At 44.4% G+C, this 106,033-nt stretch overlaps 1 protein-coding gene across 1 annotated transcript; it reads right to left on the bottom strand.

Moving 5' to 3' along the window:
• Positions 1-20,531: 20,531 nt before the first annotated feature.
• On the bottom strand, positions 20,532-85,531 carry VTCN1 (V-set domain containing T cell activation inhibitor 1). The gene is made up of 6 exons (XM_047872062.1): positions 85,433-85,531; positions 52,471-52,535; positions 39,785-40,132; positions 36,675-36,953; positions 24,676-24,845; positions 20,532-22,227 (listed from the first exon to the last, which is right to left on the bottom strand). The coding sequence occupies exons 1-5, from the start codon at positions 85,462-85,464 to the stop codon at positions 24,721-24,723; spliced, it is 849 nt and encodes a 282-aa protein (XP_047728018.1). The 5' UTR covers positions 85,465-85,531; the 3' UTR covers positions 20,532-22,227; positions 24,676-24,720.
• Positions 85,532-106,033: the final 20,502 nt, after the last annotated feature.

Genomic DNA, 106,033 nt, shown 5'->3' with positions numbered 1-106,033 from the left:
TCGGCGGCGGCCGCCTCCCCGACACCTCGGCTCAAGGTGCCCGATGGCGCTGGCCCCACCTCGCACCAATCCCAGCCCGGTCTACTCAGGCGAGTCCAATCACCGTCCGAGAGGGGCGGCCTTCGCCGCTGGGGGTCCCGCCTCCCCCCAGAGTGGCACCACCACCATCCAATAAGGTTTGGAAATTCCACATCTTCGCCGGGCCACTCCGACGGGGAGGGGAGGGATCTAGCTAAGGGCCGGGGGCCCGGCGGCAGGAGGGCTAGAGCGGAGGGGAGGAAAAGAGCGAGGCTGGAAGTGAGCGGCATAGTATAAGCAGCGTCACCCTTTTACGGGGACGATCCCTCTATCGCTGTGGCGACCAGAGAGGCCAGAGGACCACTTAAAAAGCCCCGCTGGTCTGCCACGGGGACGACCTCCTTTGCGCCCTCGGATTGGGCCCACGGACCCAGACCGGGCCCTTCCATTGGCGGGTGGCGCTGTCAGTTGCTCAGCGCACAGCTTGCTGGGAGTTGTAGGACGAGGGGTCCTCGTCCCAGAGGCTTCGGACGCTATGAAGGACGTTTCTGCTCGGCCGGCCTGAGCCCACGAGTTCCCGCCTGGGCCTCCTCAGCTTATTTTAGTCCAGGAATCCCCCAGGCTCAGCATGCAGGTTACAAGAGCTTCGTTTCCCGGGGCTCAGGGCCCCGAGGTTCTGGGGACCCGTCTGGGAGACCGTTGAACCGAGGGCTGGCTTCGTGGTTCCCTGGGGTGAAGAAGCCGTTGTGTGACCCGTCGGGGCCAGGGGCGCGGAAGGCCAGAGGGGTTAGGTATTTGTCACCCAGAAGCCTACAGTTCCGTACACCAGAAACGGGGCAAGTTTGTCCGGCTGTTTTGATCAGTCAGTCCAAGGGGTGCTGTGACTGGTCACAATGGGAGAGTGGCTCCTGGCCAAGAGGGAGGGAACCCTTTGTGGGCTCACAAAATAATTGGGAAGATGAACGCGACAGGCAGCCTTGGCAATTTCTTTGTCTCCTTCTTCAAGTATCCTCACCAGGAGTTTCCTTATTCGGCCCTGTGGGGGCTTTGCCACACCCGAGATCTGGGACCTGTATCTCCACAATTTCCAGAAATGGTAACCCTCTAGCTGCTTCCCCTCCACTGTTCTATTTCCAGTCCCTTAAGCTTGTCCAGTATGCCCGGTTCTCTCACTGCTGGTTTTGTTCCTGACTTTCCCTAGTTGATTTGGACCCAATGGGCAGCTGTTTCATTGAGTTCATGCTAGAGGCACACTTAGCCTGGAACCTAAGCTTACAAAAATAACGGGATCTGAAACCCAAAACAAAATAACACTTGACTTTAGAGTATGAAAACTATAAACGTTTTTAAAAATGGAAATGTTTGGCCATTTCCAAAATACAGCATGGCAATGAGTCCAATGCCACTGTTACATAAAAATGATTTGTGATTTCTAAAAATGAGTATGACCACGAAGGTCTTAAAAAATAGTCCTTACCTGGATATCTTCAGCTTCTCCTCCTCCTTCTGACTCAGACTCTCCTTTCTAGCATCTAATACCTTATGTACTCAGCAGGTAACTTGAATGGGGTGAGAAAAGCAAGACTAGCTGGAAAACTCACTCACTTTCTGCTTAAAAATCTATGGTTTGTCGCACCTCCTCTCACACCCGTCCTGACCGCCTTTCTTCTCTTCCTCAAGACCTTTGCTCTTTTACTCCAACCTCTCCTGGCTCTTCAAAACTTTGCTGCTCCTACATTTTCAGTCACTCCTTTACTAGCATGTTCTTTCTGCCAAGAGTTGTGATCAAGTCCTAAAGGGGGATGCACATCCCCCCTCGACTCAGCTGACTTTCAATTTAGCTGACTTTTGTGACTCTCACCACTATATTTCTCAAAAGAATTGTCCTGCTTTCTGTGTTCATCACCACCTATTTTTTTCCTCCCTCAAATAAACTAACTCCTCCTTTAAAAAAAAATTTTTTTTTCATGTTTATTTATTTTTGAGAGAGAGCACCAGCGGAGGAGGGGCAGAGACAGAGAGGGAGAAAGAGAATCTGAAACAGGCTCCAGGCTCTGAGCTGTCAGCACAGAGCCCGATGTGGGGCTCGAACCCATGAACCGCGAGATCATGACCTGAGCTGAAGTCGGAAGCCTAACCGACAACCACCCAGGCGCCCCAACTCCTCTCTTCTGTTGAAACTTTTCACTTGTAGATTACAAGTGACCAAGTCACTTTTCGTCAATATACTTTCCCCAATATACAGCCTCTTTAGTACTTACCATTGTTATGTACTTCCTCATCCTTAAAACTTGCTTTCTTTTTGTAAATCCTCTACTCTTCTGGCCTAATCTCTTGGGCTGTTTCTCACACTCTCCTTCCCTGGTTTCCCTTCGTCCTCTTTATACCCTACGTTTTTTTCTCTATTTGTCATGTTACGTAGATGATTCCCACATCCACACTTTCTCCCCTGAGCTTTGGTCACAGCTGTTCTAAATCTGCACTCATTGTGTCCCCATCTTCCTAAACCCCACGTACCTTAAACTTCATTGAACTTTTTCGCTCACTAAACTGTGCTCTCTGAACTTTCCTATTTTATTCTCTCAAGGATATCATTATTCCCCCTTCTCTCCAGCTTGAAACCTTATAGTGTTCCTGGCTTCCTTTCTCTTTTTCCATGTCCAGGCAGGTACCAATTTCTTTCCATGCCCACTGCCAACATCATACTGCATAGAATTTTAGGATGATACAGGACCCTTACCTGTAGTATTACGCCCTCACCTCAGATATTACGGTAGTCTCTGAATTATCCCTGCCCTCCATTTTTTTTCAACCAATCCTATGATTTTTCCCAAATTAATTCTAAAAACATGTGAAAACATGGTACAAGTCAGTCTTCATTCTGAAAGTTGCACTAGCTCCCTATCGCCATAGGATAAAATCTGGATTCCCTAATACATCGATAAACCTGGCCTTTTAGTTACCCCCCTAAACATGGTCAAACACACTTCTTGGCCTTTGCCAGTTTTGTCTGCAGAATTCTTCCACCTTTACTATTTAAACCTCCCCGTCCTTTGAGGTCAGGCCTGCTTTACACTACTGCCTCGAAATTCCCTGTTGCTTCAGAGCCCCAAATTTGAGCCCCAGTGGCTCTTTTCCTCTACTTTCCTCTTTTCAGTTTGTGTCACGTGGTAGTATTAAGTGTTTTTATTATGAATGTGTGTGTGGGTGCATGTATATATGTATGCACCACACACACGCACAAATACACTGTGTCTCTATTAAGATGAGGACCCTTGGGAACCAACCTAGTGCCTAATCAGTAGACATGTAATAAGGACTTGTTATTGGCGAGGCAGGAAATGATGATGCCCAATTAAGGAGGATAAACAGGACAACAGGCAACCAAGAGTTTTGTGGCTAGTGCAGACCATAGGTGATAATAGCGTGAGATCACAGGCAAGGATTAGTTAAGGATTCTCCTTTCCGAGGATCAGCTCAGTGTTTCATTCCATGCTAACAGACTACTTCATCTTTTCTGAGGACCCCAGGCAGCAAATAGTTACAGGGAAGGACAGAAGTCACAGGGTCAGAGGAATAGGACTGATGAAAGTGATCAGGTCCATTGGGGTATCTAAAGAATTTCAGCCCACTCTCGTAGCCCAGGACAGGGAAAGTACCAAAGGCAGGAAGGATGGAAAAGCAGGGTGATCCATCAAGAAATCAGGGCTTGCTTGGACATTTTGATCGATTAGCACCAGCAGAGACTGAGTGAATATACATAGAAGGTGAACCAGAGAGCTATGCCGGACTTACCTTTCACCATTAAACTTCTTTCTCACTCCCCATCCTTTTTCCTTCCTTCAAGGGAAAGAGAATCCTTTCTCCTAGGATCTGTGCTCTGAGGCCCAGCCTCATCTACCTGTTCTCTCTCCTCTGTCTTCATCCGTTCCTTTCTGGTGGACTTTTCTTTCAACTCCTGCTCATGCTTAAATCTCCTACCCTATGCCCCTCTCTAGCTCCTGATTTCCCGTGGCCTCTTAAAAAGAAGAGTCTACACTTGCTTCTCTAATTCTTGCATTTTACTCCTAAACACTAGGATCTGGCTTTTGCTGTCACCATTTCTCTGAAAATTGCTTTTGCCAGAGTCCCTGGTAACTTCCAACTTGTTAAATCCAGTGAATACTTTTCAGTTATGATCGAACAGAATTTGCTATCGTTTTTGTTTGTTTTTAAAGTAAGCTCCCTCCCGGAGAGAGAGAGGGAGACACCCGTCGTGGGGCTGGAGCTCAAGACTTGGAGAGCCACATGCTGTACCAACTGAGCCAGGTGCCCCTGCTTTCAACGCTGCCTCATTTCTTGAAACTTTCTCTTTCTCCTCCCTTGGTTGCTATAACACTGTTCTCGACTTTCCTTCCACTTCCTGCCTCTCTAACCAATCCTTCTCTTTCTCCCTGCAGTGCACTATTTCTTCCACCGGGCTCTTAACTGGTATTCCCCAGGGTCCTCAGCCCTATTTAAAAAAAAAAATCTTCATCCTCCCTGATGGTTGTGAGATTTGGAGGTGGCGTTTATAGAGCACTAGCCCATGTTTTATATGGGAGCTCTTTTTTTTTTTTTTTTTACTGTTATCATTATTGCCCACATCATATCTCTGAATTTACTCCCTCCCTTCTATGCCTATTATTCCTGCTTTTTAGTTCAAGTCCTTACCAGGCTTTCTTTGGATTACTAATTAGTGTCCCTGTTTCCAGTCCATTCTCTATGACCCTGTCAAAAATCTTCCTGAAACCCTAATTTGGTCATGATCTTCAGTGGCTATTCAGGACCTTCATTTCTTCATCAGATATTCTTTGAGCACCTGGAGTATGTTTTCCCCAAATGTCTTTGTGGCTTGCTCCCCACTAGAACGGTAATGAGGGCAGGGACTTTTGACTGTGTGCCCAGATACATCATTGCATAGAGCAGAAATCCCTGCTTTCATGGAAGCTATCTTCTAGGAGGGGCTTCCCTTAACTCTACCTTTCCCTCTGCAACTTCGGCCTAGGCAACCTCATTCCTCCTACTGCCTCACCCTGATTTTTTTTTCCCCCTAAAAGAGCCTGATTCCTAAAAGAGTCTTTAGTGCCATCTAGTGGAAGTAGCTGCAATAAAATGCTCTCCTACTTCCAAAGCTTAGCACACACTTCTATTTTGCTTATTTTGAACTGAGATGGGTAAGAGAAAACTTGGTCCCATTGCATTATGGCTGCTTTGCATTTTATCTAGAAATTTGCCGTGGCTTGAGATGTTTTTTTTTTTTTTTTGATGTTTATCTTTGAGAAAGAGTGCCCTCGCACACGAAGGGAGGTGGTCCAGAGAGAGAGGGAGACAGATAATTTGGCACAGAGCCAGATGCGGGGCTTGAACTCACGAACTGTGAGATTATGGCCTGAGCCAAAAGTTGGACACTCAACAGACTGAGCCACCAAGGTGCCCCAAGATGTTTCTAATTGTGAGATCTAATAAGTATAAATAGTTCCTTATAGCTGAGATTTTACGTTAACTGGGCAGCTCTTCACTCTTGAGAAGGTGTGGGATGAAAGGCCTAGAATGATCTGAGCTTTGGAGCTCTCCTTGTGTAACTACTTTCAGGTCAGACTGGAACTAAACGACTCATAAGATCCGTTGTTACTTATTACCCACCGTTTCAGAAAAAATTCTCCACAGTCTTCTTTAACATCTCACTTGACTCCTAGCTGCCTGACCAAATGCTCTGCGCTGACCCCAAACACCCCATAGTGGATATAGTCAGGAAGCTGCACCCAATCTTAATTGGTTTAGCATAAATATAAGCTATTCTTAGATTGTACTTGATTACACACTTTATTCATTTTATTCATTTTCTGTGAATTCCTTTTTCTGTGTTTATGAAATAATAAAGCTCATTATTAACCTTTTTTGAAATAAATGTTTTATGAAGCACCTGATAGATTAACATATTTACTAAAAAATTAATGTGGATAAACACGTTGTGATTAGATTATCTTTTATATAAGTTTATCTTCCACATAAAATATACATAAATAAATTGGGTAATAATACAAAGAAAATGGCACATTTTGAGATTGGATTTTTTACTGCGGATGGTGATAATTCTTGTGATTAAAATTAGAGCAGTAGTTGTGAATGTTCTTAGAGAACAGATACTAAAAGGCATGTTTTAAGTGAGTAAACAGACAACAAAAATCACACCTGTATGCACAGAGAACAAACTGGTGGGTGCCAGAAGGGAGGGAAGGGGGGAAGGGCAAAATGAATAAAGGGCGGTGGGAGATACAGGCTTCCAGTCTCGGAATGAATGGGTCGCAGGAATCAACGGCACAGCATAAGGAATATATTCAATGATACTGTAATAGCATTGTATGGCGACAGATGGTAGCGACACTTGTGGTGAGGATAGCATCATGGTTAGACTTGCCGAATGACTGTGTCGTATACCTGAAAGGTAACATTGCGTGTCAACTACACTCAAAAAAATTAATGAAAAAGAAGAAAAAATAAAAGGCATGTTTTGCACTCTTTATAATATTGCATTATAATTTAACATATGCTATTTTTTTCCCTTAGGATTCTTTTGTTATTTGTATTTAATGAACATGTCAACTTGCCAGATTAATCACGAAACTTTTGATGTAGAAGAGACCCTTTGTCTGGACTACATTTGCCCCAGATATCTTCATGGCTTGTTCCCTATCAGAATGGTAAGTCTCTGAAGATAAAGGCTATTGTCTGTGGTGTTCTCTGTGTATTCACAGTATCTAGATGCATGTCTAGCCCGTAACTGGAGCCCAATAAATATTTATTAGATGGATATATGAGAAAATTGAGGCACAGCTAGGTAAAGACATGGCCTGAGGTCACATGAAATTACTGGAGAACTGGGACACGAATCCATGTCTTCTGACTCTTACTCTGTTGAGTTGTTCAGTATAACAGCTGGTCTCTATTCAGTACAGCTTATTTATTCATTCATTCATTCATTCATTCGTTCATTCAGAGAGCATGAGCAGGAGAGTGGCAGAGAGAGAGAGACTGGGAGAGAATCCCAAGCTGGCTCCACGTTGTCAGTGCAGAGCCTGATGCGGGCTTGATCTCACGAACCATGAGATCATAACCTGAGCCAAAATTAAGAGTCAGACACTTAACCAACGGAGCCACCCAGGTGCCCCAGATCGGTACAGCTTTTAGTTCAGGCACCTGGGTCCCCTACCCTGAGCTCTTTGCTTTGAAAGGAACTACTCAGGCTCCTCTGCAGTCACATCCCTACCCAGGGGACAGGGAATACTAAGAATACATTATCCCACTCTACCCCCTTCACCTTGGCCCCAGGAGTGGTCAAAGGGCAGCTGCTGGGGGTGGTGGAGCTTGATGGAGTTTGTTGGGATGTCCTCCATGGGGTGGAAAGAGAAAAACAATATGGGATAATGCCTCTTTTTCTCCTTTTGCTCCTGGCCCCCCACATGTTAGGAGTGGGCCTGTCTCCATAGTAAATCTAGTTGTCCCCAAGTATTAAATGTCATTTAAATCAACACTGTGTGAATACCCATATTGTGCCAGACACTGTGTTGGGTATTTTCAAATATATTTTTTCATTTAAATGTTATCCTTATTTAATAAGGCTCAGAAGTAACTTGATTAAGGACCCACAACTAATCAGGTGTAGAGCTAAATGCATAACCAGTATCCTCAGGAAGTGTTAAGTGTTCTACCCTTACCGAAACACTAGTGTGTGTGTGTGTGTGTGTGTGTGTGTGTGTGTAGATTTTTTTTAGTGAGAAAATAATGTTTGATCAAAACATGTGAACAGTTTAAAAGGGTGTAAGTAAATAGTAAATCTCATGTGCCAGGCCCTGAGTCAGAAATAACCAGTTAACAATTTCTTTTGTTAAAGATACCCATATATTTTAAAACTTACCACCCACAATTTTGAACCTTTTTATTTGGAAAACCTTAGATATGAGCTATACATAGTGGAGAGAGAATAACAAACCTCCAAGAATCTATCATTCGGTGTCACCAGTTCATAGCATTCTCTCATTTTTATTTCATATATTTCCGCCACTGTTACTTTTATTATTATTTTTATTTGTTGGGGTATTTTAAATCAAGTCCAAGATATCATGTCATTTTATTAAATTATGTTAAGATTATATTAATATACTTATTTGGAAAGGTTTAATTATAAATATGGAAAATATTTTGACTTTTCATGTAGAATTCTTAATTTGAAAAATACCATATATGAAAAAAAATAAATTAAAAAAAAAAGAAAAATACCATATATGGTTAAATACTAATTTAAATCCTCTCCTTCATTTCAAAGAGGACTCGGATGGGAGCTAGGCATTTAAAAATGGTTTTTGTGACTATAAATAAAACTTATATGTATACAGCCTGTGTTATATCATGCTGTTTTCTTTTCAGGATTCTGTGGGACTGCATATTTTTTTGTGATAGTCAGGCCACTTTCTGTTCTTTTCTTTTCCCTTCCTTCGGAAGAGCTGTTCAAAATGGTAAGCAAATAAATGCCTTTTTTCCTTCTCGCTTCTCTGAGTGATAGAACCTGAAAATGATGAATATAAAAGGGCAGATTATGATTTAATGTGGTGCCTTTTCTAATTCAAATGACAGCTAACTTTTCTGAGCTGAGGTGCACCCACATCTTGGTAATAGCATTTAGAACATGAGTAGATTATAATATATCATGGCTTAGAGAGAAGCCTATACATTACTTCCAGGAATGTTGCTAGGAAATCTATATAAATAATGTTCCTGGTTGCCCAGAAATCTATATAATCTCCACCAACTGAGGCAAAGCCCAGTTATTTATTTCTACATTGACAGCAACTATTTTTTTCTTAAGTACCTATTTTCTAGGTAGCATTCCAATCTGCACTGCATTTTAATAAATTCTTCACTTTTTTTGCACAGTGTGCAGGACCTGAAAGCTTTTTGTCCTTTTATTAATGAGGAGTTCATGGTGTTTTCAGGAAACTCTGGTGTGATATATCCTTTATATTCTTCAGTGTTCACGCCTCTCTTTTAGACAGAGTCCCATCAGGAAAATCTTTGGAGTGATACTCTCTGGGGGGTTGGACTGGGGAGGGGGTCCTTGGGGAGGCTGTTCCTAAATATCTATATGACAAGAGCTGAGAGGCAGTGACCTGGGTGGAAAGAAGACTCAGAAACTTGGTTGCACAGCAAAAACATTTTCCTCATGTACATATCCAGCGTGGCTTGGTGCCGCCACTGTCTAGACTTGTGCTGTCCCACATGTGCCTTTTGAGCACTTGACATGTGCTTACTACAAATTAGAAATGGTCTAAGTGTACAAACATGCCTGTTTGAAAAGATTTATAATGAAAAAAGGAATGTCAAATATCTCAAATGTAACGTTTTATATGGATTGCATGTTGAAATGGCCTATATTATAAATATACGTATATTTTAAAATAGACACTTTATTTTTTGGAGTAGTTTTAGGTTCCCAGCAAAATTGAGCAGAAAGCACAGAGAGTTCTTACAGATCCCCTCTCCTCTCACGCACAGCCTCCCTACCATCAGCATCCTGTGCTAAGGAATTACCTTTGTTGTAATTGAACCAATATTGATACATCATTATCACCAAAGTGCACAGTTTTCATTAAGGCTCACTCTTGGTGTTGTGCACTCAGTAGGTTTTGACAAATGTATGATGTCATGTATCCACCATTACAGTATCACTCAGAGTAATCTCACTGCCCTAAAAATCCCCAGTGCTTCGCGTATTCACCTCTTCCTCTCCTCACACTCCTGGAAAAGCCCTCATCCTTTTACTGTCTGTGGCTTGTCCTTTGCCCGATGACTATCGCTGGAGTCATACGGTATGTAGCCTTTTCAGAGTGGCTTCTTTCACCTAGTAACAGACATTTCAGATTCCTTCGCATCTTTTCATGACTTGATAGCTTATTATTATTATTTCTTTTGCACTGGCCACTGTTGCAATATATGAAAGTGATAATCTTTTCATAGAACTCTAGTACATAAGATCTATTATTAAGCTTATTTTCACTTGTTCCTTTTTACTTTCGTAATGTGGCTTCCAGAATAAAATTGTGTAGACTGCTTACATTAAATGTGTGCTGAACAGCACTGCTCTAGACCTTGGTAAGACGGTGTCGTTGATAGTTTGTCTTCAATAAAATCTTCTCATTCCAACGCCTGCCTAAATTTTGCTGCCCCTACAAAGAGCATTCTCCATCTCTAGGACTTCTATACTTTGGGTCGGTCCCTCTACGTTGCCCCCAAACTACTTGGGATTACTATGGTTCTCCCCCTACCTTTCCCAAAAGAGACTTATGTTATTTAATTCATTTTGTCAGGACCAGGTGACAACTGATGAATTAGGTCCTTTATCACTCTGTTGGGTTCTCTGGAGCATGTTCATTATGGTGTTAATTATGGTGGCCAAGTGGCTTATAATAAAAAGTTTTTCATGGAAGATGTGACCCAAAGACTTAGGAATGAACTTTTTTTGGTTAAAAAATCTTTGAATTTATCTTACTTTACATTTAGAGAAGTAGCTAATACATTAATATTGTTTCTAGAAACTAATTGGAATAGGAATTCATTCTGTCATAATCTGATTTATTCCTCTTTGTGTTAGATCTGTTCATCCATCATTCTCATTGGGAGTGATATTGCCCACAAGAAGGCAAAAATTGGTTCTCGGGGTGTGAAAAAATCTTTTTTAAAGTATAAAACATAGGTATTATATACACATAATATATATAATGTATATGTATGTATAATACACATATATGCACATTACAAAGCCAAATTACAGCTTATCTGTGTATAAAGTTTCCTGAGGAGGCAATTAGAAAAAAAAAAGTCTGAAAATTTTCCTTAGGGGCTTAGTTATGAAAGATGTGTTGAGAGACACTGGTTTATCTGGGCTAAATATTCCCATTGCCTGCACATTACAGCAGAATGTTTTTATGACCAGTTAATCTTAAAAGTTTCTCAAGTAGGGAGGGGAGGAAAAACTGGAGGAAAGATCTAGAAAGATTTCTATTTACAGATTGGAGGAGAAGGAGCATCTGAAGAATGCTAGAAATCCCAACTGATCAACAGTTATTAACATTTTGCCAGATTATTAATTTTTTTATTTTTTATTTTTAGAGAGAGAGAGAGCGCACAAGCAGGGGAGAGGGGAAGAGGGAGAGAGAGAGAATCCTAAGCAGGCTCCACACTCAGCACAGAGCCCGATGTGGGGCTCGATCTCACAACCCTGGGATCATGATCTAAGCTGAAATCAAGAGTTGGACACTCGACCAACTGAGTCAGCTAGGCGCCCCTGCCAGATTATTACTGATTGGTTGATTCATGCGTTCATTCTCTCTCTCCCTCTCCCCGCTGACCCCCTCCACCACTCCCTGGAGTAGCTGGGCGGTAGTATATGGCTGTTCATTGCACTAGTTTTTCAAGTGTTTTCTGGGTGTGAAAATTTTCAAAATAAAAGGTGGGGTAAAATGTCATCCTTCTGCAAATCCTATCTTTACCCACTTCGGTACCCTGATTCTACATGGGGACCCTGTTGAACTAAGTTTCTTGGTCAAGTGTTTTCTGTCTCCTTTTGTCTTTTGCATATATTCCTTTCTTCCTGGACATATTATTTGGCCTCTTTTTCTTCCTTTACCCACAGCCTTTGCCTGGATAACTCCCAGAAGTCTTTTAAGGTTTGACTTCCTCCAGGAAGCCTTTCGTGACCACCCAGCCCCACTTAAGTCTAGGTTAACAGTCCTCCATATATTCCCTTTATTGTGATTGCCCTTGTCGTATAATGCCAACTCGCACATTAAACTTGTCTGTCTTCCCTGGACTGAGTTCCATGAAGGCAAGGATTATGACTTCTTTTATTCATCTTTTTTTCCTTGTCAGTTACCCCAGGGCCTCACACAGTATTTATTAAATAAAGCAACAATTAATTTTTCTATGAGATACACATTTGTTTTGTATAATTGCATACAAAAGGGAAAACAAGAAAAATTAAAGAAGGCATTGATGTTTTATTTAGCTTATAAAGCTGTACTGCTGATAATAGTATAATATCAGGTTAGACTTTTATAAATATTAAAAATAGCTCCGGGTCCCTATTATTACCCCTGTAAAACTCTTGGCGAGATGTCCCTGACAATTCCGGAAAAAATTGTTTCTCTCAGCTCCAACAGAGCTCTGTTTCTGCTTCTATATTATAGCATTCTGGGGGATTCGGTGGGGAGATAAAAAGCAAGGGTGTTGTCTTTTAGGAGTTTGGAGTTTAGTGAGAGATACAGATTAGGAGTGATACTAATAGTTTTTCCTTACATTTGTACCATTTTTTAATAGTTTACAACTCAATTTCACATCATTTATTCCTCACAAAAGCCCTGTAAACTAGGTACTATTAAAAACATTTTTTTTAATGTTTATTTATTTTTTGAAGGAGAGAGAGAGACAGAGTGTGAGTGGGGGAGGGGCAGAGAGAGAGGGAGACACAGAATCTGAAGCAGGCTTCAGGCTCTGAGCTGTCAGCACAGAGGCCGACGAGGGGCTTGAACTCACAAACTGTGAGATCATGACTTGAGCTGAAGTCGGACGCTTAACCGACTGAGCCACCCAAGCGCCCCTGAACCTGGCACTATTAACTCTATTTTAAGGATGCTGCTAATAAGAATGTGTTATGAAGGTAAGAGATTCTCTTTTTTATTTTCTAGACTTTAGGCATGTTCCCCATATCTGGAGTCCATTGATTTTGAATGGGTAGCACCTTACCAAACTCTTCACCCTTCCTTTTGTACAAAATTGTGTAGGTACAACCAGGCTCCAACTTCACCCTTCACCATTAGGAACTACTCTCTAATGAATGATGTCCTTACTCCAGATTGAAAAGTCCTCCAGTGAAATGCATGAGATTAGGTAGAGTTGATTGTTTTCTTTTTTAAAGTTTATTTATTTTTAGTAATCTCTACACCCAACGTGGGGTTCAAACTCATAATCCTGAGATCAAGAGTTGTAACACTCTTCTGACTGACCCAGCCAGGTGCCCCAGGTCAATTGTTTTTCTAATTTAGCGCATCTTTAGATATATAATTCTACATATTTACCAAAGACAAAGGCTATGATTGAAGCTATCTAAAATATGTATGCATATTGGGAAAAGACTAGAAGAGTATGCACAGACATGGTAGTCATTACCAGGTGGTAGACTTAGGAGTGATTTTTTTCTCTATAAATTAAAATTTGTTTTATGCTTTTTAGAGTGTGTACATAACCGAGTTCTTTTGCATATTAATTAAGGAAAGCTAAGGGTCACCTATTTTTTTTAATTAAATATAATTTACTGTCAAATTGGTATCTGTATGACACCCAGTGCTCATCCCAACGGGTAAGGGTCACCTATCTTGAGTCCTAATAGAGTCTTGGCTAATTTAACCCACTAGTTGAGTAGCCATTTTCCCTCTGTCTTCCCATCTCTCATCAAGAACATCTCCTCCCAAGAGAATGCATAGAACTCTGCCAAAATCATTGGATCAAACCATAGCATCAAGTCACATTGACCAGGAAAGATTTGTCCCTGTATTCCTCAGCTCTGTCACTTTTCTGTTGTGAATTGGACCTAATGAATTCTTGCTTTGTCCCTCCTGAAGCAAAGTACTTTGTTCAGGAGAGGTCAGGCTTATATTCCCATCCACCATGTTTCACAGGGGTGGTTCTCTGATCAAAACTCAGAAATGAAAATGAAACTGGAGGCAGGAAGATTAGTTCAGAGGCTGAGCAGTTGTTTACTTGAGAGAAGATACTGAACTAAGGCAGGAACAATAAGGATCAAAACTGTAATAGTATGAAAACAGAGGCCCTTGAGCAGTATAATTGATACAAATTGATGATCAATTAATTAGGACCTAGGGGTCAACGATGACTGAAAGCTCTAACTTGGATGACTTCGGTAGATAGTATAACTCACAAAACTGAGTTTGTTTTGGATATGCTTCGAATGAGGCAGCTTCAGATGGGGGCGCCTGGGCAGTAGTTGGGAACGTGTCTGGGTTGGGAGAGATGAAAGCTGGAGATAAAAATTTGAGAATCATCAGATTTTTGTTTGTTTGTTCGTTTGTTTGTTTGTTTTTGTTAACTACCAAAAATGTATGCAATCTTTTGGTTAAAGCGACACTCTTCCTTTGATGTAAATTGTGTCTGCTCCACAATATATGCTTCAGACATTTTTACTGTCTTCATAGTGTTAATGATAGCATTTGGACCACCATTTGTCCAGGGTCCAGGGAGCAACTGAGCACAGGAAGCAGAGTGGAAAATCAAAGGAAGAGATTTCATCACTTAGTGAACTCAGAGGGCTGTCTGTATTCTGGGGATGAGAGACTGTTGGTGGTCTTCAAATGACAAAAAGGAATCTGCACATCCCTTGTTCATGGCCTTTTCTCACAATGTGACTCCAGACGGTTTTCTTGTTTTGTTTGTTTGTTTTAATGTTTATTTATTTTTGAGAGAGACAGAGATAGAATGCGAGTGGGTTAGGGGCAGAGACAGAGGGAGACCCAGAATCCAAAGCAGGCTCCAGGCTCGAGCCATCAGCACAGAGCCCGACACAGGGCTCAAACTCACGAGCTGTGAGATCATGACCTGAGCCGAAGTCGGACGCTCAACCGACTGAGCCACCCAGGTGCTCTTTTGTTTGTTGGTTTTTAAGTCATAATTTGGGCCTAATGCAAAAAAAGAGTCCTGCAGAGTCCCGGCTCACCCTTCGTGTGTGGCCACACCTATGCAAGAGCTCTTAAAAAAAATCAGTTACACTACGTGCTGCCATTTCAACTGACCTGCAGTAGTCCAGTGATATTTGTAGGTAGCGAGGATTGCCCTCCCTACGATGGCAGGTACATATTCTTTTCCTTGACTGAGCAGAGCCCATCTGGAGGGCCTTGAAAGCCCTTGGAGGGAGAATGACCTAATACTAGGTCCTGAGCTTTGGGTGATCCCCTTTTTAACAAGGCCATTTTCTCAGTTGGGGGCTTCCATAGCGTCATATTTACCTACTCTTCTTCTACAAATACATAGAGCGATGTTGGGGGGAGGGTCACTTTTCACTGTAATGGGAGGTGGGTGACTACTCTCTACTTAAATGCTTGGTCCTGATAAGTCTAGTGAAGCTATGCCCTGCCTAAGCTTACAACTCTACCAAGAGCACAGAGGCTTGCCCTGCTCCTTCAGATCTGCCTGGAAGTTTTTTCCCCAAGTAAGCCCTCTTTTACATTCACATTATGTAGCACTAGGGGCAAGCGTGTTTGTGCCCCTTTTGCATGACTTTGCCCAACACACAGACGTTTTCCATCTTCAAGGACTGCAAGAGGATTTTAGTGAGAAAGAAAGAAAAAAGGAAAAAGCGCTTTTCTCTCCTGAGAGCCCCAGGACAGAAAAGACTGTGATCTACCTCTAGCCCAGAGCTGGCTTAGTACTCAGCAATTTAGTTTAGTCACATGCAGCCAAACTGCCCCTATCACTCAGTTCTCCTCCTTTGAAGATTGGACCCACACTGGTTTTATTTTTCATCTTCTCATGCTCCGTGGTCTTTTGTAACATTTAAAATAGTAACCTATGGTTTGGGGAGGCCATTAGCCAATTCACTTCCCTTAGCAGTGTCCACCTGCTGAGCTGTTGTGCTCTAGTCTTCAAGTATCCTCTGACCTGGTTTGAATCAGTAGCTATTTGGACAAGGCTTTCTGTTGTGTCCCAGCTGTTCGAACATTAGACATCTATTCTTTGTCAAAAAGGAGGAAAGAGCAAAGTTGTTCATATGTTTCCTCTTGTGGTTGCATCAGTATTCGTTTGCCTTGCCCAACACGTGTACTTCCTAATTGCTAATTTTTATTCGTTCCTTCATATATGCCCGTGTTACTGTGTGAATCGTATCTCCCCAAAATTCATATGTTGAACTTCGTATTTTGAAGTTCTAACCCCCAGTATGCTTCAGATTGTGACTGTACTTGGAGATAGGGCCTTTAAAGAAGTAATTACGATTAAATGAAGTCATGTGGGTGGGCCCTAATCCAATATGACGGGTCCTTATAAAGAAGAGGAAGAGACCCCAGGAAGGCAGGTGTACTGAGAAAAGGCAGTGTAAGGACACAGTGAGAAGGTGCCATCTGCAAGCCAAGAAAAGAGGCCTCAGGAGAAACGCACCTTGATGACACTTTGATTTTGGATTTCCAGCCCTCAGAACCGTGAGAAACTTAATTTCTGTTGTTTAAACCGCCCAATCTACGGTGTTTTGTTATGGCAGTTCTAGCAAATGGATACAGCCAGGCCATGTAGTAACTGCTTTCCATGAATTATCTCTTTAATAGTTGCAGTTACCAAATGGGGCAGGTCCTATTGAGACAGGGACTCCCAGTATAATTTTTGCCCACAGCAGGAACTCTGTTCAGAGTATGCTCAGGCCTGACCCTGAAGGTGGGTAAGTAAATAAAATATGCTGGCTCATGAATAGTGAGGTGGGGAGAGGAATTAAACAGAGCCAAGCATTTTTCTGACAGGCATGTCTCTATCTTGATTATGCTTACTCCTTTTTCATTACATTAAAGGAGAACGGTAACACTTCATTTACACCGGGGCAAATTCTTACAAGCTTTTATTTATTGAGCTGGTAAGTCCCTTCTGATTATTCACTATTTGTTTTTAATTTCCCCCGCTATTTTGGTCTCTTTCTTACCCAGATCCAGGGAATAGCTGGGAAAAATGTATTTGCATATACCTATTATTTTTCCTTTCCTATATAGACTGGCTAAAATTGTAGGTCTCAAAGTTTGTCAAAAGTACAGAAATTGACACAAGTATATATAAGAACATGCAATGTAATGTCGTAAAACGTCAGTGGGGTAAGGATTAATTAATAAATAGTATTGGAGAATAATTTGAAAAAACAATAGTTAACTCTCTTACCTCACAGATTATACCCAAAATTAAGTTAAGAGTAAAGATTTAAATATTAAAGAAGAAACATGGAAGTATTAAAATGTAAAGATAAATATTTTAATATAACCCCAGGGTGCAGAAGTTATGTCTAAACATCCATAAACAGAAGTCCTAAAAGAAGAAACAAAACTGGAAAAAGTGATAGATTTGATTGCAGAAAAGCGGCATGTCGGCCATGGCAGAGGAGGTAGGACCAGTGCTCAACATTAGTGGATTCAAGGAAGAATTTATAATAATTAAATCTCTTCTTTCCAGGTGTCCTTGAGGCTGAACAAGAATGAACGCATAAGCTGGTCTCGGACGCCAGGTTGGACCAACCGGAAAAGGCATCACCTCAGCAGATGACACCCATCTTCTGAAGGCTTAGAGGTGGTCCCCAAAGGATGCTTGGGGACACGACAAGGTGGTGTCATTAGAGCCAGTTGGGAGAGGCTTGCGGGTTCCACTGCCAGCCCCTTTGCGAACCAGGGGAGTGCTGTGATGGAAAATGGCCCGAGTGTAACCGAGGAAGCATTGCGGTCTCCTCCAGGGAGAAGAGCTGTCCTCACCGACAGCTGAAAATCCACGTGAGCAGCGAAGCCGAAAGCTCCCGGTGAATCCTCACGTGTTAACACATGTAATAATGTGATGGCCAGTATTTATGTAATATTTTAAACCTCTTGTAGCACTTTTACACATGACCCTACTCTTTTAGAAACAGTATGGGTCGTGATGATGGATTTGAGTTTGAATTCTGGTTCAACCTATTGGCTGTGTGATCCTAAATAAGTTACTTAACCTCTCAGGACCTGTTTTCTCCTCTGTAAAATGGTGATGGTGATGGTGATGGGTCAAGGTGAGACCCACCTTACAGGATAAGGCTTGAATGAGACAAATACCTAGTATGACATTCGACCCACAGGGGGCACTGCATTTCCTTCTCTAAAGGTAGCTATTTGCATTGGTTGACCTCAAACTTTCACAATGGTCGCATGTTTATAAAGGAAAGGTGTTCTCTTCAAATGTGTCTCAAGTGACACGGTGATTCTTAACTGCAGCAATGGGGGTGATGTCTGTACTGTTAAAAAGCACCTGCACCCTGGCCCCAGACTTCCTTGCTGAGGATCACTGGTCTACACTTCGATATCCCGAGTATCTCTCAGTAGTTGGATATTCTTGTTTGATATTTTCACTCACAGCTTTATTTCAGTAAAGTAAGGGTTTGCCTCCATGGGAGGGCAATACATTAAGCTAGTCAAAAAGGTAGTCCACAGATTACTTTCTCATGTGTAGCCAGGTGCCAGGATGCATTTTTTCTTGGGCAATTCGGAGGCGGGGCAGTTAATGGAAAGAAGGATGGAAACACAAAGGGTACTCAGGGCCTACAGGAGGATTGATTGGGCCATGGCGGGGAAAATGGATAAAAAGGAAGGGAGAGGGAACTGGAGACAGTTATCATTTTTCTCAGCCTCTCATTCTGCAGCTGTGACAGCTTCTCCTGGGGCACCACTGCCTCTCAATAGAAACTGCTCTCTGTGTGCTGTAACCCTGTCCTACTTCTAGTCTCACCTACCCTAGGTGTGAGGCCTGGATGCTCCACTTAAGTCACAGATGGCTACCTGAACCGGCTCATCAAAATCCTGTCAAGTATCATAAGGTCCTGGAATTTTATCTGTCAAAACCTAAATCGCTGTCCCTAGAATGACACGGGAATACTTGGAAGTAACATCTGGTAACTGCGAATATAGAAGGTGAAGGGAAGGGAAAGGGTCTCACTCTGCTATGAACTGCCCGCAGGCTAGATTCACTGAGCATCTTGGCTTATTCTGAAGAAGTGATAGAGGACCAAGGTGTTCATCAGGTTCTTATTGGAATATGTTGTTTAGAGTTTGGGGTAAGGGAGCCTATAACTGAAGATGCTAAGGATGCGTCTTAGGCCAGACAGTTAGATTTGTGCTGAGAGATGAGATAATGCTGAAGGTCAGGCTATGACTTTGAGAAGACACAGACATACCATTATCCTGGGGAGCCATACCTTTCAGTGCGCACTTGGGCTCCTGTAGTGATTACTGCAGACCCCCCTTCTAGGCTGCGATTTAACTGCTTTGTCCCAGCAAACACCATCAGGAAGCAAGCCTTCCTGGGTTTATCCGCGTGGCCCTCTTTTAATAGCAGCCTTCCAAGGGCTGCCTGGACCTCCATCCTTATTTTGTCATCATCTTCAAGGGAGTCCAGGTACACAGCAGTGAAAACCAATAGACAAAACAGTGTGTGATTTTGTGCTAAATTGCATGTATAAAGGCGAGAGTAAAATCGTGGCGGGTAGAACTGCTCAGAAACAGCTTCATGGGGGAAGAATTTTTGCCAGAGGCTAAGTAGGATTTAAAGAAAGACAGGAAAGAGCATAGCTAAGCCTTTGTTTTTGTGACTTGTAAATTCTCACTCATGGCTTTCATACTGAAGCTCCTGGAGATGACTGATGTGAAAGAGAAAATAAGACAAAGTTAAGAGGAACCAGGAGCTCAAAGCACATTGTAAGACCGTCTCAATTAGAGCAGCCAGTTGGATGGGTAGAGACTTCACCAGCCGGGGGGAGATTGGTGAGTTATATTTCATCAATAGAACCAAAGCACACTGCATATGCCATCGGGCAGAAGTTTTATTATGCAGTAGTGAACCACGAACACCCCTTCCCCCAATCAACAATGCACGTACAGAGGCCACCGTGCGCTTAAATCTTCAAACAGCCTGGGTACAGCTGGGAGCCAGTACATCCACTGAAGTTTGACTTGGTCGGTCAAATGTGTTAATATTTCCGAAATGTTTTAACCTTTGGCATCTAAATGTGAGGTTCCCCAGATGTCTGTGGTGTGTCTCATAGTCTGGTCTTTGTGCTTTCGCGGATATGATGCATCTGTTGTCTGACGCATCTGCCGTGTGCTCATGGACAAGGCCAGAGAACGAACCTGGGATGGGCGTGTTTATGCTTTCACAGTTTGCTCTCTCAGTTTGCTTCGGCATTGGTCTCCTCTTGCAGAAGGCCTATTGGGACCAAGCTAGAAATGCAACAGGGAAGCGTTCTGAAAGTTTCCTGAGAATTTGTCCTTTGGCAATTAAATTTTCTATAGATTTTAACCCTCTAACAACTACCAGTGCAGTTTTTGTCAAGTCTCGTAACCTGACGATAGCCAATTATCCACACTTCCCCCTGGGCCTCTGGGTCCTCATCTGAAAAGTGAAGAGATTAGGAAAGACGATTTTGAAGTCCTCCACCTCTAAGATTTAGAATTGGATACTTCCTGAATAGTAAAAATCAGATTTTTTGACACTAGAGCAATGGGTTTATCTACCTTTATGTATTCTCCCAAACTGATCTGCCTCAAGCCACTGAGACCTTTCCCTGATAGAGACACGGCAGGCTGGTAAAGCCTATAGACTTTCCTCAAGTAACTAGGCCCAGCCAGTTGGCCCGTGCTCGCATCCTATTCATTTATCTTTTCATTCAACAAACACTTGTTGAAGGCCTGTTATGTGCTACGTTCTAATCTTCAGAACTTGATCCCTGGCTTTTTATCCATCTTCCCTTACGCTCGCTTTGTTTGACAGACCAGACAGACAATAGCATAGGAAATGCGTATTTAATCATTCTCTTGAATGGTCAGAACTCAAAAATCAAGTTTTCTATAACAAAATGTAATACAGTCACGGTGGGTCCAAAGTGCCGGGAGGCCAGTGGTCAACACATGAAGAGTACGGGCAGGGGGGTTGTGAACAGAACGTTCTTTTCGATCAGAGCTTCATTCCTCAGGGTCTCACTTCAAAGGTTCATCGCCCCTGCTTTCAGAAGTCTCTGTGTGTTTCAAGGAAGGTACATGTTTTTGTTGCCTTAATTTGAAGTGTGACCAGGCAAGGTCCTGAGCTCCAAATTTGGAGCACGAGAACTTGAGATGGAGTGCAGGCCGATCTGACAGAGCCTGATTTGTACACTAGGACAGAGGGAAAGGACCCAGCTGAAGACAACCCCATCGGGAATGCCTGATTGCCTGACACTGAGCTCTGGCTGTCTGTGCTGACACCTCTGTGCTGAGACCGAGGACAGGGCCTGTTTGTGGGAAGCAAACAGCTTTGTTTGCTCCCCTCTTTTCTAGATCCTTGTCTACTCTGCATCAGGGCTTCTTGTGACAGCACGACTGACGTTTTGGGCCAGATAATTCTTTGTTGTGGGTGGTCGTCCTGTACATTGTAGGATGTTGAGCAACCTCCCTGAGTTCTATCCGTGACAGTAGCACCCTCCCCTCTCCCCTGAGTTGTGACACCTCCAGTTGTCTCCAGACATATCCAGATGTCCCCTGTGTGTGGGGATGGGTGTGAAAAATCACCATCGTTGAGTAGCTGAGCATGCTCTAGATGCTGTTGAGAGTTGAGGTCATCGCCGTCCATGCAGGATACAAAGCAGAAGCCTGACACCTCATGATGATACGGTGCCCTATACAGTGATGGTGGGAGGTCCTTTCCCGGACCGTTCAGGATGAACATCATCTGGGAAATGTAATGGCATTTGTTTGTTTTAGAAACAAGAGGCTCAGGTAATTTAGAAAATCCGTGTCATAATTTTTGTGTTACATTTATGACCTTCTCCACACTTCTTTAGCATTTGTCAGGTGGAAGGAGATTCCAAGGCGCTCTTGGGTCATCCTAATGGAAAGTGATTTGACCCATCACTAAAATTCAGCCATCTCTGAATTGTGAAGGGACACCCAATTAGCAGCTTCATATTATATCCACGGCCGTTTAATTCATAGAGTAGAAGATGTGGATCTATTGCAGTCAGAACGTTCTGGGATTTTAGGGCAACATTACAGCAATATAAAGATTCAGAGACGAGGGAGATACAGTATCCCTTCCTCTCACTCCCTGGATGGGCAGGGGTAAGGGGAGGTCCCTGAGGTATGGATACACCTGTCTCCACATGCATTTTACTCAGTCTTAACACATTTCCAGTTCAGGTGAATTATGTTCCCAGCTTTAATTATACATCTTTGAAGATAGATTTGTCTTGTTCATCTTGGAGTCTTCCGTGGGTTGCTTTTGGCTTTTTTTTGCTTCTTGATCTTATTTGTTCACTCCAAATTTCATTTCCCCCCAGAAATGTAAAACTAGGTCATATCTTGTGGTGAAATACTTCTGCAGATTCCTGGGCTTCTGAAAAGAACAGAAATAGGCTATCATTACAACCATTCAGCAAACATTTATTGAGAACTGATGGTCTCTGCCCCTGTATATGGGTATCTCTTGTTCAGAAATGGGCTGGTTATTCTGTATTTTGATGGTGTTCCACCAAGACCACATGGTACCATGGGTTGCTGGGGGAAAGGAGATGGCTTGAGTCTCTTCTTAAGGGAGGGGATCATCCTTAGAGCAAACCGGAACTGAGAGATGAACTATGAGGCTCCTGGGTAGAAGCAGAAAGATGACTTCTGCTTGAGTTTCCAACCAAGGAAAGCATGTGACCTAAAGTGTTGTGACCCGTGTTGGTTGGCAGCTGTCTCAGAGCTTCCTGGGTGTAATCCGACACTGCCTCCCCCGCTCCCCCCCCCCCCGCCCCCCACCCTCAACATGTAGGTCAGGGAGAGATCCAAGGAGGCCGGTTACTCCAGGTTGGTAGGTGGCAGTGTCAGTGAGCAGAGGGCACTTACATATGAGGCTTGTCATGGGCGACAACAAGATGAGTGGATCCCTGCAAATCTTTATACATAAAGGGGCCTTCAGGATGTTCAAATACCGTGCAAGGTGTTCTCAACACCACATCATCATCTCAAGGCCATGTTCTTGGAGCAGCCTCTGGGAGTGGGAAAGGCAAGTGGGAACCTCATTCCAAGGACAGAGGAGGAGGTGAGGAGCCTCTGATCACCCGGGTCTAGCTCATAGGTCAACTGACAGTCATGTCTTTTCATTGACCTTCCCCAACCGTCACTTATCATGTGTGTCATAAGTAATGATCTATTTGGTTATTAAACAAAATATTTCAAGGTTATCCCTCTATAGTTCTAGGGAGAAAGAGCTAATCAGTTAACAGTATATAACCTATACATACTGCATGTGAACATTATCCCCTACATGTATGTCACGGCTTTTAAAAAAGCCTGCAAATTACTGCTTGAAGGGAATACAAGGTAAAGATGAATAAGCTATACTTTATAGGTCAGATTATCTAGTTGCAGGATATTAAAAATGTGTTTACAGTGTTGTGGGGCATGAAGGAAAGAAGAAAGCGTTCCTTCTACTAGTGAGATCCTCAAGAGAGAGTTTCCTCAGGGAAATCTCCCTCCGCTGGCAGCGGTGGAGGCGGGAACTGGCTGGTTTCCTTACAGAGAATCCTTTCTGTGCACTGCGCGGTTGTGTTTGGAGCAGGAGAAAGAATGAAAAGCAGATCAACAGAGCTTCGCCTGCCCTACTTAACAATCTAGGCAAGGAGTGGATGTGCCTTAGAGAGTGGAAGATATCATACATTATTCATGCTTGCCAAGGGGATGCGGAATATAGGGACCATCAGGAAAGTGGGCCATAAGCTGGGAGGCACTCGATTGAAATGGGTGAAGGAAGCATGGGTTTGGGTCGCCATAGAGCAGAGGGCACCTCCAGGAAGGAGCAGTGAAGAGAGGGAGCAGAGCCAGAGAGAGGAGTGGGCAGCTGAGAGGAGGAGGAAGTTCAGGGCGAGACACCATTAGAGAGCTGTGACCGCACGGCTGAGGACTTCAACTTTGACGTAACAGTGCCCAGAGAGTCACTTGAGGTCCCAGAGCAAAGGAGGGCTGTGATGAAAATAGCATTTGAATAATTTTATTTTGCTATCTTGTCTCCTATCACCGGAAACAGGGAAAGGAAGGAGCAAGTATAAGGTTTTAGAACTAGGCTGGTGTGTGAAGCAATGAAGGCTGGATTAGGGTCAATCTGAGGGACAACATGGGACAGTGCTACAGGGCTTGGTAGCAAATGGACACGAAGGCCACAGGGGGACAAAAAATAGCTCTAAGGTTGTGAGCCTGGCCCCATGGTGGTGATGCCACCGAATGTGGTCGTGCCGACTGGAGCTTCATGAGCTCAGCTGTGTACAAATTCCACACGCAGAAGGTGATTCAGAGAGAAACGTCCTGCCAGTGATTGGAGCCGGAGGACTGAGGTGACAGGGAGAAGCCTCAACAGGGGAGGCTGGTTGCTGAGTCACTTGTCAAATTTCTGGTCAAGAGGAGCTTTGCTGGGGGGGTAGGAGGAGGTCACTTGTGGAAGCAATGATGTTCATGTCATGATGCTTCGGAAAATAACGGTGAAATCCAGGGGAACTCTCGGGGCCAAACATCTCTTTCTCTTTCTCTTTTTGCCTTGTGGATGGGTGACTCAATAAATGAAAAGATGTTTGAATTTACACAAATATTTGAATGGCATCGTTGTTTTCTGCCCTAAGCGTATCGATGAGAGCTACACTCTTTGTTCACAAACATTTACCTTTCACAATACCGGTGGGAATAGTGCCCACTGGCCTGGCACCGTCCAGTGTTTCTCTCTGAGGCTGATGCCGGAGGTTGCTTGCCTCGTGTGAGGAACACCAGCACCCACGGAACCGACCCCCACCCCATTCGTGATTCATCTCACCTGTCGTACCAGTGACTGTGCATGTTTCCGTGTGGCCAAGGCACCTTATTTGAGCATCAGGTAAGGGGAGAGAGGCAGGAGTCCCCAGATGATGGCAAAGAAAGAAGAGACACACAGGGAGGCCTTTGAGTTCAGCAGCTGCAGGTGACTCCGCCTTTTAATCTCCGAGTCTACAAAGGGACAGAAACAAGTTCAGGGGTCACAGAGGAAAAGCTGGAGGTCTTCTTCGCATGGCTGGGTAGCAAAGAAAAGTACCTGAAAGACTCAACAAGTTGTTTCTAATACACCTTGTACCCCAGTTAGGGGGCAGTTCTGTACCCTATTCTCTACCCCTCGAAACTGGCTTAAAATCTGAGCTTTCTCCTTCTTCAAAGGAAGTTCCATTCTGTGGTCCACTCCAGCGGACACTCAGCCAAATGAAAAACAATGCCAATACAGAGATTGTTACCGCTCAGCAAACAACGAATAGGGTGAGCAGTCATGGCCAGTGTTTGCTTTCAGACGTATTTGTTCCTGTAGGCAGGCACCTTTGCAGGCTCTGTGTCCTTTGCTTCCTCACAGCACTACAAAGCATTGAGAAAGTATCGTCCTCATTTTGAAGCAGAGAAAGGTAGAAGTGAAGAAATGAAATTACTCTTCTTTTACTCTCTTTCCTTCCTAGACACCCCAGTCTCATCTAGTTCATTCCAGCAGTGACACTTGCTGGCTGTGTGACTTTAGGCAAGTTACTCAATCTGTACATGCCTCAGTTTCTTCACCTATAAAACCAGGCTAAAAATAATAACAATCTACTCCCTAGACAACTTCTGAGGATTAGTGAGTTAATACGTGTAAAGCACTTTGAACAGGACCTGGCACGTACTAAGCACTCAGGAGGTATCACCTGGCACAACAATAACAATGACCCCACTCAAGCCCAGTAAGTTTTACTTCCACTAGGCTGATGATCGCTTCCAGACCCACCTCCATAGTGTGAACCCCCGTCCCAAGTTCCACATCTGGATTTACGGCTGCTACCGAATATGTCAGTTAAAAATTTAATCATTCAGTAAATATTTTTTGAGCACCTGCCATTGGGGTTCAAAGGAGTCCAGTAAAAAAACAAAACAAACAAACAAACGCCCCACTCTCTTCCCCAGCTGAGTTCTGAATCAATTAAAGGATGGGATAAAAAGAGTGGGGCTGCTGGAAGACCAGAATAGCACCTTTATTATTGGCAAGGGCGACAATAAAAGATGAAGCTTCATCTTCAGGCAGATGGGCTGCAGCCCAGGCTGTCCCAGGGACGGGCAGCACCAGACAGGGACAGGCTTCCCGTCACAAGGGCAGATTGCGCTTGGGAAAAACTGGTGGCTTAGAGGAGCGGAATAGAATGTAGACTTCCTGGGGGTTAGCTAGAGAGGAAAGGAAAGAATGGAGCCAAACTCCTTGTGTCTAGCTTCTCCTATTAAGGTCACCCATCAGATAAATTAATTCCTCCTCCTTGGGGAAGAAGGGGAGGAAGGGAGAGAAGAGAGAGGCTAGAAGGGTTACACTGATGGGGATCCCTGGTCATGGAAGGAAAAATGTAGAGTAGAGTTGAAGGTTTGGGGGAGAATGCTGTCACATGCTGGATAATGTGCTAAGCAGTGGACATGTGTACCTGTGTGCACAATGGGTCTTGTCAGCTCCACATCTCTAGAACCCTCGTCTTCATGTGTCTTCTCCTGTGTTTTAGGTTTTTGTTTTTGTTTTTGTTTTTGTTTTTTGTCGACAGCATTACTAACGTCCTAAGCAAGCTGGGTAGAAATACCAGATGCATTTTGACTTGCTCTTGCTGTCGTCCATCCTATTTGTGTCACCAAGATCGTTTTTTTCATTAACCTTTGATTCTTCCTCTTTCCTTTCCACTCTCACTGCCCCAGGTGAAGCCCTCATCGTTTCTCCCCTGGACCGCTGCCATAGGTTCCTGACTTCATACTTTCCTACTCTACCAAAACCATTCTTCTTGTCCTTCAAAGCCTAGCTTGAACTCTGCCTCGTCTACTGAGCCACAGTCATAATTAGCGCTTTCCCCTAGACGCCATGTCTACACTGTGACTGACCTCTCTTATGACATTTGTGTTATTCATCTCAGTAGTTCATAGGGCTTGAAAAACTGCTTTGTACATGTTTGGCACACAATAGATACTTGCTGAATGAATGGCCTAAATTAGCAGTATAGTCAGAGAACACAGGATATAAACTTCATGGTCTCATCCGGTTGTTTAAAAACATGTATGGAGTCATTACTTTGTACATGGCAAGAAGGAATTGTGTTAATTTTCTGAATTTTGAGCTATGTCATGCTGCCATAAGGTAGTCAGTCCTAGTACTGATACATGGGACACTTGTCCTAATGCATTCAATAAACACGTGTGGAAAAAGAATCTGCTCACAGAATAAAACGTGTGCTCAATTTCTGCGGTTTGTTCAGTTATTGTCCTTTCTATTAGAAGGCATTAGTTACACAGTTTGGAGATATTTATTGAGATCTGAACTGAGATACTGGTGTTAACACCCGTTGTTCTAAATGCCCAATGCTTCATTCCCCCCTTTCCTTCTAGGAAGGCCTTCCATCCATCAGGTACTATCCCATTGGTCTGTGTGTGGGCAGCTGACCCAAGTTGAGCCTTTCTGAGAATGTAGGCTAGGACTGAGGGATTAAGGCTCACTCTGGTTACTCTACTGAGTGAGAGAGACTTTTAAACTAGGAACTCTTGGCACTCACATTCTGCCCTAGAGACTAAAACAAGAGAAACCAAATTAGAGAGTAAAGAGAGACTAGAGAATTGACAATCCCAATAGAGTTTAAATTCTTGGTTCCAGCACTTCCTGAAGCCAAACTGCACTTTGTGTCCTTGGTTCTACAAGATACCCTAATGTTCTTTTATTAAATTTCCCTTTTACCTTAGGCCTGTTTGAGCTGGTTTTCTGTTGCAGTCAACTAAGAGCATCTATTTAGTACAGTCACCAATTTGTTCCTCAGGATGGCGGAAGAGCTCTCTTTTTCTCATATGTATGATTTTTTTTTTTTGGTTAGATACTTTTTTTATTGTGGTAAACATATCACAGATGTACCATCTTTACCATTTTTAAACGTACAGTTCAGTAGTTCTAAATATATTCACATTATTGTGAAACAGACTTCCAAAACTTTTTCATCTTGCAAATCTGAAACTCTATACCCATTAAACAACTCCCTTTGCCCTTCTCTTCCCCCAAGCTGCTGGTGACCACCATTCTACTTTCTATTTCTATGAATTTGACTACTCCATTAGATATCTCACATGAGTAGGATCATAGAGGATTTGTCTCTCTATGACTGGCTTATTTCATGTAGCATGATATTCTGAAAATTTACCCACTTTGCAGCATGTGAGAGAATTTCCTTCCTTTGTAGGGCTGAGTAATATTCCATTGCATGCATGCACCACATTTCGTTTATTCATATATCTCTTATGGACATTTTGGGTTGTTTCCATCTCTTGTCTATTGTGAATCATGCTGCTATGAACATGGGTGAACAAATTTCTCTTTGAGAAACTGCTTTCAATTCTTTTGGATATATACACAGAAGGTATTGTTAGATCACATGCTAGTTCTATTTTTAATTCTTTGAGGAATCTCCGTTCTGTTTTCTAGAGCGGCTGCACCATTTTATAATCTCATCAACATGTACAATGGTTCCAATTTCTTCACATCCTCACCAAAACTCGTTTTTTCCTGGGATTTTTTTTTTTTTTTGATACTAGCTCTTCTAATGGTTGTGGGGCGATATGTGATTTTGATTTGCATTTCTCTGATGATTTGTGATATTGAGCATCTTTTCATATGTTGGTTGGCCATTTGTTTGTATCTTCTTTGGAGAAATGTCCGTTCAAGGTCTTTGTCCATTTTTTTAATTGGGTTATTTGATTTTTTTTGTTGTTGTTGAGTTGTAGAAGTTCCTCATGGATTCTGGATACTAACCCTTTATCAGATATATGATTTGCAAATACTTTCTCCCATGCCACAGATTGCTTTTTCATATTTACAATTTTAAATTAAAAAGTAAGCTGACAGAAATATGATTTATTCAGTTAAATTCAGCAAACATTCTTGATCAAACTGGCTAGGGGGTTGTCAATTTTGTTAATTCTTTCAAAGAACCAGCTTCTGGTTTCATTGATCTGTTCTACTGTTTTTTTGGGTTTCGATAGCATTGATTTCTGCTCTAATCTTTTTTTTTATATTAAATATAATTTATTGTCAAATTGGTTTCCATATAATACCCAGTGCTCATCCCAACATGTGCCCTTCTCAATGCCCATCACCCACTTTCCCCTCTCCCCCACCCCCCATCAACCCTCAGTTTGTTCTCAGTATTTAAGAGTCTCTTATGGTTTGCCTCCCTCCCTGTAACTTCCCCCCCTTCTCCCTCCCCCATGGTCTTCTGTTAAGTTTCTCAGGATCCACATATGAGTGAAAACATGTGGGATCTGACTTTCTCTCCCAGACTTATTTCACTTAGCATAACATTCTCCAATTCTATCCACGTTGCTGCAAATGGCCAGATTTTATTCTTTCTCATTGCCAAGTAGTATTCCATTGTATATATAAACCACATCTTCTTTATCCATTCATTAGTTGATGGAAATTTAGGCTCTTTCCATAATTTGGCTATTGTTTAAAGTGCTGCTGTAAACATTGAGGTACATGTGCCCGTATGCATCAGCACTCCTGTATCCCTTGGGTAAATTCCTAGCAGTGCTATTGTTGGGTCATGGGGTAGATCTATTTTTAATTTTTTGAGGAACCTCCATACTGTTTTCCAGAGTGGCTGTACCAGTTTGCATTCCCACCAACAGTGCAAGAGGGTTCCCATTTCTCCACATCCTCGCCAGCATCTATAGTCTCCTGATTTGTTCATTTTAGCCACTCTGACCGGCATGAGGTGGTATCTCAGTGTGGTTTTGATTTGTATTTCCCTCATGAGGAGTGACATTGAGCATCTTTTTATGTGTCTGTTGGCCATTTGGATGTCTTCTTTGGAAAAGTGTCTATTCATGTCTTCTTCCCATTTCTCCACTGGATTATTTGTTTTTCAGGTGTGGAGTTTGGTGAGTTCTTTATAGATTTTGGATACTAGCGCTTTATCTGATATGTCATTTACAAATGTCTTTCCCCATTCTGTTGATTGCCTTTTAGTTTTGTTGATTGTTTCCTTTGCAGTGATTTCTGCTCTAATCTTTAGTATTTCCTGTCTTCTGGTGGTTTTGGGTTTTATTTGCTGTTCTTTTTCCAGCTCTTTAAGGTTTAAGGTTAGATTGTGTATCTGAGACCTTTCTTTCTTCTTTAGGAAGGCCTGGATTGCTATATACTTTCCTCTTATGACCACCTTTGCTGAATCCCAGAGGTTTTGGGCTGTGGTGTTATCATTTTCATTGGCTTCCATGTACTTTTTAATTTCCTTTTTAACTTCTTGGTTAGCCCATTCATTCTTTAGTAGGAGGTTCTTTAGTCTCCAAGTATTTGTAACCTTTCCAAATTTTTTCTTGTGGTTGATTTCAAGTTTCATAGCATTGTGGTCTGAAAATATGCACGGTATGATCTCGATCTTTTTGTACTTGTTGAGGGCTGATTTGTGTCCCAGTATGTGGTCTATTCTGGAGAATGTTCCATGTGCACTGGAGAAGAATGTGTATTCCACTACTTTAGGATGAAATGTTCTGAATATATCTGTTAAGCCCATCTGGTCCAGTGTGTCATTCAAAGCCATTTTTCCTTATTGATTTTCTGATTAGATGATCTGTCCATTGTTGTAAGTGGGGTGTTGAAGTCCCCTACTATTATGGTATTATGGATGAGTTTCTTTATGCTTGTGATTAATTGATTTATATATTTGGGTGCTCACACATTTGGAGTATAAATGTTTACAATTGTTAGGTCTTCTTGGTGGATGGTCCCCTTAATTATGATATAATGCCCTTTTTCATCTCTTGATACGGTCTTTATTTTAAAGTCTAGATGGTCTGATATAAGTATGGCTACTCTGGCTTTCTTTTGTCGACCATTAGCAGGATAGATGGTTCTCCATCCCTTACTTTCAATCTGAAGGTGTCTTTAGGTCTAAAGTGGGTCTCTTGTAAACAGCATATAGGTGGATCTTGTTTTCTTATCCATTCTGTTACCCTGCATCTTTTGATTGGAGTATTTAGTCCATTGGTGTTTAGAGTGAGTACTGAAAGATATGAATTTATTACCTTTATGTTGCTTGTAGAGTTGGAGTTTCTGGTGGTGTTCTCTGGTCCTTTCTAGTCTTTGTTGCTTTTTTTTTTTTTTTTTTGTCTTTCAATATATTTTATTTTATTTTATTTTATTTTTTTTTTATTTTTTATGAAATTTATTGACAAATTGGTTTCCATACAACACCCAGTGCTCATCCCAAAAGGTGCCCTCCTCAATACCCATCACCCACCCTCCCCTCCCTCCCACCCTCCATCAACCCTCAGTTCTCGGTTTTTAACAGTCTCTTATGCTTTGGCTGTCTCCCACTCTAACCTCTTTTTTTTTTTTTTTCCTTCCCCTCCCCCATGGGTTCCTGGTAAGTTTCTCAGGATCCACATAAGAGTGAAACCATATGGTATCTGTCTTTCTCTGTATGGCTTATTTCACTTAGCATCACACTCTCCAGTTCCATCCACGTTGCTACAAAAGGCCATATTTCATTTTTTCTCATTGCCACGTAATATTCCATTGTGTATATAAACCACAATTTCTTTATCCATTCATCAGTTGATGGACATTTAGGCTCTTTCCATAATTTGGCTATTGTTGAGAGTGCTGCTATGAACATTGGGGTACAAGTGGCCCTATGCATCAGTACTCCTGTATCCCTTGGATAAATTCCTAGCAGTGCTATTGCTGGGTCATAGGGTAGGTCTATTTTTAATTTTCTGAGGAACCTCCACACTGCTTTCCAGAGTGGCTGCACCAATTTGCATTCCCACCAACAGTGCAAGAGGGTTCCCGTTTCTCCACATCCTCTCCAGCATCTATAGTCTCCTGATTTGTTCATTTTGGCCACTCTGACTGGCGTGAGGTGATACCTGAGTGTGGTTTTGATTTGTATTTCCCTGATAAGGAGCGACGCTGAACATCTTTTCATGTGCCTGTTGGCCATCCGGATGTCTTCTTTAGAGAAGTGTCTATTCATGTTTTCTGCCCATTTCTTCACTGGGTTATTTGTTTTTCGGGTGTGGAGTTTGGTGAGCTCTTTATAGATTTTGGATACTAGCCCTTTGTCCGATATGTCATTTGCGAATATCTTTTCCCATTCCGTTGGTTGCCTTTTAGTTTTGTTGGTTGTTTCCTTTGCTGTGCAGAAGCTTTTTATCTTCATAAGGTCCCAGTAATTCACTTTTGCTTTTAATTCCCTTGCCTTTGGGGATGTGTCGAGTAAGAGATTGCTACGGCTGAGGTCAGAGAGGTCTTTTCCTGCTTTCTCCTCTAAGGTTTTGATGGTTTCTTGTCTCACATTTAGGTCCTTTATCCATTTTGAGTTTATTTTTGTGAATGGTGTGAGAAAGTGGTCTAGTTTCAACCTTCTGCATGTTGCTGTCCAATTCTCCCAGCACCATTTGTTAAAGAGGCTGTCTTTTTTCCATTGGATGTTCTTTCCTGCTTTGTCAAAGATGAGTTGGCCATACGTTTGTGGGTCTAGTTCTGGGGTTTCTATTCTATTCCATTGGTCTATGTGTCTGTTCTGGTGCCAATACCACGCTGTCTTGATGATGACAGCTTTGTAGTAGAGGCTAAAGTCTGGGATTGTGATGCCTCCTGCTTTGGTCTTCTTCTTCAAAATTCCTTTGGCTATTCGGGGCCTTTTGTGGTTCCATATGAATTTTAGGATTGCTTGTTCTAGTTTCGAGAAGAATGCTGGTGCAATTTTGATTGGGATTGCATTGAATGTGTAGATAGCTTTGGGTAGTATTGACATTTTGACAATATTTATTTTTCCAATCCATGAGCAGGGAATGTCTTTCCATTTTTTTAAATCTTCTTCAATTTCCTTCATAAGCTTTCTATAATTTTCAGCATACAGATCCTTTACATCTTTGGTTAGATTTATTCCTAGGTATTTTATGCTTCTTGGTGCAATTGTGAATGGGATCAGTTTCTTTATTTGTCTTTCTGTTGCTTCATTGTTAGTGTATAAGAATGCAATTGATTTCTGTACATTGATTTTGTATCCTGCAACTTTGCTGAATTCATGTATCAGTTCTAGCAGACTTTTGGTGGAGTCTATCGGATTTTCCATGTATAATATCATGTCATCTGCAAAAAGCGAAAGCTTGACTTCATCTTTGCCAATTTTGGTGCCTTTGATTTCCTTTTGTTGTCTGATTGCTGATGCTAGAACTTCCAGCACTATGTTAAACAGCAGTGGTGAGAGTGGGCATCCTTGTCGTGTTCCTGATCTCAGGGAAAAAGCTCTCAGTTTTTCCCCGTTGAGGATGATGTTAGCTGTGGGCTTTTCATAAATGGCTTTTATGATCTTTAAGTATGTTCCTTCTATCCCGTGTTGCTTTTGATATATATATATTATATTATATTATATATATAATATTATATTATATTATAATATATATTATAATTATATATATATAAATATATATATATATAAATATATATTGATATAGTCTTTTCTCCCCTCAGAGAGTCCCCCTTGAAATTTCTTGCAGGGCTGGTTTAGTGGTCACAGACTCCTTTAATTTTTGTTTGTCTGGGAAACTTTTTATCTCTCCTTCTATTTTGAATGACAGCCTTGCTGGATAAAGAATTCTTGGCTGTATATTTTTCTGATTCAGCACTTTGAATATATCCTGCCATTCCTTTCTGGCCTGCCAAGTTTCTGTGGATAGGTCTGCTGCAAACCTGATCTGTCTTCCCTCGTAGGTTGAGGACTTTTTCCCCTTGCTGCTTTCATGATTCTTTCCTTACCTGAATATTTTGTGAATTTGACTATGATATGCCTTGCTGATGGTCGGTTTTTGTTGAATCTAATGGGAGTCCTCTGTGCTTTCTGGATTTTGATGTCTGTGTCTTGTCCCAGGTTAGGAAAGTTTTCTGCTATGATTTGCTTAAATAACCCTTCTACCCCTTTTTCTCTCTCTTCATCTTCTGGGACCCCTATGATTCTGATATTGTTCCTTTTTAATGTGTCACTGATTTCTCTAATTCTTAAATCGTGCTCTTTTGTCTTAGTCTTCTTTTTTTCTGCTTCATTATTCTCTAGAAGTTTGTCCTCTAGATCGCTGATTCTCTGCTCTGCCTCATCAGTCCTTGCCGCCGTGGCATCCATTCAAGATTGCAGTTCAGTTATAGCACTTTTTATTTCATTATGACTAGCTTTTACTTCTTTATTTCCACAGAAAGGGATTCTAATCTATTTTCAACTCCAGCTAGTATTCTTATTATCGTGATTCTAAATTCTGGTTCAGACATCTTGCTTGTGTCTGTGTTAGTTAAGTCCCTGGCTGTTGTTTCTTCCTGCTCTTTCTTTTGGAGTGAGTTCCTTTGTTTAATCATTTTGAAGGGAGAAAAGGAATTAATTAGGTAAAAAAATTAAAAACAATTAAAATTAAAATAATTAAAATTAAAAAATTAAAAACAACAAACACACACACAAAATCAAATAAATGGTGCTAGATCCTAGGTGTGTTTTGGTCTGGGTGTTGAAAGGGGCTTAATAGATTAGAGGAAAAAGGGGAAAGAAAAAAAAAGAAATCATTTGAAAGTTTGAAAAAATGAATACACTGAGATAGAATAAAATGATAAGATGGAAGTAAAATAGAATTTGAAAAAATTTACACAAGACTAAAAAATATAGTAGAAAAAAATTAAAGAAAAATATTTTTAATAAAAATTGAAAGTAAAAATAAATTTTTTCTGTTTCTGTATTCAAGAAAAAGAAGAAATGAAAAAGAGAAAGAGAAAGAAAAATAAAGGAAAAAAAAATTGAATAGATGGGCCAGTGAACAGACTGAAATACAATTGAAGTTACACCGTTTTCCCCTAGAAGTCAAACTATGAAGTACTTTATAGTCCGTAAACTAAGTAGGTGGAGAGATTTGTCATGTTCCCGAAGAGCGAGGTTGGCCCAGTTGGGCGGGGCTCAGTGTAATGGCTCCCTTCTCCACTAGATGGTGCTGCTTAGCTTACCAGGGTGGATTGTTGTGGCGTTTGTAGGTGCGTATGCGCATGCGCGGGAAGGGCAAAAATGGTGTCACCCAGCGACCCCGTCTCTAGTCACACACCCATCCTTTGTCTCTGGTTTGTGGCGGCTCCCTGCTTTTATACCCTGCATGACCAAGCCATCAGGGTGCCAGGCGGCACTTCCCTCCTGAGTTTTATCTCAAATGAGACTGTGTTTCCCGACCCCTCACTTTCGAGGGACCGCCGCTCTGACCCGCTCCGCCCCTCTGCGGGAGGGTCTCACCGAGCACTGGCCAGGTGCCGCCACCCCCAGGAACGTTGGCGGGACTGTGCTGCTGACGCCCAGAGACTGCGGCTTGGCTGGGTGCCAGCCACCCCAGAGAAAGTTCCCGCAATCAGGTGGCAGCAGCGTTTCAGGGATTATGGAAAATTTCAACCCGCATCTGGCTTCACCCCCAGCGAACTTGTTCCAGCACCAGCGAATGCGGTTGTTCTCCGGGTGGCCGCACAGCCTCTACCAAATGTCCTCCCAGCAGGGGAACCTCCTCTCCCTGTGTGGCCCGAAGAGCCCCGGACCCCACTCTGCTCCTGGGGATTCACCCTTCCCACCGGAGCACCGCCAGGTATCAGCTGCGGAGTTGCAGACTCTGCGCTCCCTGTTTATAGTCTTAATGGAATTTAAACCTCCTCTCCTTTCTCCCTTTTCAGTTCAGTCCCTGCGACTGTTTCCACTTTTCCGCTTTCTGTCCAGCTGTTTTTGAGGGGGAGTGCTTTTCCTGTATTCTCCATCATCTCCCTGGATGGAAAAACAGCTCCCTGCCCTCCATGGCTTCTCTCCCCCGGTTCGCCTCTCTGCACCATGTACCTGCTGAGTTCTGTGGTTCAGGTTGTGCAGATTGTTGTGTTAATCCTCAAATCAGTTTTCTCGGTGTGCAGGATCTGCTAAATTCAGCAAACATTCTTGATAGGGCTCTTAAATGTGCAAGGTATTCCACTGGTTCTGGGCTGGATATGAGACAGCAGTTCTCCTGACATACGCCTTCCACTCTAGACTGAATTTTTAATTCAGCTGCCGTAGGGACGGTCTTAAAAGTCATAATCCAGTCTGTGCATTTTCTAGACACTAGCTCAACCCTAGGTTTTGTGTGTGTGTGTGTGTGTGTGTGTGTGTGTGTGTGCATGAAAGCAGGGAAACTAGCATGTTGGGCCTCTCTGAGTCTTGGTCGTGTCAGCCTGGGAGGCCACTTAATGCCAGAGCTTTCAGATAAATCCCAGGCCAGTGTTAGTGGGATCATGAGCCAGTCCCAGATGGGCTGAATAAGACTAAGTCAGACCCTAAAAACGTCTTCTCAAAAGCAGGCTAGAACCAAATCAGTTTTGGGGGGCTAGGCATGTAGATCACCAGCTGAATATGTCAAAGATGTCAAATAATTGTCATTTTCCTCATTGCTTCACCAAAGCAGACCTACTGAGTTAGGGCCACAGATTCCTAAATACTGCTTTCCAGGGAACCACCCCCAGTCAATGAGAAGGCATACAAGATGAAGCCTCATTGCAATTTTTGACCTATATGCCATAAATATTGTCTTGTGTTAGGCTTCTTCTTATGTAATGCAGTCCCAACTATAATTGTGGCTAAGGTCTCCATGAAGAGGACTCTAGAGCTTTCCATTCCCTGATACATAATATATCTGTTAAAGAAATTAGATTTTAATTCAGATTTGATTCTCACCCCCAATAAACCCATACGAAAAGTGTACAAAAAGCATGGAGAAACCCACCTGTCACTTTGATATCCCCTGTGGCTTTGGCAATGTTGTTCTCAATCATACAGGAGTACGTGTTGTTGATCGTGACATTGTAGAGTACGGACACAACCTTCATGGTCACATTCTCAGAGTTCAGCTCAAAGCTGGTGTTGGAGACTTCTGAGAAGTTGGCTCCCTGGTCAACTTGGGATGCCCAGACCACTGTAGGCTGGGGGAACCATCGGGGAGCCTCACACCGTAGGCTCTCTGAGCTGGCATTATAGTCCACGTTCACCTCTGGGATGCTGAAGGCTGCAGGATTGAAAGGGGCAGATGTCAAGGTCATACCAATAAAACAATATAGCCTTTGAAGTGCAAGGTCTTAAAAACACAGTCATTTCCACCACTGAAGTGACTCAATACTTCCCCTGTGGGCTGTCTGTGCATGGCCCATTGTATAGTAGTTTCCAGTAAAGATTTACACAACCCTTTGGCCAAGACCTAAGTTTTAGGTATCATTGTTATAACAGGTAAATCTCTCCAACTAAGATGAGTTCCAGTTTATCCCTTTAAAGATAAAGGATAAAGTTGATCACAAGAAAGTATATCCCTTAAGGAAATTGGGCATTTTCTCAGGTACCTGTATTTTTCTGCCTGGAGGATAAAGTTAGGGTGGGGAGGGAGAAGGAGAAGGAAAAAACAAACAGCATTCACCTGTCGCCCACAGAAATTCCATACACAGGCCTTCCCATCGTGGTGGTTTGGATTTTCTTGGGTGGAGCCTCTCCAGCCCTGGTGTCCAGGGGTAGAGGCAGGCATTTGTCTTCTTCTAAGATAGTTCTCCTTCTTGGGGAGGTAAGTGAACTTGGAAATTAAGACTAGCTTCTTCTAATATTCAGGCAGAAAGATACTTATGGAAAAATGTTAAGTCCTGGACTTTTGACTGTAAAACGCTTATTATGCCAGGATATAATTTATTAAGTTATTTAGCACTTTCCTTCACCCGGGACTGTGCTGGAACTGAGTGAGCGGTACAAGGAAAGTCCTTGCCTTGCCCTTAAAGAGTCTGCCATCTAGCAGGGGAGATGAGGCTCATCCCCCCCCAGCAGGCAGGGAATGAGCTCCCGGGAGATGATGTAAGGAACTGAGTGTACATGACAGTGAACCACCATTTATTGAGGGTGTTCTCTGTGCCAGGTACCAAATTCCAGACATTATTTCATTTGATCCTCACAACAGTTACAAGGATATCTATTATCACCATTTTAAAAATAAGCTTTTAAGTTTGGCATGATTTTAGATTTACAGAAACGTTGCCAGGATAGCACAGAGATCTTGTATACACCTCACCCCATTTTCCCTAATGTTAACATCCTAAATAACCGTGGCACATCTGTCAAAATGTGCCAGAGAAACCCATCACTGGTACATAACTATTATGTAGTTTTAATAGAAGCCATCGCTGGTACATAACTATTAACTTATCTCCAGACTTTGTTTGCATTTCACCAGTTTTCCCACTAATGTCCTTTTTCTTCCCCAGCATCCCATATTGCATTTGGTCCTCCCATCCTCTTAGGTTCCTGTGGCCTGTGACAGTATCTCAGTCTTTCCATGTTTTTCCTGATCTTGACAGTTTTGAGTGGTATTGGTCAGATATTTTGTGGGATGCCCCTCTCTTGGAATCTGTCTGATGTTTTTCTCATGATTAGATTGGTGCTATGGGTTTTGGAGAGGAAGACTGTGGGAGGAAGAGTATCCTTCTCATCATGTCACATCAGAAGGCATGCTATCAACATGACTTATCACTGATGAGGTTAACTTTGATCACCCGGCTGAGGCAGGTTTCTCTGGAAGCTGGACTTCCTGAGAAAAACACACACTATGTGTGGTCATGGGGGAGGGAGGAAGTGTTAAGCTCTACCTCCAGGAGTGGGGAGATCTAAATACATTATTTGGAATTCATCTGTAAAGGTTTGTGCCGTCTCCCTCATATTTATAGAAGTATGGACTCACATGTTTATTTTATACTTGGAGTTCTAATTTAATACCATGCTGTTTATATGGTTGCTCAGACTGTTCCAGCTTTGCCACTGGAAGCCCTTTCAGTTGGCTCCGGTGTCCCATTGATATGACCCTAGGAATCCCCATTTTAAGATGAAGAAACTAAGGCCCAGTCAGGTTGCCTTGCCCAGGTCACTATACTTGTCCAGGTCTGGCTCTAGATCTGTGCCTCAAACAAATATAAACACGTGTTATGAAGTGTCCAAGGAAGGCCTGTGCAGGCCAGGAGACCTCGGGATACTTTCTGCCTATCTTGCAAGGCCTTTCTCAAATGCCAAATTCTCCATGGGGGCTTTCCTATCCGTCCCCTCCCTAGGCATTTGGATGTGATCTCTCTCTCCCTCTGAATCCCCAAATCAATGTGTATTTCTCTTAAAGCATTTGATACACTTTACCAATTATTATAGTTATTTACCCATTTTTCTTATCTCTGCCCCAGCCCTCAACTCTATATGCTCTATACAAAGAGCTCTTCAAGATGGGGGACAATCATCTAGTTTTCTTAAACATCTTTTTACTCCTCACAGTACATTTCTGAGTTCCTTGTACAGTAATTCACCAAGCTGAGTTGATAAGGAAGGGTGGATTTCACTGGGGGAGGATTAGTGAGTTTATAGGACAATACTGTTTTTCATTAGTTCCTTTTGAAGTCTTCCTAAAATGGGTTCCACTGCCATAAGCCCCTGGAGGTACTGAATTCAGACTTGGGCTAGGGCCTACTTCTTGTAGAAAAGTCTCAGGCCAGATCACAGGTTTCTCTTGCTAGTAATGACACAGGCTGCCATGAAAGAGACTACATTTATTTTGGCAAGATATTTCAGGGAATATACCTGAAAATCTGGAAAAGACTAGAGTCCAGAGCAGAAGATTTTAAGATCTAATATGATAGGGGGCTATTTTTGGAGTTGCTGTGGGTCTTGGACAGCAAGGATGGCTGCTGGCAGAATTCAGACAGTCTTCGCCTTATTGGTCACTCTTGGGCACACATATTCCATCAGCCATCCATGGTCTTTAGCCCCAAATACCTTTGGGCACCTACCTTTGGGCACTTTCTTTCCCTCTTTCCCAAAGTGACTCACCTCCAGTTTTATACTCAAGGTTAGCATTCCCCTTGCCTTTGGAGGTGATGATGTAACATTTGTAGGTGCCAGCATCTGTGAGTTGCACGTTTTTCAGCCTCAGAGAGGCATTGCCACCTATCACTTGATCCGCAAACACAGCCGTCCTGCCTCTGAACATCTCGTCTTGGTCTGACAGGTCGTCTTTGCCTTCTTTGAACTCATGTACCAAGCCCATAACACCTTCCTTCAGCCACTGTATCACGATATCAGAAAGTTTGATGTCAGGTTCAAAAATGCAGCTCAGGATTCCATCCTCCCCGATGTTCCCAGCGGAGGTGAGAGTAGTGACTCTAATGGAGTGTCTCCCTGCAATTCAGGAAGCAAGGGTCAATGCTGAGGGAAGTCTTGGAATGTCTACAACCAAACCCTTCATTACTGAAGGCCAAACACTTCTGGAAAAAATTAGAAATGTAGAAGAACAGGAGAGGCATAAAAAAAGAAGACATAAGAATAGAAAGAACAGGGACACAATAGGCTTGATCTACAGCAGATCTGCTGTTTGGGAACAGGCAACCCAAACTTGAGAGGTGACAAGTAGAGAACATACGGAACTTGGAGTTTGAAATGGGAATTCAAGTCCTGGCTTTCTGACTTAATAGCTGTGTGAGCTTGAGTAAATCATGTAACCTCTCTGGGTCTCAGAAAAATGGAGGGAATGATATCTGTCTTCCCCACCTGAAAGGGTTCTTATGAGGATCAAATCAAATGGACGTGAACTTGATTTGCAAACTGCAATGACACACATCAGGTATTGTTACTCTTGGTTAACCAGAAGTGGCACAGAAGTGAGACCTCACGTTAACTAAATGTGGCTAGTGATTCTGGAGAATGCTAGATTCTAAAGTGCTGTTACTTTGATCTCCATTTGGATGATGAAGAAACCAAAGCAAAGAGGAGATAAGTGACTTGGTCAAGGTTATAGTGCTAGCTATGGTGTAATGAAGAATGGTACTTAATTTAATTGATTTTTGGCTTAAGATAGATACCACCCCACCCTCCAAACATACCACCAGTAGAAATATTAATTATGATGCCAGACGTGTCCACCGCCTCTCCCCCACTTGCCCAGTGGACAGCCTGTGCAATCTGTGAAGGACTGACCAACTGAATGACTGGGCATGCCTGTAGGGGTGACTTAATTAACCAAATCTTCTTCTTCTTTTTAAAAATATAATTTATTGTCAATTTGGTTTCCATACAACACCCAGTGCTCATTCCAACAGGTGCCCTCCTCAATGCCCATCACCCACTTTCCCCTCTCCCCCACCCCCCATCAACCCTCAGTGTGTTCTCAGTACTTAAGAGTCTCTTATTAACCGAATCTTCTTGAGAGACTCCTTCCGTGGTTGGTTGTGAAGTGAAGGAGGGGGAGGGGCATTTGAGCCCAAGAGGAGAGTGGAGCCGATCCAAAGTGTGGGGGAGAGAACATGCGAGAGAAAGATGAAGAGAATCCTCCACCCCTAGAGCTGTCTTAGATCCTGAGGGGTTCCACGTCTAGTTCCTGTCCCAATCTCTAAGTACCTTTTAAACAAACGCTTTGTTATACTAAAACATTTGGCACACACCTCTCCTACTTAGAGCCAAAAAAGTCCTACTTGATGGGTCCTGAGCATTTCTTGGCTTCCCTGTTGGTATTTCTGCGCTTCATCTTTGCTTCCATCCAATCTAGTTTACATGCATTCACCTTACGGGTAGACCTTAAAATACAGTCTGGACACATCAGTTTTATAATCACTAATCTTCCACGGCTCCCAAAGGCTGTGGAGTAAATAAAGTTCAGACTTACTAGCATGGCCTTCAAAGCTAAATCCTGGTTGGCACATAGTAAGTGCCCCATAGATATTAGTTTTTATCGCCGCCTTTCCAGTCTCATTTCCTAACACATCCTTCCATAGTCTCTACTATTTATGTATATCAAGTGATTTATTGATTTTCTGCTTTCACTGGAAAAAATACACAAGGTATGCACGCTATTTTTCAGATTTAAGAGGTAAATGCTATGAACATAAGGATATCCTTGGCATTTCACCCTTCCTAGCCCATTAGGGATTGGAACTAATTGGCTCATAGGCTTTATGGAAAGTAGGTGAAGGTACTGGATGGAGGACAGACCCGAAGAAGCTAAGCTCAGTGGGTTTATTTAGAAAGAAAGTTACTGATAGAAGAAAGTTCTAGGTAAAAAAGAGGCAGGGGAAACAAAGCCTGTGCACAGGCTGGCTTGGGAGGAAGTTGCGCAGACTTTTGAGTGTGGGGGAAGTGAGACCTGGGAACAGCTGCCATGCACAGTGGCCATTCACGTGGGAGATCTGGGAGAGAAATTATGAAAGACGACTGTACGGAGTTTCAATGCATTATATGAATGCAACAGGCCCCATCCCCTGCCTTGGCATTTTCTTGAACTCTGCTTTAAAGATTTAATTTGCTTTTCAATTATTTTTACTTGACAGACTAATATCCAAGACATTCCAGGGTAGTACTGGTTATACCATTATACTATGCATCTTCACACCCCTGTTCATCTTGCACCTACAATTTATAGTTCCCCCCTCTCCTTTATCACCAGCTATCCAAATTCTACTTCTATGCAAGGCTGTTCAGATGGCAGCCCTTGCGTGAAGCCCTCTTTTGATCTGCCAAGACAAAATTAATAGATTCTCTACTCTCCCATAATACTTTCCCTTGCCTTTATTATAGCAGCTGTCTCCCTCCACCTTGTGTCTAGCCTGTCCCTGGCACACATTTGTAAGCTTTTCAAGGACGGAGGCTGTCTTCATGATATTTGTAAGCCCTATAATGCTCTGATTTTGTATGTCAACTTGACTGGGCCATGGGATGCCCAGGCATTTGGTCACACATTCTGGGGCGTCTGTGAGGATGTTTCTGGATAAGATTAACATTTGATTCAGTAGAGTAAAGCAGGTCACCCCCTACCCCTTATTTGGGGGGCGTCATGCAATCAGTAGAAGGCCTGAATAGAACACAAAGCCTGAGTAAGAGGGAACTCCGACTGCCTAATTGCTTTCAGCCGGGACGTTCGTCTTTTCCTGCCTTTGGGCTAGACCTGAAATACTGTCTTCTTGGATCTTGAGCCTGCCAGTTTTGGGACTGGAACTACATCATTGGCTCTCCAGGTTCTCAAGCCTTTGGACTCAGATTGGAACTCAACCATCTGGGTCTCCAGCTTGATGAAGCAGATCTTGGGATTTTTTAGCCTCCACAATTGTGTGAGCCAATTCTTTCTAAATCTCTCCCTCCCTCTCTCTCATTACACACACACACACACACACACACACACACACACACATATACACACACACACTCCAATTGGTTCTGGGTTCTGTTTCTCAGGACGACCCTGACTAATACAAATTTTGGTACTAAGAAGTGAGGTGCTGGTGTAATAGACTAGTAAGCATGTGGAGGGTGCTTTGAAACAGGGTCCTGGGTAGGGGCTGGAAGAATTTTAAGATGCATGTAGAAATATGGATGTTAAGGGTGATTCTGGTAAGGTCTCAGATGGAAATGGGAACATGTTATTGGAAACTGGAGGAAAAGTCATCCTGTTATAAAGTGGCAAAGAACTTGGTTAAACTATGTTCTAGTGTTTCGTGGAAAGTTGAATTTATAAGTGATGGAATTTTGAATTTACAAGTAATGGAGTTGGGTATATAATTAATTGATTGTATATTTTTAAAGTGATCTCTACACCAAATGTGGGGCTCGAACTCATGACCTCGAGATCAAGAGTCAGATGCTGTACTCACTGAGCCAGCCAGTGCCCCTAACTGAGATTTCTAAGCAAAGGTTTGAAGGAGCATTTTGGTTACTCCTGACTGCTTATATAGTAACATTTAAGAAAGGAAAGAGATGAATTGAAGAAGGAATTGTTAAGTTAAAAAAGAACCATAACTTGAAGATTTGGAAATTTCTCAGCCTATCCATATTGCAAAAAAATAAGAAAGGTTTAATTAGCCACCTCGGCAGAAGCCAGGAATAGAAATGGGGACTATACCAGCAGCAACAGCACCAGCAGGGGACAGAAAAACTAAAGGGGATAGAAAAAATGAGACAAATGAAGGAAGGCTGTCAGACTTCTTAGATCCTGCAGGCCAAGACCATAGAGCTGTAATATGTGCTATTCTTCCAGAAAAGGGAAAAACAATCTAAAGGTGATGCGCAGAGATCATCGGGTGTGCCTCCTTCCTTTCAAAGGACGAGGGCCATTGTCCGTGTTTCAACAGGCCAGAGGGCCACTACCATTGTAGCCTTAGAGACGGGACCACCTAAAACCTGGGGAGGACTTTCCAGCCTCCAGAACTGTGAGAAAATAAATTTCTGTTTTTTAAGCCACCCAGTCTATGATATTTTGTTATGGCAGCCTGAACAAAGTAAGACAAGTGCCTAATGCTACATTTCTACAAAGAAAAAGAGTGTTTGTTCATTGAATGAATACATGAATGAGTGAATGGAAATAAGTAGAAATCAAGGCACTATATGAGATAATGCTACTCTCCAAAATGGTTGTAGGAATAAGGAATATTCGGCAGGATTACCGCATCTAAATTTTGGGGAAACGTGAGCCAGTGGAAAAGAAAGCAATGAAAATACAGAGATCCTCAATATAATCATGGAGCAAATGTAACTATGTTAGAGCAGGGATAAATTTGATTGTAGTTTATAAAGTGCCATTAAAGTTGAATTGAAAAATTACTTTTCAGAAAAAATACATGATTAACACAGTTTATAGAGAGAATGAAATGGTAATGACATATCTGAGTTTGGTAATTGTGCTACCGAATTAATTTTAATGTGTTGGCCTTGAGCCCAAAGGTAGAGAATTTGCTGAAATATCTCTTAGAGAACTTAATGATTGAAAGTAGGCAAGTGTGGAGTGCCCCAGGGACCCACTGCAGGCTCTAGCCCATTTAAGGTTGCATTAAAGATGGGGCAGATGGAATGAGCATAATGTCGATTAAATGCTCCCCTCCCTTATCAAATCAAGAGGAGGAATAAAAACTAGGGAGAACTTAAAAAACCATGAGGACCTAGCCATGGCTTTGCACCCAGAAAGCAATCAATAAATGCTTGTTAGCTGAATAAATGATGATTAAAAGTGATTAAAGGAAATTTCATTTGCAAGCAATAGCATACAAATATTGCTTTTCAAAAAAAAGAGAAAATAAAAGAAAGAAAAAGAAAGAAAGAGAGAAAGAAAGAAAGGAAAGAAAGAAAGAAATCTGTATTCAAACTTGCAAGCAAATATTGGCTCAAAGAGCCAATTGTTTTAGGAAACACAATCTGGCCTGGTAGTATTCTCCAGGCCTCTTAACCACCAGTGGCTCTTGTGTGATTTGGTGAGCCGGAGGGTAAGAGGACTCCAGGAGATGGGTTTGAGGTGGTTATCTATTGATAGAGATTTCTGTTAATTGAAACAGGCACAGATTTTAAGAATTTCACTGGCCTCTAAGATTTCAACTTTAAAGTTGGAAAGCCCTGCCACTTACTGAAAATGCATTCTCTAGCCCTTGAGGGCTAATTGCTCTGACAGCTCTGGTTTGCATCGGAGAAGAGTAGCTGTAAAAGAGAAGCAGGCCAAAATCTGAGCGGTTCTGTTTTCACACTGGGTGAGCGCTATTCAATTGCCCTGCCCTGTAGGAGCAGAAATCTCTTGGAAAGTGAGGTTATAGGTGACACAAGGCAAGACTTCTTTACAGAAATTATAATCTGGGATGTCCAGTGCCACTGGATAAAACCTGGAAAATGAACTTTCTTTTGAAATGACTCAGTGAGACAAGTTCTGTACATTCCAGTAGCATAGACAGCATACTGGGAGCTTTCAGGAATGGTTGTTCGGCATTGGCTGGAAACACCCAGCCACCTGGACGGACACCATAGCACAAGGCTTAAAGGTGGTAACACGTAGGCTTAAGCTGGCACCAATGTGAGTGCCCCTCTTGCCAGAGAGGAGAGCAGGGTGGGGGTAACGGCTGCTTCTGTGAGAAGAAATGAGGAGGGATGCTGGGCCATGCTAGATGAAGGGACAATGTGGGAAGCCACTGTAGAATATGGTGTTTGAGAACGGGTATCAGGCTGTCTGGATTCAAGTCTCATCTCTGCCACTTACTGGATATGTGATCTTGGGCAAGTTTTCTAACTTCTTTATTTCATTTTTTTTTCATCTTTAAAAAATTTTCTAACGTTTACTTATTTTTGAGAGACAGGGACAGAACATGAAGAGAGGAGGGGCAGAGAGTGGGAGACACAGAATCCAAAGGAGGCTCCAGGCTCTGAGCTGTCAGCACAGAGCCTGACGTGGGGCTCGACCTCATGAACCGCGAGATCATGACCTGAGTCGAGGTTGGACGCTTAAATGACTGAGCCACCCAGGTGCCCCTAAAATTAAGATGTTAATGATAGTAGCTCCCTCAGACAGTCCCTGAAAGGTCTAAAGGATACAGCGCAGGCAAAGAGCTTAACATAGCACCTGACTTGCCACATGTTAAATCTTAATGCTTTTGATAACCATTATTAACTAGAATCATTTGGAAAGATTGCAGATCAGAGCACCAGGAGGACAGGAAGACTTTACTAAGTGCTTCAGTTATAGTGACTCCTTTTAAGCCTGGTAAGAACCAGGAAACATAAGAATTCCCATTATGCCCTTCTTATGACTGAGGATAAAGAGGCTCCATGGGATTAAATGGCTGGCCGAAGCTCTGTCTAGCATGTAGTGGAGCCAGGATCAAACACAATCTTGTCTGGAACTAACCCTGTGCTCTTTCTGCCACATTTGGCTTATATCCATGACCAGCTTGAGACACACAGAGAGCCCATCCAGTAAGATGGTATCTTTACCTTACGTAAAATTAAAAACGATTGAAAACCATGAAATGAAAGTAAGAAAGGCCAACAACTGTTTCTCAGATGACTACAATTAAAAAATATCTCTATTTCTATATCTATATCTAGATAGGTTCTCTAGACCTAGCTCTAGAGATATAGATCTGTATGCCTCTCAAATACTTTGTAGACAATTTGTTCAGTCTCCTGTTTCGGTGCCATGAGCACATGCCTGGTTGGCTTATCCAGTGTCCAAAGATGGAGTATTTATTATGAGACCGTGTCCTGTGGCTTCCTGCCCTGGCCTAACTTCAGAGGAGGTGTCCAGCCCTGGCATGGCCAGGAAATTGCGGAAGTTTTAAGAAGTGCCATATAAATGCATTAATAACAACAATTTATTATCAATAGCACCGACGCTATCAATCTAAATAACAGTGACAGCCATTTATTACACTCATGTGCCAGGTACTTCGCAAACACTTTTCTCATTGAATTCCCACAATGGCTCTTTTACCAGCGAAGAAACCATTTCTGGAAAGTTAAGTTCTAAGTGTCAGACCTGAGATGAGAACGTCTCTGTCTGATCCCTCAACTCTTCCCTTACACAGAGCTGTTCCAAGTCATCCAGTGAGTGAGTGACAGTGTGAGGACTGGGCTGCAGAGGGTCAGGGACCTTTCCATGGCGTCCGCCCCCACCTCCCGCCCCCGTCTTGAAGGGCCATCCACAAAGGCTGTCCTATAACCAGGGATTACTGGGAGCCTCTCAACCTCTCTTCCAAATAATTCACCTCACGTGCATTTTATGTGTTCTGGGGTCCATACTTAGTACTCTTCAGGAGTGAGGTGGCGATGAGGAGCTGGCATATGTGACCTCAGGAGAGTGTTGAAGAGGTGGAATTGTTTACTGTATTTAGGAATATCTCTATGTCTGAGCTGCGGTCTCAGGAATGATGCCTGCAAGGCACACCAGAAAACACCCTTCCCTTTCCACAACTCCGTACGAAAATCATTATCTGTACCGGGGAGGTAGGGAAGAGTGTGGGTTCCAGAAGCAAATTACCAGGGCCTGAAACACAACTGTGCCATTTGCTAGCTGTGTGCAACCTTGGGTGAGTAGTTATTGGGAGGTAGGAATAATACTTTTCTCCTCTTTGTTGTGAATAGTAAGTTGGATAATGTATGCAAAGTTATTTATTGCAGTGAGGTGCACATAGGAAAGATTCAAAAGATATTGCCATCATCATCACCATCACCTACGTAATGCCATTTCCTTAATTTCACTGCCTTGTGTATGAAGCCAGCTAACATTTTTTTTAAAGTGGATTTATTTATTTTGAGAGACAGAGCGGGTGGGAGAGGGGAAGAGAGAGAGGAAGAGAGAGAATCCTAAGCAGGCTCCACACTGTCAGCGTGGAGCCCAACGTGAGGCCCAAACTTGCGAACCGTGAGATCATGACCTGAGCCAAAATCAAGAATCGGGCACTAACTGACTGAGCCAGGCGCCCCAAGCCAGCTAACATTTTATTGAATTTATCTAAAGTGTGATAATATGATGCTCTCGGGTAAGGGTTATGGGTGTTTTAATAAAGGCAACTGAGAAAAATCCAACTAAAGAGTGTTAAATTCATAAACAGCCTATTGTATTCAAAATGACCAGCTTTAACCCCATGAAATAGGACGGAGGCAGAAAACCTCTTTATTGGCAGTAGGGTTTTAATATTACTGGTGGAATATTGCTGGACTGGGTAGACTAGCTTTTATCCATGTATTTGCTTCTCCAAGCACCCATCCACTTGTCCGTTCAAAAAAGCACTTAGGGAGTACCCTCTGAGCATCCTGTTCAGGGGACGGAGCTAAGTACTGAGGTCGCTATAGTCATACAATAGGAAAAGTGTGAGTGGCAAAATGTTGACTGTCACAGGGAAGCTGTGGCAATGTGAAAATTCTTGCTAGGGTGGTCAAGTAAAAGATAATTCCATAAGGGGTATATCATGCCAAGCCGTTTAGCCCTAAGCCCAAAAAAGTTTCGTCACCAAGATTTAGAGTGCAGGACAAACACTAGAGTTGTTGCTGTTGTTTTGGTTGTTTTTGTTGTTTTTAAGGCAGTGTATTTTTTATTTTATTTTATTTTTAGAGAGAGAGTGTGTGCGAGCAGGGAAGAGGGACAGAGAGAGGCGGGGGGAGGGAGAGAGAATCTCAAGCAGGCTCCTTGCACAGCGTGGAGCTTGATGAAGGGCTGAAGCCCATGACCATGGGAACATGACCTGAGCCAAAATCAAGAGTTAGATACTCAACTGACTGAGCCACCAGGTGCCTAGGGTTTTAATTCAAGGAGATGTATAAGATCCAGAATGGGTAAATTATAACTAAGGAAGAGCTAACTAAGCATTAGTGAAGAAGTTACCAAAATGTATATACTGATATCTTTAAAAGTTAGTTCAAAATATTCACTTTATCAGTCAATATTTTATTTCCCAATGTATATATACACATATTTTATAATACATATTTGTAATGTGTGTATATATATGAATATATTTAAATTTTTTTAATGTTTATTTTTGAGAGACAGAGAGACAGAGAGACAGAGAGTGCAAGTGGGGGAAACACAGAGAGAGGGGGAGGCACAGAATCCAAAGCAGGCTTCAGGCTCTGAGCTGTCAGCACAGAGCCTGATGCAGGGCTTGAGCCCATGAACCATAAGATCATGACCTGAGCCAAAGTCGGATACTTAACTGACTGAGCCATCTAGGCGCCCCTATATGTGTGTGTTAAAGTACAACACATATACATAAAAATATATACATCGTAACTGTGCAGTCTGCAGAATTATCACATTTTCATTTCCACGTAACCACCACCCATACCAAGAACTATAACTTGACTATCCCACAGAAGTCCCCTCATGCTACCTCCTAAAGGCTACCCCCTCAACTCTTCCCAGGGTAGTAACCACTATTCTCCTTTCTAATAGAGATTCATTTGCCTGTTTATGAACTATATATACGTGGAATTATATAGAACGTACTGTTTTGTGTCTGCTTCTGTCACTCAACATTATGATTCTCATATGAACATGCACTCAGTCTCCTCAGTCACCAGGAAATAGAAATTAAAACCACAAAAGGATTCTACAGTATCTAGGGTTGGTGAGGACATGAAACACTGGATCTCTCATACACTTCTGGTGAAGAGTAAATTGGTAAACATTTTGGAAAGCTGAATGATAGCATCTCCTAAAAGCTATTAATTGGATTTCTTTTTAAAAAATGTTAATTTATTTATTTTGAGAGAGAGTGAGTGGGGCAGGGGCAGAGAGAAAGAGAGAGGGAATCCCAAGCAGACTTGGCATTGTCAGTGGGAAACCTGACACAGGCCTGGATCTCACAAACCGTGAGATCATGACCTGAGCCGACATCAAAAGTCAGATGCTTGGGGTGCCTGGGTGGCGCAGTCGGTTAAGCGTCCGACTTCAGCCAGGTCACGATCTCACGGTCTGGGAGTTCGAGCCCCGCGTCAGGCTCTGGGCTGATGGCTCGGAGCCTGGAGCCTGTTTCCGATTCTGTGTCTCCCTCTCTCTCTGCCCCTCCCCCGTTCATGCTCTGTCTCTCTCTGTCCCAAAAATAAATAAAAATGTTAAAAAAAAAAAAAAAGTCAGATGCTTAACCGACTGAGTCACAGGTGGCCATGTTGGCTTTCCTGGACATACTCTTTTGAGAAGTGTTTATTTTAAGATACTAGAAAAAAGAATGAAAAGACAGCAAAACAAAGCAGAAAGAGGGACATTAATAAAGATAAAAGCCAAAACTAATTAAATAGGAAAACAATCAGAGACAAACCTAAACGTGGCTCTTTCAAAACTACTGTTGAGCTAATAATGCCCTGTAAACCTGCTTTAAGATGAGAGAAGGAGAGAGAGATACACACAGACTGATGGACAGATAAAATGCCCAAGATCAGGACTAGGTAGAGAAAGAACATAAAAAGAAAATGAATTATAAAAGAATATTAGAATAAAACAGGCTAGTACACTCAGAAACAGATCCATACACATTTAGATACTCGATTTATGATAAAAATAGCACTTGGTGAGACGTGGGGGAAGGACAGTATTTTTGACAAATGGTGCGAGATCGCCTGGAGAGCCACACGGAACATATGAATCTTGACCACTCTCTTGCACCACACACAAAATTAATTCTGAATGGTTAATAGATATAAATGAGAAAGGTAAAATAAGAAAGCTTCTAGAAGATAACTTAGGGAAAAAATCTTCATGACCTTGGGATAGGCAAATATTTTTTTAACCAAACAGGCTACAAAAAGCTCCAGTATAAAGGAAAAGATGGATAAAATGGACTAGGTTAAAATTAAGAGCTTTTGCTCGCATTGAAAGACATCATTAAGAGAGGGAAAAAGCAAGCCATAGCGTAGAAGAGATTTTGCAATGCATATAACCAAATTGCATCCAAAATATATAAAGGATTCCTACAAATCAAAAAGAAAAAGGCAGATAATCCAATCAAAATGGATGAAAGACAAAAATACCTTTTTTTTTTTTTTAAGTTTTTAGTTTTTTTAAGTAATCTCTATACCCAGCATGGGGCTCAGACTTACAACCCCAACATCAAGAGTATCCTGCTCTACTGACTGAGCCAACCAGGCACCCTAAAATACCTATTTTTTCTCTTAAAATATTTTTGTAATGCTTGTTAATTTTGAGAGAGAGAGACAGAGACAGAGACAGAGACAGAGTGTGAGCGGGGGAGGGGCAGAGAGCGAGGGAGACAGAGAATCCGAAGCAGGCTCCAGGCTCTGAGCTGTCAGCACAGAGCTCAATGCGGGGCTCGAACCCTCAGAGCCCGAGATCACGACCTGAGCCAGAGTTGGACGCTTAACTGACTGAACCACCCAGGCGCCCCCCAAAATACCTATTTTCGATCAAGGAAGTGGGGAAAGGTGCTAATGCCTTTTCTAGGCAAACACATGTACCACTACCATTTTCTTCACTTAAGCCACAACCACTGTTTGGTGGCAGCACATCCCCACCAGAGGGGAGTGACAGAGACAACAGGCAGCTGGGACTATAGAAACTGAAGTTATAAAGCGACAGCTTTGGCCCCAGACTAAGTTAAAATAGAAATGTTGGCCTGAGTCAGGCAGCTTAAGGGAAATGGAGCAAACAGTTTGCCTCGGAGAAGACAGCTGTGGCCTAACTCACTCAATGTTTTAATTAAGTGGCATCCATAATAGACGCTTCCAAGTCACGGTCCACACAGAAGAGGGGAGAGAAGACTATTCCTGCAACTGACATCAGCTGCCTTCAGAATCTCACCATCCACGCACGGTGGCGTCAGTTTCCTGCACAAACAGCAGTCACAACCTGTCTTCCCGCTACCTAGGACCCGATATTCTTTAACACTTCAGCAACGTTTCAATGCAAAGGAACCACCCACCCGGGCCAACCATTGCTAGAATGGCTCGCCGTAGCCCTTTACCTGTGACGCCAGATACCTTCAGCGCTGATTGGTAGGTAGAATACCCTGGTACACATCCCGTTTGGCTCTCGCAACTACCTGGGGACCTGGGCATTAATTCTCCCATCCTACGAATGAGGCAACTGAGGCCCGGGGAGTTAAATGACTAATTCGGAGAGAGCGGAGTCCATAAGTGGAAGAAGCAATGCTCTGCTCTGAGGTTTTCTGGGTCCAAGCCCTGCGCTCTTTCCGTTCGACCGCACTGAGTAATCGGGCACCTAAGTGGTAAGGGGTGAATGGATCACGATAACGCAAGAAATCACATACCTGAGATACCAAAACCGATGATAAGTGCAATGGCTCCAGCCAAAACAATGATGATGCTAATAATGCTATGGAGAGATAGAGAAACAGGAAATTACTCTTCAGTTCACTTGACATGCTGCTTTGTGACCCGGGTTCATGTGTGTCATTTGTCAGAGGTGCCACAGAAAGCATCTCAACTTTCTTCTTCACCGTAAGCCCCTTCCTAGGAACAGGCGCCTTTGGAAGGGGTCTCAACAATTCCATCCCCGTGTCCCTGGGGGTGCCGGGGGTCATGAAAGCAGTGACTTTGTGTATCATCTTACTGTCCTATTTCCAGATCAGGGAAGACCACATACAAAGATCGTTGGGACAAAACTGAGGGCATCTCTGTGGTGTTGGGTGCAACCTGCGGGGGGACTGGTTCCATACTCAGCCCACACTGAGCATTAATGCCCAGCATTGATCTATCTGCCTTGTCTCCTTCCATAGACTTTAAACAATTTTTTTAATGTTTATTCATTTTTTAGACACAGAGACTGAATGCAAGCAGAGGAGGGGCAGAGAGAGAGAGAGAGAGGGAGACACAGAATCCAAAGCAGGCTCCAGGCTCTGAGCTGTCAGCACAGAGCCTAACGTGGAGCTCGAACCTGTGAACCATGAGATCATGACCCGAGGCAAAGTTGGACGGTTTTCAGACTGAGCCACCCAGGCGCCCCACCCTCCATAGACTTTAAACTCCACGAAAGACAATGGTCATATCTTCCCTTGTACTCACCCATCCTTAGTCCACTGCACCCTGAAGATCCTCAATGGGAGTTTGTTTCCTCTTATTAAAAAATGTACTACAGGGGCGCCTGGGTGGCGCAGTCGGTTAAGCGTCCGACTTCAGCCAGGTCACGATCTCGCGGTCTGTGAGTTCGAGCCCCGCGTCGGGCTCTGGGCTGATGGCTCGGAGCCTGGAGCCTGTTTCCGATTCTGTGTCTCCCTCTCTCTCTGCCCCTCCCCCGTTCATGCTCTGTCTCTCTCTGTCCCAAAAATAAATAAACGTTGAAAAAAAAAAATTAAAAAAAAAAATGTACTACATATTTATTACAGAAACTTTAGAAAATACAAATGTTTTTTTTTTTTTTAAATAGAACAATAAAATGACCTGCAATTCCGTCATCCAGACACAACCATTGTCAACTTCTTGAAATGTATCCTGCAGGGGGGCCTGGGGGGCTCAGCGTCCCACTTCGGCTCAGGTTATGATCTCACGGTTCGTGGGTTCGGGCCCCGTGTCGGGGTCTGTGCTGACAGCTCAGAGCCTGGAGCCTGCTTCAGATCCTGTGTCTCCCTTTCTCTGCTCTTCCCCCATTCATGCTCTCTCTCTCTCTCTCTCTCTCTCAAAAATAAATAAACATTAAAAACAATGTATCCTGCCAGTTTTCAATGAACAAATTAACAAATGACACTTGGGGGAAAACTAAGGCAGTACTGTTTACAAGTGCCGAGCGCTAGAATAACTTGGCAGACATGTTGTTCTAGGCACCATCCATGGATTATATCATTTATCTTTTCAATAACCTTATGAGGTAAACAAGTGTATTATCCCCATTTTATAGATGAGGAAATGACACAGGGAGATTCATCATCTTCCTGAAATTCACCTTGTCGGTAAGTGGCAGAGCTGGGATTAGAATCTATCTCTGGAAGCTGCACTCATCTACTTCCTATGCTGCCTCCCAAGAGGAGGGGGGTTCACACATGGGGCACGGCCATCCGCTCTCCGGGTGGACCCATGCCCCTGGAGGGCTACCAGCTCTCGCTGTCGAGAGTGACGCGGGCAGAGAAGAAGGCCCAGATCGGAGCTGGCGTGTTGGCAAAGCGGTTCCTGGGAAGCTCGCCCATCGCTGCCCGCCCTTGTGCATAAGTCATCAGGCAGGCGTCCTCGGGCACGCGGTCTCACTGCTGGCAAGCCGCACGCTCCCCACGCCCACACCAATGTTGCTCAACAACAGGACAAAAGAAAGGCACAGGGAGGCAAAGAATGGTGCCACAGAGAGAAAAGGGAGGCGCAGGGCATTCTGCTCTCCGCCCTGAATACGTGCATTGTGCCCAGCTCTCCCCTTGCTCAGGGCCGGACCCACCGCAAGAAACAACAGACGTACAAGAAACAATGTGAGTGAACAGTTTCCCTGGAGGTCAGGCCCTCACGAGGTGCGGCTGTGGGGGCAGCAACTGAATAAAGCAAAATGATGCTTTTAACAACGGGGTATCTGCCATTGATTCTAAGAGGAGACCACATTTGACCACTTTGCTCTCTCTACACCCTCGGTTCTGACCGCTCGAAGGGTGTGAGAACAGCCACACGCACCCAGCAGGCGGCACTGCCTGGCTCTCTCTGACTACTGAGCCAGGGAGCCACCTCGCATTTGTGGCTCAGGGTTTCACTTACCTTGGGGAAATTACTTCATCTCTCTGAGACTCGGTTTCTTTTTCCTTAAAATGGGCACAGGAGCCATCCCTGCTTTGCCAGCTGGAAGGGTGTTACAGGGTGAAGTGCGTCCAGCCCTCCAGATTTATATTTTGAAGTCCAAACCCTGAGTACTTCAGAATGTGACTTTAGTTGGAAATAAGGTCATGGCAAAAGGAATTTGTTAGATGAGGTCATGCCAGAGTAGCGTGGGCCCCCAGTCCAGTATGACTGGTGTCCTTATGACAAGGGGACACTTAGACACAGACATGCACACACACACTTAGGGAACACACTACTTTAAGATGAAAGCAGAGACCTACAAGCCACGGAACATCAAAGATTGCCCAGAAACCACCAGAAGCTGGCGGGGAGGCCTGGAGAAGATTCTCCCTCACCCTCCAAAGGAATCAAGCCTGCCCCACAAGTGGTTTGCTAGTCTCCCGAGCTGTGAGAGAGCACTTTCTGTTGTTTAAGCCACAGGTCAGTGGTTCCTTGTTACAGCAGACTGAGAAGACCGATCTAAGAGGGTTGTTTTAAGATCAAATTAGATAGTGGATGTGGCATGATCCATGAAAGGCTGTGTATATATATTTTACCATAAAAACGTTTACCCGAAGCTATTTGCTGTAAGTTTGTTATTAAAAGCTGACTTACACCTGGGAACGGTCCAACTGGTAATGCTAACAATATTAGAGTATTTTGATACATCAGAAATACCGTGTACCAGGCGTGTGCGAGGGCTCAACGAGCTCCTTTGAGTTATCAGGTCCTGTTGAGTATCCTTTTCATTTCTCTCCCAGTCTCTTCATTTCTGTCTTCAGGGCCCCTGGTCACCACCGTGTGTCACTAGCATTTTTACAAGGCTCTCCCAACAGTCTTCCCTGTTTCCAGTCTGGCCCCTCCTGCCCATTCTTCATACCACCCCCATCAGCGTGACTTCAGAGTTTCTGTATGAGAGTGACTGAGGTGGGAGCCTCAGTGATCACGGGGAGAGTATGATGACAAGGTCCCAAACATGGCTTCTGGACCGAGCCCTGCTTGATTCGAGCCACAGCATCACCGCTTATAGTCATGTGACTTCCAGCTTCCATTCCTTCCTGTTAGGATTAAATGAGCTGGGGGCTCCTGGGTGGCTCAGTCGGTTAAGTGTCCGACTTCCGCTCAGGTCATGATCTCGCAGTTCACGGGTTCAGGCCCCACGTCAGGCTCTGTGCCGACAGCTCAGAGCCTGGAGCCTGATTCAGATTCTGTCTCCCTCTTTCTGTGCCCCTCACCCACTCACACTATCTCTCTCTCTCAAAAATAAACATTAAAAAAAAATTTTTTTTAAAAGATTAAACGAGTTAACACAGTGTTAACACGAGTTGAGTGATTTTAAAAACCATGTAGAATAATGCCAGGCACGTGGGAAGCTTCCATAAGTATGAATTCTTATTTTTCTGCTGCGGTTATATAACAAACTCATGTTTTTAAGTTGGAATATATGTTTCCTTGGTGGTGCTGATGGAAGCTGGCGTGGAGATTGGCCCTTGGTTCAGCGACTGAGCTCTTTGTAAGAATGATTACCGAACTGTAATATAGTCATAACAGTCCTCTGCTGAAAACTTTGAGTGCCTGTCCATTTCCCTCGTGATAAAAATTCACCCTTGGATGTGGCCATGTGGCCTTCAAAAGGGGGTATCTTGCCTTCTCTCCTGCCTCTGCCTCTCCCCACGCTCCCCCTGGGTTCCTGCCCTCCAGCCACACTGAAGCATCATAGATACCCCTGCCTCAAGCCATCACATGTGCTTTCCCCTACCCTCTCTGAGGAAAAGCAAAGACACAGAACAGACACCTGCACACTCACCGGCAGGGATGGGACAGTGGAGGTCGCGTGTGTCAGTCAAAGCGGCTGAGCCCATCTCCATCACCAGCAGACCCGCATGTTTCCCTAATCGTGGAAGCTGAAGCCTGCTGTCTGTCAGCAATCTCCCTAAGCAGGAATCACCTTGAGGTTTGTGCCGAGCTGCTGTTCCCTTGGGAAATAGCTCAACTCTAGCGCCTTGGAAAGAGAGGCAGGAACTCTCGGAGCTGCCAGATTAAATAATTCCTGTCTGCTGCTTATTCATTTTTTTTAAAGTTGAATAAAATATTCACATAAGGTGTTCTTACGTTGCTTTTTGGCTTTTACTTTGCCAGAATGATTTCCAATAACGACGCTGTGGGAAATTTTTATTGCAAAACTGTCTTTTCACCACTGCGTTGGAATTCACGGCGCACATTTAAGTAGATCCTCCTTACAAAAGGACCCACATGAAAATCAGTGCTTTTGGAGGATCGGCTCATTTAGGAAGCTTTATTGAGTGTTGAGTGTGTGAAAGGCATTGCCGGGCAATATGGAGGAAATGTAGAGATGGGGTGCCTGCCCTCAAGGAGCGTATAGTGTAACTGAGGCAAAACACACACACACACACACACGCACGTACAACATACACAGACATGCACGCACACGCACACATGCATGCCGTAATAACACAAGACACATAGTCAGGGCTTCAGTACAAAGACCAACAAATTCTCGCAGGAATTCTAGGGCGTAGGAAGTATTTACATCGGAGAGAAATAGGAAGAATCCAAGAGTGTTTCCACGAAGTGTGTTTCCATGAACCAATTTCAAGGAAAGTACAAAGGAAGGTTTTCTTGAGAAATGCATTTAGCTAATTCATGCTGCAACGTACTCTCTCTCCAAGGCAGCAACCCAAAGCAACAGAAAGACCACGTATGCAGGAATGGGGTCAGGACCCCACTCAGTGCTCTGGACTTGGAGAAGGGGGCTTTGAGGTGCTGCAGGACTCAGAGCCTTCCAGGGGAGGGGCTTAGATTCTGCCAAACACATCCATGCTACCCAGGGATGGCCCTGTTCAACTCCCTCACACGCCTTTGTCTCCACTGCTGCTGCTGCCTTGAAAGAAATGAGGCATTTCTGGGAAGACATGATCCGTGCATCCCTACAAAACCTCACACTATACAAAATCACACACTAAACGTGGCAGTGCTTATGGAGAAAAACAGGGTAGAGGTCTGACCGCTCAAAACCTATGTGACCTTGTAACTGGTCTACCAACAGGAATACTGTTCTCTGGAGAGAACTCTGGCAGCCAAAGTGGGCAGCTCAGTAGGGCCAGAATCTGCTTCCGGGCATTATTCAAACTGCACAGACACAATTGTGCCGACCGAGGGTGCTGCAAGCCAGGGGGTCTTCTGGGAAGGTGGGGACGTGGGGAGGTGCAGACTGGGGTGTGCTGATCTGGGAAGGCAGCCCCAAGCACAGGTGTTGATTTGAAATTTAAAACACAGACAAACCTGAAAGCCACAGCAAGCCACAAAGGTCCCACGTGGCAGGAGGCCACAAGGTCAGAAGGCTCCCCTTGTCCCCACCCCTTGTGTATCTCCTCTAGTTCCATTTCAGAAAACAAGGGCTTTCTGGATCCGCTCCACAGTGCGTAGAGCACTCATTCTGGAAGGCATAAAGCGCCCTTTGTTTTATCCAGACATTAATGGTTTCTATGCTCTCTAGTTTCTGCCTCCTTCCCCAAATACTGACTGAACTGAGAGATAGCACGTTCCTTACAGATCATCAGCTTACCTCCACTTGAATAAATGATAAATGATTAAGGGCTCTGAAACGTAGATTAAGTTATCACTTGTATGATTAATCTGAATAAATTACACTTTTAAATTAAATATAGCAAGCAGAATATTTGAGTAAATCAAGTAAATATTTGAATAAATCAAATATATTACTTTGTTCATAAACTAACCAAGTGACTGAGTTTATTATAAAGACATTCATTTCAGCCTATCCAAAACATTTCTCTCATTCTTCCCCCCTAGAAAGGTGAAAAGGAATTATTTTTAAATACTATGTAGAAGAGAGCATTGGGCTTCAAGGTACAATTATTGTCCAGATATCAATTAGTACAGGTTTTAGGTTTCTGAGAGGCTTAGATTGTTGTCTCCTCAAACATTTTTTTCCTCATCTCTACATCCCCCTGCTTTATCTGTATTGATAAAATCAAGGCCAGCATTGATCCAGGGAACTGAGAACATGACCATTTAAGATTGGTAAATGGAGGGTTGGGAAGCAATTGGGAAAGAGGGGGCTGTTCCATGGAATTTTAGCTGCGTGAGGGGAGGGGGAGGAGTGGGCATCCTTCTGGGCAGCCCTGCCCTGTCCACATGGCTTTCCTGGCAGTGGACAGCCTGGCTTTCTGTTTGGGAAAGACATTTTCAAAAATTGCCCGTAAGACACTTGGGTGCTTTTGAGTATCAGGTTGAGTTCCTTCAAGCTTCCACTAAGAATAGTGATGCAGCGTTATGGGGGTCCTCCAAAGCACAGGACCCAGGGTTACATCATGCCCGGGCCCCAATGCCACAAAACCAGGAAGATATGACCAAGAAGTGGATTGCATCTTACGTGCCAACTTCTTTTGAATGATGGATAGTGGTGGTGGCCTAGGATATGGTGTTAGAGAAGATTGTAAGGCTGCCTCCAGGCTCAGCAGGAGAGAGTGCCACCACTGATGGGTGATTTCTGGGTGAGCACGTGGGCCCCGGGAGTGCCGTTTCTGGGCTAGCAGTGACACATGAAAAGGGGGCTTGAGCTAACCACTAGCCACAGACTACCAGGGTCTTAGCCGAATGTAATAGAAAAATAATGACAGTAAAATGGCTGACACTCCTCTATGTACATTTTTGGCCCACACTTTAAGAAGAACACTGATTGGGGCACCTGGGTGGCTTAGTCGGTTAATAGTCTGACTTCAACTCAGGTCATGATCTCAAGGTTTGTAGGTTTGCGCCCCACATCCGGCTTTGTGCTGACAGCTCGGAGCCTGGAGCCTGCTTCAGATTCTGTGTCTCCCTCTCTCTCTGCTCCTCCCCCGCTCGTGCTCTCTCTCTCTCTCTCTCAAAAACAAATGAACATTAAAAAATAAAAATAAATAAAAAGAACACTGATTAATGTGTTTGTTTAGGACAGGGTTTCTCACGCTCAGCCATGTTGAGTATTTGGGCCAGATAATTCTTTGCTGCCGGGGCTGTCCTGTGCGCTGTAGGTTCTCTAGCAGCATCCCTGGCCTCTTTTAGATGCCAGCAGTACCCTGCCCTTTTTGTGACAACCTAAAATGTCTGGAGACATGTTGCTCTGGTTGAGAACTGTTGATCTAGGAGGAGTGGGACCAGCATGGTGATGTGGTTAGAAGACATTTCTTTTGAAGGGTAGTTGAAGTAACTGGGGTAGTTTAAGTTAGAGACGTCCAGATGTAGTGATGATCACTTCAAAATTTGAAGGGTGCCATACGGGCCTATTCTCTATCACTCTGGAAGAAATGAAGCCAATAGGTGAAAGTTCCAGGAGGTTACATTTAGATCAAGTTATCCAGAGAACCTTTCCAACGAGGGTTCTGGTACGGGTCTGAGACTGCAGTTTCCTCTCACTGGACATGTGCCTATAAGCAGGGGCTGAGTAAGTACTTAGGGACAGAAGTGGGGAAGGGCATTTTGGGGCACCGGATAGGACTTGGAACAGTTTTGAAAGTCCCTTTCAAATAGACAGTTCTGTAATTTGATATCCCAGGGGGTTTGCTCTGGCCTTGCCCTTGCCACAGTTATGTATTCTGACTATGCCTCCTAAAACCTTTATTCATAACTTAACAATGATGGTTGGTATGTACTGAGGGCAGGGCCTCACTTATCTCATTTAATCCCTGCAACAACCCAACCGGTACTGTTATCTTTCTTTTCAGATGGGGAAACTGAGGCCTTGTGTTAAGTAACTCATCCACGGGCTCACCCCTACATTATTAAATCAGAGCAGGATGAGACTTGGGTCTAATACTCCATCATGCATGGCCTTCGTTATCGTACGGTATGTTACATAAATCCAAATTTTCTAACTCCCAGGGTTCCCATCAGTTGCTGGGTTCATGGTTTGTGCAGTTAATAACCTGTGGAGGCCATCGGGCCTGATGTTCCACAGACTGAAGAAGCCCACCTCTCTGCAGGTGGTGTCTTTTGTTTGAGATGCTGGAAGGAAACCCGAAAGGGGAAGTATCAGCTGGGAAATTACTGAATGTTAACAGATAGATACCTTTCCCTAAACAATATTTGATTTTGTGGCAGAGCCATAAATTTTTTTTTAATGTTTATTATTTATTTTTGAGAGAGAAAGAGAAAGACAGAACGTGAGCAGGGGAGGGGCAGAGAGAGGGAGACACAGAATCCGAAGCAGGCTCCAGGCTCTGAGCTGTCAGCACAGAGCCCGACACGTGGCTCGAACCCACAAACCATGAGATCATGACCTGAGCCGAAGTCAGACACTTAATTGACTGAGCCACCCAGGTGCCCCATTATATTTTATTCTTAAACCTGCTCTATTTATAACTGTCCCCTGATTGCCCATGAAGCACACATTAGCATTTCATCAGCCTTGTGCACACTGTTCTCCAGTGGCACAAGCAGAGCGGGACAAAAGTCAATATCAGGTTGATCGCTAGTCTTTTTTCTAATCATACCTGTGTCTCCCATTCTTCCTTATTCTCACTGCAGAGGAAATAACGTTTCCAGAAGATTTCTTCAGCAGTATAACTGATCCCATTGTGTTTAATAACAAACACACTTCACACCGGTTATGAACCTCCCATGAAGTGTCTGCTCTGTAGGAAGGGCTGGGCAGCCCCTGAGCAGTCTGTGTGGTCGGAACTGAAACAGCCTAATTATAAGTCTTCCAAAGCAAAGTTTGGGAGAGATTTCCAGGGGCGCGCACAGCACCTGGAGTGAGGTTTGGCCGCTAATAAGCACGTCCTTCACATGATTGGCTCCTGTTTTTCAGGCCGCTCTCCTATCATGCACGGCCTCCTTCCCACCTTGTCCCACATCACCTTGCTTTCCTCACCCCTCCTGCTCCAGCCCAGTCCAGATGGGGGCTGGAGCACTGCTCAGTGACAGTGAATGGATGTATGGATGACGGTCATTTCTGGAATGGATGATGCAAAGAGAAGGTGCTCTCTATCTCTCCCCTCACCAACTCCGTGGAGAACCTGGCATTATTTTCCTAATGAAGACTTGATGGGAGCAGGGGGCTTGTATGATTGAGCAGTCCTGTAATTCTTCCTCAACCTGTGTCCTCATCAACACTTTGCCTCTACAGGATTGCTGTAAGGGTCAGAGAAACAAACTAGGCTTTGTATAGATGCTGGTTTTTGTTTTTAAATTATAAATGTTAATTCTTATTCCTATCCCTTCCCAGTATCCCCCAATTATTATTATTATTATTATTTTATTATTTTTATTTTTATATTTTAGAGAGAGAACACAAGCTGGGAGGGGCAGAGAGAGAGAGAGAGAGAGAGAGAGAGAGAGAGAGAATATCTTAATCAGGCTCCACACTCAGCACAGAAATGACATGGGGCCTGATCCCACAACCCTGGGATCATGACCTAGGCTGAAATCAAGAGTCGGATGCTCAACTGACTGAGCCACCCAGGCACCCCTATGTCTCCTAATGTAAATGATTTCTCGTTGCTTATAGATCAAAGTTCAAATCGAGTCTAGAATTTAAGACCATTGTAAAATGCCCATTGTATCTACGTGACCCTTCTCCCCTTCTGGAGCCGTGAATCCTTACCAAGCGGATGAGTGCATTGTCCCCTGTTGTCCTCCGTCTGTAACATTCTTCTGACCCCTCTCTGGCTGTGAAAGGCAGGCCCCACTCAAAGAGCTCTGCCTTGACTCTGACGCCTTTCCTGAAGGCCCAGCCCAGAGCGTGCTCTCTTTTCTCTTTCCTTAGTGGATTTAAGGGGATGAGGTAGGAAGGGGAACCTCAGAGGGCAGGGCCTGAGCGAGAGGAGGAGGGTCAGGCACTGGGGTTTAGGATGGGGGCTGGGAGGCCGGCATGGGAACTAGCAAGTTTGATGGGGTAGGACAGGGCAGTCTCCCTCTGGGGCAGGTACATTTCCCTCAACCCTTTGTCCCCATCGGTCACTGTGATCTGGGCCTCATGGGTGGCCCCATGGGTGGCCCACAGATGGCACATGGGTGGCCCACAGAGCAAATGATCTAGAATCTAGATCACTTTGCAACACCCTAAAGCCACAAAAACTGTTGTGACTTTTCATCCCTTTCTTGCCTTCAGGAAACCTACACTGTCACTGAAGAGATTCAGAGAAGAACTTGGGCTGTCTTCTCTCAGAAAGCCTAGCCCTGGGATCAGTTCATTGTTTATTCATTAATAAGTCTGGGAACAAGTCTACCTGTCACCCTCAGAACTTTTCTCTCCCTGAGCACATATACCTGTCTTAGGCGGTCTGACGCCTCTGTCTTCTGAAATGGGATACAGTGTCATATTTGTATGCCCCAAGGCTTCTGTCATTCACTCTTTATTTCAGTAACACCAGGAAATCTCCCCAGTGAAAAGCAGACCGCTGTATCCTGGGAATCAATAGGGATATGCTGTTCGGTCTTCCAAAAGTCTGACCCAGGACTCTATGGCAGGCAAGTCCTCACCTGCTGGGACCCACGTTCTCATTGCATAGATGTGGACATACAGTGCTGAAAGTGTGGCTGAAAGTGTGGCTGTATGAAGCCTGGGAGGATGGACGGACTTGTGGAAGTTAGGCTGCCGGGCCCATCCCTTAAGGGATCGAGCCGCACTCCTTAGCCACAGACCCTGGGGCTGCCTTGTCCAGTACATGACAGGTCTCGACTGCTCACACTGAGGACGGTAGGCGATACGCACCCTCTCCTAGGATCCACGGTCGTCCTTGACTTACACAACTCTGTGGACTTGCTTGTCTGTAACAGATACCAAGAAAGTTTCCCTGGCCTTCTAGCCTGGAATCTGCACCCTGCTTCTGCCCTGGAGCTGGGCTTGAATCCAGGGCCTCCTTGTGATTTCTGAGTCTGCTGCATGGTCATTTCTCTCTGGCCCAGCCTGACTTCTAGGGCACAGGCCTCAGCTCTCTCCTGTAGATTCATGGTTCCTGCATTCCTGCTAGCCTGGTACTACATGCAAGAAGGTTCCGCTGTATTCTCCTGTACCCACCCCCAACTCCCCGTCCCAGCCTATGCCTGGCCCAGGGGTTTGGCACTAACCCGGGGATTGGTTGGCTACAGGGCTACAATGAAACACAAAATTTCTGTTTTATCTTCTGGTTTAGACTTCTACATATTCAGATACCATATTTTAGTAACAGCTTAAGATTTACATCTAAATATAAAATATTGATTTGAGCATAAAAAGTAAAGAATGTATATGAATTCTGAAAGTTTAAAAAATCTTGAAACCAAATACAAGCTCAAGAAGAGTTTACATAAATGTGTGGATAGTTTAGGGGCTCCTGGGTGGCTCAGTCAGGTAAGTGTCTGACTTCAGTTCGGGTCATGATCTCACAGTTCGTGAGTTTGAGCCCCATGTCGGGCTCTGTGCTGACAGTGCTTGGATCTTCTTGGCCCTCTCTCTTTCTGGCCCTCCCCCACTCAAGCTCTCTCTCTCTCTCTCTCTCTCTCTCTCTCTCTCTCAAAAATAAATAAATATTAAAAAAATTTTTTTTGAACTTGTAGATACTTTATCCCATTTCTTGCCCCATTTTCTGGCCCCCTACCTCCATGTTTCATCTATTCTTTTTTTAAAAAAAAATTTTTTTTTCAACGTTTTTTATTTATTTTTGGGACAGAGAGAGACAGAGCATGAACGGGGGAGGGGCAGAGAGAGAGGGAGACACAGAATCGGAAACAGGCTCCAGGCTCTGAGCCATCAGCCCAGAGCGCGACACGGGGCTCGAAATCATGGACCGCGAGATCGTGACCTGGCTGAAGTCGGACGCTTAACCGACTGCGCCACCCAAGCGCTTCATGTTTCATCTATTCTAAATGAATTTGGGCCTCTAAAGATCCCAGGCTGTTTCTTGCCTCTGTGTTTTGTTCATGCTGTTTTTCCAGGTCTTAGAACATGGTAGGAATTTAATAAATGTTTGTTGAGTAAATGTTTCGCCTTAGAGAATGCATCCCTCAGAGTATCTAGCACATAGTACTTAAAAGTTATTGAATTAATGGATAAATCAAAGACTAAGGGAAACTAACACAGTCTTCACTTTTGAGGCGCCTTTTATGGGAGAAATGATCATTTATATTCCTCTCTAAAGGAAAATAATCTTTTAAAAAATTACAGCATATGAAATCTTGCTGGTGCCATGAATTCTAGCACAATGCTTTTGGGAGGGCTCAAAAAAGTAGAAGACCTAGTTGGCCAGGGTCAGGAAGCAAACCTGGAATTAACTGATAATAGCTGTGCTTGATCACTTATTCACCTTGGGTCCTTTTAGTCATTTCTCTCCACAGATGATTTACAAAATATACACGCCCCTTTAAGCCAAAAGGAAATTTTCAGGGAATGAAAATATAAATTTCCAGCCATAGAAACAAAAGAGGTTTCAAAAATATAAAAAAGAGGGTAGGACACACCATGACCAAAATGAGAAAATGTAATATGCATCTAATCAGAGGTGGAGAATGAGAGAGGGGCACTATCCAAAGAGAAAAAGGCCGAGTATTTTTTAGTATGTAGGAAAGATCCCAATTTTTCAGATTCAGGAAGGCCAGTGTATCTCAAGTAGGGTAAGTAAAAAGAAAACTACAAGACACTTCATAGCGCAACTGATGAACAAAGACTGAAAAGATCTTAAAAGCGGTAAAAGACAAATTACCTAGAAAGGAATGACAAACTAATAGCTTGCTTTCCAAAGTAACAAGGGATGCCAGAAAAATGATGGGATTGTATCTTCAAAGTCCTAAGAGAAAAGGAAATGCGAGGTATGAAGTATAGCTCGAGTGCCCAGCAGGTATCACAGACACAGATACGCCATGGAGGGAATATGGTACCCAACGTGAACACTTCCTGCACAATCAACAGACTATTAGATGATGCCTCCAAAAACTTAAAAGTAAGATTTATACCTTCACAGCAGGGTAGAATCAGTCTTAATGGGCATCCAGAGAATTTGCTTCAGGCAATATTGAACACGTTAGAGAAACAAGTGACAGACAAAGCTTCGCTGTCCAGGGGTCCAAGCTATCAGAACTTCAAGAGATGGGCCAAAGCAAGCTTTTTTGGGCAGCCCTGGGCTATTCATTAGGCCCACGAAGCGTGGCCTTATGGCCTTAGCCCAGCAGGAATGGCAACCTGTCCCTCCCAGCCCCGACCAACACTCACAAAGGGACCAGAGATCAAAGTTAAGTTTCAGTGGACTTTACAATCAGGAAAACTGGAAGGAAGTGTTTTTAATGTTAACTTGTGTATACTTTTTTTTTTGTTTTAAAGTTTAGTGGTTTTCGTACGTGAATTACCTGGTGGTTGGTGAGGCATTAGGGGGCACCGCGACCATCTTTTTAATGCTCTGAATGGGAGGGAGAAATATTTGAAGGCCAACGTCGGACCTACCTTCTTCATTTGGTGCCTTTCTTCATGATATATATAACACCTGTAGAACAGTGCCTGGCAGGTAGCAAATGCACTAAAAAGGCTGCATCCCTTTCCTTTAAGGCCCATGTGAAGAACCAGGGTGACTGTGGGTACACAGTGTGCTGTTTTCCAGGCCAAAGGGGTGGAGGGTGGAGCTAGGAGGGGAAGGTCTCCTGTGGAGACGCTTAGATTCTGTCAGGGACTGAGAATCCTGCCAGGCCTGGGAGAAATGCGTCCCCGGTTCTCCCTTTGTCTAGAAATGGATGGGCTTCGTTTCTCACTAGCCTGGATACAAAGGATAATTCCAGTGCCCCCAAAGCTGCACCAGCCACATCGACCTTGACTTAGATTTCAGAAGTCAGGATCAGAAACTAGTTTTGTTGGGTTCATATTTACAATGGTTTCTTAGTTTCTCCGCTCTTTCTAGGCATATATTACCCAAACCGAGGACAGAAAGTGTCTCACATTGCAGTCAAATGTGACCATTCCAGTGGCCACAGAGTTGAGAAACCCAGGGTGACCATGGGATGTGGCAACACAGATGGGGGTGCCCAGAAGACAAGAGGTAGGAATGACTGGAGATGCTGGAACTATCTCCCTCTGGCCAGTTTCCCTGCTACCACGGTCTCCCAGAGGACGTTGCCACGGCCTGCCATACGAGTCACAATCTAACAGGGTGGGGGATACCCTGGGCATGAAATGCTGCTTCATTGCTCTGAAGTGGTCTCTGGTTACAAGAGCGATCTTTCTAAAAGTGGGAAATGGGATTGGGTGGGTGTGAGAGGTCTGAAAGAGGTAGTTTCCATTCCTGACTGCTTGAATTCCTGGGCTATTCCAATGGCTGGGACGTGCAATGGGTAAAATCACTAAAGCTACAACAGGCCTGTGGACTTGTAGCCAGGGCAGGGTTCTCGTTGCGTGGAGAGTGGATTGCACCCGTTCGGACAGTTGGAGAGGACGTCTCTAGGGCCCAGGGCTCAGCAGCGTAAACTGCAGTTGAGACCCTAACAGATCACAGCTCCCTTTTCCTCTTGCCTTAGCACCACGAGCGGAGCAAGCTCATTCTTAGACGTGTTCAGTATTTTCCTTACAGTTTTGTAAAGTCGTGTTTGGGTGGGAGGTGGGGGCTGGGAAAGTGCAATGAGCTATTTATTGCAAAGGGAGAGAGAGAATTGGATGGTGGATAAAATGCAGAGAAGGTAGGAGAAGGTAGCTTTAGTGGACAGGGCCCCTTCTATTCCCTCTCCACCCCCAAAATCTGGGGCTGTGTTCATGCAGATGTCTTCTATATGGGCACTGATACCATGGAGCTGAGAGTAGCAAGGAGATGCATCTGAGTGGCGCTGGTCCCCCAACCGGTCCTGTCTCTACAATGCCTCCAGGCAGATTCAGAGAGGATTACTATTTTTAGATGTGGCTGCCAAGATTTCTGGGCCTCCTTTCAAACCCTTAAGAAAGGATCCTTCCCCTATCCACTTTAATCAATTATACGGTATTACCTCAAATGTGTAATGTTATCATTTCTCCAGGTACTGGAGTAACTAGGGGGCAACTCCGTGGCCTTTGTGCTGAAGCATGAAGTTCCCAGGAAGACACCACATTCTTTGAGCTCACTTGTAAGCCAGACAGCCTCCTCATTCTTTTGGGTATGGCCTAACTCTGGATGGTGCTTGAGGGAAAACGGTGGCAATGTGTATCAGAGGTTATCTCGGTGTCCTCATTGTCTCTGGTACATGTTTCTATCACGATGCCCATCCCATCATATATATCAAGTGTATAAATGATCTGCTTATACATTTGTGTCTCCTTTGGTCTCCTCTAAACTTCTCAGTAACGGGCAGTGTATCTTTTTGTGTGCGTATAATTGGATGTTAAGTTTAACGTTTCAGCTGAGGTTCTAAGATACAGTAGACGCTGCATACCAAAGCAAGATACCACAGCACTATGCAGATTTTTAAAAGGGGATCTTTGACAACCACTTCCAGAAATCTTAGCCGCCTCAATCAGGTGAAGGATTTAAAAGGGGCTCAGTGTAGGGAGAGAAGTTGCGTGAGGTAATTTCTGAGGCTGTAACTCCTCCCCAATGCACAAAGCACAAAGTTGGGGTGCAGCGGTGAAACACCCACTAGAACCGAAATCATACTTCAGGGATTTAATGTGGTCTAGAACAGCTCAGTGAGTGATACAGAGACAGGGGTTCAGGTTGGGGGAGACGGAACACAGAGCTGAATTTGGGGGTCATTACCCTTTCACGAGGCAAGGAAAATGTGAGTTTGTCCGGTGGGCCTGATACCCTAGAGCTATGAGTCCTCACCACAAGCAATACGTGGGAGAGGACACCTGAGCGCTGAGAGTCATGTGAGAAGTGCGCCTGCCATGAACCAGGGGCCAAGGAGGCATCAGCCATCTGAAGGAGAGGCCAAGTTTTCATGACAGCTTTCAGAAGGTTTGGATGGAACTAGAGAGTATCATGCTAAGTGAAATAAGCCCGTCAGAGAAAGACAGATATCCTATGATTTCACTCATATGTGGAATTTGAGAAACAAAACAGATAGCATAGGAGAAGAGAAAGGAAAATAAGATAAAAACAGAGAGGGGGGCAAACCATAAGAGACTCTTAAGTACAGAGAACAAGCTGAGGGTTGCTGGTGGGGTGTTGGGTGAGGGGATAGGCTAGATGGGTGATGGGCATTGAGCAAGGCACGTGTTGGGATGAGCACTGGGTGTCATACGTAAAAGATGAATCACTGGGTTCTACTCCTAAAGCCAAGACTGCACTGTGTGTTAACTAACTTGAATTAAAAAAAAAAGGTTTGTCATGCATTTCCCTACTATTTGAATGCACTTCAAATGGTCAGAGAGAGATAAAAATAAAATTGCGCTTTGATTATAAATTATTAACCTGCTGGTCATGCTGAATCAATGTATCAGTCACATTTATCCCCCTGAGTGTCAGACATAGTGCCTGACTAATCCTAGGCATTCGATAAATACCGAACTGAGCTGATCTGATTTTGGAACATATCCTTCTTCTACTGAACCAAAACATGTCCACGAGGCAGCCCGATGGAATGGCGGTCCATATTTTTATTTCAGAATTATCTCTCCTTAAATAAAAGATTTTTACATGAATAATTAAAATTAGCAGCTAGACATAAACACGCATTTAGAAATCAGCTCTTAATTATTATCCATAAATATTGTCTAGCTCGAGGGAGAGGATCTTATTATAATCTATATAAAGCCCAAATATCTTGTGGTCCAGTTTTTGACAATGTCACAAAGAAATACTGACCCAATGGAAAAGCTTCACTGAAACCACTGGACATGTAGGAAAACATCAAAAGGCATTACATGGACAGTGCACGGCAAAACTTCTTAAAAAAAAAAAAAAAGACACCCTCTTTTGCAACTTCTATCCTTCCTATTGGCTTCCCAAACTTTCCCTTCTTTAATGTTTATTTATTTTTTTTGAGACGGAGAGAGACAGAGCATGAATGGGGGAGGGGCAGAGAGAGAGGGCGACACAGAATCGGAAGCAGGCTCCAGGCTCTGAGCCATCAGCCCAGAGCCCGATGCGGGGCTCGAACCCACAAACCGCGAGATCGTGACCTGAGCTGAAGTCGGACGCTCAACCGACTGAGCCACCCAGGCGCCCCTCAAACTTTCCCTTCTTGAAAGTTCCCCCAAACTCTCTCTGAGGTCTACTCCCTGGTCTCTTCTCCCTCGTAGCTTTCTATCTATTCTCACCAGCAAATCCTCTCTCCTCTCTCTTCCACCTTCATCAGTTTTGCCTGTGTGGCTTACTCCACTGAATTCATAATTATGAGCTGGAGGGTGGGGAGACTTAGCAGAAAACACCAAGATTTTCCTGAGGGGGTGGGTAGAGAAGGAATAGCCTGTGAATATTCCATTGTTTTCTCTGTCCATATAAGAGACTCGCAGAGGGCAACTCTAGTAGGAGTATGGCGGACAACTGACCCTGTTTTACTACCTCTTGGGCTTTCTCCACGCCACGGTCCCTCCCATCTTTAGCTTGATAATAAAGTGAAACCCTGTAAGAAATTTAGCCCTTTGGTTTTGTTACTGATTAAAATGTATAGTATAATATTTTATCTCATTAATCACTGTCTAGTGTACCTGAGTGTAAATGAGTATATTAGTGACTTTACTGAGAGTAGGGTTGGATGAGAAATTAAGAAGGAAACTAAGACATGAAAAAGAAAGCCTCAACAACAGGGAAATGTGGGAACATGAGATATAAAATTTGCCATTTTCGGGGCACCTGGTTGACTTAATCGGTTAAGCATCCAACTTCGGCTCAGGTCATGATCTTGCAATTTGTGAGTTTGCGCCCCGCGTCGGGCTCTGTGCTGACAGCTCAGAGCCTGGAGCCTGCTTCAGATTCCGTATCTCCCTCTCTCTCTGCCCGCCCCCTGCTCACCTTCTGCCTCTCTCTCTCTCTCTCTCAAAAATAAATAAACATTAAAAAAAATTGCCATTTTCTTTTTCAAAACGGTGGCAAAGGGTTAGTGCTGGTCCTGGAAAAGGCCTATGTAGACACTATTATTTTGGGAAGTTTAGATGGCTGGTAGGAGTGTGAGTTGGTGCAAACTTTAGGGCGAGGAGAAGGGGGACAGCGTCTTCACATGCATCAGAAGGCATACCGTGTACATTGTGAGTTTCCATCCTGTAATTCTTTCTAAGAACTCGTTATAAAGAACCAACAGGTTCTTTAGATACATTTCCAAGGATGGTAACTATACGGTTGGTTGGGGGCCCCTGGGTGGCTCAGTCAGTTAAGCATCCAATTTCAGTTCAGGTCATGATCTCACAGTCTGTGGGTTTGAGCCCCGCGTTGGGCTCTGTGCTGACAGCTCGGAGCCTGGAGCCTGCTTCAGCTTCTGTGCTTCCCTCTCTCTCTGCACCTCCCCTGCTTGTGCTCTGTCTCTCTCTCTCTCTCTCAAAAATAAATAAAAATTAAAAAAAAAATTAAAAAAACCCCAACGGGATGGATTTCCAAGGATAGTAACTATAGTGTTGGTTAAAATTAGCATAGTAATTGTGGGCAAATCATTGAAAGCACCCACATGTCCAAGAACAGAGAAGTGAACGAGAGAATTAAGGTTCATTATAGAGGCAGTACTATGCAGTGGTAAAGAATCACACTTCCCAAGAATATTTATCTATATGAAAAATGTTCACAAAACCAATATGTAGAGAGTAGTTTCTAAAATAATATGCACTGTAGGGTATCACTTATTAAACATAGATACCAAGAAAAAAGACTGGAAGAACATAATAACGGTGGGTATCCCTCGGTTAGGGATGATAGAGATTTTGATAATTTTTTTCTTTTGTGCTTTTCTGCATTTTCCAAAGTTTCCACACCAATCCCACATTACACTTGTAGAACAAATAAGGGAAACACATTTTGCAAGAGAAAACACTAATTTCTTTAGGTTTGGCCTGTCTTTTAGATGGTGGGCGAGCAGGCATCTTTCAAAGTGATGCTCTCAGGAAGCAGTTCCAACAGTTTCCTGGGTCAGCTGTTGCACTTTCAGAGGCAGAGCCAGGACCCAGCGAACATGTGCTGGAAGTTATACATAACCAGTCTGCCTTCCTTTATGTGAGCAGACATGTTCTTCATAACACAATAGGCTGTTCACAGCTGCCCTGCATGATGGTTCGAGAACAGCCTCAGCTCTAGGAAGCCCAGCTGGGCAGCACCAGGAGCCCCCAGAATTTTAAGAAAAATGAAAAACCCTTCCTTCATAGTTTGACACCTTTTGGGAACGCCAATGAAAGCCCACCATCCTGCAACTCACTTTTCTACAATTGTACTTGCCTTAAGGGTAGGAAACTGGGAAGCTAGCAGGATCCTTTACACATATTAAACATTCTCTTACAGTCCCCATTTTTTCTGCCTCTGAAAATTAGCATTTACATCTTTATTAGAATAAATGGAATATGTTGGGGTCAGTATTAGGGAAACTATAATTACTTTGCTAAGTTGAGCATTTTGTTGATCTAGGAATTTGCCTATGAGAAAATGTCAACCTGGAAATATGAGAAAACAGCCAGATTTATCTTTTTTTCAGTTTTGGTCATGGTCAAAAGCTTTCAACGTTTTGGGATTTGTTTGTTTGTGTTTTTTTTTTTTTCTTTTAAAGATTTTATTTTTAAGTAGTCTCTAAACCCAATGTGGGGCTTGAACCCACAACCCCAAGATCAAGAGTCGTGCGCTCCACCGACCGAGCCAGCCAGGTACCACAACACTTTCAAAATTTTAGTCTTCTCTTAGAGTTTGAGCACGGTTAAGAAGTTTGGGGGGACCTCTTTAAGGAAAAGCTCCTTCTGGTACCTCAAGAGAGCCAAGAAGCTTATAGGTTTGCAAAATCAAAACACCTCCTTCTTACACCAATATCCCTTTTTGCTAACACTTAGAGTTTTACTTCTAAGGGCTTTTAAAGAAAGGCAGTGGCATTTAGGGTTTTGCACAGAGGCTCCTGGGGAGCTGGACTCCAGAGCTGTTGACAGAGTACAGCCATCAAGCTCTTGGACCTAAAGGGATTGGCCTCATAAGGTCCAACTTGCCACCAGTGGGCCACCCCAACTTCCCTAGCTCCTCCAACCACCTAATCTTAGTATTAAAATAAAATAAATTTGTTTCTAAACTAGGAAAGGGTATAGACTTTGGAGGCAGATAGATCTACACTCTATTTTCAATTCCCTTTGTATATATTATATTCAACAGTTGTGACAATGGATAAGCAGTGAAATTTATGATCCCTTGCAGAGAGTATAAGTAATGGGCCTCACAGAGTCCTGCCATTAACCAATGGCTTCCTGACCTCATCATTTCTCCTCATTCATTTGAAAATCATTCTCAAAAGTGACTTGATCTCATCTGCTCATTTTGCACGTCTTCTAATCTTCCCCCCAAGTATCCGCCTTCACTTTCTCCTAGCACTCTCAAGCCTTAATTTACTCAGCTGGAAAGTGGGAGGATAAAACCCAACATCTCCAGTTGTTGAGGTTAAATCCAGCTCATGCTCATCTCTCCAGATGCCACTCTGTTCCCTGCTCTGCCTTCCCCCTTGTCTTCCCATCTTGCACCACCTCGTAGGCCTTGCACTTCGCCTGGATGTTCTTTCCACTTCTCCTTGCTTCGCTAATTCCCACTCAGCAGCCACCTCCTTCAAAAAGTCTCTCTGACCATGCACCATAATCACTACCATCAATGCTGGGTTAGAAGTTGATTCCAAAGCATTCTGAAAGTGGCCTGCAGTGGCACTTTGCTTACTCTCTTATAACTGTGTGTTCACTTATCCGTCTCCTGATACACGACTATAATCCTAGGATCTCTGTTGCCAGGTACAAAGTAGATGATCAAATAATTATTTGTTAAATTCATCAATAATGTATGTGGAACTTGTGGAACTGTATTGATACACAGGAAGAACCCAACATTGGAGGCCATGATTAAAGGTTGTGGGGCTTCTCATAGGGTGATCCCATGAGAAGGCCAACACTAGAATTGACATAAGTTGCTGTCTGAGAGATCCAGAACGTGGGGCTACATTCCTGATATGCACAGACTCTTTGAAGCTGGACCCAAAGGGAAATGGACAATAGGACATGTATGACCATTGCTTTTAATCCTTCTGCCTTTTTTTTAACTTATTTATGTATCTGAGAGAGAGAGAGAAAGAGAGAGAGAGAGAGAGAGAGAGAGAGAGAGAGAGAGAGAGAGAGAGCAAGTGCAGGAGAGACAGAGAGAGGAGAGAGAGAATCCCACGCAAGCTCTGTGCAGTCCGTGCAGAGTCCGATGCAGGGCTTGAACTCAGGAACCGTGAGATCATGACCTGAGCTGAAATTGCAGGCTTAACTGACTGAGCCACCCAGGCACCTCTGACCTTCTGCTTGTTTTAAAGTTCATGGTGTATGGGTCTTGTGTTTGTTTTTTTTTTTTTAAATTCTCTTCTTCAAATGGATGAGACAGCTTCTCAATTAAAGATGTAGACATGTCAAGCAATGCAAGAGATGCCTTAGGGCAGTTTTGGGAGGTCCATTTATTGTCATTACTTAACAGGAGAAATTAAGCAAGTGACTGGCATAAGATTACCCAATATAAATTTGGAAAGGGAAGTCAAGTCAGGACCCCCAGCTTCCGAATCCCACCCTCTTCTAATCTACCACGAAGCAGGAGAGAAGTAGCAATGCCCACACCCCTTCCCATTGCTCTCAGAGCTCTCTGAATGCTAGTAAGACTATTTGACTTTTATGGGGATAAGACAAAAGAGATATGAGGGCCTGCAAGATGATGTGGCCTGTTCAAGGCTTATCCGTGTGTGCTCTTTGGGCGAGCCTAGGTCAAAGGCTTTGTTTTCACTTACATCGTGAGAAATCAAAAAGGCTTGTTGTTACCCTTCCTGGCAATTGAATGTTTGTAGCCATGCCCCTGACAGGCTAGGGATTTCCTTTGTAAGGATGCTCACTCTAGACAGTTGTCTTCCACCACAGGACACAAAACTATCAGGGGACCATTCAATGTCGTTAGTCCCAGCGAGCCACGATTCACAACTTTGATTAACGCTATGCTGTCCTAAGAAAGCAACACCCTATCCTTCAACTCTCATCTTCTACTTCCCACAGAGTCTTAGATAGTGCCTACCAATGCCTAACACCTGCTAGGTGACCAGAGGGGCTGACTGATGTCAAAATACCTAGTCCCTCCACAGAGGGTCAGTCACAGGTGGCCGTTAGGTAGCATATGAATGACAGAGAAGCCTGTTAGAGGCTCTCTCATGAGAAGAATTCCAGACAGTGGCATGGTGTGGGGGGCAGTGGAAGCACCGGGGATCTAGTCCTGGCCAAGCCCCTGTCTCACTCTACTCTACCTGAATCTACCCCATCCAACAATTTCATTCTCTGTCATGGACATTTGGCTCCAGTGCCTGGAGAACAACAAACTCACATTGGCTATGTGCCCACGTTCTTTATAGAGCGTGTGTGAGATGCTCCCTGAGGCACCGGCAGCCAGGGCTGAGTCTCTTCTCTGCATCCAGATGTGCTTAACTCACCTCACTGGTGTAAGCAGATTAGATGAACACCTATGAACTGGGATGATGATAATACCCGGAAACGATGAACTAATTAATAATTATAATAATATGAGGGCAGTCAAAATAATACCCATGTTTATTTAGTATCTGTCATTTGAGGAATATGGCATGAGCCATTGATGTCACCTCATGAATCCTCCCTACCCTTTAGGAGGGAGAGAAGGGCAGAAGTCAGTTACAAAAAAAGCTTATTTGAAAGAAGGTTCATCAAGGAAGAGCTTGACTGTATAAGGGGAATATCTGAAAAAATATGACTTTGGCTTTCAAAGACGGGCAGGCATTCCCTGGAAGGAAAACCCCATCCTGCTCTTTTTCTCCCGTGCTTTTGCTCAGGCCTGGCTGCTGCTTGCACACTCCCACCTTCTTGCACTTTTTTTCTATTCATGACTGCCGTTCTCAATTACCCCGGCCCATAGTTTCCCAAAGTGTGTCTGGTGTTTATTAATAAGTATTACTTTAAAAAGGATTACATTTTCATAACCTTGGGTCAATCGCAATCAAACAGATTTCTCTACCGTTAGGACGTGAAGATGCTAATATGCCTAAGTGAACGTCCCAGAGGAACACATATGAGGATGAACCATTTGAAATTGCCATTTCCATAGGGCAAAAGCCATTGAACATTGGCAATTTCACATGGTCCAACCTGATAATATTCAGCACTTCCAAACTTGCTTGACTGCAGGACTCTTCCAGGAAAAATTTTGTTGCAGCGTCAGTGCCCTTTAGACTCATTTGGGGAACCACGGTCTTAGGTACTTAAATACAGAGATTATTAGGGGCTTGAATCAAGCATGTTGCTTGGACCCCATGATGCTCGGATGTGACCAGATGATGGTCCAGTGGAGTGAGAAGACAGATGGGGGGATTCTGACAGGCGTTAGGGCTGTTTCCGGGAAGCATGGCCCAATATGGCCATCCTCCTATATAGCACTTTCTAGTACACAACTTACCCTACCATCCTTATGGGACTTCATCCCAACCCTGAAGCTTACGCCAGCCCCTTTAAAGGATAATTGTCCCTATGCCATTATATTTTGTTCCTGGGCCCTAAGACTTTTTAGCAGAGTAGAGCCAATCATCAAATATAGGACATGGGGGCACCTGGGTGGCTCAGTGGGTTAAACATCTGACTTCGGCTCAGGTCATGATCTCACGGTTCGTGGGTTCGAGCCCCGCATCGGGCTCTGTGCTGACAGCTCAGAGCCTGGAGCCTGCTTCGGATTCTGTGTCTCCCTCTCTCTCTGCGCCTCCCCCACTTGTGCTCTGTCTCTCAAAAATAAATAAATGTTAAAAAAAATTTTTTTTTTTAAATATAGAAAATGAATGAAAGTCCTCATACCGGAGGCAGGCTTCCCAGAGGAAGATCCTGGTGGTTTCCAGTTGTGGGGGGGGGGGGGGGGGCAGCAGAGGGATGGCTACCCTCAGACTAGACCCAGGCTTGGAGAAACAGAGGTAACCCCAGGAGACCATACCAGTGCCACAGGGGAAGGAGGGTGGGAAGCAGGGGTGGGGGTTGGGGAATCAGGAGAGTGTAGTACCATGGAAACCAAGAGAAGAAATCATGAAGTAGGTAGCGGGACATCTGTGTCGAATGCCGCTGTGAAAGTAAGATGAGTACAGAGAGGTCAACATCAGGTTTGGCAGGGACAGGAGCAATACCTTGGTATAGTGGGGACAAAACTGTGTTCTGCAGTAAGGATCTGCTAAGCGCTTTATATGATTTCATTCACATAATTCTCACAGTCTTATTATGCAGATTCTAGTATCATCTTCATTTTACAGATGCAGGGCCCAGGTACCGGGGGGACCAAGAACCTGCCCAAGGCCACATGGCTGGAAGGTGGCAGGGCTGGGATTGCACTCAGGCAGCCTGGCTCCAGTCTGCGCTAGGAACCACATCATACTCCCTCTCTGATGCCGCAGATCTCATCAGCAACCCCAGACAGCTCTTTCGACAAGTTGGCTGAGCAGGGAAAAGAGACGTGGGGTGAGAGCTGGAGAGTCTGTGAGGTGAGAAAGGGTTTTCCCTTTAAGATAGCAATGGGCTGATGGGGACAGGGATGACAGAGGAGCAGAGGGGAGACCGAGGGTGTTGGCTGGCGGAGGTGTTCTTGAGCAGGCGAGAGCAGAGAAAAAGGACGCGGATGGGTGTAGCAGGTAGTTTTGGGAGTGAAAAGATAAAGGATACCTGTCTGCTGCCTCCTATTTTCTCAGTGAAGGATAAAGCAAGATAATCATCTGAAACTGGGGAGGGGAGGGCTTACAAGAGGATTGAAGAGAAGAGAGGTATGAAATGGCCATTTCAGGCGGGGGTGGAAGAGAGCACAATGTGGAGGCCATAGGAAGCTAAAAGAGACAATTCAATACTTTAAATTTTATGGATGCTCTCTCCCTTTCTCAAATCTTTCATGGTTTTTAGTGTATGAAATTTTTCATTCTAAACCTGCAGAAAAAGAAAGAGGGGAAACCGTCTGCCCTTTCCCCCATTACTGCTGTGCTGGGAGCAGTAGGAATACATTTGGAAGTGATGGGCTAGTAAATCTGAAACGTTCCAGGCAGATGGTTTGGGATTGCGGAAAGCTAATATAAAGAGAAATATAACCTGGGTTTCTTACCTGCAGAAACTTCATGTTTTTCCCTTTGTTTTCATCAAGGCCCACCTGTCCCTCTTTAGAACATTTCTTAAGGAGAAATGTGGAATGATAAATGAGCCCAGGTGACATTTATCTCTGTCCAGATGAAATCCTTGTGGTTTCCCTGAGGAACCAAGGAGTCCAGAGAGAACGCTAATACAGAGCTTCTGGAACTTGAGCTCACGTCGGCATCACCTGGATGGCTTATTAAAACACATTGCAGGGCGCCTGGGTGGCTCAGTCGGTTAAGCGTCTGACTTTGGTTCTGAGGGTCATGATCTCGCAGTTCATGAGTTCGAGCCCTGTGTCGGGCTCTGTGCTGACAGCTCGGAGCCTGGAGCCTGCTTCGGATATCTGTGTCTCCCTCTCTCTCTGCCCCTTCCCTGCTTCTCTCTCAAAAATAAACACTTGAAAAAATGAAAAAAAAACAAAACAAAAAAAAAACAAACCACAACACATTGCTGGACCTCACCCCCAGGTTGGGATTCAGTAAGTCTGGGGGATTGGTAAGGGGGGGTTGTGTGTGATAATTTGCATTTCTAACAGGCCCAGGTGATGTCACCTCTGCCATCAGGAGACTGAACCCTGAGTATCATGGGGTATGTTGCCACCTCAGGCAGCCAGGGATTTTTCCCGGATCTCACAGAACAGGGACTAGAAAAGAAAGTGTTTCCAGTTGTCTGAAATCCTAGAACAATTCAGACACTGAGGTCCCTTAAACCCAGCTGCCACTGTGGGACTTGCCATTCGGCTCCCTATCTCCAAATCACTTAGTTATTCTGTGAAAACAGTGGGAGGGAATAACTGAGATAACTCATACACCCAACCGTTAACCCAAACAAGGTGCTGCTTGGAAACTTTCACGTTCATTAACTCATTTGGTCTTGACAACAACTCTGTGACATAGCTTCTGTTATGAATCGCAATTTACCGAGGAGGAAGTGAAGACACAGAGGGGTTAAGTAACATACTTGAGGTCCCCCAGCGAGGGATTGGAGGGCTGGAATACGAACACAGGTCAGACGAATTCCAGTACCAACATTTATCTCCACATCTTCCTATGTCAAAGGTAAATATGGAGGAAGCTTTGGTCTCTCAGGTCTAGGGACCTTGCTGTTTGGTCAGTTGTGGCTGGCTGGGGTCCAGCGCAGTTTTCAGCTAGGGACACTGGACAATATAAGCTTATTGTTGTACCCATGTTTTAAAAACTGCATGACCCACGGGCAAGTTGCACAATTTATTAGCTTAGCAATAAAACGAGGGGGTGTACCGTCTGAATTGTCAAGCTCTGAGAGTATGTAATTCTCACTGAGTTTCAGTCACTTCTTCCTCCTGAGCTCACTCACCTAGAGCAGCTACTCAAAACAACGCAAACCAGGGGCCAACAGTCCACAGGCTCCTGCCTGTTTGGAGGAAGCTCCTTCCTTGGCGGTTAAGAATCCCGGCAGTCACTTGCCCCTGAGGATGTGAGTTTTGCCAGTGAGGAGCTGGGGTTTTTTAAGTCGCGCAAGATGAGGCAGAGCTGAGTAGAAAGACACTTTCCTAGTAACAGTCGGCATAGAGGTCTAAGTGGGAACAAGCTGGTTCCTGCCACTGGCTGGCTGGGGGACACTGAGCAAATCTTCTTGCCTCAACACTGGCATCTTTGAAATGGAGATAATCAGGACTGTGGGGTGGGTTAGCTAATTAACCATCACTTAGTGCTTGGTCAGATCTCCATAGCTCCAACTGCTCCCTGAAGGTTGTGGCTCCTGATGCCAACAGTGCCTCGTCAGGAAGATGTAGATGCTGAGCTTGTATACCCAAGGGTCTCCCAACTCACCTTGTCTGCTTTCACGCTTGATACTGGGAAAGCCAGACATATATTCTAAACCGTAGTCATCCTCAGGTTGAGAGAAGGATTACATGTCAGACTCATAGACAACAAAGTGAGGTGGGCTGGATTTTTTTTTTTTTTCCAAAACAAGATTCTAGAAACCTGAATATTCTCCAGAGTGTTGTTAGAGTTAACTGTCTTTAAGAGACCCCAGTGGCAATTTATCCAAGTGTAGTCTCCCTAGAACACCTATTTAAGGGATGGGAGAGCCAGTGGCGTCACGGAGTTGAGGTTAACAAGTTCTTATGGAGAGCCGGTCACGGACCGAGCATTGTGGAGTGGCAACTAACTAGCAATAGCTAACATTTATAGAGTTCTTAGGATGTGCCAGGCACATAATCATCACGTGTCATCCACATGGCACTAGGAGTTAGGTACTACTGTCACCCCGTTTTAGAACGAGGGAAATTGAGGCTCACAGAAGAGAAGTGTTCAAGGTGGCAGGAGGATTTGAATCCAGGCAGTCTGATTCCAGAGCCCCGCTGTGTAGCCATGGTGTCACACATGGTGGAGCCCCCACACAACAGTGAACAAGGTGAAGGCCAGACCCTCGAGGGGCTAAAACCCTACTGAGGGAGACAGATGGGCGTCAGGAACAGAAATTCATCAACATGGGCAACCGCAAACATAAAAGGGGCAGTTAACAGCAGCTAGAAAGATCCAGGAAGACTTTAAGGTGGAAACGCCATGTGAGCTGAATGGAAAGACAGGGGCAGCAACACAGGTGCCACCTGTTTAAGTCTTTCTTCGTTTATCTCGTTTTCTAACTTCCTGTCCTGTCCACGGGGATGGACCCTGAAGGCCCCCAAACCTTAGATTTTGTAGGTTCAGAGGGTCTGACAGTTGGGCAGATCTCCTATCTCAGTGGGGTTTCAAGTGTCAGCATGGCCTGTGCTGAGATCCTCCCCAAGCCAGACCTTTCATGATTTTCTCATCAGGCGAACTTTCATTGTGTTGCCAAGTGCTGTTTTCCCTGGCCACTAAGGTCCGGTAGGTCTGAGCCAGCCACCAGCATGAAAACTCAGGGACAGTGGGAAAGGAAGCCTCCAGAGCGAAGCCCCTTGAGCTGCTTTTGTTCTGGTTTCCCTTATTTTCTGTTTCATGTGCCTTCTTCTGGTAAAAAGATTCCTGCTACTTCTCCACCCAGTAACTTCCTTCCTTGGACATGTCTTTGTCACTCTCATTGTTGCTGGTGATTTCCCCCAGTCTTAGAGGCTCCAAAGAGTTGACTTCAGATAGAAGAGTCAGAATAGGACAGATGAAGAATCTAGGGAAAAAGAAGGAAGGAAAGAAGGGAGGGAGGGAGGGAGAGAAGGATGGTGGGGAGGAAAGCGGAATAACAATTTGAAATCTGTGCCAACTGGGCCTCACTTCTGCTACAGTTGTGTCTCTGCTTTCTGGAAAGAGAGATGCCAGGTGTCATAGCAATCCGATGTTCTCTGCTGACCGTGCACACTCAGAGCCCTTCTTCAGGCTCGACTCAGAGGGCCCCTGCCCCTGCTTGACCTCATCTGCATGCAGGATCTACTTGGAAGCCTGCCCTCTTCATTTTCTGGGCAAAGCCATGTGAGTTTCACTTAAATGCTGCATAGGCCATATTTTTATCTGGATTGGATCTCTCTGTCAGTGCCAGACTTGACTGAGCCTGAATGACACCGCTTCCAGCCCCGGGACCTCTATGACACTTTGCTCTGTTGACATCCCTGAGACTTGTCCATCCTGGTCTCTTCCTACCTCTTCCACTGTGTACTCGCAGCTCTTTCTTTGACTCATCTTCCTTTGCCCACCCATAAAAGTTAGTTTTCTTTAGCCCACTTCTTTAGCTGGCTCCTTGCCCTCTCTCTCTCTCTACGTGTTCTCCTCAGAAGGAATCCCAGGTGACCATTCCCTCAACTGCTCTCCAACTGCTATCTCCAGACCTCACTTCTCCCAGTTTCATGCCTTCCGCCATGACCTGGCCCTGCCTCTTCTGCTTCATCGCAGTACCCCCTGCCTCATGCTTCTTACTCTGATGATGAGAGGAGAGTAGCTGGTTCATGAGTTCTATTGTATTGTATTGTATTGTATTGTATTGTATTGTATTGTATTCTATTCTATTCTATTCTATTCTATTCTATTCTATTCTTTCCTCTGCACAGAGTGTCCTTCCCACCCTTCTTCACCAGGATCACACTAACTCATCCTTCAAGGCTTGGCCCAGCCATCACCTGGCTCAGGAGACCTTCCCTAAGGCCTCAGATTAAGGAAATTCTGCTGTTACACACTGTCTTATTGTCTCATGGGTTATGAACAGCATACTGGAATTATCTGTTTGGGAGTCTTTCTTCTCCATTAGGCTACATTCTCATCAATGTCTTAGCCGCCTTTGACCCAGTGCCTAGTCTGATGCACACAGAAGGTATTGAGTTAATGTTGTTGACCATAACATAACCCCTTTGAGCAGGGGCCATGACCTTTCTACCCTTGAACTCCTAGCAGGTACCGCACAAATGCTCCATGGGCAAATGCTGTGTCCACTGTCAGCTACAGTGGGAGGAGGGGAGGAAAATTCTGATCACACAGCACTGAAATAGACCAAGGTCAGGTTCAGCAGAAACTGCATATTGGTTTTCCATCCCTGAGTGGCATCCATTTTTGAGCATGAGATTTGAAGGTATTAAGCTCCGTGGTAATTATTTAAGAGAGAAATCCCCCGGGTCTACGGAGGTTGGCAGGCCCTCTCTTACGCTCGCCCACATCACCGACGGTCATGATCACCTCAATAAAAGAAATTATTATGAATGAAGAAAATTATGGCAAAGAAAGAGGGTTCGTTAGGGCCAAGGGTGGGATGAGTTCTCCAGCCCCTGCTTCCCACTGAGCCTGCCCACTGGTCCTCTTCCTGGTGGCCTCTTGACACAAAAGATCTGCTCTTGTGACTTGTCATGGCCTTTGCAATTGCAGAGCATGAATAGCTAATGAGGCATGCTGGGGCCAACAAGAGGAGCCTCTGTTGATTCCCTTGGGTCTCTAAAGGGTGGGGGAACATGCATTTTGAACACCCACCTCCTGCTAATCCTCCAGCAAAACCAGTCAGGCTGGTTGTAATGTATTATTAGAAAGCCCACACATCCATCCTTGGAACAACAGACCCACTTGTTGCTAGAGGAGTGTTTCACATCTATGGAACCAGAACGGAGGAATGGGGGTGGAGGAGGGAGAGCTGGGACAGGCAAGGCGAGGCGAGTCTGAGGGGAGGGTGGAGTGGGGGCAAGCATGGCCCAGAGGAGACAGCTTGGGGTTCAGAGTTAGGTAGAGTGGATTTAAATGCTGCCCTGCCTCCTGCACACTGTGTCGCCTTGAGCACATGGCTGAACTTCTCTGAGGTGATAATGAACTCTCACAGGCTCAGATGAGGATTAAAGGACTTCTGTAAGGCACCTAGCCCAGGGCGTGGAGATAGAAGGTGCTGGCAAAACACCAGTTCCTCTGATGTAGGTGCTTCCTGGGACATTCTTGCAGGGCAGAAAAGCCTGAAGGGAAGCTCTCCACTACCTGCTCCTTCCCCTGGGAGTAAGGCATGGGGAGGTGAGTGCTGTCTGACAGCCTTGTTGACCACACAGAGCCCGCCCCCCAACCCCCCCCCACTGCAGGACTGGCTATCCCAGAAGGACCCAAGTGAGGGGGCTATCATTTTTTTTTAAAGGAAAGAATTTTCTTTTTTTCTTTCCTAAATTTTTTACAATGTTTATTTATTATCGAGAGAGACAGAGACAGAGACACAGAGTGCGAGCAAGGGAGAGGCAGAGAGAGGAGGAGACACAGACTCCAAAGCAGGCTCCAGGCTCCAAGCTCCAAGCTGCCAGCACAGACCCCAACGCGGGGCTTGAACTCATGAGCAGTGAGATCATGACCTGAGCCGAAGTTGGATGCTCAACCGCTCAACCAACTGAGCCACCCAGACACCCCTAAGGGAAAGAATTTTCTAGGCTGCCGCTGGGAAGTAACATTCTCTCAGCCTCTTCACAAACTTCCTTGTTAATTTGAGCTTTCCTTTCCTCCCTCCCTCCCTCCTTTTCCTTTCTCTAAAAAAAAAACACCTAGAAATCAGAGGATTGGTCTCTCCAACGACCCTTAGAGTCCTCGTGTACCAGTCTTCCCATCTTCCTAAACACCATCATGAGTTATGACGGACATAGAATCATCAACCCTTTCAGGAAAACCCATCCTTCACTTTCCAGCTCTTTCTTTCCAGAAAGGGAAGTGACGTTCTGGGGGAAAAAGAGGCAACTAGAGGTAGCTAAGTGAGAGGAGGAAATGTGAGGGGTGGGCTTTCTTTTTTCCTCATGAACCCTGCTCCTCCTCTCAGCTCTGGGCCTTCCATCCTGTCAGCTCTACGTGCCTACTGCATTTTATACTTCCCTCTCATGCCTCCCTACTCTTTCTTTCAATTAAAAAAATTTTTTTAATGTTTATTTATTTTTGAGTGGGAGAGCAAGACAGAGACAGAGTGCAAGTGCAGAAGGGGCAGAGAAAGAGGGAGACACAGAATTCGAAGCAGGCTCCAGGCTCTGAGCTGTCAACACAGAGCCCTACGCCGGACTCAAACCCATGAGCCATGAGATTATGACTTGAGCTGAAGTGGGATGCTTAACTGACTTCATGACCTGAGCTGAAGTCGGAGGCTTAACTGACTGACCCACCCAGGTGCCCCTCCCCTTTCTTCCTTCCTTCCTTTCTTTCTTTCTTTCTTTCTTTCTTTCTTTCTTTCTTTCCTTCTCTTTCCATACTCTGCCCCAGTCCCCAGGATGGTCAGACCCAGGCCTTAGCAAAGGCCTGCTTTCTCAGCAGCAGCATCTCGGGTCTCGTCTCCTGGGAACCCCCCTGACAACTAGGGACCCCATCCTGCAGCTGGGAGTGGAGGAGGGGTGTTGGTGTGGTTTACTCAGCAGTACTGGGAAGTCACGCCCACAGAGAAGGGTCACAGCACGCTTGCCTGCCTCATCCTGGGGACCGGATAGCGTATATAGCACCTTCACATCCCATCCAGCATCAGTCACTGACTCCCTGCCATCCCAGCAAGCAGCCCCACACAGCCCTGCTCGGTGCCCCACAAGAGCCTTGATGTCTCCGTGGAGCTCTTGGCCCGATGCATACAAGCCTTGATCCAGAGCTGCCCTGGCGGGGGGCCCGGCCCTCCGTGGCAGAAAACCAGCCTCACCCCCAATGGGTGCCCTGAGTGGCTGGGGCGTGATGTTAAGTCAAGTCCAGTTAGGCTCCCGCCAGCCCAGTGCTGGAGCAGATAAGGGTATAGGTGGAGTCCCGTGGGACAGCCCAGTTGTCATCAGCATTCCCCAGACACCTCACCCCTGTCCCCTTCACCAGGAAGGAAGGAGAAGAGCACACTACCTCCAGAAGATGGTCTGCCCCAGGGAGGCCATGGCCGGGGGAGCGCCCCTTCCCGCGCGTGTAGGGAGCCGGGTGCGTGGAGCTGCCGCCGCCTTCCCGGTGCCGTGACTCACAGCACGCTCTAGCGCGCCGGCCTTAAATAGTGTGCTCAGGCCGGGAGTGGTGCGTGCGGCCCGGGCGGCTCAGGTATGAGGAAACAGCACTGCTGGGCAGAAGTCCCTGCAGGCACACAGGCTGCCCGCACCCAGCCAGCCGGGGAGGCCATGCACGCAGGGTTGCTTCCAGGCCTTGACCCTGTGAGCGGGTGACAGGGGAAAGCTTCCCAGGCCCCCCGCTTCAGGGCTTGTGCTCAGCACACATCTTTTCCTCCTGATGCTGGAAGGGAGCACTGGGCATGGAGATTTAATCTCCAAAGAAGAAAGGGCCTGGAACAACTCAAAGTGACTGGGCTCTCCCAGGACGCTGGGAGGCTGGAGTCCTTATCGCTGGGGGCAGGCAGTACTCAGACAGAGGCCCGTCACCACCAGTGGGGTCTCTCAAGGGAGATTCATGTTGAGGGACCTCAGAAAGGCTGAGGTCGGAAGGACGAGGGCGCTGAGCTTGTCACTGAGGACTGAGCTCACCTTGGGCCCCTGAGACAGCCCAGCTGGGCAGGCTGACCCCTTCAGGCTCCCTCTCGGTGAAAGGGTGAGAGGGCCTGCCCTGTCGGCCTCACAAAGGACCCTGCCTGGCATTGCACTGAAGCTTATTGCCGAGTGGGTGAGAAAAACTGATCTCTGACATTGTGCCCAGCACTCCGATTTCCAAGGAGACGGCAAGTTCTTAAGGCAGAAAGCTCTTTCTCGTGCTCTCTTCGTATTGTGCCATCCATCCCCTCCACACCCTGGAGGAGTGCCCTAGAGAGTAAACATCCACTGACTGGCTGGCCAGTTCACCAGCTACTGCTTGGCTGACTGTGTTTACTTCAGGGTAAAGCACCCCAGGATTTCACCAGCATGGAGTATGCCCGGGAAGGAAGGGAGAACCAGGTGGTGGCGGAAAGACAAGAGAGAGGAGTGTCACTTAACAGCGGAGAGAACTTTAAAGTCACCCAGAGCCAAGTCCTGGGTTTGGTTTTTTTTTTTTTTTAGTGTTTATTTATTTATTTTTAGTGATCTCTATACCCAACCTGGGGCTTGAACTCACGACCCCGAGATCAAGAGTCTCATGCTCTTCTGACTGAGCCAGCCAGGTACCCCCACATCCTGGGTTCTTAATTAATCACACAACCCGGGACAAATGACCTTTCTTCAAGGCATCTCTCCCTGGACTGGAGGGAGGAGTCCACGAGAGGGGGTCCAGGCGCCTTCCCAGAGTAAGTAAACCAATGAAATGGTTCTACCCAGGTCTGGGAGGCTGGGCTAAGTGGGTGCCCAACTCCTCAAAAAGCCTTAAAAAGAGCAGTCTCACCTCAAACACCCTGGAGCAGGGCCACTGAGTCTGTGTCCTTCAGTGAGGTAATCACTGCAGGATGGGCTAAGACGGCCCTGGAGGAAAAACCGGGCCAACCTCCCGGAGGGTGACATTTAGTGACCAATGGACAGCTTCTGTTGGGGGGCTGGCTAGAGGCCAGGGCAGGCCCCAGCAGGCAGGGGTCCAGAGCTAAGAGCATTCTATGGCCTCTGAAGAAGTAGACAGACATTGCTCTGGTTCTGACTCTGAAGCCTGAAGAGCAGCACGTGGAAAACAATGGAAAAATCTTTGCAAAGCGACCGACCGATATCACAAAATGGTAGAACAACATGAACTTGTGTGCGTGCGTGTGTGGGAGAGAAAGAGAGAGACAGAGAGAGACAGGGACTCAGAGACATTGAGCTCTCCAGGATTTGAGAGCCTCTCTTGACATTTTCTTCTCTGAGAAATGCCTCTTACTCTGTCCCGTGCCCAGGCCATCTCTGTTCCCTTCTCCCATAAGTGGCCTCTGCCTTCTCTTCTCCCAGCACACGTGTTGCCTGCGTGACCTCCGCTGTCCTCTGCTTCAACGGCCCCTCTGTCTGAACATTTCATTACCTGTATCCCCACACCTCCTCCTGTGTGAGCTCCAGCCCCACACCTCCAGCTGCTTGGTGGGCCATCTCCACTCACTGTTCTACAGGGACCGTGGACATGTCCGACCTGGAACGCACCATCTTCTCTCTCCAACCCCACTGCTCCTCCTGAGTTCTACCTCTTGGAGAGGGGCAGCATCACATGCCAGACGGCCAAGTGAGAAACCTGAAAGTCACCCTCTACTCTCTTCCTTCAGCCCCTCCTGCCACATAACCCCCAGATCTCCTGATTCTTCCTCCTTGTATTTGTTTGCTCAGGTTGCCACAGTGAAGTACTATAGATGGGGTGGCTTAACAGAAATTTATTCTCACGTGATTCTGGATGCTGGAAGTCTAAGACACTGTATCAGCAGGACTGGTTTCTTCTGAGGCTTCTCTCCTTGGTTTGTGGATGGCTGTCTTCTCCCTGTGCCTTCACATGGTCTTCTTCCTATGTGTCTCTGTGTCCCGGTCTCATAAGCACAACAATCATACAGGAGTAGAGCTCCTCCTAATGACCTTTAACTTAATCGTATCTTTAAAGACCTTCTCGGGGCACCTGGGTGCCTCAGTTGGTTGAGTGTCCAACTCTTGATTCTGGCTCAGGTCATGATCTCACGGTTCCAGAGAGCGAGCCCCGTGTCAGGCCCCGTGCTGAGCATGGAGCCTGCTTAAGATTCTCTCTCTCTCTCTCTCTCTCTCCCTCTCTCTCCCTCCGCCCTTCCCCTGTTTGTACACGTGTGATCGCACTCTCTCTCAAACAACAACAACAAGAACAACAACAACAACAACAACAACAACAAAAGCCTTCTGTCTAAACACAGTCACATTCTGAGGTACCAGAACTTCACACATGAATTTTTTTACGGGAGGACACAATTCAGCCCATGACATTTCTTTCTGGCTCCCAAATCCACCCCCTTCTCTCTGTCCCCCAGTAGTATTACCCAGATTCAGTCCCTCAGAATTTCCCATTTGAAGGGAATTTTAAACAGTCTCTTGTGTCCCTGTCCTGCCCCCCGACTGCCCGTATATGTGCTGATCTACCCACCTCGGCTACAACGATCTTTCTAAGTTGCAAATCCAACCAGACCACTTCCCGGGTTGAAATGATCAGCGGTTCCCCAGGGCCTGTGGTCTGGCCTCTGCCACCCCTCCAGACTTTGCTGCTTTGCTCTCACATTCCCCCCCCCCCCCAACCTCACTCTGTGTACCAGGCATGCTGAGCAGCTTGGGTTTCTCCAAAATGCCACACTCCCCCAAGCCACTCTGCCTTTGTACACGCTGCACTGTCTGCCTGGAATCCAACCCCTGCTTCTTCTTGTTTGATATACATCCTATGGGAAACATTCCCCGAATGCTTCAATCTGGCAGGTGCTGTACTCTGGGCTCCCGTGTGAACCTCACGCTTGCTTCTGTGTTCCTGGATTGTGACCGTTGACTTGTCTGACTCCTGCTCTAGACACCCCTCAAAACCAGGAAAGGCATCTTAATTCATTTTGTATTTCACGCCAGCAGAAGGCACGCATAGGGGAAGGGATCGTTACGTGCTCGTTGAAAAAAATACACATTTTTCTTTCACAGCACACAATGATAGTGCTGTGTCCTGTTTATGCATCTATCTCATCACCAGTCTGTGAGCAGCGAGAGGATAAAAAGTGTGCCTCATTCATCTTTGTGTCACCAGGTCCTAGCACCGTGCCAGACACATAAAAAGGACGTGGTACTATTATCTGATGGCTGGCTGAGCAGGGATCGACTTGGGGCATGAGCCACAAACACTTTCTGGAGGAGATGTCTTGCAAGCTGGATCAACGCTGTTCGGAGCAGGAGGGAACACGTTGCGTTTGAGTTAGAGGAACCATTTAGAATTAGCACAAGAGGAAAACAGATGTGTGAAACAAAGACAAAATCTGTTTTCTCCTTGTCACTCTTGGGGAGAGAGACAGAGAGACCAAGACGAACTTAACGTCCCTCGAACCGAAAGGTCATCTCATGAATTTTTTAAAAAAATTCTCTACACAGCTCAGTCTCCCAGAACTCTCTTTTCTCATTGAGTATCTGCACATTTTCCTGTGTACCAGATTAAAATTTCCCTCATGGCATCTCCTGGCTGATAGAAGAACACCCATTGAGGGCTTTGCACTTCTCAAAAGTCCCTGAGCGATCCTTACCATAACCCTATGGGGTGAGTTTTTTTGTTTTTGTTTTTTACATTATATCCCTAGGACTGATGTACTTGTTTGTTTATTTATTTATTTACAATATAATTCATTGTCAAATTGGCTTACATACAACACCCAGTGCTCATCCCAACAGGTGCCTTCCTCAATGCCCATCACCCACTTTCTCCTCTCCCCCAGCCCCCACCCACCCTTAGTTTGTTCTCTGTATTTAAGAGTCTCTTGTGATTTGTCTCCCTCCCTCTCTGTTTGTAACTATTTTTTCCCCTTCCCTTCCCCCATGGTCTTCTGTTCAGTTTCTCAATTTCCACATATGAGCAAAAACATGATATCTGTCCTTCTCTGACTGACTGACTTACTTCACCCAGCATAATACCCTCCAGTTCCACCCACGTTGCTGCAAATGGCTAGATTTCATTCTTTCTCGTTGCCAAGTAGTATTCCATTGTATATATAAACCACATCTTCTTTATCCATTCATCAGTTGATGGACATTTAGGCTCTTTCCAGAATTTGGCTATTGTTGAAAGTGCTGCTATAAACATTGGGGTACAAGTGCCCCTATGCGTCAGCACTCCTGTATCCTTTGGATAAATTCCTACCAGTGCTATTGCTGGGTCGTAGGGTATTTCTATTTTTAATGTTTTGAGGAGCCTCCACACTGATTCCAGAGTGGCTGCACCAGTTTGCATTCCCACCAGCAGTGCAAGAGGGTTCCTGTTTCTCCACATCCTCTCCAGCATCTATAGTCTCCTGATTTGTTCATTTTAGCCATTCTGACCTGTGTGAGGTGGTATCTCAGCGTGGCTTTGGTTTGTATTTCCCTGATGATGCCTATGGGGTGAGTTTTACAGATGGGAAACCGAGTCTCAGAGATTAATGGATTTATCCAAGACCCACAATTTGAGTTTCCCCAAGCTTACTTGCCTGTGTGTATAGATGGGATCATAGTAATGAAAGTAACAAAGATTTCACTACGTTCTAAGGCAGGAGTTCCAGTGGTCTGCAAGTTTTACCTTTGAGAATCTCATCGACTTTTACAAAATTCTCAGAAAAGTGAACTGTGGAAGATTCTCATGCTGAAAGGCCCCCAAGGGATCATGGCTTCTTGTATCTAAGCCTTTGTGCAATCCCCTCCCACATTGGCTCTGGGTGTGGCCACTGGGACATTAGCAGGGGTGATGTAAGCAGAGGCCTGAAAAATGCTAATGAACTTGGGCTGCCGAGGACTCCTCTGCCACCTTGTGATAAAGCCTGTGTAACAGAGAAGAGCCAAGCCAGCTGAGATCCCTTAGGTCAGCTGGCCCTCAGGTGACCCACCAGCTGGCTGCAGCCATGTGAATGACCTTGGGTGAATAGAAGAATCACCCAGCTGAGCCCAGCCCAAATTACTGACCCACATAATCATGAACAAATAAAATGCTGGTTGTTTTAAGCCACAGTTTTGGGGGTGGCTTGTTACATAAGCAATAGATACACTCTTCTTTTGTCTTTTCTACATATTTTTAAAAATTCTTAAGTTTATTTATTTGAGAGAGAGAAAAGGCACAGATGGGGGAGGACAGAGAGAGAGAGGGGGAGAGAGAGAATCCCAAGCAGGTTCTGTGCTGTCAGCACGGAGCCCAACTCGGAGCTCGAACTCACGAACCATGAGATCATGACCTGAGCCAAAGTCTGACACTTAACCAACCGAGCCACTCAGGCGCCCCTCTTCTTTTGTCTTATTCTGCATCATGTTTCTTTCTGGAGATCACTGCCTCTGAAGTCACTTCAGATGCCATCTCACCATGTTACCACTGCTGGGGCCTGCTGAGTCAACCCTGCCATCAATGGCAAGAGTGCTGTCTTGCTTCCAAATTGGGATGGTGTTCCAGGGAGCACCCAGTGTACTAAGACATGTTACGCATACACACGCACATGCATGCACACTAATGCCTCAGGTTCAAAATACAACAGTTTGTTGGGGCGCCTGGGTGGCTCAGTCGGTTAAGCATCCGACTTCGGCTCAGGTCATGATCTCGCGGTACGTGAGTTCAAGGCCCGCGTGGGGCTCTGTGCTGACAGCTCAGAGCCTGGAGCCTGTTTCAGATTCTGTGCCTCCCTCTCTCTCTCTGACCCTCCCCCGTTCATGCTCTGTCTCTCTCTGTCTCAAAAAAAATAAATAAAAACGTTAAAAACAATTAAAAAAAAATACAACAGTTTGTTGTTGGTGAATCTGCCTTCAGGGAGGAAACAAAGAGGGGCCCTCAGCTGCCAAAAGCAACCACTATCCCCAAGCCTCTGGACCTCTTCATGCATATTTCAGGCTTCCTCTAATGCCCTCGCACACTCTGACACCTGCTCTGAGAAATACGTCGCGGCTAGTAGGGTTTTGGAATCACTTCTGCTGGAGGTGGAGAGATTTCATAATACTCAGCAGGGCTGAGAAGAGCAGACATTGTGGTCTTAATATAGCAAACTTCAAAAAGAGTCATTGAAGGGGATGCTGATGTCTGGTAAAATATTAAGGGGCTATCATTTTGTCTGAGACTTTGACTTTCTCTTGCTAGTTGCTAGTGCTGTCTTATTAGTTAACGGGCGGATGGCTTTTGAGTAGGCCAGGGACCAATATCCTCGCAGATGCCATGCTATTCTCCGTTCTCCCTCCCTCATTGTTTCAGCAAAGCCCCTGTTTTCATTGCAAAGTCACAGTGTGCAGGAGCCCTTCCTGGGCAGCTGACTCCAAATTCAATGCTGCTCCCCACGTCACATTCATGGAAGACCTTGCTAGTTGATCACAGATTTCTTTCCTGCTATTCTGGTGTGGCACCAGAAGCCCTTTCCAAAGAGCATCCAGGACGCCCCCATCAAGCCGTTGGAGACGTTCCCTGTATTCGTTTGCTAGGGCTGCCATAACCAAGACCTGGGTGCCTTGTGCAGCAGACACTTATCGTCTTACAGGTCTGGAGGCTGGAAGTCTGACACCAAGGTGTTGGCAGACTCGGTTCCTTTTGTGGGCTCTGAAGGAAGGGTCTGTTCCAGGCTTCCCTCCTTGGCTGGTGGATGGCTGTCTTTTCCTTGTGTGTTCACCTCATCTTCCCTTGGCACGTGTCCATGTCCAAATATCCCCTTTTTGTAAGGGTACCAGTCACATTGGATCAGGACTCATCCTAACGACTTCATTTTAACTTGCGTGTCTCTGTACAGACACCATCTCTGAATAAAGTAACATTCTGAGGCACTGGGGGTGAGGGTTAGTATTCCGATATGTCTTTTGAGGGAGACATAATTCAACAGTCCCATAGGTGAGGCCACCTATTTCTCCCGTTCTGTCCTTTGCTGCTCTGGATTATATGTGTGCCCTCTAGTCTGAGCAGGATGTAAGATCTGGGGAAGAAATGTTGGGGTGGGCCTCATTTGCCCCTGGCAGGTAGAACCACAGGCTAGCAGTCATGTTCCTGAGCTAGCTGGTGAGATGAAGTTCCCAGCCTGCCTCAGGCTCCACGTGCATTTCTTTGCAAATCTGCACATTGGCAAGAGGGACAGTTATGAAAGACTGAAATGTTCCCAAATATTTGCTGTCCCTCCTCGGGGGAGAATCCCATTGGCATCAAGATGGGTTGTGCGGCTTGCTTTGCCAATGAAATGAGGGTGGAGGGGACATATGTCACTTCTGAGAGGAAGCTGAAAGGCAGTCTGTGCTTGGTCACGGCCTCTCTCCTGTGCATGACTGGCAACGATCTAGATGGAGGATGGTTCATCAGTCTGGGCACCAGAGTAAAGTTGATGCGGGGCAGAGCTTATGCCAAACCTTGATGGGCATGTAGCATGAAGTAGATTTTTCTTGTTAAAAGCCACTACCATTAGGATTTTTTTGTAATTGGGTATAACTTTGCCTATCCTGACTGGTGCAACAACCTTCCCAAACAGAGGAGGACTGTTTGTTCGTCAAGAATATAAATGTGGAGTGAACACAGGATAAATTCCCAATGAATCAAAGCTCAAATGTAAGCAATGAAGCCATAAAAGAATAAAATAGGAATGACCTTTATAACCTTCAACTGGGGAGGAGCTTTCTACCTAGGACTCAAAATTCGGAACCCATGATATTGTGTTATATAAAAATTAAAAACTGCATGGAAAGACAAACTAACAAATAGTAACCTCATGATAAGGAACCCAAACCCAAAAACAAATAATTCCTGTAAATGTGGTAGGCAAAAAATAGCCACAAATGTCTCCCCTTTATTCACACCCTTGGCTATTCCTTTCCTACCCTGACTCCAACCTTAGCCATGTTACTTGCTTTGGCCATTGGGACAATAACAAATGTGACACAAGCAGACACTGAAAAACATGTGGGCATTGGTGCTTGTTCTCTTGCTGTTTTTGAAACCTGTGGCCACCATGAGAAGAAGAGTAGGTTAGCCTACTGGATGGCTAGTGATCTCCGTCATCTCTACTGACAGTCAGTCAAACACCAGACTTGTAATTGAGGCCATCAACCACCGAGTGACTTTAAAGCCTAAGTGAGCCCAGCTGACACCTCGAGGAACAGAGAACAGTGGTCTCAGTGGAGGCCACAACATTGCATCATGACCAAATAAATGTTACGTTAGGCCAATATGTTTGGGGATGGTTTCTTACACACACACACACACACACACACACACACACACAACTGATGCTGTAAGCAAGATCAAAAGGCAAATGGCAAATTGAGAAAGTTATTTGCCACTCATACTACAAATGAAGGGCTTGTATTTCTGACATAAAATTTTTCTTCTAGAAATTTCCTTATTACAAATACAGAAGGTCAACAACCCAATGGAAAAGGGGGCAAAGGATATGAACATACAATTTAAAGCAAATAGAATACAAATAGCTTTTAAAAATTATGAATACACCCTTAAACTCATTTTTTAATAAGATAAATTCAAATTAAAACTACACTGAGATGCTATTTTCACTTGTCAGATTGGCAACAAGGACAACAAGAGTTGGCAAGGTTTGGGTAAACAGTCACCCTCATATGTTGACATTGCAAGCAGAAGTATAACCTGATAGAGGGCAGCTTGGCAATAGCTATGGAAATGCCAAATGCACAAACTATTTGACCCAGTAATTGTACTTCTAGGAGTTTAGCTTATGAATGTACTCACTCGCAAAATGGCCTAGGTACAGGCTATTCTCAGCAGTATTGTTTGTAATAACAAAGGACTATGGCAACAACCTAAATGCCCGTCAATAGGAAACTAGTTGAATTATGGGACATTCATATAATCGAATACCATGCAACTGTAAAAATGAATAAGGAGCTGGTACGTTGTGATATGAAAACATATCTGAGATGTGTTGTTAAAAAATAAAGCAAGTTGCAGAAACATATTTATATGCATTTAGATTGACTTCTATGTGCGTAAAGACTCAGCGAAGGATACACAGCAAATTACTGGAGAATGCACAGGTTACTTACTGGGTGTGGTTCAAAGGGTGGATAATGGACAGGGGTGAGAGGGAGACTTTTCATCTTGTAGCTTTTGTACTGTTTAATTTTTGAAGCTTATAATGTATGATCTACTCAACATGTAAAGAATCAAATCAAATATTTAGGAAAGGATGTAGAGATGGATGTGAAAAGTTGACCACAGAATGCAAAGAAGCTGAAGCTCAGAGAGCCCAAGTGTCCCAAGGTGCCTTAGCTAGCCGAGGTAGCAGAGTTAGCTTCTGAGCACAGGTCTGTCTGCCCCTAAAGATAGGAACTGGAGAAAGTCAAGGCTTCTCTAAACTCTAGTTTTCCCAGCAGTACTATTGGGAGGTTCACTCTGATGAGTTCATGTTTGTGAGAGTGCTTTGCAAACCACGGGAGGCTCTAACCATGAGAGCTCAATTGATCTGCACATACTAGATGATGTCTAACTATTTTTTTGGTCTCACTATGGCCAGCATGAAGGGCTGGGTACTTTGGGCACATTATCATTTCGTTGAATCCTCAACTGACAACTTAGGAATGAAGTATTTTATTCCAATTTTAGAAATGAGGATAATGAGACTCAGGCTTATTAATTTAGCTATTCTGTGACACGAGTGGGGTTTGAGTTCAAGTTTGTTTGACACTGAAGCAGTTGCCTCTCGGTTATTGGTGTGGGGAGTGGGGATCATCCCACCCCATCCTCAGGAATGGCTTTTCACTGTCTCATGGGCACAGTTGAGATTCATTCCCATTTTAGGATCTGTTCATGCACCTGAGTAGGTGGTCTCCTTTTTTCTTTCCCTGCCCAAATGTTGCCCATTCTTCAAGGCCCATATCAAATCCATCCTTCCTCCTAAAGATTTTCATGACAGGGGTGTCTGAGTGGCTCAGTCGGTTAAGTGACCAACACTTGATCTTGGCTCAGGTCATGATCTCACAATTCATGAGTTTGAGCTCCATGCTGGGCTCTGCACTGATAGTGGGGAGCCTGCTTGGAGTTCCCTCATCCTCTCTATCTGCCCCTACCCCCTCGTTCTCTCTCTCTCTGCCTCTCTCAAAATAAATAAATAATTTTTTTTAAGGCTTTCATGACCCCATCCCTTAGCAGTGACTTCTGCTTTCTCTAAATTCTCATTGCTCTTAATGTCTTGATTTTTAGTTTTATACAACACTTGGGATAGTTACCTTTTTGTTATGTATTTGTCTTATTTTAATGTAAATGATGTTTAGTTCCTTATGGTCAGAGACTGTATTGATCACCTATGTAAATAAACTTAAGTATGTAAAAGGCCACCCAGAGCGTGGTACATAGAAAACACTCAACAAAAGGGGTTTTTTTGGTCTCCCTCATGACATAAGGAGGGGAAGGGAAGGCTGTTCTAGAAGCATATCAGGAGGTTGCTATTCAGGTTGGTTAGCTTAGGCAAATGGAGATTGGTTAACTTGAGGGAAAACACAAAGCCAAGTTGGAACCTCAAGCTGAAGCCATGGTTTCAAGTGACCATCTGTCCCTCTCTGAAATCACAACCTTAGAATATTTTCTTTTTCCCACTACAGCCAACCTTGGAATATTTTCTTTTTCCCATCACACCTCTGCTAGAGCCTTCTAAATCATCCTGTTACCCCAACAACAAATTCATGAGCTACAGGAAAATAAGACTCTGAGCTGACTCAAGTGATGTCATTCTTCTTTGCAGTGGTAACAGTTAGGTGAGAGCTCTTACTTGACCCAGCAACTGGGTTGGCCAGTGACCCCCATTGCTATTAATTAAAGAATGGGGAAGCAGACATCACATAAGGAGCTCTGGCCAAATATTTAGGCAATAATTTAAGGGGAAGGGGGGCTGTGTATTTATCATTAGGTTTTACTTCTGACACTGATCTGCTGCATGACCTTGAGGAAGTCCCTTTACCTTTCTGAGCTTAGTTCCTTCATCTGTAAGGTTACACTGGTGATGATCTTTACACCTGTTATCCTCCTCCTCTTTTCCCACTATGAGCACTGGTTTGTGCTACACATGGAAGTTAAAATACACTGCTTGGTACCATGGATGTTTGTGCTTATGTTTCATTCTCTTTCTCAAAAGCAAGGGTGACATTGTTTTGAACATTATATCCTGTAGAGCACCACCACAGGGCCTTCCCCACAGTAGGCAAATGGAGGACTTTGGGCATGAGGATTCACTGACCTGCTTTTCCTTTCTCTCCTCTTTCACACGTCATGGATCCTCATGCCATCTGTTCTGTTCTTGGATCCCATTAAGTTTATTTGTTGAACTACCTGATTGAGTGCTATAGTGGGTATTGTGATACGCCACCCAGATCTCCCTTCAGAAATGAAGGAATGATTTCCTCAGCTCCTGGGAGTGCTGCAGGCAGCTCTCAGCTGTCAGCCCACTACACAATTGCTGAGCTGAAGAGAGCCCCTCCTCCAAAGTCATGCCCCCTTCCTCGGGGAACCCCAGGAATGACTGATCTACATGGGCTTATCAAGGCCCAGGCTTGTCACCCCAATTTGGTACCACTCTGAAAGGCAATCCCAGCTTGATGGGTTTGTCTAAGGCCTTCATTAAGATGGTATCATCACCCAACTGCTCCCTCTGTCCAGTTCTGTTTCTTTCTCTTCCCTTTTATAGCCACTAATCTCAAGAGTACTCCCTTATAGAAGTCATGCACACCAAACCCTATCTCAGAATCTGCTTCCCAGGGACCCCAACCTATAACCAGTGTCAGATATTACTCTAGGTGGTGGGATTAGAGTGGTGAACAAGACCAGGCCCTGCCTCCATGGAGCATTTATTCTATGGAGAAAAGACGGACAATAAACAAATACACATATAAGAAGTTAAGGGAGGAGGGTGTCATGAACAGAATAAGGGAGTTGGAAAATGACTCAGGAAGTAGACAAGGATGCTGTTCCTAATGAAAGCTGAGGAGTCCCTGGTGAGTAGCAGCCTGAATAAAATAAGAGAGTGACAAGATATTTTGGGAAAGATATTTTGGGCAGTTGGAATAGCAACTTCCAAGACTTTGGGCCAAAGGAACAGTGAGGAGGATGGTAGCAGATCAGCACCGAGAGTCAGGTCATATGAGTTCTGATAATCCATTGTAAGGACTTTGGATTTTATCCTGCATGAGATGGGAAGCCATTGCAAGTTATGAAGCAAGGGTTTATGTGAGATGATCTTGAAGAATCACTCCAGATGCAATGAAAAGAATAGATTGGCTGGGGGTGGGGGTGGGATGCAAAAGAAGAAGCAGGGAGATCCGTTAGAAGACTATTGTGTGAGTCCAGGAGACAGCTGATGGTGTATGGGACACTCATGGTGATGGAGCTGGTGAGAGGGGTTTAACTGTGGGAGGTGGGGGTGGGGATACAGGGATAGGACGGAGGAAGACCATAGAGTATGGTTTCCATTATCGTCAACATTCTATTTTCTGTATTGGGCTATGGGTTCATACATATTTATTATATTATTTAAAATAATTAATAAAAGATTTTTAAAAGAAGGCTGAGCATTGACAAAAAAAAAATTAGTGTGTCATCAGCCAAAGGTTATGATTAATTCATTTCTGTGCACCTGAAATTTAGAGGAAAAAAAGAGAGAGAAAGAGAAATGTCTATTGAAATCTAAGAGGTGGTACATGAGTCTTGAATTTAGGGCATGCGTATGAATTTTAGTCATCATAATGTAAAGAAGCTATAAAGTGGGGGAGTGAGTCTGATAGAAAAGAGATGTCTGAAGGCAGAAATGGGAATATTCCAACATTAAATGCTGGGTAGGAACCAGCAGAACCAGCAAATGTGACTGAGAAGGAAGGGCTGATGACGAAAAGGGAAGGAGACATGATTCCCTGGGTTAAACGATTGCTTGACGGGTCAAGTAGGATGAGGTCTAAGAACTGAATTTGGCAAAGTGGAGGTCATTGGTGATCTCAAAATTGCAGTAGAGTGGTAAAAACGAAAGTACAATTGGAGTGAGATCAAGAGAGACAAAGGGGTCAGAAGTGGAGACAGCAAGTATATAAACAATACTCTTGTGAATTTTGTCAGGAAAGAAGAGGAATGAATGGGGCACCTGGGTGGCTCAGTTGGTTAAGCCTCCGACTTCAGTTCAGGTCATGCTCTCCCAATTCATGAGTCCAAGCCCCATGTTGGGCTCTGTGCTGACAGCTCAGAGACTGGGGCCTGCTTTTGATTCTGTGTCTCCCTCTCTTTCTGCCCCTCCCCCACTCATGCTCTGTCTCTCTGTCTCTCAAAAATAAACATAAAACAAATTTAAAATAAATAAGAGGAAGAGGAATGGGGTGGTAGTTGGCAGGATTATAGCCAAAAAGAAGGATAATTTACGATGGGAGATCTTATCCATCCTTCAGTGAATATTTATTGAACACCTACTAATTCTCAGATACAAAATTATGCGTTAGAAAAAGTGTAGTCAGCTCCTTCAGCAGATGCTTTGGGTGCCTGCAGGCCACCTAAAGACAGCTTTATTGGACGGTGCTATGCAGGCTGCCAGCACCCAAGCACATGCCAAAGCATCTCTTTGCTTTTCTGCCTCAGAGCTTCCTCCTAAACCAATTGAATGCTGATGGGAAGTATCCAGTTGAGAGGAAAAACTGGTGATGCAGGAGAGAGAAGAGCCAACTGCAAGAGCAAAGTCTTGAGTATGCAGCAGGGGCTAGGATGCCACGTACACTCAGAAGAGTCAGCCTTGGATAGGAGCTGGGAGAAATTGTTCTTTGTGATAAGTGAAAAGGAGCAAATATGGGTAAGTTTGCAAGGGGGTGGTTGCTTTTGCTGCGGGTGAGTGTGGATAGTCTTCTCAGACTCATTTTATTTTCTCAGTCAACTAAGTAGCTGAGGGTGGACTGCAGTGAAAGGGTTCAAGGTCTTTGGAAAGAGGAGAAAGTGTGAAATACTTATAGCATTCACTGTACATGCTGTGTACCAGGCCCTATTCTAGGCTCTTGAAATAGAGCAGTGAACAGAACAGAAATCCCTGCCCACTTGGAGCTCACACTCCAGTGAATTTACTAGAGAAATGTATTCAGATAGTCAGGCAGCACTTAGGATGAGATTTGGCATCAGAGTATAAATAAAAGAGGTCACATGATTGTGATTATTGGTCAGTTGCTTGAGAGCATTGTTGAATGGTCAGCGTAGGGGAGGGAAAGTTTCTTCTACTGTCTTAGGTTCAGCTCCCAGATCTTGCAGATTAAACTGACAAAAGATAGATTAACAGGAGAACGGTTTATTTAGTCTTTATATTAGATTTTATATTGGAAAAGAAGTGAAAATCCAAAAAGGGGTTTAGACCCAGGGGTTTATATATCACTTTAACAAAGAATGATAGTGGAGAAGTGACTAGACAGAGGAAAGAAGGAGGGCGGTTTGGGCTTCTAGGGACAGTAACTTGTGGGAAGGTAACCAGGAAATTCACGGTAGATGTTTGTTCAAAAACGTTTGTTACGCAGACTGAAGTTAGTGCTGTCTCCAGTGATAAGTGTCATCTCCAGTGATTAAAAGTATTCTCCTCTTCCTGGTGCTAGAAAGGGAGACACCTTTACAAATGGAAATTTGTGCTACCTTTACAAAGAAAAATTTATGCCTTCCTTTTAGGCAGTAAGGGGGAGGGCAGAGAATTCCTCCTGTGTCTGCTGGTTTTTAATCGCCTTGTGCTCAAAATAATCCTTAAGCCAAAGTGGCATATTTTGGGGTGTCATATTCTGATCTCCTTCATCAGCTAAGGAGGTGCTCGTTTCCAACGGAGCAGTGTGTGGAAGCTATGAAGTACGGATGGATAAATTCAACATAAAATGAATACTTTTTGATGTCTGTCTAAAATTAACGAAAACCCTCTTTTATGTATGAACCCACCTCCTTCTCTCACCCTTCTTTGTATCCCCATGGCCACTGCTCTAGTCCAGCTTCTCGGTCTGGGCTGGACTATTTCAACAGTCTCTTGACTTGTTTCTTTCCCATTATTTTCTCCCTTTAAGCTAGTCTATAAAATCTTGTTAGATTACTGTTCTGTAAATATAACTGTCAAAGTGTCACCCTCCTGCTCAGAAGCCCCAACTGCTTCTCAGTCCCTCCAGGATAAAGTCTAAACTGATTTTTGTTTTCAGTGCTCTTTTCAATCTGATTCCCAATTTGCCCGTGCCATTCCTGTACCCCCTTAGTCCCTTACCTGAATATCCTGCTCCATTTAGACTAATTTGCTCAATGGTCCTTGACCATGGCACGCTCTTGACATTCACCATGTTCTTCACTTGGAACACACAGCCTCTCTGCCTATCTTAAGTACTTCTTCACACTTCATGGACTGCTCAAGTAGCATCTTTTCTTAGCCCCCTGCCTCACCTAATATTGCCGAGTGTTTATACTACTCCTTTAGCTCTCACATGTGACCTACATTGATAATTATCTTAAAAAAAAATTTTTTTTTAATGTTTATTTTTGAGACAGAGAGAGACAGAGCACGAACGGGAGAGGGTCAGAGAGACAGAGGGAGACACAGAATCCGAAGCAGGCTCCAGGCTCTGAGCTGTCAGCACAGAGCCCAACGTGGGGCTCGAACTCACAGACCGTGAGATCATGACCTGAGCCAAAGTCGGACGTGCAACCGACTGAGCCACCCAGACACCCCGATAATTATCTTTTACATGTCTATTTCTCACCTCTCTGGCTAGGTTATAAGTTCTTAGTAAGGAGAAGCCATGCCTTATACTTCTCTGTCTGACCCTCCGTGCTTTTGCACTTGGAAAGTCAACTCTTTTCCAGCATTTAACGTGGTATGCTGATTCAGAGACAAAAAGAATTCCATTAGGGAGCCCTCATGCAACACCTCTGATTGGTGGTTCCAATTACAGGAAGCTCACATGAGAAGCCGCTCCCCCCCGCCCCCCCACCATTTGTTTTCACTCCATTAAGAAATTCTTTGTGTTAATTCAACATTTTGTCCTATGACCCATTAAGTAAAGCTACTTTGAAAGCAATTTTATTAAAACCTTGTGATTTTGCAAGATTGCCAAAAATGCTAGTAGCTCTAGACAGACCTATGGCTTATAAAATGCAGCATTTTCAGATATCGGCATAGCAGGAGAGGAGACCCGCAACTCAGGCTTGTTCAAAGATGAAGTTCTGAGAAGTTCCTCCTACATTGGTTGAGGTCACTTGGCTGGTAGACAGATTTTGCAAATGTAGGTTAACTGTCAAAAAGCTGCAGCATCAAAAAAAAAAAAAAACTCCTCTTGCCCACACATATACACGCATACGCCCTCTCTTTCTTTGCCTAAATAAATATAATAGCAACCTGGGTGTGCCAGCACAGCCCAAGCACCTATACAGTTAAAAACAGCAAGTACCACATTGTCGCATCTGAAGTTCTCGGTTCTCCAAATGAAAAGTCAGCCCCTTTGAAGCTAAGTTTTCTCTGCACCCAGAACAGTCATTTTCTCAGCAGAGATTGAGAGCTTACAATTCACTAAAGACAAATGGAGTTGCAGTAAGCAATACAAAGAAAACTAAGGCTTGGGTTCTGCCCTGAAGAAGTTTATAATCTACCAACAGGAAGCAGGAAACAGAAGATCATTAAACTCAAGTTCAGGTGCCAGAAGAGATGTGTACATTGTAAGCAGTGGTAATACAGGGAGGGTAGGTTGACTTGGGTGGATGGGGAAAAACAGACCCCCAAAAACTTCAGAGTGGATTTCTTAAAAGATGCCCAATTGACTGATAAACATAAAATTACCATATGGTTCAGCAATTCCACCCCTGGGTATATAACCCCCCAAACTGATAACCAGTGCAAACAAAAACTTGTAAACAAATATTCGTACTAGCACTATTTGCAAGACCGAAAGGTAGAAACAACACAAGTGTCCATCCACAGATGACTGGGTAAACGGAATATCGTGTATCCATACGGTGGAATATTATTTACCCACAAAATGAAATGATGGGCTGGCATATCCTAAAACAGGGATGAACCTTGAAAACATCGTGCCAAATGAATGAAGCCAGACACAAAGGCAACAGATCACGTGATTCCACCCATATGACATATTTATCATAGGCAGATCTATCAAGACAGAAAGTTTAATGGTTTCCAGGGGATGGGGTTGGTGATAGAAATGGGGAGTTTCCTTAATGGGTACAGGGGTTCCTCTTGGGGTGATGAAAATATTCTGGAACTAGGTAGTGATAATGGTTGCGTAATACACACACACAAGTGACACAGGGATAGGGCAGAACATTGCAGGAAGAGGGAATGACACACAAAAATATCCTGTGCACCTGAAACTGCCCGGTTTCAAACTGCCTTTGACAGATCTGAGGTGACTGGGGCCAATAGCATCTCCCAGTCACCGTGACAACCAGAAGTGTTTATGCATTTCCGAACTCCTCCAAGGCTCCGTGTCTGCAGTCAAGAACTGCTGACTTGAAGGTTGGTAAGAACTTTCTAAATTCAATGTAAATATGCCCTTCTTGATGAACAGGCTATTTGAATTAGAACTTCTTTCCAAAGGAGGATCATAGCTAGTTGGCTCAAGGTCATTAAAAACAGGTGGGGCACTACTGAGGCGTGGTATTAGCCATGCTATCGCAAGTCTGCATAAAATAGGCAGATTGACCGTTTAGAAGTTATTACTCTATTAGTTATGGCATGTACTGAAATTCAGGAAATTGTATTAAAATATGGGCGGAAGGCAGTTTGTTATGTCAAGATAAAATGTCTTTATGATATTTTATTTAAAGATAATCTAATAGCAACACAAACTTGGAATATGGCCCTGTTTTATGAGATGCTTAAAACTAATTTCATGGGCCACTTTGAAAAAGATTAAATGTTACACATATTGAACTACTTCTTTAGGATTCCATCCATCAAGTGATAATGGATGCTGTTGGTTGGAATGGCGCAAGCCTTTCATAACCATATTTTCTGACCAAAATAGTTCAAAGGGGGTGCAGATGGGAGGGAACACAAGGCTCAAGTCCACCTAGAAACGCATTCGTAAGAAGGCAGTCCACCAACGTATCAGTCAGAAAGCAGCTGCAGGCTCTTTGGAAAAACACTTTACATCACAAGTTGGAAAGATAACATCCACCCTCATCTGTTAAGGTATGACATTGGTCAGAATTCCTTTATTCCCTTCTTGATTACCAGGATATTTAAATTAGAATCTTTTTTCAAAGGAGCATCTTAGCTCCTTGATTCAAAGTCTTTAAAAGTCTGCATCAAAGAATGGGAGAAAGGAAGGCGAAAAGGAAGAAGAGAGGGAAGAGAGGAGGGGGAGAAAGTTGTGTAAGCAACTGCAATTTGCTGGCGCAAATATATATCCATGAAGATAGAAACATGCTTTCCTCTTAACAGACACTCCCATTGTGGATCCGCACCCCCCCCCACAATTGTGTAAGCACAAACACTCATCTGCACACACTCACACACGTCCCTATAAGAGATTGAAAAAGAATCACTTAGCACATAGTTACAGGACTTCTTTCAGGTGTCGTTATTCAAGTGTCTTGGTACCACCCAAGGCCCAAGCCCCTCCTTCCTGTCATCTGTATTGGCTCAGCCCTAGCCAGGTCCATTCTCCATTGCTGACCTCCCTCATTGCCGCCATATGCGATTATCTCCTGGCCCTCACCCTGCAACCTCTTCTGTGTCTCTCCCTTGGCTAATACCCCCATCCTCCACCCTTCCTCCCAGCAACCTCTTAATTCTACCATCTAATGGCTTTCTCTAGTCCTCACCTTCTTAGATATTCTGCAATGTTGAGTCCTTCAGTAAAATTCATTCAAGAAATACTTGTTAAGATCTTACTGTGTGTCATCGTGGTTCAAGGCATTAGGAATACCCAAACCGATGAGCCCTGGAGCCCCCTCCCCCTTTGTTTTCATACTGTCATCTTGATCTCTTAAATGTTCAATTGTTCCTTCTACCAACAAACAAAACCCCCAAATCTGGAAATTTCCCTCGTATCTCATCAGCAAGTTATGTCATTCTACCTTCGAAACATATGTCAGGTTTCCCACCTTCTTACCATCTCCGCTGCCACCATCCGTGTCCCAACTGCCGCAACCATCACCTGGACCCCCTCAGTAGCTTCCTCGCTGGCTTTCACTGCCCCACCCGCTTTTTACAGTTCATAGCAGGCAGAGCGACCTTTCCAGAAAGCAAGTCAGGGGCTCGGTTGTTTGGCTGTCCCACTCTTAACTCTTGATTTCAGCTCAGGTCATGATCTCATGGTTTTTGGGATGGAGCCCCACCTTGGGATCTGGGCTAGCAGCACGGAACCTGCGTGGGAGTCTCTCCCTCTCTCTCTCTCTACCCCTCCCCCACTCTCAAAAATCAATAAATAAACTTAAAAAAAAAGTGCTTCCCATACTATCCCTCCCACTTTCTTTTGCTCCCTTCACTTCCCCAAACCTCATCACTTTCTAGCCCTCTTCTGCTTTATTTTCTCCATGGCTCCATTTAAAACCTTTTAATTACTGTGCATGTATTCTTTCACTTTAGAACAGAAGCTCCAAGAAGGTGAGGACTTTGATGCCAGGACATGCAGAAGCTTGTGGCAAATGTTGGAGCTCCTGTGGGCAGATTCTCTTCCTTGGGTCCTTAAATAGCCATTTTTCAGTCACCTTTTGTTCTTTGTACACTCTCGGAAGTCCCTAAGTCCACAGCACTGCCTCTCAAAGTGTGATCAGTGCCCCACATGCATCGACATCATTTGGGATGTGACTTAAAAAAAAATACAGATTCCTAGACCCAAACCTGAATCTTACTCAGTTTCTGTGTCCATAGGGCAGAGCCTAAAACCTGCATTAAATAAGCTCCCAGGTAATTCTTCTGCTTCAAAAGCTTAAGAACCACTATTCTGTCATTTC

Source organism: Prionailurus viverrinus, chromosome C1 (assembly GCF_022837055.1).
Source record: "Prionailurus viverrinus isolate Anna chromosome C1, UM_Priviv_1.0, whole genome shotgun sequence".
NCBI lineage: Eukaryota > Metazoa > Chordata > Mammalia > Carnivora > Felidae > Prionailurus > Prionailurus viverrinus.
Note: the sequence above shows the minus strand (reverse complement) of the source record. Positions and strands in the feature narration are given on the sequence as shown.

Bases quoted from the DNA above. Each gene is read 5' to 3' on its own strand.
- VTCN1 (XM_047872062.1), bottom strand. From the start codon at position 85,464: ATGGCCTCCCTGGGGCAGACCATCTTCTGGAG. The intron at 40,133-52,470 runs GTATGTGATTTC...CCTGAATTGCAG, and splicing joins CATCGGTTTTGGTATCTCAG to GGAGACACTCCATTAGAGTC. The intron at 36,954-39,784 runs GTGAGTCACTTT...TCAATCCTGCAG, and splicing joins CCTTGAGTATAAAACTGGAG to CCTTCAGCATCCCAGAGGTG.